General features: G+C 44.0%; 1 protein-coding gene and 1 pseudogene across 1 annotated transcript; one reads left to right on the top strand and one right to left on the bottom strand.

Moving 5' to 3' along the window:
* Positions 1-83736: 83736 nt before the first annotated feature.
* On the bottom strand, positions 83737-109073 carry LOC129625190 (40S ribosomal protein S4-like; annotated as a pseudogene).
* Positions 109074-109694: 621 nt separating this feature from the next.
* TGM3 (transglutaminase 3) lies at positions 109695-140421 on the top strand. The gene is made up of 12 exons (XM_055543164.1): positions 109695-109872; positions 110206-110448; positions 111063-111181; positions 112544-112672; positions 115873-116050; positions 116158-116293; positions 127792-127895; positions 129682-129924; positions 133521-133829; positions 136100-136257; positions 139285-139418; positions 139787-140421. The coding sequence occupies exons 1-12, from the start codon at positions 109695-109697 to the stop codon at positions 139932-139934; spliced, it is 2079 nt and encodes a 692-aa protein (XP_055399139.1). The 3' UTR covers positions 139935-140421.
* The last annotated feature ends 2249 nt before the right edge of the window (positions 140422-142670 follow it).

Below are 142670 nucleotides of genomic sequence, written 5' to 3'. Positions count from 1 at the left end.
AACAGTGAGAGACTATTTTCTTGGGCTTCAAAATCACCGCAGATGCTGACTGCAGCCATGAAATTAAAAGACACTTACTCTTTGGAAGAAAAGCTATGACCAACCTAGATAGCATATTAAAAAGCAGAGACATTACTTTGCCAACAGCGGTCTGTCTAGTCAGAGCTATGGTTTTTCCATTAGTCACGTATGGATGTGAGAGTTGGACCATAAAGAAGGCTGAGTGCTGAAGAATTGATGCTTTTGAACTGTGGTGTTGGAGAAGACTCTTGAGAGTCCCTTAGACTGCAAGGAGATCAAACCAGTCAATCCTAAAGGAAATTAGTCCTGAATGTTCATTGGAAGGACTGATCCTGAAGCTGAAGCTCCAAGGCTTTGGCCACCTGATACAAAGAACTGACTCATTGGAAAAGATTCTGATGCTGGGAAAGATGAAGGCAGGAGAAGGGGATGACAGAGATCGAGATGGTTGGATGGCATCACCGACTCAATGGACTTGAGTTTGAGAAAGCTCCGGGACATGGTAAAGGACAGCAAAGCCTGGTGTGCTGCAGTCCATGGGGTCGCAGAGAGTCAGACATGACTGAGTAACTGAGCAACTACAACAATGGGCCAGGCTCTTGTTACTGGCCCTAGTCTAGTGGCTAGGATTCGTCAACCTCACTGCTGCAGCCAGACTTCGGTCTCTGGCCCGGGGAACTGAAATCCTGCTTCAAGGTGCTGCAGGCCAAGGCCACCCAAGATCAAAACCTGCCTCCACTAGCCATCCCTATGCCCAGGTATAAGATACCCCCAGAACCCAGCACCGGCACTGACTCCCAGCCCAAACTCCAGCAGCGGTGCTGAATGATCTGATTTGAGACTGTTAAGATGAGTCATCCTAGCTTTATCATCAGAAACTGAGGCAGATAAGAAGGAAGTGGCCTGTCCATCCAGCCCAGCCAACCCTGGCACAGCCTAGACCAGAACTCAGATGTAGAAGTCACATCTCTGATGATCCACCATAGTGAAGGGCCTGGGGAAGAGGTCTGGTACCAGAAACACCAAGAGTGGGAATTTGAAGAGACAAGAATTTCAAGGGACTTGCTCTGAGTCCAGGATCTGGCTCCTGGCTAAAACTTGTGACCTTCAAGCCACAGTTTCCATCTGTAAAATTGGAGGAGGAGGGTTATAGCTGCTTAGCAGGGTTGTTGGGATTAGGTAGGACCACATGTACAGGGCTTTAGCCCACTGCAGGGACTAGGAAATGTTTGTACCCCTTGTCCCCTACTTCCAAACCAAGGATGGCCCCCATGCTCACTGTCCTCCATCTCTGCCCCCTACAGCTTTGCTGCTTTGGCAGCAAGAAGATCATTCTGTATTGAAGGGAGAACATGAATCAAAGAGCCCAAAACAGCTTCTTTGTCCCCAAAATTTTGCAAGAAACAAACATCTTAAGTTCTCAATTGCTTTCTCCCTGGCGCACCCTGAGTGGCTTCCTGAAGAATGAATGACAAAGCTGATTGCTGCTTCACAGAGAGGAGGCAGAAAAGGAAAACAGGACGCACACTCTAAGGCTTTTCATGTGTCAGTGACTTAGCAGAGAGAGCTGCAAACTAAGAGCCTACTGGGATTCTGCTTCCGGAGCTTCTGGGTCTTCATTTTGCTCATTTAAATTCTGCATTTAGGCCCACTCTGCCTCTATTGATTGGCTTCAGTCTGACTTTTCTAATCTGAGTAGTACTAATTGGCCCAGAAGGACTGCTGCAAGTTAGGTACTCTTCAGGGCTGCTACACTTCGGGGACTTCAACCAAAGATGGTGCTAAAAAACCACAGTTTTGGAGACAGACAGGCATGGGTCCCTCTCTGCATGACCTTGGGCAATACCATGCTCCTCTGAACTTAGGGTTCCCACCTATAAGATAAGACGTTTGTGACTTTCTAAGATCATTGTGGGGGTAAACAAGGTGAGATGTGATGGCACAAGGAGGCAGAGATTTTTGTACATAAGCCCCTGCATTCTCACAAAAAGATTTTATTATGCCAAAGAAAATATATGAGGGCTGAAATGCTAGGTATCGCCAATGGCTCCGTGAGCAACATGACACGGGTGACATCTGTTGTCAAATTCCAGAGATTCACTACTTCCTCTAGGTCATTACAAATCCAGCCCTTGTTCCTGTGGTCTAAATTGAGAAAATAAAATATGAACACAGTGTCTGGAAAATGACTTTGAATTTCAGCACTTAGATTAGAAGGCAGGTTCAATTCTCTGGCTTTAAATGTTGGTGTTTCTCTTGGTTATAACAAATACATATGCGGAGACGAAACTGATCAACCGTTTCATTGCTTTTAAGAAAACGATGAGATGAACGGCTGCCCTAAATCAATGTGTCACTGCATTTAATTTGATGATGTTGTTTAGAAACTCTATGTACTGTTTTCTGGGCCAAAACATATCAACCATTCATGAGAAGAAAACCAAAAGACAAATGACCAGTTCCCTGTAAAGCGGGAAATTATGGTGGCGGTTGATTGTAAGCACAGACTCCATTCCCAGGGGAGGGCTTGGACTCCAGCGGAACAATACAAAGAAAGGCTGACGGTGCTCAGAGGCTGAGCCTGGATCCAGAGACCTGGGACAGGAGACCTCCTGCTGCCTAGGTTCCTGGGCCTGGGGCGGGTCACTCCCCTGCCTGAGGGGTCTATCGTCTCTCCCATTTCACCTGTTCCTGAGTGCCTCGAGGCTCCACTAAGGGATATCTGTCAGAACTGGGATTTTACACCTCAGATGTCATTTATCTTCACAAACCTCATGAGCTTGTGACCTGGGCACATACCCAAGTTCTCAGAGCAAAGAAGAGAGGCTGAGATTAGAACTCTAGTCTGCTGTCTCTATGAACTGTAAGGAACCATGACAAGCACTATTATAAATGTTATGGTTGTCAGGAGGTTGTAGCCAACATAGAAAGGCATTAATTAATTAATTAACAGATATTTATTGTATAGTATGATCTGGGCACTGTTCCAGACATCAGTAAAAAAAACAGCCAGGGAGATGGACAATAGCAAGTAAATAAATTAATTCGGATGGTGCTAATTGCTGTGAAGATGGTAGAAGGTGTATTTTCAGTAATGGGAGGTGAGGGTTAGCAAATTTAAGCTGAGGTCAGGGAAGACATCTCTAAGCAAGTGATTTCTGAATAGAGACCACAGGGAGTGGGCTGTGGAGGACTATTGGGAGGTCCAGGTATCAGAATTAGTAAGAGCAAAAGCCCAGGGAGGGACTGTCTTGTCCTGCTGAGGTTCAGGAAGAGGCAGAGTGACTAGAACTTGGTAAGAAAGTGCTGGAAGACAAGAGCAGAGTTGGAGCAGGTCCCATTATGAGCCTTTGTAGAGAAGGAAGAGAGAGGATGAGAGGGACAGAGCAAAGCAACAAAGTAGGTGATTAGATGGTTAATCCCATTCAGATCAGATCAGATCAGTCGCTCAGTCGTGTCAGACTCTTTGCGACTCCATGAATCGCAGCACACCAGGCCTCCCTGTCCATCACCAACTCCCGGAGTTCACTCAGACTCACGTCCATCGAGTCAGTGATGCCATCCAGCCATCTCATCCTCTGTCGTACCCTTCTCCTCCTGCCCCCAATCCCTCCCAGAATCAGAGTCTTTTCCAATGAGTCAACTCTTCGCATGAGGTGGCCAAAGTACTGGAGTTTCAGCTTTAGCATCATTCCTTCCAAAGAAATCCCAGGGCTGATCTCCTTCAGAATGGACTGGTTGGATCTCCTTGCAGTCCAAGGGACTCTCAAGAGTCTTCTCCAACACCACAGTTCAAAAGCATCAATTCTTCGGCACTCAGCCTTCTTCACAGTCCAACTCTCACATCCATACATGACCACAGGAAAAACCATAGCCTTGACTAGACGAACCTTTGTTGGCAAAGTAATGTCTCTGCTTTTGAATATGCTATCTAGGTTGGTCATAACTTTCCTTCCAAGGAGTAAGCGTCTTTTAATTTCATGGCTGCAGTTACCATCTGTAGTGATTTTGGAGCCCAGAAAAATAAAGTCTGACACTGTTTCCACTGTTTCCCCATCTATTTGCCATGAAGTGGTGGGACCGGATACCATGATCTTCGTTTTCTCAATGATGAGCTTTAAGCCAACTTTTTCACTCTCCACTTTCACTTTCATCAAGAGGCTTTTTAGTTCCTCTTCATTTTCTGCCATAAGGGTGGTGTCATCTGCATATCTGAGGTTATTGATATTTCTCCCAGCAATCTTGATTCCAGCTTGTGTTTCTTCCAGTCCAGTGTTTCTCATGATGTACTCTGCATATAAGTTAAATAAACAGGGTGACAATATACAGCCTTGACGAACTCCTTTTCCTATTTGGAACAAGTCTGTTGTTCCACGTCCAGTTCTAACTGTTGCTTCCTGACCTGCATACAAATTTCTCAAGAGGCAGATCAGGTGGTCTGGTATTCGCATCTCTTTCAGAATTTTCCACAGTTTATTGTGATCCACACAGTCAAAGGCTTTGGCATAGTCAATAAAGCAGAAATAGATATTTTTATGGAACTCTCTTGCTTTTTCCATGATCCAGCGGATGTTGGCAATTTGATCTCTGGTTCCTCTGCCTTTTCTAAAACCAGCTTGAACATCAGGAAGTTCACGGTTCACATATTGCTGAAGCCTGGCTTGGAGAATTCTGAGCATTACTTTACTAGCGTGTAAGATGAGTGCAATTGTGCGGTAGTTTGAGCATTATTTGGCATTGCCTTTCTTTGGGATTGGAATGAAAACTGACCTTTTCCAGGCCTGTGGCCACTGCTGAGTTTTCCAAATTTGCTGGCATATTGAGTGCAGCACTTTCACAGCATCATCTTTCAGGATTTGGAATAGCTCAACTGGAATTCCATCACCTCCACTAGCTTTGTTCGTAGTGATGCTTTCTAAGGCCCACTTGACTTCACATTCCAGGATGTCTGGCTCTAGGTCAGTGATCACACCATCATGATTATCTGGGTCATGAAGATCTTTTCTGTGTATTCTTGCCATCTCTTCTTAATATCTTCTGCTTCTTTTAGGTCCATACCATTTCTGTCCTTTATCGAGCTCATCTTTGCATGAAGTGTTCCTTTGGTATCTCTGATTTTCTTGAAGAGATCCCTAGTAGTTCCCATTCTGTTGTTTTCCTCTATTTCTTTGCATTGATCACTGAAGAAGGCTTTCTTATGACTTCTTGCTATTCTTTGGAACTCTGCATTCAGAAGTTTATATCTTTCCTTTTCTCCTTTGCTTTTCACTTTTCTTCTTTTCACAGCTATTTGTAAGGTCTCCCCAGACAGCCATTTTGCTTTTTTGCATTTCTTTTCCATGGGGATGGTCTTGATCCCTGTCTCCCGTACAATGTCATGAACCTCATTCCATAGTTCATCAGGCACTCTATCAGATCTTAAATCTATTTCTCACTTCCACTGTATAATCATAAGGGATTTGATTTAGGTCATATCTGAATGGTCTAATGGTTTTCCCTACTTTCTTCAATTTCAGTCTGAATTTGGCAATAAGGAGTTCATGGTCTGAGCCATAGTCAGCTCCCAGTCTTGTTTTTGCTGACTGTATAGAGCTTCTCCATCTTTGGCTGCAAAGAATATAATCAATCTGATTTCGGTGTTGACCGTCTGGTGATGTCCATGTGTAGAGTCTTCTCTTGTGTTGTTGGAAGAGGGTGTTTGTTATGACCAGTGCATTTTTTGGCAAAACTCTATTAGTCTTTGCCCTGCTTCATTCTGTATTCCAAGGCCAAATTTGCCTGTTACTCCAGGTGTTTCTTGACTTCCTACTTTTGCATTCCAGTCTCCTCTAATGAAAAGGACATCTTTTTTGGGTGTTAGTTCTAAAAGGTCTTGGAGGTCTTCATAGAACCATTCAACTTCAGCTTCTTCAGCATTACTGGTTGGGGCATAGACTTGGATTACTGTGATACTGAATGGGTTGCCTTGGAAATGAACAGAGATCATTCTGTCGTTTTTGAGATTGCATCCAAGTACTGCATTTTGGACTCTTGTTGACCATGATGACCACTCCATTTCTTCTGAGGGATTCCTGCCCACAGTAGTAGATATAATGGTCATCTGAGTTAAATTCACCCATTCCAGTCCATTTCAGTTCGCTGATTCCTAGAATGTCGACATTCACTCTTGCCATCTCTTGTTTGACCACTTCCAATTTGCCTTGATTCATGGACCTAACATTCCAGGTTCCTATGCAATATTGCTCTTTACAGCATCAGACCTTGCTTCTATCACCAGTCACATCCACAGCTGGGTATTGTTTTTGCTTTGGCTCCATCCCTTCATTCTTTCTGGAGTTATTTCTCCACTGATCTCCAGTAGCATATTGGGCACCTACTGACCTGGGGAGTTTCTCTTTCAGTATCCTATCATTTTGCCTTTTCATACTGTTCATGGGGTTCTCAAGGCAAGAATACTGAAGTGGATTGTAAATAAAAATGGGAGACCCCTGTAAGTTAATGATTACTCAAGAAAACAGGTTTGCTTAACCACAAAACTAAGCAGACTTGCTAAGCAACAAAACCATGCAACAGAAGCATTAGACATGCCCCCAAACAATAAAACAATGATGGTATGACCCATATCCTGCTTAGTGAGTTCAGTAAGTTAATGATCCCCAGAACATGCTCTCTATACACATAAAAAACAATAATTTGTGAACCTAGCTTGACCACATAGGGACAAGGAAACTCTCCTGCCCAACCTGGAGGAGGAGTTGATGATGGAAGCGTGACATCTCCCTGCTCCACTTTTCCTTTGATTATACCACTGTGGCCCAAAAAGTTCCTGGGGTGTGGCATCCTTTCACCTGTCCACGTCCAAGTGCCTTATTCTAATAAATCACTTCTCACTATCAATGTGCCTCTCACTGAAGCCCTTCTGTGCTGAGACATAAAGGACAGTGTCAGAGCTCTTCAGAGACTCCCCAAATTATATCCAGTGGTTTCAGTGAGACTAGATTTTCTAAGTGAGATGAGTTAATGATTCAACTCATGTGGACATTTTAATTGGTTTATTGTTGAACAAGTAATATCATTTGATTCAAAATTCAGAAGTTACCAAAAGATAAGCTATCTCCTCAAGCCCTGACCAGATCATCTCCATGGAAGCCATTTAGGAGCTGATTTCTTGTGTTTGTTTAATGTCTCTGCAAGTTATAACAGGCATGTGCAATCACACACATACATGCATACTGTCTCCTCACCCTTACAAATGGTGGCTTAACACTCACAGTTTGTTCTTTTGATTTCCCGTCCTGGCAGTCACTTGTATCAGCACTGATAGAGTGTTCTCATGATCATTTTTGGGTATGTCTGCAAGTATTCCATTCTGTGGGTGTACCAGTATTTATTTAACTGGCTCTCTAGTGATAGTCATTAGGATATTTCACTTGAGTGCTTTAAGGGGAAGGAATATTCATTCAGATTTATATTTTAGACAAAGCTCTGCTGCATGAAGGATGGCTCAAGGGAGAGAGAGAGCGGAAGCCACAATCTTACTGCTCAGTTGCTGCTGCTGCTAAGTCACTTCAGTTGTGTCCGACTCTGTGCCACCCCATAGACGGCAGCCCACCAGGCTCCCCCGTCCCTGGGATTCTCCAGGCAAGAACACTGGAGTTGGTTGCCATTTCCTTCTCCAATGCATGAAAGTGAAAAGTGAAAGTGAAGTCGCTCAGTCATGTCTGACTCTTAGCCACACCATGGACTACAGCCCACCAGGCTCCTCCGTCCATGGGATCCTCCAGGCAAGAGTACTGGAGTGGGGTGCCATTGCCTTCTCCAAACTGCCCAGTTAGGGAGAGCTATTTAAGGAGGGGCAAATAAAATGGGATCAAGGACAACTTTGAGCTCCAGGAATTAGGGGAATGGAGAGACTGCCCCTTCATGGATCACAGCTGTGTCATGGAGAAGGGGCTTGTGTAACTCAATGAAGCTATGAGTCATGCCATGCAGGGCCACCCAAGATGGATGGGTCATAGTGGAGAGTTCTGACAAAACATAGTCCACTGAAGGAGAGAATGGCAAACCACTCCAGCATTTTGCTGCAAGAACACCATGAATAGTATGAAAAGGCAAAAACATATGATGCTGGAAGATGAGCCTCTCAGGTAAGAAGGTATCCAATATGCTACTGGGGAAGAGCAGAGCGCAATTACTAATAGCTCCAGAAAGAATGAAACAGCTGGGCCAAAGCAGAAATGATGCTCAGTTGTGAATGTGTCTGGTGGTGAAAGTCTGATGCTGTAAAGAACAATATAGAATAGGAACTTGGAATGTTAGGTCCATGAATCAAAGTAAATTGAATGTGGCAATCAGGAGATGGCAAGAGTGAACATCGACACTTACGAATCAGTGAACTAAAATGGAGAGGAATGGGTGAATTTAATTCAGATGACCATTATATCTACTACTGTGGGCAAGAATTCCTTAGAAGAAATGGAGTAGCCCTTACAGTCAACAAGACAATTCGAAATGCAGTACTTGGGTGCAGTCTTAAAAATGACAGAATGATCTCTGGTTTGTTTCCAGGGCAAATCATTCATTATCACAGTAACCCAAGTCTATGCCCCAACCACTGATGACAAAGAAACTGAAGTTGACCAATTCTATGAAGATCTACAAGATCTTCTAGAACTGACACCAAAAAAAAGATGTCCTTTTCATCAAGGGGATTGGAATGCAAAAGAAGGAAGTCAAGAGATCCGTGGAGTAACAGGCAAGTTTGGCCTTGGAGTACAAAATGAAGCAGGGCAAAGGCTAACAGAGTTTTGCCAAGAGAACACACTGGTCATAGCAAACACTCTCTTCCAACAACACAAGAGACGACTCTACACATGGACATCATCGAATGGTCAATAATGAAATCAGATTGATTATAGTCTTTGCAAGAAGGAGAAGCCCTATACAGTCAGCAAAAACAAGATTGGGAGCTGACTGTAGCTCAGATCATGAGCTCCTTATTGCAAAATTCGGCCTTAAATTGAAGAAAGTATGGTAAACCACTAGGCCATTCAGGTATGACCTAGATCAAATTCCTTATGACTATACAGTGGAGATAATGAATAGATTTAAGGGAATAGAAATGGTGGAGTACCTGAAGAACTATGGATGGAAGTTTGGAACATTGTACAGGAGGCAGTGACCAAAACCATCCCAAAGAAACGGAATGCAAGAAGGCAAAGTAAGGGAGAAAGGGAAAGATATACCCAACTAAATGCAGAGACAACCAAGGAGAGATAAGAAGGCCTTCTTCAATGAACAGTGTAAAGAAGCAGAGGGAAACAATAGAATGGGAAAGACTAGAGATCTGTTCAAGAAAATTGGAGATGTCAAGGGAAAATTTCATGCAAAGATGGGGACAATAAAGGACAGAAACAGTATGGACCTAACAGAGACAGAAGATATTAAGAAAAGGTGGCAAGAATACACAGAACTATACCAACAATGTCTTAATGACCCAGATAACCACAATGGTGTGGTCACTCACCTAGAGCCAAACATCCTGGAATGTGAAATCAAGTGGGCTTCAGAAAGCTTTACTATGAACAAAGCTAGTGGAGGTGATGGGAATCCAGCTGAGCTATTTCAAATCCTAAAATACGTTAAAGTGCTGTACTCAATGTGTCAGCAAATTTGGAAAACTCAGCAGTGGCCACAGGACTGGAAAAGTTCAGTTTTCATCCAAATCCCAAATAAGGGCAGTGCCAAAGAAAGTTCAAACTGCCAGACAATTGCACTCATTTCACATGCTAGTAAAGTTTGCTCAAAATTCTTCTAGCAGGGCTTCAGCAGTATGTGCATGAACTGAGACCTTCCAGGTGTACAATCTGGATTTAGAAAAGGCAAAGGAACCAGAGATCAAATTGCCAACATTTGTTGGATCATAGGCAAGGCAAGGGAATTCCAGCAAAACATCTGCTTTTGCTTCATTATCTACAATAAAGCCTTTGACTGTGTGGATCACAAAACAAACTGTGGAAAATTCTTGAAGAGATGGGAATACCAGGCCACCTTACCTGCCTGAGAAACCTGTTTGTAGGTCAAGAAGCAACAGATAGGACCTTACATGGAACAATGGACTGGTTCCAAATTGGGAAAGGAGTTCGACAAGGTTGTATATTGTCACCCTGTTTATTTAACTCATATGCAGAGTACATCATGCAAAATGCCAGGCTGGATGAATCCCAAGCTGGAATCTAGATTGCCAAGAGAAATATCATCAACCTCAGATATGCATATAATAAAAATTCTAATGGCAGAAAGTGAAGAGGAACTAAAGAGCCTCTTGATGAAGGTGAAAGAGGAGAGTGAAAAAGCTGGTTTAACACTCAACATTCAAAAAACGAAGATCATGGCATCTGGTCCCATCACTTCTCGGCAAATAGAAGGGGAAAAAGTGGAAGCAGTGACAGATTTTATTTTCTAGGGCTCTGAGGACAGTCACTGCAGCCATGAAATGAAAAGATGCTTGCTCCTTGAAAGAAAAGTCATAGCAAACCTAGACAGCATATTAAAAATCAAAGACACCACTTCACTGACTGTACATCAAAGCCATATCTGTATAGTCAAAGCTATAGTCTGTATATTCAAAGTTATTTTTTTTTTTCAGTAGTCATGTGCGGATGTAAGAGTTGGACCATAAAAAAGGCTGAGCACAGAATTGATGCTTTCAAATTGTGATGCTAGTGAAAACCTTGGGAGTCCCTTGGACAGCAATGAGATCAAACCAGTCAATCTTGTAGGAAATTACCCCTGAATATGCATGGAAGGACTCATGCTGAAGCTGAAATTCCAATACTTTGGCCACTTGATGTGAAGAGCTGACTCACTGGAAAAGACCCTGATGCTGGGAAAGATTGAGGACAGGAGGAGAAGGAGGAGACAGAAGATGAGATGGTTAGACAGCCTCACCGACTCAATGGACATGAATTTGAGCAAATTCCAGGAGATAGTGAAGGACAGGGGAGCCTGGCATGCTGCAGTCCATGGAGTTGCAGAGTCAGACATGACTAAGTGACTGAACGTGAGACTCCCTTATTCTCTCAACAGCATCTCATGCCTTACTTCTGCAAATGGGACCAGCGGTAAATGTAGAACTGGCAGTAAAGGATGGATCCTCACACGAAACTTAGACTTTTCTTTTGTGGCCAAGAACAGCAAAAAAATAAAAGCATGCATTATATGCACTAAATGTAACAAAACCATTATTTAGAAATTTCTACCTCCCATGTCTGAGTGGAATTTGTCCCAAGAAATTTCCTCTGAACTCATAGCTGCTCTTTCTCTGTCTCCTTTGCAGGGCTTCCTTTATCAGCTGCCTGAACACTCACCAGCCCTTCCCCCCGCCCCCCCTCCCCCCGCCCACACACATACACACACCCTTCCCTGCCTACATTTCCCTGTCTCCCTGGAGGATCTCATTCTGCTCTGTGGTTTTTTAACTTTATAAAAAATACTTATTTATTTATTTTTGGCTGCACTGGGTCTTTGTTGCTGTATGAGGGTTTCTCTAGTTGCAGTGTGCAAGCTTCTCTGTGATGTCTTCGCTTGTTTCGGGGCCCAGGCTCTATGGTCACAAGCTTAAGGAGTTTTGTGGTACGCGAGCTCAGTGGTTGCAGTTTGAGTGCTCTAGAGTTTGGGCTCAGTAGTTGTGGTACACCGGCTTAGTTCCTCCATGGCATGTGAAATATTTCTGGAGCAGGGACAGAACCTGTGTCTCCTTCAGTAGCAGGCAGATTCTTATCTACTGCACCACCAGGGAAGTAGTTCTGCCCTGTAGTTTTTAATGCATCTGTATGCTGAGTCACAGATGCCTATCTTCAGCTCTGGCCTCCTCCCTGAGTTGTCCCTGGAGGTTTGGATACCCAACTGCTTACTTGACATGGTCACCTGGATGTTTAATAGATGCCTCATACTTCACACATTCCATACAGAACCCTTGACACTCTGCTCACAGCTCTGTCTTCCCACATCTGCCATAGAGCAGTAAATGGCCACCCTATCCAGCAGCCACCCAGGTGGACAAATCCTAAGAGTCCTATTCAATCTCTGTCTTCTCTTCAGCGAACCTCGTGGGTGCTAACTAGAAGCATCATCATTTCCCTTCATCCCACCATTCCTACCTCTTGCCTTCATCATCTTTCACTGGATAATGCTACTTATCTACTCTCTCTCCATTCTTGTCTTCCAGGAGCCTTTCTCCAAATAAGTCAGCTCATGCCAGACCCCTGTTGAACATTTCAGTGTGTTTCCAGCACAGCTGAAATAGTGTTAAAATTCTTTCCCAAGTTTCCGGACCACCTCCCAACCCCACTGACACCTCCTTCTTAGGCTCTCTGTGCTTCAGGCATGGCAGCCTCCTTTCTCCCTCCTGAAACCCTGAGACCAGAGTGTTTTCACTCACTGTCCCTCTGCCTGGACCTACCTGCCTGGTGGTTCATTCAGATGGTAAAGAATCTTCCCACAGTGAAGGAGACCCAGCTAAAATCCATGGGCCAGAAAGATCCTGTGTAGAAAGGAATGGCAACCCATTCCAGTATTCTTACCTGGAGAATTCCCTGGACAGAGGAGACTGACAGTCTACAGTCCATGGGGTTGCAAAGAGTTGGACAAGACTGAGCAACTCACACTTTCACTTCACTTTCCCTCTGCCTCACATTTTCCCACTTCAGTTTCACTCTTCTCTTGGTTCCCTCATGGCTGGCTCCTTCTTTGCCTTCAGTAATCCTAGCTTGAAAGTTCCCTTCAATTTGGTCTAAAGCCGCCTCACGTCCACCTCATGCTGCGTGTATCAGTGGGAGTGGGACCACTTAACAACTTTCAAACTCTGAAAGAATCCTGTGTGAAATTCACAAGTAACTGACACCATGTTCCCATTTGTCCCCTTGATGTTTTAGTGGTGCTTATGCATCAGTGCTTTGGGCACCTGTGCAAATAATTCAGTCTTTGATCTGGCTCAGCCTGTCACACAGCACAATAAATGTCATGATAAAAGTCAGCCAGCATTACTGTGCTTCCTCCACCGATCGTAGCACAGAAAATTTCAATCAAGACTGTTCTATTGATTCATTAACTTTCCCAAGTTCACTGCCATTTTGATTATTTGTATACTTTTTGCTTAAAGTTCTCTGAATTTCATTTTGATAAACTAAACAATTTCTCAAAAATCCAAACAATCAATGTGGCAATGTGCAACTTTCATTTCTCCACTTGGTAACAGCACTTAGCATTTAGCTTAAGCTTCTTTCTCCATCTCCAACAGAAGTAGTTAAAAGCCTGAAAACCAATATTTCAATGTATTATGAGAGAATAGTTATATAATTCTTTTATTAATTTCAAGTTTTATAAAACAGATCAGCTTCAAGAAGGAATCACACTAAATAACACAAAATGACTTTTTGTGAAATAAATGACCTTTATTTCAAAGTCTGCCACATATCACTCAGTTGAATGGTCATCCTGGACACTATTTCCTTCAAGGAACCATACTAATCAGTGGCTTAGAGAAGGCCAGTGGTGTCAGAAAGCCAGCGTGAAGCCTTCTGAGAGTGCCTTGAACTCCATCTTCTTCAAGGAAGAAAATACCCACTAACTGCCTCTTTTCTAAGAACAGCTGTGTTCTCTGAATCATACATAGTGGATGCTATATACACAAAATTGTGTTCTAACTGCATCACCATGCTGTTCTAAAGAATCACCATCTGTACAGTTAGAAAAACACTGAGAGTTTCCCTGATGGCTCAGTTGGTAAAAAATCTGCCTGCAAAGCAGGAAACCTGGGTTCAATCCCTGGGATGGGAAGATACCCTGGAGAAGGGAATGGCAACCCACCTCAGTATTCTTGCCTGGAGAATTCCATGGACAGAGGAGTCTGGCAGGCTACGGTCCATGGAGTTGCACAGAGTTGGACATGACTTACTGACTAACACTTTCACTTTATCTCTTAAGCAGCATATGTAGGTTACACAAGGTGGCCCATTGGGGCAAGGGAAGAGAATATTAGAATTTATACTTATGTTTATTTTAAAATGAGATGAACATTAAGCTTTATTTAGTATTTACTATGTGGTTTGACCCCAGAGGCCATACTCAGTCATGTATCATGGACAGTAAGCATGGGAGGTCCAGTGTAAGGAGCTGAGACTCTTGGTCATTTACTAGCCATCAGCATATTACCATGGACCACAGTTTCCCTGCTATAGGAAGTCACCAACAGGATTCACTTGACAGAACTCAGATCTTTAAATGGCAGAATTTTTACAGTACTTTAAAAGTTTGCCACATATAGTTCCAAATTTTTTTCCTAAGCGTTCACTAACAAATGGTTCTATTAAAAAAGCAAAAATAGGTTCACAATCCTGCATACATTTTCCCACAACTTTTCATGCCAGTATTTATAGCTTTAGCTCATTTTTTCCCACCTTATTCTTTTTAATATTTGCATGGAATAGTCCTCCCTCTTATTATAAGACTAATTGATCCTAAAAAAAATTCATAGGGTGAAGTTTCATAAATGGAAAAGATAATGACTATTTAAACTGATGGTATACAGCAATTACTGCAAGAGTTCATAAACAAAACATATGTTTGATTCTCAGAGCCGTGAAAAAAAAAATTCCCTAAAAAACAGAGACAAAGGAGAGCAAAGGAAGCAATAAGAGCAATGCCTGAGATCGTCACTGCAATAAAGTAGCAAATTTAAGTGCAGCCTGCACCAGCCAGGCCACTGTGGACCAGTGGCTGCTCCTGAAGTTCTGCATTAGTCCTTGTAAATGCACTGGAACCCTCCAAGTCAAAGAGAGCATGTTCAGTTCAAGAGCATGTTCAAGCTCCTCACGAGTCAAAATCTTGAACTTGCATGGGCATATCTCAGGGTGAGACTCTTTTCCACGATAAGATGCACCATAATTTACTTCCGCACTCCCCTATTAATTGGGCAATTGGGTTTGCATTAGTCTGTAAGAGCTGCCATAACAAAGTATCACAGACTGGGTGACTGAAAAAACAGAAATCTATTTTCTCATGACTCTAGATGTAGAAGTTCAAGACAAGGATATGGGCTGGTTTGGTTTCTCCTAAGACCTCCCTCTTGGGCTTGCAGACAGCCACTTTCTCACCTGGCTTTGTCTCTGCATCCCTGGTATCTCTTCCTCTTCCAGTAAGGATGCCAGTCAAGTCATGCTGGGTTAGGACTCCCCACCATGTAACCTTAATTACTCCCTCAAAGTTCCTATCTCCAAATATAGGCACATTCTAAGGGACTGGAAATTAGGACCTTGACATATGAATTTGAGGGGGACACAACTCAGTTCATAACAGGGTGATTTCCACAGTTTTTACTAGATATTCCCTCACCTGGTGCACTCCTCAATCCACTCCAAATCTCATTCCATCCTCAAAGCTCCATGGAATCTTTCCTTCCTCTGAGTATCACCCAGTCCAGTTACCATTAATGCTTCCTTGGTCAACTGCAAATCTCTTCTTAATTGGTTTCATGGCAAATCTAATCCTCCCCCTCCAATCCATTCTCCATACAGACATTGTCAAAATGTATATCTAATATAATCATATAGTAACCTCTCAGTACTCTTCCCTGGCTTGATGCTGATTTAAGTTAAAATTGCAAACTCCTTAGCATAGTGGACAAAGCCTTGCGGGACCTGCCCATTGACTTCATCCTCAACAACGTCCCCTAGTCTGCTTTATTCCAGCCACACTTACTACTTCCATGCCCTCAAAATAGCCGAGCATTTTCTCACTTCAGAGCGTGACTTGTCTCCTTGGACATGAGCAACCTTCCAGTTCATCCTTCTCATCTCAGATGAACAATCACCCTCTCAAAGAAGACTTCCCCAAACCCCATTGGTGGATGCTGTCGCCCCTGCCTCCCACAGAACCCAAGTTTTGTTTGAAGCAGTTATCACTCACTGTTGTCATTGGTATGATTATTTAAAATGCATTTCTCCCACTGGACTGAGAGCTCTGGAAGAGCTGGGACACCATGGAACTGTTCATCCCTGCATCCCCAGTGCCCAGCCCAGGTCCTGACACAGAGTATGCATTACTCAATAAACTTTTTTGAACAAATCCATTGGATCATAGAAAATGCAAGAGAATTCCAGAAAAACACCTACTTTTGCTTCTTTGACTACACTAAAAGCCTTTGACTGGATTACAACGAACTGTGGGAAATTCTTAAAGAGATGGGAATACTAGACTACCTTACCTGCCTCCTGAGAAACCTGTATGCAGATCAAGAAACAACAGTTAGAACAAGACATGGAATAATGGACTGGCTCCAAATTGAAAAAGGAGTATGTCAAGGCTGTATATTATCATCCTGTTTAACTTATATGCAGAGTACATCATGCAAAATGCCAGGCTGGATGAATCCCAAGCTGGAATCAAGATTGCTGGGAGAAATATCAACAACCTCAGATATGCAGATAACACCATCCTTATGGCAGAAAACGAAGAGGAACTAAAGAACCTCTTGATAGAAGTAAAAGAGGAGAGTGAAAAAGCTAGTTTAAAACTCAACATTCAGAAAAAAACAAAGATCATGGCATCCGGTCCCATTACTCCATGGCAAATAGATAGGGAAACAATGGAAACAGTGACAGATTTTATTTTCTTGGGCTCCAAAATCACTGCAGATGGTGACTGCAGCCATGAAATTAAAAGACGCTTACTCCTTGAAAGAAAAGCTATAACCAACTTAGACAGCATATTAAAATAAATGACCCAATCAAAAAAATGGGCCAAAGAACTAAATAGACATTTCTCCAAAGAAGACATACAGATGGCTAACAAACACATGAAAAGATGCTCAACATCACTCATTATCAGAGAAATGCAAATCAAAACCACTATGAGGTACCATTTCACACCAGTCAGAATGGCTGCGATCCAAAAGTCTACAAGTAATAAATGCTGGAGAGGGTGTGGAGAAAAGGGAGCCCTCTTACACTGTTGGTGGGAATGCAAACTAGTACAGCCACTATGGAGAACAGTGTGGAGATTCCTTAAAACACTGGAAATAGAACTGCCTTATGATCCAGCAATCCCACTGCTGGGCATACACACTGAGGAAACCAGAAGGGAAAGAGACACATGTACCCCAATGTTCATCGCAGCACTGTTTATAATAGCCAGGACATGGAAGCAACCTAGATGTCCATCAGCAGATGAATGGATAAGAAAGCTGTGGTACATATACACAATGGAGTATTACTCAGCCATTAAAAAGAATACATTTGAATCAGTTCTAATGAGGTGGATGAAACTGGAGCCTATTATACAGTGTGAAGTAAGCCAGAAAGGAAAACACCGATACAGTATACTAACGCATATATATGGAATTTAGAAAGATGGTAACAATAACCCTGTGTACGAGACAGCAAAAGAGACACTGATGTATAGAACAGTCTTATGGACTCTGTGGGAGAGGGAGAGGGTGGGAAGATTTGGGAGAATGGCATTGAAACATGTAAAATATCATGTATGAAACAAGTTGCCAGTCCAGGTAGGGGCTGGTGCACTGGGATGACCCAGAGGGATGGAATGGGGAGGGAGGAGGGAGGAGGGTTCAGGATGGGGAACACATGTATACCTGTGGTGGATTCATTTTGATATTTGGCAAAACTAATACAATTATGTAAAGTTTAAAAATAAAATAAAATTAAAAAAAATAAAAAACAGAGACATTGCTTTGCCAACAAGGGTCCATCTAGTCTAAGCTATGGTTTTTCCATTAGTCATGTATGGATGTGAGAGTTGGACCATAAAGAAGGCTGAGCACTGAATTGATGCTTTTGAACTGTGGTGTTGGAGAAGACTCTTGAGAGTCCTTTGGACAGTGAGGAGATCAAACTAGTCAATCCTGAAGAAAATTAGTCCTAAATATTCATTGGAAGGACTGATGCTGAAGCCCCAATACTTTTGTCACCTGATGTGACGAGCTGACTCATTAGAAAAGACCCTGATGTTGGGAAAGATTGAAGTCAGGAAGAGACGAGGATGACAGAGGATGAGATGGTTGGATGCCATCACTGACTCAATGGACGTGAGTTTGAGCAAGCTCCAGGAGATGGTGAAGGATAGGGAAGCCTGGCGTGCTGCAGTCCATGGATCGTAAAGAGTCGGACATGACTGAGTGACTAAACAACAACATTTGGCTGTTCCCTCCATCTGGAAGGCTTTTTCCATTCTCATCCAACTGGCAAATTGAGCCCAGCCAGGTCTTCTATCTCTCCGATTAGACTCTGAATTTCTTCACGCCAAGGTCTGTGTTTGTGCCACATAAGGGCATGGTAGCATATGATAAACCTGCCAATTAAAGCAAAACATGTTTATTTTGCTGTGTATCTAAGTCCTACATCATTGCCCTAGTGATAGTTCTTGAGTTAAGAAGTAGATACCAATTACCAATCTTCAGTCTGATTCACAATGACAATTATTGGTAGAAATAAACAATATAGAATAAAACTGGTAATGTTTAAGATGCACCTGCTGCAAAATTATTTTAAAAAAACTCAGACTACTCATATCTTGAAGGTAACATTGAAAATTGCAAAAGTTGTGAAAAATCAGTCCACATGAAACTCGCTCCTTATTAAACATTTATGGAAGACTACCATCAACAAATTTTAGACCTGGAAAGTTCTACCAAAGAAAACTGAACTTGCTAGTGGCAATGCCTTCTAGTCAAAGACCCCTGGAACACACATGTAATCGACCAAGTTGAGTTTGTTAATTATTGCAGCCAGGGAGAACACACACCACAGGGGAAATATTGAGTATCTCAGAAAAAGGGTTAGAAAAAAACTCATAGGATTTGAACTTTGGATGGTTGATTTGGGGAGGGTTTATGAAAGTGGGGTTTGCTTTAGATTGACTGCTTTAAGAAAGCAGGTGCAATTCTGTGTCTGGGTATCTCAATAAATCTAATCTAATGGGAAGGTGAACTACAGGAGGATAAACTAATTTTTTAAACAATGTTTTATTGAAGTATAGTTGATTTACAATGCTGTGTTAGTTTCAGGTGTATGGCAAAGAGAATCTGTTATACACATACATATATCCACTCTTTTTAGATTATTTTCCCACATAGGCCTTTACAGAGTATTGTTAGTTATCAATTTTTTATATAGTAGTGTGTATATGCAATTCCAATCTTCCAGGTTGTCTCTCCCCTCTGTACCCCATGGAAACTGTAAGTTTATTTTCTACATCTGTGACTCTATTTCTGTTTTTGTTGTTGTTCAGTCGCTAAGTCATGTCTGACTCTTTGAGACCATGAACTGCAGCATGCCAGGCTCCCCTGTCCTTCACTATCTCCCAGGGTTTTCTCAGATTCCAATCTCTCTCTCCCATCTGTAAGCTTATTTTCTACATAATTTTCTATATTCATTCATTGAGTCAGTATGCTATCTAACAACCGCATCCTCTGCCTCCCCTTTCTCCTTTTGCCTTCAACCTCTCCCAGCATCAGGGTCTTTTCCAATGAGTTGGCTCTTCAAATCAGGTAGCCAAAGTATTGGAGCTTCAGCTAAGTTCATTTGTTCCCTATTTTAGATTCCACATATAAATGATATCATATGATATTTGTCTTTCTCTGTCTGACTTCACTCAGTAGAAACTCCACTTGGTAAAGAAGTTGCAGTCACTCATTTTGGCCAAGAGAGGGGGATGTTTGGTATTTTGTGGTTGAGACAGCGACCATCTTTTTGTCTGTGCTGGGACAAAATTGTGTGGTAGCCTAGCTTTGTCTCATTTTAGCATGCTTCCAGAGGATGCTTGTCTGAGGTTAGTATTCTGTAATACTGCTTATGTTCAGTAGGAGAATAACATGGCCAAACTATGTCAAGTCACCTTCTGAATGTCTAAGACTGGTTTTTCGTTTTTGTTTTCAGTAAAAGGATGTTGACATAAAAAACTTCACTATGAGAAAAACTAAAATGCTTTACACAATTTATTAAACAAGCAAAATATTTATTATTGTGAAATCTACATATAAAAGAATCACTCAGAGATAATTTCCATAAAATAAAATGAGATTTTACACTATTTGATTATATTGTATTAAAAAACAACTGATCAAAGAATTAAGTTGGCTTAATGGCATTGGTTCTGGAAAAATTCTTTCGCAGCAGTTTATCACTGTTGATATAATTCCAATTAAAAGTATTGGATTCCAGTTTTGTTGGGGGTGTTAATTTGCTACTGTCTTTGGAGGGCAATTTGGCCATAACCATGAAGATTAAAATAGCATTTGGTTTTTGACACAGCAATTTTATTTTTGGAAATTTATTCTACAGAGAAAACTGCACATGTACACAGAGGTATAGTCGAAGCTTTGCAGTAATAAAAGATTGGATATAAATGTCTTCCAGAAGGGGACTGGTTACACTTTCATGGCACATTCATGCCACCCAAAACTGTTGTTTAGTCGCTAAGCTGTGTCAGACTCTTTGCACCCCCATGGACTGTAGTCGAACACGCTCCTCTGTCCATGGGATTTCCCAGGCAAGAATTCTGGAGTGAGTAGCCATTTCCTTCTCCATGGGATCTTCCCCACCCAGTGATGGAACCTGCGTCTCCTGAATCGGCAGGCGAATTCTTTACCACTGAGCCACCAGGGAAGCCCCACAGAAATCTAGGCGGCCTCCAAGAGGTCAGGCGGTCCTGCGACGACAGGCATCAGTCCACTCTCTTGCACCCTCAACCCGCGATGAGAAGCCAAGAGGCCCCCCAGAAGCGTGTCCATCCCCCAGTACCGCTCTCCACCTCACAATCTTGAGAATCTTGCTGGGTCTCTGGTCGCCGTCTACCACCCATAGCAGAAGGGGGGGGGGGGGCGGGGCGGGGAGCGGAGAGGGAACCTCCAGTCACTTGTGGCCTGAAGCGCCTTGGCTGCCCGCATTACCATGGCAACCGCGAGCTAAGCAGCACTGACGGAGGGAAAAGGAGGACCGGAGCTGAGCGACTTCGGCCCCAACCAGCCCTGCAATCCGGAGATCCAGGGAGTGTCTGCGACCCCAGCCCCCTCTCTCCTTGCAGAGGGGTGACTGGAGCCGGGTGGTGAGAGCCGCAAGGAACTCCCCCCTATTACCGGGAGACAAGAGTACCTGGGCCGGAGTGGAGGAAGGACCTCCGCCTCCGCGATCTCTGGCTAGCTCAGTCAGTCAACGGATCCGGCCCCTAGCTACTCTTCTCCAGGGCTCCATATCACCATGGCAACCCAGGGTGGTCGGCCAACTTTCAGGTCCTAGGCGCTCGCTCCAGGACCCAGAACCCCGCCTCTTCCGGCGTTTTTGGGCTGCGCCGCATCACCATGGCAACTGGGGTCGGATGCTGTGGGCTCGCGCGGATTCTAGGCGAGGCAGCCAGGCATGGCCTGGGGTCCCAGGGAAAGGGACGGAAGGAGTGGCAGACCGGAGGTGTGGGAAGGGAAGTGAGGGCAGAGAGAAGCGTGCGGAAAGTGCAGGGCAGTCGAGGTCTTTTTTCCTGGGTTATGAGGAGCGGCGGGGGCAGGGGATGGCAACCCGGGTGTGGTGGTCGCGGCTGCGAGAGGGCCGGGACCCGGGCCTCAGCCATCAGCTCCAGACCAATTTCTCCCGGGAGGACAGAGATGGGCGGGGCCTGCCTGGGCTTCGAGTCGGGCCGGCGGCAGGGGGCAGTAGTGGCTAGCGGTGCTCGCAGCATCCCGGTGCGGAAATCTCCAAGTTGCGGCGTGGAGATCTGAGGACGCCGAGGGCCCTCCTCGCACTCAGATCTGACCCCATGCGGCCCAGATTGAGGATTCCATCATGACGTTCCATGTCCTGGAGCAAACAGGTCTCTCGCCCGGCGCCCGGTCCGCTCAAGCCCAGGCTGTGTCCGCTCTCCTGCTCTGCACGCTTCGACTTAGCCACGTGGTTAAAAGCACGCGCTCTGAGCTAGTTACCTTCCCCACTCCCACGATCTTCATCTCCAAGTGGTAGTAATTACAGTAATTACTCAGGCTTACTATGAATGTTAAACGAGATAATAGAACTTGTACAGTTTTTGGACTCAGTTTCTGGCACAAGGCAAGTGTTCAATGGGTTGCCATTTCCTTCTCCAATGCATGAAAGTGAAAAGTGAAAGTGAAGTTGCTCAGTCGTGTCCGACTCTTAGCGACCCCGTGGACTGTAGCCCACCAGGCTCCTCCATCCATGGGATTTTCCAGGCAAGAGTACTGGAGTGGGGTGCCATGGCCTTCTCCAAACCCTCCCTTAACTCCTGTTAAATGTTAATCCACTAGGGCAGATGGTAAACCATGTTCCATGGAGGTCACAGATAATTGACTTTGAAAATCGAAGGGGATTTGAGCCCCTGTGTGACCTTGGATACGGCTCTGAGCCTCAATTTCCACATCTTTGAAACAAGAATGGTGATATCCGTATGAGATACCACACTGAAAGGATCCAGTAGTCCTTGGTGCAGAGCAAATGCTCAAAAAATGCTAGCTGCTCTTTTCATCACCACCATCATTGTTATTATATTGTTAGCTTACAAAAGGTGGCTAATTTTTATAGCCTTTTTCCCCCTCTTTATTGTCTAGCACATAGGGGGCCCAGCAAATGTTTGTGGAATGAATGAGCAAATCCACACAGGAAACTCTAGTAAACAGTCGATTTCACATTGCTGGGTATTAGCAATTAACACCCAGCATTGTTGGGCATTTGTTCCAGGAATTGTATTATGTCCCATTAGTTCATCTAATAGTCAAGTGCAATGACCTTGTTTAGCTCTAATTTGACTGAAGCATTAGTGTCATTGATTCACAGTCCAGAAGCTGACAGTGACATCTGTTGTAGACTTCTGTACTATTTTCATAATGAGGTTGGTAGCAGCATCATTTCTGTGACGTAGGCTCTGCTAAGATAAGAGTCTCGTGTTATACTGACGTCAGGCCCTGTGTTCTCATTTACCCAAGAGTGAGCTGGCTTTCTTGATGCAATTTCCTCATCTCTTAGTGGATTGCTTGACATTATACTCTTGAGACAGCAGGGCTGGATGACAGTTTATCACTGCAGCCCTTCAGCATGCACAGGCCCTGTTTACCAGGACAGCATCACACGGCATCAGCTTCCTCCTTCTCCCTCTCTGGTCACTTTCAGAGCAGTGCAGCAGTCCTAGGGAAGGTCTTTTTGCTCCTGATTCCCTCACTGTGTTGCACTGTTGTGTTAGAGAATCCTTTAGGAATCACCTAATCTCGTGCTTTTAGTACTGTTCTGTAGGGGTTTGGGGGTTCAGAGGGCCCCTTCCCCAAGGAGTTTTTTTGGGAGAACTTCCCAGACAGGCAAAGCTTGGGGCACCCTACCTCTGGTTCAATCACAGTGAGCTATGAAATATCTATGAAATATTGAGGAACAGGTCTGTTTCCATAATTCAGTAGAAACTTTAGAAACAAATCTGCACAGTCATCAGACAGAGGCTTTGAGCAAGCTTCTTACACACTTGGTTGTTCATTAAACTCATTCCTGGACCCTACAAGGGTGCTGGAGACCCAGCAGTGGGTCTCTGCCATCAAGTAGCTTATACTCTACTAGGAGGAAACAGACAATAAGGTATATGCCATGGATAACCTCTCCAAGGAGGAGACATGTGAGCAGAGACCTGAAGGAAGTAAAGATTGATAAACAGTGAAAGAAAGTTCCAAGCAGAGGGGTGGCTGTGCAAAGTCACTGAGGTGGGAGATCAGAGTTTCTGGCGAGGGGGGAATGATGGAGCCAGTGGAGGGAGCAGGGAGGGCTTGAGTCTGCACTAGGACCCTAGAGACAATGGAAAGGACTTTAGGTTTTCTTTCCAAAGGGGTGGGGCAGACACAGGAGGAAAGAGCAGTGGAACAACCGTATGACTGACAGTACCATTCTGGTGACTGGGTAATGAGATTTCGGGAGGAAGAGACAAGTTGGGAGGCTTTTCAAAGATCCCAGTTGTGAGGTGATGATAGCTTGGACAGGGATAGTAGGGAGGAAAGGTAGGAGGCACCGAATTTGGATGCATTTGGAAAGGTAGAGCTTAAAAGTTATGTTAATAGTTTCATGTCCAGTGGGAGAGAAAAAGGAATGAAGGAAGACTCCAAGGTTTGGGGCTGAGCACCTGGAGGAAAGGTGCCGTTTACTGAGGGAGCGAAGAGGGACACAGACATTGGTCCCAGTTTGTCAGTTCAGCTGCTCTCATGATGCAGGAAGGACGCAGTGCAGTGATGCTATCAGGTCTGAGACCAGACGTGGGTGTTAGCTGAGGTTTTCCCATAATCGTGGTTTTCACCGAGGGCGCACGAGCTGGACTAGAAGCCGGGTCAACTGATCCCCAGTGTGGAGGCCGCCTGGTGTCTGTTAGTGTCAACACACTTCCATTTCTGTTGGCTCCACTTCAGGGGCAACAACTGTGACCTGGGGCAGCCGGCTGCCCGCAGCGCCTTCTGGTGCCCTGATGGCTCAGGCTGTGAAGAGCTCAGGCATGGAGATCAACAAGTGGGTTTTCCTTTTCTCCCAGGGGCACACTTGAAGGAGAATCAGGCAAACCATGGGACATTCAGGAGAGGATGTTCAGAACACCATGCCCTGACCAGGGACAGCCCAGAGAACCAGGGTATTGCCTGGAGACGAGTCACTGGGACTTGAGTATTTCCTCTGAGAGCGTGCTTCCTGCTCTGTGTTTGCTGGTTCTGATTGTATATAATTTGTGGTTTTCATTATTTATTCATTCATTAAAGCATTATTCGTTAATTAAAGTATTAGCCTTTCGCTCCTGTTGGGTTTGACTGCTTCCCGTGGATGGGAGGTGTGTGAGCTGCAGGTGAGGGCTGCATTCCTGTCGCCACAGCTATGCCAACATCTAACCCACGTGTGTGTCCAGTCTGAGCATTGGCACAGCCTGGGGCTGTAAGGTTTTGAACTGGGTTTTTTGAGGTCTGAACCTGGAAGGAGATGAGATTGTTCCCTTATGGACCTGAGATAAGGTGGGGGCCTCACTGGAGCTAGAGGAGAGCCAAGGGAGAAGAGAGCAAGATTGGGCTGGTGGCTGAGGTGGGCCATGTAGGCTGCACACGGGCTGGCTGAGGGCAGAGGATTGTTCTTTGGAAGCTTCACTGTCAGCTAGGAATATGGGCAAGTAAGAGAAGACCACCTCAGGTGTCTTTAACAGTAAAAATCAGAATCTAGGGATAAGAGATGTGGATCGGGTGGTTATCAGTACTGGCTCTGTTGCAGATCTCAGCTCTTGGGCCTGCAGGGCCTTGCTACCTCTTCCTGGCAAGCAGGCTGGCATTTGTTATCAAGGTCCAAATCTTCCACACTTGTTCTTGGCATTAAACCTTCATTCAAGGCAGCCCAAAATGGAAAAGGAGGGAAAGGGGCAGAGCCAGCTGGGTCTGTCTCTTTTTATCAGGAAAACAAAAGCTTTCTTAGAATGCCATCCTTCAGCTCAGTTCAGGAGCTCAGTCGTGTCCGACTATTTGCGACCCCACAGACTGCTGCACACTAGGCTTCCCTGTCCATCACCAACACCCAAAGCTTGCTCAAACTCATGTCCATCAAGTAGGTGTTGCCATCCAACTATCTCATCCTCTGTCACCCCTTTCTCCTCTTGCCTTCAATCTTTCCCAGCATTAGGGTATTTGCCAATGAATCAGTTCTTCGCATCAGGTGGTCAAAGTATTGGAGTTTCAGCTTCAGCATCAGTCCTTCCAATGAATATTCAGGATTGATTTCCTTTAGGATTCACTGGTTTGATCTCCTTGCCATCCCAGGGACTCTCAAGAGTCTTCTCCAACACCACAGTTCAAAAGCATCAATTCTTTGGCACTGAGCTTTCTTTGTAGTCCAACTCTCGCATCCATACAAGACTGCTGGGAAAACCATAGCTTTGACTAGATGGACCTTTGTTGGCAAAGTAATGTCTCTGCTTTTTAATATGCTGTCTATGTTGTTCATAGCTTTTCTTCCAAGGAGCAAGCATCTTTTAATTTCATGGCTGCGGTCACCATCTGCAGTGATTTTGGAGCCCAAGAAAATAAAATCTGTCACTATTTTCATTGTTTCCCCATATATTTGCCATGAAGTGATGGGACCTGATGCCATGATCTTTGTTTTTTGAATGTTGAGTTTTGAATGTTGAGAATTTTGAGCATTACTTTGCAAGCGTATGAGATGAGCGCAATTGCGTGGTAGTTTGAACATTCTTTGGCATTGCCTTTCTTTGGGATTGGAATGAAAACTGACCTTTTCCAGTCCTGTGGCCACTGCTGAGTTTTCTACATTTGCTGGCATATTGAGTGCAGCACTTTAACAGCATTATCTTTTAGGATGCCATCCTTGTCAGACTCCTGTAGTCTGCCTTGGCCAAGACTATGTCCCATGATGTCCCCTATATGAAAGTGAGGCTGGAAAGTGTTTCACTTTGCAGCCTTTCCTGTAAATACAGACAAGGGGCACATGCGTAGGGCAGCACTACCCAGTAAAACTCAAACTTGAGCCATTATGTAATTTATTTTATTAAGATTTATTTATTAATGGCTGCACTGGGCCATTGTTGCTGTGCATGGGCTTTCTCTAATCGGGGCGAGCAGGGGCTACTCTCTAGCTGTGGTGCATGGGCTTCTCACAGCAGTGGTTTCTCTCGTTGCAGAGCATGGGCTCTAGGAGGACTGGCTCCAGGAGTTGCAGCACAAGGGCTCAGGAGTTAATGGCTCGCAGGCTTTAGGGTGCTGGCTCAGTAGTAGTTGCTCCATGGCATGTGAGATCTTCCTGGATGAGGGATCAAACCCATATTCCCTGCATTGGCAGGTGAATTCTTAACCATGAGACCACTAGGGAAGCCTGCCATTATGTAATTTAAATTATCTAGTAGCACACTTTTTAAAAGGTGTTACAAAAACCCCAGTTGAAATAAATGTTTAAAATATGTTATATTTAACATGGAAAAGTGAAAGTGTTAGTCACTCAGTTGTGTTTGACTCTTTGGGACTATTGCCCATCAGGCTTCTCTGTCCATGGAATTCTCCAGGCGAGAATACTGGAGATCCCTAAATCACTTTAGTGTAATCAGTATACAAATTATTAATGAGATAATTAGGACTTTTTTGTATGACATCTTCCAAACCTGGTGTCTATTTAGCACATCTCGCTTTGGACCAGAGACCCTTGCACAGGTGACCAGGTAGCACAGGTGTGGACAGCGTGCTAGTGAGCAGACCAACAGTGTCTCATCATAAATGTTTTGTTCCTACTAGCTTTTTCTATAATTTTTTTCCTTTTTTACTGATTTAATTGAATTTGGAAAATGCCACCTTGCCATGGCCTGCTGAAGAGAAAGAAAAAAGAGAATTTTGGTTTGTGCTAGAGAACTAAAATAATGCAAAAGGGCTTCCCAAATGGCACCAGTGGTAAAGAACCCACCTGCCAATACAGGAGACATAAGAGATGCAGGTTTGAATCCCTGGGTCAGGAAGATCCACTGAAGGAGGGCATGGCAACCCATTCCAGTATTCTTGCCTGGAGAATCCAATGGACAGAGGAGCCTGTGGGCTACAGTCCATAGGGTTGAAAGAGTTGGAGACAACTGAAGTGACTTAGCATGCACAATGCAAAAGGAAGGAGGTGTAAGTCAAACTTTGAGAACCATAGGTATGGGGTCTTTGATGGTGGAAAGGGATAGTAAGAGGTAGGCTGATTGCCATAATGATAAAGGTAAAGTTCTTATCAAAATCAAAACTTACCTTGAATATATTCTGATTATCAGTCAGTCAGTTCAGTTGCTCAGTTGTGTCCAACTCTTTGCGACCCCATGGACTGCAGCACACCAGGCCTCCTTGTCCAACTCCCAGAGTTTACTCAAACTCATGTCCACTAAGTCAGTGATGCCATCCAACCATCTCATCCTCTGTCATCTGCTTCTCCTCCCATCTTCAATCTTCCGCAGAATTAAGGTCTTTTCAGATGAGTCAGTTCTTCGCATCAGGTGGCCAAAGTATTGGAGTTTCAGCTTCAGCATCAGTCCTTCCAATGAATATTCAGGACTGATTTCCTTTAGGATGGACTGATTATAGCAGTAAACATTTTATAAACTGTTGAAGAATTTCAGTCTGAAATGGGGCCAGAGGATGCAAAATTAACAATCTCACACATCTGCTTTCAGGAAAACAAAACTTAAGGACTGAGAAACAGATTTCTTGTAAATGCCTGGCTACAGAAAGTTGATATTATTGGCATTTTCTTAAACGGTAGGGGACTTGGTCATGGTTGCCTCATATCAGCCTTGGGAAGTTTTGCTTATGGTTTCTAGAGGCATGAATAAGAAATAACCCAGGTGAGGTTGGTCTCAAAAAACAAGCTGAACTGAACTTTGTATGACTGGACTCATTCTGTGTGCTCAAGGAATTTTCACGCTGGTCTCTGTTTTTATTTTAACTGACTCTGTGTGAACTCTCCCTTCTTTGCTTTCCTGCCCATCAGTACAGCCTTCCCCAACCCTCAGCACCTGTTGCTTGCTGCAGTTTGTGTCCTGAATTGCATTTCCTCTCCTATTCCTGCAGGAACTCATCTTTTTGATAATTTTGAGCTTGCCTCAGTTAACCATTTTATTTAGACCAACAAGGCTATGAGGAAAACAAAAGTGCCCAAAATAAAAAGGTGCCATAACACCTTGGGAAGATCCCTTGGAGAAGGGAAAGGCTACCCACTCCAGTATTCTGGCCTGGAGAATTCCATGGACTGTATAGTTCATGGGGTTGCAAAGAGTCGGACACAACTGAATGACCTTCACTTTCACTTTCATACATGTATAAGTAAGTAAGTAAGTGTTAATCACTCAGTCATGTCCATCTCTTTGTGACCCCCACGGAATGCAGCCCTCCAGGCTCCTCTGTCCATGGGATTCTCCAGGCAAGAATATTGGAGTGGGGTTGCCATTCCCTTCTCCAGGGGATCTTCCTTACCCAGAGATTGAACCCAGGTCTCCTGCATTGCAGGCAGATTCTATATGTATATTATCGTCTCAAGATTTTGTGCTAACTGGGACTGCTGATGACATTGAAGGAGAGTGCTTATTTTATGAGGAAGAACTTTCTAACAGGGCTGTCAAAGAAAGAATGGGATGCCATGAGCTCTCTAGCAAGAAGACTGTTGGAACATAAGTTAAAGTTGTGGTCTCAGCTCTTTTTTCCTAATACTGAACATGAATTATAACAGCTTCTAAAAAGAATGAGTCTTTCTCTTGGCCCATAGTTGGATATCACTGAGCTAGATTACTTGGTAGAGAAAATGTTGTTGAAAGAAGTACTATGTGAGATGTATATAGAAATGGTATAAATTATCTTAAGATTTCTTTCAAGTTTAATGATCTATGTATGATGCTTATCACTTTCTGACCTGTTGTCCATATAAAGTTTCTTTGCTGATTCTGCAATGTTGTCTGTGCTCTCAGGAGGCAGGGATATGGTGATTTCTTCAAGGACTTTTCTCAAAATATTAATAATCCTTTTGAGGTAGAACCAGTTCTCCCAGAGGATAGAAATCATATCCTAAAATCAGCATTGTGTTTGTCAGCTCTTGTATATCCTTACTGATGAATAGTCTATTGTATATACTCATAATTCTGTTTTATCCATTCTTCTATCTTCTTTCCTGATGCTCTGGGATTCCTTTTATTTAAGAAAAATCATTTTATTTCCACTTGAAGAGCATCCTACAGTAGGTCTGCTGGCACTGAATTCTTTTTTCTTTGTCTGAGGATGACTTCATCTCTCCTTTATTCAGAAGGATAATTTCACTGGACGTAGAGTTTACCACTGACAGTTTTTCTTTCAGCGCTTGAAACAATGTGGTACAATTTCCAGCTGGCCTTCATGGGTTCAGATGAGAAATCTGTCATTCAAATTGGTGTTCTCCTATAGGTAATGTGTTATTCCTCCCTGGCTGCATTCACAATTTTGTGTTTGTCTTTAGTTTTTAAAAGTTTAATTATCGTGTGTCTTGGGGTGGATTTATCTAGATTTATCCTCTTTGCATTCACTTGGCTTTTTGAATCTTGACTCTATAGGTTGTGTCTATAAAACTCGAAAAACTTTTGTTTATTATTATTTTTTTTTTTGAATACTCTTCTAGCTCTTCTTCTTCTGGGATTCCAGTGATGAATGTTGACTTTTTTGTTATTACCCCACCAGAGTCTGAGGCTCTGTTCATTTTTATTTTTCTATTTTTCTCTGTTGTTCAACTGTTTAAATTCTATTGGTCTCCTTAAGTTCACTGATTCTATCCTGTCTTTTCCTCTCTAATCTGAGACCATCTGGCAAGATTTTTATTTTTGTTTTTGCAGTTGTACCATTTTCATTGGTTGTTTTTTGTAATTTCTTTTCTTGCTGAAAATTTCTATTTTTTTCTTTTGTTACAAGAGGATTTATAATTGGTTGATGCATTTTTATGACAACTGCTTTTAAATCCTTATCAGGTAATTCTCAGCATCGAATTCATCTTTATTGGTATCAGTTGACTGTCTTTTTTCATTCAACTTGTGATTTTCTTTGTTCTTGATGTAATGAATTAAAAAATATTTATTTTTGATTGTGCTAACTCTTTGTTTCTGCAAGAGAGCTTTCTCTAGTTGCAATGTGCGAGGGTGACTCTTTGTTGCCAGGCACGGGCTTCTCATTGTGTTGGCTTTTCTTGTCATGGAACACAGGCTCTAGGCTCACAGGCTTCAGTAGTGGCAGCACACAGGCTCACTAGTTATGGTGCACGGGCTTTAGTTGCTCCTCAGCATATGGACTCTTCTTGGACCAGGGATTGAACCCATGTTCCTTTCATTGGCAGGTGGATCCCATCCACTGTACCACCAGGGAAGTCTGATGCAATAGATTTTTAAAAATTATTTCCTGGACATAGTGTCTACTGTGTTAGGATACTTGAGGTCCTATTTACATTTTTTTTTTTTTAATTTTAGGAGGTATTCATTGTGCTCAGGTTTAGCACACAGGTCCTGGCTTATTTTGGTGGGCTGTAGTGTCCTTGGCAGTTTAATTTTCAGAGCCTTTGCAATGTTATTTGGCTCTGCTTGGTTTATCTGATGCTGTTCCCATAGGCCCCTGCTGGTGCTGCCTATAGGTGAGGAAAGGGCCGTAGTGTCTCTCGGTTAGGGAAGGGACAAGGCCCAAAGGGACAAAAAGGCTTCTTAGGCCATACTCTTGCTGTGGAGAATCCCTCTTGTCGATATCACCTGCCTAATCCCATCTTTGGATGGGGGAATGGAGTTTGAGGTCCACAGGAAAAAAGATACTTCCTGGACAGTCTGCTTGTGATGTCAGAGTCCCTCCTGCCAGTCCCACCCACCATCCCAGTATTCCCTTGATGGGCTTGGAAGTGTCCAGGCCATTCGAGAAACAGAGCACTTTCCCTGGCTGCACTTTTTGCCCAGCAGGGCTCCAAATCTATTCTACTCATTAGTGCTTCCAGGCTCCCCTGGTGGTAAGGAATGAGCTTACCTGGCTGCCTTCTGTGGCTGGGTTGGGGATTAGAAATGCTGGGTCTAGGTCACCTTCCATTTGGTGGGGGAACATAAAACAAGAACTCTTCTGTTACCTCTCATAAGAGCACCATGGCCTCCTCCGCGCTTTTCTTCTTCCTTTAGCCCTTGGGCAGTAATTGCTTGTTGAGTGACCCTCCCGGGTGACGCAGTATTGTGCCTGGCACTTTACCTGGGTCTGAAGTGCTCTGAAATTGTACCCTTGTATGATGACTTTAAGAGTAAATCTCCATTAGTCTTTTCGGAACACATGGCTAATGCTTGTGTCATGTTCAACTACAAGCCTGTGTTTGATGGCTGGGCAGGTCCCTCTTAGGAGGTGCCAAGAATGCCAGGGGCTGGCGGAAGGAATGGAAAGTTCTTCCTTGTTGTTTCACAGGTTTGCAAAGGTGCTTGGTTGCCCTGTAAGCAGAATTTCTTTCTCCTCCTTGGTGTGGACATTTCGTTAAGAGCCAAGAGGCTTAACATATTTTGAGTTCTTACGGAAACAATTATATCAGACAGCATCTTGCAGATTTCCTGAGATTTTTGGTGTGTTCTTTAATCTCCAATAAAAGTCTAGTTGTCCATTATTAACACAGAACTTCCTTCCTTTAAAATATTTATTTGTAATATTAAGCTTTTGGTTTTGATTTTGTTAAAGAAAGTACTGTGTCAAAATAGGTGTCCTCCTTCCAGAGTGGCCTTCCTTATCTTCGGTGTGAATCCCACCTTCCTTGTTGCCCACCTTGCTGATTACTGTGTCTAGGAAGCCTTCCTCTCTCTTCTGCCTAGGGCCCTTGCCCTCCTCACTGTGACATCTGAACCATACCATTATATGCTGTTTTGCTCTCTCTCCCGCAAGGGCTTTTGACTCTTGCTTTGTTTAATCCCATTTAGAGTAAAGTCTCAAATCTTTTCATGTTCTAAAGGGCCTACAGGATCCCACTACCCTATAATCTGCCCCCCCACCTTCCCCAGCCCCTCACCCAAGCTCCTCTCTACCCCCTCTTCCCTCTGCCTTTGCCAAGCAGACCTTCCTGATCCTTACGATGCCCTGTCAAACCCACATTATTGAATACCAGACCTAGAACCATGCCTGGTACGAGAGGCATTCAGTGAGAATCTGACTGCATTAATTAAAGGATTTAAATAAAGTTTACTCTTCTTGCCATCAAAAATGTAGTCTGTGTTTATTTTAGAACTTGAGGAAATACAAAAAGTAGGAAAACCCTTATATAATTTCACATTTAAAAGGCAAAACATAATTTACACTCTTTTTTAAGAATGTTTCTCCCCTGTCCTTTTACTATTTATGGTATTTTGGTTGGTTTGTTTCATATGGTTATATTTGTAATATATTTTGTGTAGAATTTGATCTTTTTATGTGTGTATGCCTTGCATTTTCCAAGTGTTATGTTTATTTATACTGCTTCTTATTTCAAAAAGGATTTGAAGCCCTATGAGATATGGAAGAACAGTATTTCTTTCAACTGCCTGCAGCAGGCAAGCCTGTGCCTCACCCCTGCTCAGTGCACATGGAAGCTTGCTTTTCAGCCAAGAGCAGATGCACAATTGTATCTGACTTCAGAAAGCAGCCAGGACCTCCCAGTTGTGCCCACGGCATAGTCCTCTGAACATGAGTTTGTCTCTGGTCTTCTGTACCTATCTGAATTTGTCTCTCCTATCTGGAGAAGGAGTGGCCTCCTTCCAGGCCAGATTAGACTCATTCCCTCCTGCAGATGTGTATCTCCAAAGGTGCCGTTTGCAGGCGAAGCATGCTAAGCCCCTACCCAGGAACTGGAGGTATCTGCACCTGCTTCCTTGCCAAGCCCTAGAGGCATATACTCCGGACTCGGGCAAAACTGCCATCGCCCTCCACCCTACCCAGCACCAGTATTCTCTGGTTGGGAGGAAACAGGGTGACATGCATAGGTTTCTCAGAAGCCAGGGCCTTAAAATAGCATTTATAGTTACTGGTATAAGTGTTTACATCACACTCCCTCCTGTCACAGGATTATTACAAAGGTTGTTCTCTGCGCACACACAGACACACTCACACCCTTACCTGCCCCAGCCTACTACTGCCGCACCAGATCTCAGCTCTGATGCAGCTTCCTCAGGGAAGCCTTCCCAGGACCCTGGGTTCATCGTGTGACCTATTTGCACTCATTACACTTAAGCTTTGTATCTTTCCCCCTCCATTAGACTGTAAGCTCAGTGAAGTTAGGGACCCTGTTTACTTTTCTCACTGTCTCCAGTGCCTGGCCTAGAGTAGTGCTCAAGAAACGCTTTTGAATGAATGAATGAGTGACTGTGTCATAGACATTTGGGTTGAGGCAGTGAGGAGGACTGGGGCTTCCCAGGTGGTGCTCGTGGTAAAGAACCTGTCTGCCAATGCAAGAGACATAAGAGATGCCAGTTAGATCTCTGGGTCAGGAAGATCCCCTGGAGGAGGGAATGGCAACCCACTCCAGTATTCTTGCCTGGAGAATCCCATGGACAGAGGAACCTGGTGGGCTACAGTCCATCGGGCAGCAAAGAGTTAGACACTACTGAAGCAACATAGCACGCATGCACGCACAGTGAGAAGTACAGCTTAAGAGCATGAGCTTTGGAGTCAAATATCTAGACTCAAACCAGCTATGTGACCCCCGCCCCCTTTCAGTGCCACCGTTTCCCTGTCTGTAAAATGGAACCGATAATCCCACTTCTCAGGTCAGGATGTGGCACAGGTCAAATGAGGGCCTTGGTAAAGACTTCAAGCAAAGCCAGACTCACAGTAAGTCCTAAGTATCTGTTAGCTATTATCAGGACTACCATTTTCCACTCTTTGAGCCCATACAAGCCTTGCTGTAATGAATATTCTTTTATGTATGTGTTGATATACTTTTTATGATCATTGCAATAGGTGAGATTCCTAGAAGTTGGATTGTTGCATCAGAAGTTTAATTTATTTGGAATTAATCTTTGTGAACAGATTAAGGGAGAGATCAACTTTTCCAAATGGAGACTTGTGAGAGGCCAAGGCTCCTGTTTGTTTCTGGGTGCATAAAAATCAGACATTCAGATGTAGAGTCAGTGAGGGCAAGTGCTTACTGAAGCCAGGTGAAGGGTACCTTGATGGAAATCTCTCATAGTTCCTCACAGCCCTCCTTCTGTCTCTGAGGCTACCTAGGGTGGCAGAGATTAGGATTTGGGGGAACCTCTGTATCTCCTTTGCTTGAGTTATTATTCCCAGTATAGTGGGCAGGCATATTATTAATACAATAGCTCCCAACCCTGCCTTATGCAGCAATGTAACTACTCTGTCCCTGCCAACATAGATTCCATGTCTAGATGTCCTGATGTCTGGGTTCCTGTTCTCAGATTAGCTAAGCTGTGTCACAGACCTAGGACTTTTCAATCTGACCCGAGGGCTTTCCCTGCTCTGGAGAACCTCTCCAGCCTCGCGTTGTCCCAGGAGCAGGCCAGTTGCGGCCTCTCACACTAGGCAGCCATCCCAACACCATTTACAAATTTCTTACAAATATGAGGGTCTATTTCTGGACTTTCTTCTGCTCCTGTAATTCTGTAGCTATTCTTTTATCCCACTCTCATTGTTCCTATTTTTTTTAAAAAACTCTTGGCTCTAGTCTCACCCAAGAAATGTTGAGAATCAAGTTGTCCAGACTGTGCCCCTGATAAAGTGCTTGTTTCACATACTACACGCATGCCCACTGGGGCACACACACACGTACACATTCTCACACGCACTTGCTTCCACTAGAAATTTCACTGGGATTTTCCTGAACCTCCAGAATATCTTAGAGGGGACTGGTTTCTTTTCAGTAGGGAATCCTCCCATACTGGTACATTGAATATTTATTATTTCTTTTACTGAGATCTTTTTTATTCTCCAGTAAAATTTTGTAATTCCTCTCTTTGTCTCATGCTTTTTGTATTCTTTGTTGCCATTGTCAATAGATCTTTATTAAATTCATATTATATTACAAAATAAACATACTTAGTTTTATATTTTATACAATTATTTTATTTTTGGTTATTACTAGATATGGGAACAACATCTTTTACTTTTGCTACTGGTGGTAAGAGGTGAGCTGAGACTCTGAGGCAGAGGGCAAAGCTGATTTGGTTACCGTGTAACAGGCAGAGCAGTGTCAGACACTGCAAACAACTCCCAGGCAGGGCCTCGAATAACCTGGGAGTTGTCTGAGGGTGTGGAGCACACAATGGCTAATAACATCTTTATTTGGTTTCATTGCCTTTCATATAGGTTTAACTTTTACCTCATAATTACTATCCTGAGCAATCCAGATTGGCTTACAAGGCTTAAAGAAGCCAAGGGAAGCTGACATTAAACTATCTTTTTAGATGATCCACTTTTATCTAGTTTTGAAGGTTTGGTTTTCTCAGTGTGCCTTCCTTATAGCATTCTGCACTGATCTCCCATTTTGCACTGATGATTAGGTTCACTTAGGGGTTAAAGACCTTTAGTCTTTATTATCAAGATAAGACTCTTTCTTGCTTGTTTATCTATTTATAGTATACCTATTTTATTGAGATGTATTTTACTGAGATGTTGACACCCTACACAATCCACTCAAAGTGCACAATTCAATGTTTTTGCAGTATTTCACAGAGTTGAGCAACCATCACCACAATCAATTTTAGAACATATTAATCACGCTATAAGGAAATCCCATACTCGTGAGCAGTCACTCCCAATTCCCTCTAACCCTCCTCAGCCCTAAGCAACTACTAATCTAGTTTCTGTGGATTTGCCTATTCTGCACATTTCATATAAAAGGAATCAGACAACATGTAACCTTTTGTGACCAGCTTCTTTCACATAGCACACTGTTGTCCAAGTTCATCCATATTTTAGCATCTACCAGTATTTACTCCTTTTTATTGTCAAATAACATCCCACTATTAGACATGGGTGGGTGTGTGTGCTCAGTCATGTCTGACTTTTTGCAACGCCATGAGCCTGCCAGGCTCTTCTTTCCATGGGATTTCCCAGGCAAGAATACTGGAGTGGGTTGCCATTTCCTTCTCCAGGGGATCTTCCTGACCCAGGGATCGAACTTGCATCTCCTGCATAGGCAGGCAGATTCTCTACCATTGTGACATACCACATCTTATTTATCCATTCATGAGTTCATGGACATCTGGCTTATTTCTGGTTTCTGGCTATTCTGAATAATGCTGCTATGACTATTTATACAATTTTTGTGCACACATATGTTTCATTTCTGTTGGATATATATCCCTAGGAGTGAAGTTGCTGGATTATATATATATATATATATATATATATATAAAATACATACACACACATATATATGATAAATCTATGTTTAACCTTTTCTTTTTAAGAAACTGCCAAACTGTTTTCCAAAGCAATTCCACTATTTTACATTCCCACCAGCACCGTATAAGGTTTCCAAATTCTCTTTCCTTGTCAACACTTGTAATTATCTGGCCTCTTGATTATAGCCATTATATAATGGTCAGATCAGATCAGTCGCTCAGTCCTGTCCGACTCTTTGCGACCCCATGAATTGCAGCACGCCAGGCCTCCCTGTCCATCACCAACTCCCGGAGTTCACTCAGACTCACACCCATCAAGTCAGTGATGCCATCCAGCCATCTCATCCTCTGTCCTCCCCTTCTCCTCTTGCCTCCAATCCCTCCCAGCATCAGAGTCTTTTCCAATGAGTCAACTCTTCGCATGAGGTGGCCAAAGTACTGGAGGTTCAGCTTTAGCATCATTCCTTCCAAAGAAATCCCAGGGCTGATCTCCTTCAGAATGGACTGGTTGGATCTCCTTGCAGTCCAAGGGACTCTCAAGAGTCTTCTCCAACACCACAGTTCAAAAGCATCAATTCTTTGGCACTCAGCCTTCTTCACAGTCCAACTCTCACATCCATACATGACCACTGGAAAAACCATAGCCTTGACTAGAAAGACCTTTGTTGGCAAAGTAATGTCTCTGCTTTTGAATATGCTATCTAGATTGGTCATAACTTTCCTTCCAAGGAGTAAGCGTCTTTTAATTTCATGGCTGCAGTCACCATCTGCAGTGATTTTGGAGCCCAAAAAATAAAGTCTGACACTGTTTCCACTGTTTCCCCATCTATTTGCCATGAAGTGATGGGACCGGATGCCATGATCTTCGTTTTCTGAATGTTGAGCTTTAAGCCAACTTTTTCACTCTCCACTTTCACCTTCATCAAGAGGCTTGTTAGTTCCTCTTCACTTTCTGCCGTAAGGGTGGTGTCATCTGCATATCTGAGGTTATTGATATCTCTCCCGGCAATCTTGATTCCAGCTTGTGTTTCTTCCAGTCCAGCGTTTCTCATGATGTACTCTGCATATAAGTTAAATAAACAGGGTGACAATATACAGTCTTGACGTACTCCTTTTCCTATTTGGAACCAGTCTGTTGTTCCATGTCCAGTTCTAACTGTTGCTTCCTGACCTGCATACAAATTTCTCAAGAGGCAGATCAGGTGGTCTGGTATTCGCATCTCTTTCAGAATTTCCCACAGTTTATTGTGATCCACACAGTCAAAGGCTTTGGCATAGTCAATAAAGCAAAAATAGATGTTTTTATGGAACTCTCTTGCTTTTTCCGTGATCCAGCGGATGTTGGCAATTTGATCTCTGGTTCCTCTGCCTTTTCTAAAACAAGCTTGAACATCAGGAAGTTCACGGTTCACATATTGCTGAAGCCTGGCTTGGAGAATTTTAAGCATTACTTTACTAGCGTGTGAGATGAGTGCAATTGTGCGGTAGTTTGAGCATTCTTTGGCATTGCCTTTCTTTGGGATCGGAATGAAAACTGATCTTTTCCAGTCCTGTGGCCACTGCTGAGTTTTCCACATTTGCTGGCATATTGAGTGCAGCACTTTTACAGCGTCATCTTTCAGGATTTGGAATGGCTCAACTGGAATTCTATCACCTCCACTAGTTTTGTTCATAGTGATGCTTTCTAAGGCCCACTTGACTTCACATTCCAGGATGTCTGGCTCTAGGTCAGTGATCACACCATCGTGATTATCTAGGTCGTGAAGATCTTTTTTGTACGGTTCTTCTGTGTATTCTTGCCATCTCTTCTTAATATCTTCTGCTTCTGCTAGGTCCAAACCATTTCTGTCCTTTATTGAGCTCATCTTTGCATGAAATGTTCCTTTGGTATCTCTGATTTTCTTGAAGAGATCCCTAGTCTTTCCCATTCTATTGTTTTCCTCTATTTCTTTGCATTGATTGCTAAAGAAGGCTTTCTTATGTCCTCCTGCTATTCTTTGGAACTCTGCATTCAGATGTTTATATCTTTCCTTTTCTCCTTTGCTTTTCGCTTCTCTTCTTTTCACAGCTATTTGTAAGGCCTCCCCAGACAGCCATTTTGCTTTTTTGCATTTCTTTTCCATGGGGATGGTCTTGATCCCTGTCTCCTGTACAATGTCACGAACCTCATTCCATAGTTCATCAGGCACTCTATCTATCAGATCTAGGCCCTTAAATCTATTTCTCACTTCCACTGTATAATCATAAGGGATTTGATTTAGGTTATACCTGAATGGTCTAGTGGTTTTCCCTACTTTCTTCAATTTCAGTCTGAATTTGGCAATAAGGAGTTCATGGTCTGAGCCACAGTCAGCTCCTGGTCTTGTTTTTGCTGACTGTATAGAGCTTCTCCATCTTTGGCTGCAAAGAATATAATCAATCTGATTTCGGTGTTGACCATCTGGTGATGTCCAGGTATAGAGTCTTCTCTTGGGTTGTTGGAAGAGGGTGTTTGTTATGACCAGTGCATTTTCTTGGCAAAACTCTATTTAGTCTTTGCCCTGCTTCATTCCGTATTCCAAGGCCAAATTTGCCTGTTACTCCAGGTGTTTCTTGACTTCCTACTTTTGCATTCCAGTCCCCTGTAATGAAAAGGACATCTTTTTTGGGTGTTAGTTCTAAAAGGTCTTGTAGGTCTTCATAGGACCTTTCAACTTCAGCTTCTTCAGCTTCTTATATAATGGTAGGTGTGGTGATATCTCATGGGTTTGATTTACATTTTGCTGACGTCTAAACCTATTCTGCATCTTGAATCTGATATTTAAATGCCCTCTTTTGCTTCTCCTTGAAGCTACTCTGGCTGGATTTGTGATGGGGTTTCACACCTACTTTTTCCCTGCCAATTCCAGAAATCCACACAACTAGACAATTGTGTGGCCATTGTTATTCTGGCAGAAAGGTTGGGACGTTGCTAGACCCTTAGGAGGAAAGAAGCATCTAGAATGCATGTCACTCATGAAAAAAGAAAACTGGTAATTTAGGTATCTCAATCAACCATAAAATCTTTGTTATAGGTAATACAAAACAGAGATAAATCAGGAAACAAACTTTTTCTAGTAGCTCTTATTAATTATTAACTCCAAGTGTCTTGACTGAAGAAAAATGTAATGTGTCTTATCTGCCATAAAAATGTTGTCTGTAGCCTGGAAAGTTCTCTGTGAACACCTGCTAAGTGACTGAGACCCTCATGCTGGGAAAGACTGAAGGCAGGAGGAGAAGGGGACAACAAGGACAAGATGGTTGGATGGTATCACCCACTCAGTGGACATGAGTCTGAGCGGGCTCCGGGAGATGGTGAAGGACAGGGAAGCCTCGCGTGCTGTAGTCCATGGGGTTTCAGAGTTGGACAAGACTGAGCGACCGAACAACAGCAGGATGGCCTAAGATGGGCATGTAGGGAGCTGTGGGGAAGAAGCACCAGTAGTGTACTTATGACAAAGGTCGCTAATCAGGGGGGTTATTAGAGAGATGGAAATACCAGACCACCTCACCTGTCTCCTGTGAAACCTATATGCAGGTCCAGAAGCAACAGTTAGAATGGGACAAGGAAGAAGGGACTGGTACCAAATTGGGAAAGGAGTACATTAAGGCTGTATATTGTCATCCTGCTTATTTAACTTATATGCAGAGTACATCATATGAAATGCCGGGCTGCATGAAGCACAAGCTGATATTAAGATTTTGGGAAGAAATATCAATAACCTCAGATAAGCAGATGATAACCATCCTTATGGCAGAAAGTGAAGAGGAATTAAAGACTCTCTTGATGAAGGTCAAAGAGGAGAGTGAAAAAACTGGCTTTCCACTCAACATTCAAAAAACAAAGATCATGGCATCCGGTCCCATCACATCATGGCACACAGATGGGGAAACAATGGAAACAGTGACAGACTTCATTTTCTTGGACCCTCAAATCACTGCAGATGGTGACTGCAGCCATGAAATTAAAAGACGCTTGCCCATTGGAAGAAAAGCTATGACCAACCTAGACAGCATATTCAAAAGCAGAGACATTATTTTGCCAACAAAGGTCTGTCTAGTCAAAGCTATGGTTTTTCCAATAGTCATGTATGGATGTGAGAGTTGTACCATAAAGAAGGCTGAGCACCAAAGAATTGATGCTTTTGAACTATGGTGTTAGAAAAGACTCTTGAGAGTCCCTTGGATGGCAAGGAGATCAAACCAGTCAATCCTAAAGGAAATCAGTCCTGAATCTTCATTGGAAGGAATGATGCTGAAGCTCCAATACTTTTGTCACCTGATGGGAAGTGCTGACTCATTGGAAAAGACCCTGATGCTGGAAAAGATTGAAGGCAGGAGGAGAAGTGAACAACAGAGGATGAGATGGTTGGATGGCATCACTGACTGAATGAACATGACTTTGAGCAAACTCTGGGAGATGGTGAAGGACAGGGAAGCTTGGTGTGCTGCTGTCCATGGGGTTGCAAAGAATTGGACACAACGGAGCGACTGAACAACAACAAATCGAGGGGACAAAGAGCCCATGGGACTCAGATGTCAGAGAGTAATCCATTAGGAGTAAGAGGAGAGAAAATAAGTCGGGAGTTAAAAATGATGAGAGAGAAATAGGAAAAAAGTCAATACTTTTGTCTGCAGGTAGTCCTCTAAAATCTGAGGTTAAGGAGACTTGGAGAAAGTCTTTGCTGTAGCAAATAATATAATAACAGCCACCTTTTATTCCAGGCTTGCTGTGTGAAGGGCACAAGGCTAAGCATGTGTCGTGTGCATTATTATATTTGCTCCTATTTTACAGGTGAGAAAAACGAGGCCCAGAGAGATTATGGAACCTGCCAAAGTCCACAGGTGGCATTCCTAACCAAGCCCTTTTGGATCTTAACTCAGAACTCTGGTTGTTTCTGCAAGGTAATAGATTATAGAAGGAATACTCTAGTTTGGGGGAAAATAGAATTTGGGTGCAACTAAGAAGAAAATAGAAATTTCTTAGTGAACTGCCAAAAGGAAAATCTAGATTAGGCAAGGCTAGCCTCAGATGACTATATCAAAGAACGAAGACTAAGGACTATCTGAAAAAAAAAAAAAAAAAAAAGACGACTATTTCTTACAAAGACTCAGATGGTCTTCGTGGTCATATAAGAAAATCAGGTACCTACCCTCACATATCGGTATGGAATTGTGTGAGAGGCACTCTGTGCCCTTTGCAACCCTGTAAACTCTTCCATCTGCAGTTAAATAGGTTGCTACTTTCAAGATTGGTGGTGTTCTGTTTTCCTGGAAGGAATGAGGAGTATTTCTGGAAAGAATAAAAAGAAAACATCTCTATTGCCAATGTTGAAGCTGTAGGAAGAAAGTCAGTCCCTTGGGGGATGGGGATCTGACGTGAAGAGCTTGCTAGAACTCATTTTTCTTTTTTTACCCCAGCTCATATCTTAAAGGTGTGGCAGCAACAAAAGCTATGACTTGCAGTACAAATAGGCCACCAACCCTCCCCCTCTCAGCTCTCCACCCTCAGCTCCCTACCCCCATTTCTCAGACAAGCTTAGTTTTGGGGACCTTGGCGATTTTCAGAGCAGAGCCTGTGCGAGGAGCCAGGGTTTGTCCTGACAGCTCCTCCCTGAGACACACCTTTATGACTGAGACCCCTGGAGCCAGGGCCTGGCTGGGAGTACACGCAGATTCCTGAACTTGGGGACAAGAAAGATCAGAGGTCCCGAGTGCATCACCCTTCACTCATCACATGTTAATTGGGGCTACTTTGGATTCTGACCGGGCGTGGAAGTTTCGCCCTGCACCTCCTTTTACAAGCTTTGTGACCATCAGCCTTTGTCTCCTCTGTTGGGACCTGTCTCAGGAGAATCCCAGACCATTCCAGTAAGGATAATCATGCAATCACAGGCTGCTGGAGTGAACCAGCATCCAGAGAACACACGGTTGGCCCGTGTGTGTTGCTAAGGCTCCCAGAGACGAACAACAGGCCTGGGTGCTATCTGGCTGGTGCTCTGGATGCAGTTGTGGGACAGGTGGGGCTGGAGGAACACAAGTTGTCACCCACACCCTACCTTTATCCGAGAAGCTCTAGGCTGCTTATTTTAAATAAAAACGTGATGCTCTGTATTCCTTTGGAACTGCAACAGAGAGCGATGGGAGAATAGCCAGAGGATAGCCAGGATAACACAGAGAGGCCATGCAGGTTTAGAGTGTACCTCCCAGCCCACCACCACCTGAGGGGAGGCCTGCAGGGGTTCTGCAACCACCTCCAGGTTTGATAATTTGCTAGGAGGACTCACAGGACTCAGCACATAGTTGTACTTGTGGCTGAGATTTATTTCAGAGAAAGGATCCAAACAGCATCAGCGAAGAGAAAAGCATGATGGGGTGAAGCCCAAAGGAAACCAGGCCCAAGCTCCCCAGAGTCTTCTCCCAGTAGAATCATGCAAGGTGTGCTTAATTCCTCAGCAACACAGTGACAACACATGTCAAATGTTATTGACCTGGGGAACTCATTAGAGAGCTCATCCCCAAGGTTGTTACCCAGGGCTGGTCACATAGACACCCTCTGCCTAACACATATCAAAATTCCAGACTTCCAGGAAGAAAATGGTTTTCAGCATGCGCAGTGTCTGTATAAACAGTCTAGGAACACCTTCATCATTTAGGGACTCTCTTATCAGTGCAGGGAGCTGTTTGCCATTCAGGTCAGGTTCCCAGATGTCAGCCAAGGGTCATCCTTGCAAAGCAGGCCTTTTTTTTTTTTTTTCTTTTGGCCATGCTGCACATCATGTGGAATCTTATTTCCCTGACCAGGGATTGAACCTGCAAAGCACAGAGCCTTAACCACTGGACAACCAGGAAAGTCCCAGGCAGGACTTTCTAAAGATAACCCATCTTAGGCCTGTTGTGTTAAGTCTTTTCTGCATGGAAAGTTCTGTTAGAACCTAGTGCTGCATCAGCAAGGTAAACGTGATTGTTTATCATCATATGTTCTAGACTCATGCATCTTTTTTTTTTTTTTTGTATTTTCAACTCACCAATTTGTTTATTTGTCTGGTATCAGTTGCTCTTCAGGCAAAAATCTATTTCCCCTTTTTAAAAACTCTCTGCTGGAAAGTTAGCAAGTGTTTGAGAAGAGAATGGAACTGTTTCCATGGGCAGCTCCATTCTCTTATCCCTGAACTTTTTTTTTAATTAGAATTTCCCTTGTGCCTTCCATCTCCATTTCATTTAATTTGTTGCCAAGCTCTTCATTTGGTAGATGGAGAAATGGGACCAACAAATAATTTAAAAGTTAAGTGACTTGAGTAGTAGACTCATGCTTCTAATATGTCATCTCTACCTGAATGTTCAAAACTGGACTCATTATCTCCCCATGTTCTGCCCCCTTTTCTTGCCCACCTTCCATTAGTGAACAGCTCCCCGTCTCTCCTATCTCCAGACTTATTCTTAATTTCTGCCTCTGTCCTACGCTCCACAACTGACTGGTTGCCAAGTCCTGAAGCTTCACTGCTCAAATGTCTCTTGAACATTTCCTTCGTCCCTGCTTCCTTTGCAGACCTGCTCTCGGGCAGTGGCTTTTCATTAGATCTTTCAGAATAACCACTCTTTCATCTCCCCATCCATCATCCATAACACAGTGCTGCCAGAGTTCTTTTCAGAGTTCTGTCTTTTTCTTAAAAACTATTTTCTTGCACTTTTTGTTTTGAAGCAGTTTAAGATTGACTGAGCTGCTCCTTTTATCTGAGAAAGCAAAGCAGACCTCATGGTAAAAATTCAAATAGTACCAAAGAGGATGGGATGAAAACCAAGTTCTCTCACTGCGTGTTCTCAGCGTCCTTCCCTGGAGGTTGATGGTTTGCTGCGGACCCTTTCTGCCTGTCCAAGGGACACCCTTACAACACATGTGCTTTCTCACTCCACATCAGTAGGAAGACACTGCAGACACGACCACGCTGTTCTTTTCACTTGGCCTTACCTTAGAGGGCTCTCCTTATCTGTACATGCTGATCTCATGCATATTTTTTAAATACCAGAGTATTCTATCATATCAGTGTAATTTATTCAGCCAGTTTTCTCTTGATGGATACTTAAGTTTTTTTCTCAGATCTGAGAAATTCTAACTAGTTATCTGTGAAGACACAGATCTGACTGGTGTCTGCCATGAGCCCCTCCCTGGCTTGGGCATCTTAGATGACTTCCATTGTTGACAGCTATGCCTCCCTCTGGGAATTAGGGATACAGATAGATCTGCCTGGGATTCCATGTGGAAAAAGAATCATTGAACTTGTAAGTGAATAAAATATTTTATAGTAAAACAACACAATTCTGTTATGGTATAAAATATAGAATTCTCAGGTTTTCAGCTCTTGTCAACAAACTTCAAAAGAAACTCACGGAGGGGACTTCCCTGGTGGTCCAGTGGCTAAGACTCCAGGCTCCCAGTGCAGGGGGACTGAGTTTGATCCCACATGCCACAATTAACGATCCCAAGTGCCACAGCTAAGACCCGCCACAGCCAAGTAAATAAATATTTAAAAAAAAAAATCCATGGAGGCACTTCAGGCTACACTTTCCAATTCTCCTAAAGGCTTATGTTTTCCTTTCTTGCCTAAAGGGCATTAATGGAACAGTCTGAGGATACCAATCAACAGGATGCATTCGGAACTTTTCAGTATAGGTTTGAGAGTTCTAATTTTAAGCTCTGGTCTCAATCTGTCTGTCTGTCTACCTATGGGCTGTTTCTCCCTGCATGTACTCTCTGTTTCATATACACAGAACTACTCTCTACTCCTGATTCCCTTCACATGGAAGTTTCTGTCCTCCATCTGGTACACTCCTCATTGCTAGAGAAGCCCTACAGCCTACTGCCTGGCCACCTGGCTGTGCCCCATTTCTGTCTGTGTGATCTTGGGCAAGTTGTTTAACCTCTCTGAGCTTCACTGACTTTATTTGTAAAATGCAGGTACTAAAGGTACCTGATAAGATTTTTATGAGGTTAAATGGCTTAATGTATGTAAAGTGCTTAGAATAGTGCTTGGTAGTGTGGTGAGAACTATACAAACACATTGCTGTTAATGCTATTTTTTATCTTATTCAAGGTCGAGTTTCCATGATCTCCCAGGTCTTTCTTCCTGGATGCTTGAACATTATTCTGTACTTACTGTCTCTTCCATTTAGTCAGTGATCTTATGGAGAAAGGGAACCCTACCTTATTTCTCTTTATATCCTCTGCGTTTAACAGAGTGGAGAATCTGCTGATGTTGAGTAAATGTTCACCGAAGGATGAGACAGTAATTTTGATAATAATTCTGAATTCTTATATCTGTCCTCATTTCCTCATCCTGTCCATTTGTTTATACAGCAGTCAATGAGTTTTTGTCCTAGAAGGGCTTTTTAATGCTCAATAGGATTTGTATGTAAAAACATCACTGTATAAACCATTCACATTAAAACAGTGTTTCTCCAACCATGGTAATGCTCATAGGTATTCTCCAAAAACTGTTTCCATGGATAAATAAGTTTGGGAAATTCTAGGTTACACAATTAACCAGGTATCTTTCCTATAGGCTTTCTTGGAGTCTTTCCTAGGCTAATTAATGCCCAGGGGATGGGTAGAATGCCAGGTAAAATTGGCAAATTTTTAAACTTTTTTTTGACCAGAGGACCTTTTTCTTAGAACATTATCAAAATCTAGTGGGACTAGTTCTATGGAATGTAGGTGGTGAAAAACCACATTAAGTTAGCCTCATTCTCTCCTCGAGCCAACAGGCCTGGGGCTTGGTTGTGCTTATTATGGTCCCAGGCCTGTAGGCTGTTTGTACTTCTCCTAAAACTTTTATTAAAGAATAACTGTGGCAGCTCATTTATCCATTCAGTAAAGATTCACTGAGTTTCTGCTATGTAACTGACTGGGGAGACAACAAGATTCTTGCTGATCAAGGACCTGAGGACTCAGAACAGGGCCCAGAGCTGGATGTGGAGAGAGTGCGGCCCTCTGCTGGTTGCTCTGGGAATTTGGAGGGTGAAGCTCATTTTTCCCTCCAGACCTCTCTGTGTACAGGTGAATACACGAGGAGATTGAAGTCTAGGGAAGGATAATTATATATACACCCATGGCGGATGCATGTTGATGTATGGCAAAACCAATACAATATTGTAAAGTAAAAAAAAATACTAATAAATAAATAAAAACAAACAAGAAATGGTAGGAAAGACTGTAAATTAGAAACGTGAATAAAGTGATCCTTTTGAAAAAAATAAAATTTAAAGATTTTCAAAATTAATAAAATATTTAGTCCAAACGTATTTTGGAAGCAAACTGGAAGCAGTATTTTCCACTGTCTCATGCTGTCTCTGGGCCCAAGTGTCTGAATCAGAGAAACACATGCACACAGACCGTCCAGTCTGGGAAGAATTTATTCCTTGTTGCTGCCTGGGGGTCTTGAGCCTGTTCAGGACCATCATAGGCTGGATATTTTCCCCACTTCCACTTTCCCATCAATGAGCCCAGATCAGGTTTATTTCTGTGTACATCTGTCTCGTGACTTCCCTCTTTGAACAGCTTGGTGAGGATGCCTGTGGCCTGACACGGGCCACAGTCAGAGCAGGGTGCAATTTCAGAGCCAGAGGGCTCTGGCTGTGCTTCGCCAGCTGGGCAAGGGCTGGTGGGAGGAAAGTGATGAGAGCAGCGCCTTCAGATGGGAGGGAATTTGCGGTACTGTGGTTCCTGAGGTTCCATGTACGCACTCAGCAAACAGGAATGTAGTACAGATGCTGCGGATTAGAAGGAAATAGGCCACCCACTCTTGCTCCGGGCTCCTCACCAGCCACCAAGCCTGTTCACCAAGTGCCTGGTGTTCAGTGCCGAGGAACGAACATCAGCTCCCCGAGAGAGTACTGCTCCCTTCCAGCAATTCCTCTCTGCTTTCTGAACGAAGTCCACAAGCTTCTAGGTCCTGTCCCAGAGCCAGTCTGCCTCTCTCAACCTCTCCTCTGTACTTGCCCCTGCTTTCTGAGAACATGCCCCATACAGGCCCCCATCCTGGAGTGCTTGCTTATCTTGCCCTCCACCTTCTGCTTGTTTGAAATCCCATTACTTTTCCAAGGTCTGTGAAGCAACCAGTTTTGGGTTCAGCTGCATATTAGAGAAGTTCTACTGTAGAGGTTAAACCAGTATCTCGTGCAACAGGAAGCCCAGGGGCAGGCCGTCTAGGGCTGGCATGGCAACTTCGTCCTGAATTCCTTCCAGAACCAGGCTCTTTACATCTTCCTGACTATACCTGCCTTATGATGTCTGCTGTACTCTAAGCATAACCCAGGTTCTTGGAAGAATGAAGCAGAAGTGGTAGAAGCTGTCCTCAAAGGAACCTGCTTATGTCTCATTGGCCAGAAAGGAGTCTTCTTGCCATCCCAACTGCAAAGGAGTTGGGGAAGGTCTCTGACTTTCTAGTCTCTAAGGGTCAGCTAGAAGGGAGTAGAACCTGTTTGAAATATTGCCTTTTCCCCCAAAGACTTTGCAAAGCATCTTAAACTCCCTTTGCTCTTATCTAACCTGGGTAAAGCTTTTTAGAGCCCTCATATATTTCCTTGGGATATGTATACCTGTCCTGCCTTTCCTTTTAGTCCACATGCTTCTTAAAGATGGTGAGTGCATCCTCCACACCCCTGTCCCCCTCACAGCTTCTTCTGGATCATTTTGTGATTCCTGCTCCTTTCTCACGTGTCTTTCCTTCTTCTCTCCCTTTCCTAAAATTCACATGTTAGACATTCTGTAAGTGTGTGTTGATTTAAACTGAGTAGAATTAAAAGGGAGAATACTGGTGTGGTTATTGAAAGGATGTTGGATGAGGGTGTTGGATTGTTGTTGTTGTTCGATTGCTAAGTCATGTCCAACTCTTTGTGATCCCATGGCTGGCAGATGCCAGGCTCCTCAATCCTCCACTATCTCCTAGAGTTTGCTTCAATTCATGTCTGTAGAGCTGGTAAATGCTATCTAACCATCTCAACTTCTGCTGCACACTTCTCGTTTTGCCTTCCATCTTTCCCAGCCTCAGGGTCATTTCCAATGAGTCTCTCTTCACATCAAGTGGCCAAAGTATTGGAGCTTGAGCTTCAGCTTCAGCAATAGTCCTTCTAATGAATAGTCAGGGTTGATTTCCTTTGGGGTTGACTGATTTGATCTCCTTGTGGTCCAAGGGACTCTCCAGCACCACATTCGAAAGCATTAATTCTTCAGCTCTCAGCCTTCCTTATGGTCCAATTCTCACATCCATATGTGACCACTGGAAAAATAATAGCTTTCACTATGCGGACCTTTGAGGGCAAAATGATGTCTCTGTTCTTTAATATGCTGTCTAAGTTTGTCATAGCTTTTCTTCCAAGGAGCAGGAGTCTTTTAATTTCATGGCTGCAGTCACCATCACTCTTCAGTGATGGTGAAGAGTGATTTTGAAGATTGAGAAAATAAAATATGTCACTGCTTCCATTTTTCCCCTTCTATTTGCCATGAAGTGATGGAACCGGAAGCCATGATCTTAGTTTTTTGAATGTTGAACTTTAAGCCAGCTTTTTCACTGTTAAAGCCTAAATATGAATCTTAGTTTTACTGTGTGATTTTGTCTGTGTTTCCTCATCTGCAAAATTAGAGGATTGAATTAGAAGGTCTTGAAGTTTTCTTCAAGCTGTAAGAACTCAAGGATTCTTCTGACTGGGACTGATTAACTGCCCTATTAACAAGGAGGTAGAGCCCATCCAGGCTGAGAGAAAGCTGACAAAACAGGGAGCTGAGACATCCAAGACCTCTCACTCACTGTGCACTGCACCACACAGCCTGAGCCCCTGGGGGCAGGAAGGTGAGAGCAGAAGGTGAAGACACTGGGCCAGAGCAGCATGGATTAGAAGCTGGAGCTAAGCTGTTGTAAGCAGGCAGGAGCAATCTGGGAAAGCCATGTTTCAAATCCCCTCTGATCCCCAAAACCTGAAGCACTGCTGAGCGTCACTGCTTGATGACAAAAGGAGGGCTCTCTTAAAGACCTCCTTTAGGTCTGTGGCAGGAAGAGGCCCACATCTGGCATCGCACGTCACCTGGAATCGGTCACCAGTGTGTCTATCAGTTGTATCCATTTATCCCCATGTTGGGTAAGGAAGCAAGACTTGTGAAGACCCAGGTCTGCCCTTGAGTTTTTCTGAACAAGTTAATTGTCTTCTCTAGGCTTTAGATTCCTAGCTCTAAAAAATAAGCCTGACATACATCACTAATTTTTAGATCTTTAGCACTGGAACAGAAACAGATTAAAAGCTTGAGATTCCACAAGCAGCAAGCTGTCTTCTTGGCAAGAGATACTTAATGATTGGCAGTACCTGTGGCATCTCTGAAGACCCCTGTGCGTGCAGGGAAAACTTCTAGGTGACCTTGGATCTCCCTCTCTGCTTGTTGACCTTGGCCTTTTCTGATTATGGTTATAGCTTTTTTTTTTTCCCTCATATTTTCTGTCTACTTTAGTTTGACCCCACATGTTGCATTTTTAAAATATCCGAGGTACCATTATGATGTGATCTCAAGTCGACGTGTCTCACCTCTGTACATTGCTTGTTTCTGGTCATTCCTCAGTTTCTTCATTGAAGTTTTTAATTGCCCTTCCCCACCCTAATAGTCTCCTTTGTCCTTGCTCCAGACACTTATTCATGAGATGCGATGACAAAGGCAGCCATTCCTACTCCTGTCTCCATGTTGAATGAGTCACAGTGAAGCTGATCCTGAAAAGAAGCCTCACACCTGCATGAGACTGTTGAGTCTACTCTGTGCCTTGTCTCAGGGGTGGAAGCTGCTGACTTTAACTTTTTATTTGTGTGGTCTCTTGGGGGAAAGACCTTTTGAGGTTGGTTTCACAAGTGACCTGCTAGACCGGTTTCACTTAGGTTCTGCAAGCCAAAATGATGATCTTCTTCCTTCCGTTTCAACTTATAACAGCAATAAAAATACCAAAGAAACTCAACTAACATTGATAGAGTGCCTATTAAGTGCCAGGTCTAGTCTCATTTAACCCTCTGACAACCCTTCAGCTGACAACAGATCAATGCACTGTTCATTGAACACCTACTGTGTGCCAGGTTATTCTTGGAAACAGGTGGCACACAAAGATGACTAAAATAGGGATTTCATGTGATTTTTATTTTATTGTAGTATTTTCCCACAATTAATTTATCATGAGAAGATCCTTTCCTCTCCCCCATCTTAAAAAAAGATAAGGAAAAAGGAAATTGAAGTCTAGTAGAAGAGACAGATATGCACAGTAAACCAGTGCTTGTGGAAGATCATGGTGAGTTTCATCAAAGAGGTACCAACAGCTGGGACAGTAAACTGTGACTCTAGGGACAGGAGGCCTTTACATGCCCTGTGAATCAGGAACGATACTAATCCCTGTCTAGTCTTCCCCACAGAGTGGTTACAAAAGCTCAAAAAATGGACAAAAGGTCTCAACCCTGTACAACGGTATAGCCTATAATAGATTATTATTCCATCTGCTCCAGTAGAGTTGAGGGTTAGGGTGTTCCCTCTGGCAGTTGTGCTGCGCCGGGGTCATCTGAGGACTGTCCTCTGGACAATTCTGTGAGCCCTTGAGCTCACACTGCGGGCGGCAGCCCCGGGAGCCACAAGTCCAGTCCTGCTGCCGTATTGATTCTTGCCTCGTTTCCTGTCTTTGTCCCTTTCCCCATCTTGCATTGAGCTCTCTTCATCCTTCTTACAAATCTTTTAATCCTTCTTGTCCTTTTTCGATACTGTGTGGGTATTCCTAAGACCACTCCCAGTTTCTGTGACCTGTTATGAGGACTCACACAATGATTTATTTACAGTGGAAGGACATGAGGTGAGATCAACGAAGGGAAGAGGTACGTGGGGCAGAATCCAGAGGGCACCAGGCTCAGGCTTCCCGGAGCATTAATAGACTCTCTCCCAGTAGATGCACTTAATTCCTCCAGCAACAAACTGTGACAATGCGTGTGAGATTTTATCTACCAGGGTAGCTCACCAGAGCATAGATGTTCGAGGTTTTGTTGGGGGTCAGTCACATGGGTACCCTCTGCCTGGCAGGCCCCCAAACACCAGGTTCCCAGAAGGAAAGCAGATGTTCAGTGTGAACCATGTCATTTGTACAAACAGGTCAGGACAGACAACCATTCATCATCTCAGGTCTGGAGGGAACCCTCCAGAAATTCAGGTTGCCCAGTGCCAGCCGAGGGCCTGTCTTTCTGAAATGCAGTCTCAGGCCTGCTATATTCACTCTTTTCTGCACTGTCCACTTCCTCCCTTATTGGCCAAGATGTCTTTGCAGCAAAATTATTCTCACTAGGAGCCCATGAAACAGGGTGAGACCAGCCCAGCCTGCAGCACCAACCTCAGTCATGTACTTTAGAGGTTCAGGACTCTGCCAGTTAAAGCCCAGTAACCAGAAAGGGCTATTTTAGGAAAGCAGGTGGCTTTCTCCTCAAGTTTTACTGGTCCAAAGCATCAGCTGAAGTTTAGCACAGCTGCAGATAGAAAATTGAAGCTGACATGAAGGCTTCCAAGGGGTGAAGTGATGCTGAGGTGCAACACACAAGAAGAGCACCCCAGAGAGCGTACCTGGAACTCCTGAAAACCAAGAGCTGGTGATCATCAGGGCACCCCAAACAGGACAGCCACTAGGCAGGCAGTACAGGTTCATAGGGCCCCCAGTATGCCCCCCACCCAATCATGAGACTCCCTCCAAAGGCCTCCACTTCCATCCAGTTAGTTCAGTTTAGTCCTCACATTCGGAGCGGCTACCCAAGGCTGGCAGTTACAAATGCTGGGCTTGTCTGAAACAGCAGCTCACCCAGCCTCGAGTGGACAGCATCTGAAGGCATTCTCCATGGGAAGTGTGGGGCTGGGTTGCACCATGCTCCGCAATGTCAGATGTGCTCCAGGCTTAGTGAGAATTGAAAAGTTTCAGCCACTTGGAAAGTGAATTTTCCTTCAGAAACAGGGAAGCTTCCAGGGAAGTTCTGAAAAACAGAGCATTAGTGCTGCCCTGAGCTCCCTAGGTACTGGTTTTGGATTTTCCTCTCTTGTCTCAAACTCAGTGTGTTCCATTTAGGAATCATAACTTAACATGTTGAAATCATCCCTTAGGGTCCTCCAAACCTTTCACCGGAAGGGTTGTATGTGGAAGGATCAAAAGCATTCTTATAGAAAAACATTCTTATACAACTGAACCAGAAAGATAATCCTGTTCAAGAAGTGGTTGGGATAAAACCCAGAATCTTTAACACATTTCAGAATGGGCTTCCATAACTGATCTTTTACCCAACGAGCAGCAATTTCTGGAGCAGCTGCATTTGACAGTCAAACTACCTCCTAAAGTGTTGGCCCAGGAAGAGAGGGGAGGGGTCATCAGTGCGTATTCTGGGAACAGCAGGGAGACGTCTCTGAAGTGGGCGTGAGACTCCCATTTTTCTGGGGGAGGCTGAGGGGTTGCAGGCACTGAGGTGCAGCTGACAGCAGGAAAAACTCAAGTGAGAATGCCATCAGTCTGTGTCAGAAGCACTGAGGAGCTTCTGCAGGAGCTCCTTCTCAGATGGTCCCATCTGATCCTAAGCCCTTTCCTGTGGACACTTGTATGCGACCCAGACAGTTCAGCCAGAATCCACGACATTCTCTTTGTTTAGGACTTTTTATCTACATGGGTCCCAGAGTTCCTAGAGCTTGAGTCCAGCTTTTAGGTCAGCCCAGCTCCAGTTGAGGCTATAAAGACCCAGAGCAGAGAGCATTAGGTTTAAGGTCAGAGTTAGGCTTAGACCCTTAGGATCAGTGAATTTAGGACCCCAAAAGGCCAATGGCATTTCCCTGGTGCCAGAAATAGTTGATGCTAGTGGACCAAAGGGCCAGGTTCTAAGCCCAGTAACAAGCAAGTCTTTGCTAGCACTTTCTGAAAGTCCAGATTCTTAGAGTCTGGATTCTTAGAGTCCAAACTGACCCACTCAAATATATGCACAGCAGGCAAAAACATAAGCCTGTTACAATCAGCATTTGCAAGATCTGATATTATCAGATGAGTATTAGCTACTAAAAACTGCTTTTTAAAACTCCAAAGTATGTTTTCAGCCGGTGAGTGCCTATATTTTCATGTCAATTGCCTTTTCCCCATGAAACCAAGGGCAACTATTAATTAGATCCCTTAAACTATAGCTTGTTTGTGCATGTGCTCAGTTGACTCTGACTCTTTGTGGCCCTGTGGGCTATAGCCCACCAGGCTCCTCTGTCCATGGAATTTACCAGGCAAGAATACTGAAGTGGGTTTCCATTTCCTATTCCAGGGGATCTTCCCAACCCAGGAATCGAACCCATATCTCTTTTGGCTCTTACATTGGCAGGTGGATTCTTTACCACTAGTACCACCTAGGAAGCCCATAAGTTGCTTAGTAAATAATATCCTTCATTGAATAACTTACTTTAATTATTGCTTTTATTATTGCTTTAATAACTTGCTTTAATTATTCTCACAAATACATGCCTTCCAAGCTTCAGGTAACTTAGATAATATATCACAAAACTCCTTTAACTGCCCCTTAAAAATAACACCTCTGATGTGTGGGTCACTCTAGAATTGGTTGCTTGAATTGTTTTCCAGGAACGTGGAGCTAGTCTTGTTCAATTCAAATCAGTAGAGACCACTGACCATTCAACTGGGCCTGTGCAAGTGTCCAATGGATGACCTTTTGTCTTCAGAGGCCAAAAACTCCATTCTCAGATCATGTTAATGATGCAATTTTCTGAACAATGTCCCACAAAGAAGCATGTAAGACAGATATGCTTGTACAGAACATCAATTACTTCACCTTTCTCTTACCTCCAGACATCTGTCCCCCCACCTCAGACTACCCTACTTCTTTATCCCATAAGTATCCCCAGCCCCTTGCCTTCCAGGAGACGAATTTGAGACTTGTTCTCCCATTTCCTTGCTTGGCCACCTTGTGAATAAATGCTTTCTCTGCTGTAAACCTCAGCATATCAGAGTTTGGCTGGCTGAGCACCAGGCAAGCAGACCTGGTTTGGTCATGCCAGAGGCTCAATAGGCAAAACTCAAAGTGAAAATCATCAGTAAGGATGTATTTCACGAATACTTTTTGTTGTTAATTTTTCAGTTTTCCTCTTTGGGATGATCTCTCTAGCATTTATGAACTTACATGGCTAGCACTTTTCTTCAGTTTTTATCAAACATCCAGATGCTCTAGCCACAAAATACAAAGCCATTACAAAAATTCCCCCTTTCTTTTTTTCTCATTGCATATTTACACAAGTCCCATGCATTCAGCATTTATATGGCTAACATTACAGCTGCCAGGAGATCATGGTTGGAATGCCAAGGGGATGTGGGCCTGAAGAATTGGCTGCATTGCTTCCTCTGGTTTTCCCTAGTTTATCCAAAGTTTTACTCCTGGCAACCACTTTGCCCTCCCGCTTAGAGAAGAGGACATTGCAATGTCAACCTCCTGAGCCCTCTTGAGCTCCCCTTTTGGAAGAGTTGGGCTCTGGAGGACAGGATGAAACCAAAGGCATCTCTCAGTCTGGATTTCCCTTCTCTCTCTGGCCAGCAAGTGGCCAGGGGAGATGCAAGCCAGTTCTTCTGGAGTAGAACTCACGTTTTTGAATGCTATAGGTAACTTTTCCCTTTCACAAGAGGCAGGAACCAGCAGCTATTTTATTCCAGCCCTATCTCAAAAGCCATCCTGACAGCAGGTGTGCAGCATCTCCTGCCCCTTTGTCCTTCCTTCTTTCCCAACAGCCCCTTCACTGTATTTCAGAGTCAGGTTCCTTCTAGGGAAATCCACTTCTGACTCTGTCCCAGAGTCTGCTCTCAGGTTCAATCATTCACTGAAGTGAAAGTGTTAGTCACTCAGTCATGTCCATCTCTTTGTGACGCCACAGACGGGGGCCTGCCAGGCTCCTCTGTCCATGGAATTCTCCAGGTAAGAATACTGGAGTGGATAGCCATTCCCTTCTCCAGGGGATCTTCCCCAACTAGGGACTGAACCCGGGCCTCCTGCCTTGCAGGTGGATTCTTTACCATCTGAGACACCAGGGAAGCCCTCAATCATTCACTAGCAGGACTCCTAAGACTCAGCATATAGTTGTACTCACAGCTAAGGTTTATTACAGTGGGAGGATACGAAGCAAAATCAGGGAAGGGAAAAAGTGCGTGCGGTGAAGCCCAGAGGCAAACCAGGCCCAACTTCCAAGAGTCCTCTCCCAGTGGAGTCTAGCAGGACGTACTTAATTCTTTCAACAATGAATTGCAACAGCAGGTATATAATCTTGCCTACCAGGGAAGCTTCCCTGAGCTCAGAGGCCTAGATCTTTAAGTAGAGGGAGGTCACAAAGGCACCTTCTGCCAAGCATGTACCAAATTCCAGATTCCCAGAAGGAAAGCATAAACCACATGGTTCCTCCCAATAGTTTAGCACAGTGAGCCACCCTTTTCATTAGGAATAACAGAAATCTCCCCCAAATCGAAGTTCTAGACTTACTGTCATAAGTGAACACATCTGGGTAACCAACACCTAAATAGAGAAAAAAAAATTACCAGAGTCCCCAAAGCCCCACTTGTAGCCCCTTGCAATCATTACTGCATCTCTCCAAGGGTAAATACTGTCATGACTTCTAAGACCATAATTTTTCTGTTTGTTCTTGAACTTCATATGAATGGAATTATATAGCAGGTATGCTTTTGTGTCTGGCTTTTTTTGCTCATCATGATATATATGAAATTAAACCATGATGTCGTGCATAGGTTGTCATTTTAATTATTATGTAATATTCTTCTTGTGTACATAAATAGCAGTTTGTTTATCCATTCTGATGTTGATAGAAATCTGGGTTGTTTCCAGTCCTTGCTATGAACATTCTAGCCCATATCTTTGGTGAACATATGAATGCAGTTCTGTCGGGCACACATCTGGGAGTGGAATTGCTGAGTCATGGAGTATGAGTATGTTCATTTTACTCGATTCCCCCAAACATTATTCCAAAGTAATTGTTCTGCTTTACACACCCCACAGCAATGTATGAGAGTTTTAGTTGTTACACGGCCTTGTTAACATTTGCTATTATCTATCCTTTTCTTTTTAGCCATTCTGGTGGGTGGGGGCAGTATTACATTGAGGTTTTAATTTGTATTTCCTGATGGCTAATGAAATTGAGCACTTTTTTGCCACTTGGATATCATCTTTTATGAAGAATTTTTTCAAGTCTTTTTCTACTTTCTTTGCTGTGTTGTCGCTCTTCCAGTTTTTACCCTTTTAGAAGCAGATCAAAAAAGGAAACAAGGATGAGAAAAAACTGATTAAAAGTCACTTCTGCATGTTAGACACTGTGCAGACGTATTTCATTTACTCTGTGTGACATTCTTATCATATCATATCATTTTACAGATCCATTCACATTTCTCAAAAGAAATGAAGTGTCTGCCATATTGTCTGGCACAATACTTGGCTCTGGAGATACAATGAAACTCATGATCAAGAAGGTCCCTCCTATGGGACCATCTTGCTGTGGGGGATAGTCAGGTAAAGGGAAGATACAGTGTGTCCTGTGGTCATCATAGAAGTGGCTCAGAGTGTTAACTTAATGGGTTAACTCAGACCCGGGGAAGGCAAGATTTCCTAAAGGAACTAAAAGGACCTGAAATGACCAGGTGCGGGATAGAAGAATGGAGATGATGGGTTGGGAAGATGAGGAATGAGGCCGGAGAGGTAGGCAGACAGCAGACCCTAGAGGGCCTAGTATGAAGTCTGAATTTACCCTGAGATTGGTGGGAAGGTTTTCAGTTGTGGGATGGCAGCTGAGATGTCCCAGTTCTGGAGCTGCAAGTGAGGTCAGCTATGACCATAATTCAGAGCAGCAGAAACAGGAGCCTGAACTAGAAAAGGATCAGGGGAAAGAGAGAAATGGAAGAGATAAAGAAATCAGTGTAGAAATCAGCAGGACTTGGTGACTGCTGTGCTGTTAGAGAATTCCAGCATGGCTCACAGGGTTTGTGCTGGGCAGCACTGATGTGACATGCCACCGATGACTCAGTTGCCCACGACAGAGAACTGAGGTTCACACCAGCAACTTGTCCAAAGTCAGTCATCTTGTCAGTAGTAGAGCTGTGGCTCAAACTCATCCCTGTTTGATGACTTTCTAACTGTAGTGATTTCAGAATTTTCCTGTTCAAGATTGTCTAGACAATAGTCATGAACAGCTTTAGTCAAAGCACACATAAGCTTCTGCAGTTCATTTGAAAGAAATGTTAAGAACCTCGCCACTCAATTCCCTGGTGCAGAGAGCTATTTGCTATCCCCAAAGGCAGCCAAAGGATCAGGAAAGAATCATTAATCTGAGTCGGGAAACCTGTGTTCAAGTTCTGGTCCTGCCACCTCACATACCTTAAGGCTCTGGGCCTCGGTTTCCCAATCTAAGAATTAATGGGCCGTGCTGGCTGATCTCCAAGAGCCTTATCAGCATTGACTTTTAAGATTCTACATGTCTGGGGAGCAGGAAATGTGCTTAAACATGTAGGGTTGTAGGCCTAAGGCATTCTGGAGACCATTTAGTTAAACTTTCTAAATAATATGTTCTCCTCCTCTATTGGGGTCCCAGCTGTGACCCATGTAAGTTGGGACATGCACAGACCTATGGCACATTGATCAAGCCAGAGTTTGTGAGTGGGGCTGTAGAGAGGAATCTTTGAACACTCTTTAGTAATCAGTGTGTAATGAGGATTCAGAGCCTCTCTGTCTTTGCAGACACTGGGAAATTAGCAAGATGTGTGTCACCCACAGGAAGCCAGTGGGAATGTCAGGGACTCCAAAGAAGAGAGATCAGCCCTGTGAAGAGTCAGGCATTCCAGAGAAGGGAGGGAAGTGAATGCATGGCTGAGAGTTAATCCTGACTCAGTCTCTAAAATGTGTTCCTGGTTTCACAGGAAAAGGGTACACAGGAAAGATGAAGCAAGAGTTCAAGCCCTTAAAGACTTAAACAGAAGACCAGACACCATAAAACTTCTAGGAGAGAACATAGGCAAAACATTCTCTTACATAATTCATTCCAATGTCCTCTTAGGTCATTCTCCCAAGGTTAGGTCAGTCTCCCAAGACAAAAGATATAAAAGCAAAAATAAACAAAAGGAACCTAATAAATCTTACAAGCTTTTCTATAGCAAAAGAAACCATCAACAAAAAGACAACCTATGGACTGGGAGAAAATATTTGCAAATTATACAACCAGCAAGAGCTTAATTTCCAAAATACAAATAGTTCATACAACTCAACCCCAAAAAACCAAACAACCTAATGAAAAAATGAGTAGAAGATCTAAATAGACATTTCCCTGAGGAAGACATACAGATGGCCAGCAGGCAGAAGAAAAGATGGTCAATGTCTATAATTATTAGAGAAATGCAAGTCAAAACTACAATAATGTACCACTTCATACCAATCAGAACGGCCGCTATTTAAAAATCTACAGATAACAAATGTTGGAGAGGGTGTGGAGAATAGGGAACCCTCCTACACTGTCGGTGGGAATGTAAATTGGTATAACCACTTCCCTAATGAAAAAATGAGTAGCAGACCTAAATAGACATTTGCAGCTTCCCTGATAGCTCAGAAGGTAAAGAATCTGTCTGCCAATGCAGAGGACCCTGGTTCAATGCCTGGGTTGGGAAGATACCCTGGAGAAGGGAATGGCAATCCACTCCAGTATTCTTGCCTAGAGAATTCCATGGACAGACCATGGGGTTGAAAAGAGTCAGACATGACTGAGCGACTTTCACATAGCCACTATGGAGAACAGTATAGAGGTTCCTGAAAAACTAAAAATAGAGTTGCCATATGGTCCAGCAATCCCATTCCTGGGCCTATATCCAGAGAAAAGAAAGAAAGTGAAGTCGCTCAGTCATGTCCAACTCTTTGTGACCCCTTGGACTGTAGCCTACCAGGCTCCTCCATCCATGGGATTTTCCAGGCAAGAGTATTGGAGTGGGTTGCCATTTCCTTCTCCAGGGGATCTTCCCTACCCAGGGATCGAACCCATGTCTCCCACATTGCAGGCAGACGCTTTACCATCTGAGCCACCAGAGAAGCCCATATCCAGAGAAAACTATAATTCAAAAAGATACATGCACCCCTAGATTCATAATAGAACTATTCACAATAGCCAAGACATGGAAGCAACCTAAATGCCCATCAACTGATGAATGGATAAAGAAGATGTGGTGCATATACACAATGGAATATTATTCAGCCATAAAAAAGAATGAGACAATGCTATTTGAAACAACATGGAATGGACCTAGAGATTTATCATACTAAATGAAGTAAGCCAGAAAGACAAATACCATATAATATCATTTATATGTGGAATCCATAATAAAAATGTGACACAAGTGAACCTATCTAAAGAACAGAAACAGAGTCAAAGACATAGAGAATTTGTGGTTGCCGAGGGAGGGAGTGTGGGAGGGGAGGACTTGAAGTGTGGGATTAGCATACTAGTATGCGTGTGTGTGCAGGCCAAGTCACTTCAGTCATGTCTGACTCTTTGTGACCCTGTGGGTTGTAGCCCACCAAGTGCCTCTCTCCACTGGATTCTCCAAGCGAGGCTACAGGAGTGAGTTGCTATGCCCTCCTCCAGGGGATCTTCCCAACCGAGGGATTGAACCTGTGTCTCCTGAGTCTCTTGTATTGGCAGGTGGGTTCTTTACCACTAGTGCCACCTGGAAACCCTGAACTATTATATATAGGGTGGATAAACAACAAGGTCCTACTGTTTAGCACAGGGAACTATATTCAATATCCTTGATAGCCATAATGGAAAAGAACATACACACATGTAAAACTGAATCACTTTGCTGTACAGCAGAAACTAACACATTATAAATCCACTACACTTCAATAAAATAAATTTTAAAAGTTTTGAGCCTTTTCCCCATTGCTCCTCTCCCTCAGTCCCTTCAGAGCACCTTCCCAGCTCTCTGCTCCCGCAGCATTAGCATGAGTATTGTGGCTGTCACTGGGCTCAGAGAGTGATGTGACTTGCTACAATCTCATAAGAGAAGAAGACAGAAAACACTCTAAGTTCAGAGTAAAGAAAAATTATATCTGGTCGAGAGATGGGAAGACTTTGTAAAAGCAACACCTTAAATTTCATCAGTAAGAATTTGTTGACAACCATGTTTGCATGCCCACTCTTCTGGGCATCATACCTCCCCTGAGATGAAAACAGGAGGGATGCAGACTTGGATCATTAGCCTCCAGATCAGAGGAGGTGACAGACTAGCAAATTACGATCACAGTGTAGCATGAGAGGCTCTGGGAACCCAGAGGAGGGCCACTAAAGCTCCAGCCAGGCATTCCAGGAAGGCTTCCTGGAGGAGTTGGTGCTTGAGCTGATTTTTGAAGGACAGGTTTGAATTATTCATGTAGGAAAGAGTGTGTGGGTGTGTAAGGGAGGTATTGAAGCCATTACAGCGTTTTGTAAGGTCCAAAACCCTTATCCATCCATTATTTCATTTGGTGATGATATGATGCTTATTGAGAAATTCACAGATGAGAGTTTCTTTTGGACCTCCTGACCATTGAGGGACTAGGATAGGAGGCTACCCTCATCATTACAGTAGGAGAATCAGAGATCCTCACTTGACAAATACAGTGGTTATGGAAGGAATCTTCTCTGGTGCTTGGACTCTGCCCACAATTTCTCTCAGTCTCTCTGGTAACAAGTGAAATGGGTGGAATTTTCTCTATGGAGGAAGAAAATAAGGCATAGGGAGAGTGACTTTTCCAACCATACTTGTGTACGTAATGACTAAGCAAGGGTTCAACATTTTTAAAGACTTTCTGGATTAAGGTGAAGACTCCATTAATGAGCAGTCCTCCTAGAGCAGGGCTTTCTTTTACTGCATCCTCCCGCACAGGAGGGATTATTATGATACTGTTGATGGACCTCACCCACTCCCTGTTTAATCCTGTTGTTTGGCTGTCATAACCCAGCAATATTAAAGACAATGAGATTATTTTAGTTTGGGAATGGATGAGTATAACCATGTCATCCTAGCAAGCTTCTCCTATGACTACTTAACTCGTGTCACCAGAGCTGATGCTGTCCAGGGCTTAAGCACACTGTGAACCTCATCTTTCTGGTTGTATTTCAAGCAATGACCCAGAGAGGAGGGTTCAGAACTTTGCCAGTGTCCCCTAAACCTTCCAAGATGTGCTAATCGATTCCAACACACATAGTAGATCCCAGGTAAAGGGGTCTATGTGTTAAAGATAATTTTTCACCAGTGAATCACAGTATGCAAATTGTGATGATTGCGAAGGACATGTTCTAGTCCAGAATATTGTTTTAATGATCAGTTTTTTAAAAATTAGATAGTTTTAGAAATTTCTTTGTAACTAAAATAGATGTTGCTGTACTATGAAGAGAAAAAACAAAGCTATAAATTTGAGATGAAAGGGGAAGCTAGTGTTTAATTCTGGAGAGGCAAAGGAGACTTTTTTTTTTTAAAGAAATTAAGATGTAATTTATGTACAGTGCAACACACCATTCTTATCAAACATTTCTCCAACTCTTGGCAAATGTGTGTGTGTGTGTGCACACGCTTAATCATGTCCTACTCTTTGCAGCCCCATGGACTGAAGCCTGTCAATGGAACTTTCCAGGTAAGACTACTGAAGTGGGTTGCCACTTCCTACTCCAGGGGATCTTTCCAACCCAGGAATTGAACCTGGGTCTCTTGCATCTCCTGCACAGGCAGGCGGATTCTTTACCACCACGCCCCCTGGGAAGCCCTGACAAACGTATACAGCATGCAATCACCACCACAGTGTAGGCATAGAACAGTTCCGTTACCTCTCAGCTTTTCTACCATCTCTTTAGAGCCAAGCTCCCACCATCTTTAGCCCCTGACCTGCTTTCTCTCCCTATAGTTTTGCCTTTTTTGTGATGCATCATAATAGAATCACACATATGTAGCTTTTGAGAGACTTTTCTTTTTTAAATTAATTTATTTATTTTTAATTGGAGGATAATTGCTTTACAATGTTGTGTTGTTTCTGCCGTACAACACAAATCAGTCATAACTATAACTCTCTCTCTCTATATATATATATATATATCTCCCCTCCCTCTTGAGAGTCCCTCTCACTCACTCCCATCCCACTCTTTTAGGTCTTCACAGAGCACTAAGCTGAGTTCCCTGCTCTTTGCAGCAAGTTCCCACTAGCTATCTATTTTACAAGGTAGTATATATACGTTAATGGTACTTTCTTAATTCGTCCTACCTTCTCCTTCGCCTATAGTGTCCATGAATCTGTTCTCTACATCTGCATCTCTATTCATGCCCTGCAAACAAGTTCATCAGCATAATTTTTATAGATTCTATATATATATGTGTTAATCTGCAAAATTTGTTTTCTCTTTCTGGCTTACTTCACTCTGTATAACAGGCTCTAGGTTCGTCCGCCTCAGTTCAACTGAATCACATTTGCTCCTTTTTATGGCTGAGCATAATATTCTATTTTATATATGTACCACACTTCTTTATCTATTCATCTGTCCATGGTCATCTATGTTGCTTCCATGTCCTGACTATTGTAAATCGTGCTGCAATGAACATTGGGGTACATGTGTCTTCTTGAACTATGATTTTCTTAGGGTGTATGTCCAGTAATGGAATTGCTAGGTTATATGATAGCTTTATTACTAGCTTTTTAAAGGAATCTCCATACTGCTCTTTTCACTGCATGCTTTTTCATATCTCTTTAATTTTGCACTGTGTATTCAAAAAACAGATATTATTTTTGGATAATAAAAATCATACTTCCATGTCAAATCCATATTAAAGAGGAAAGCCAGTGAAAATTTAAAAATACTTAGAACTGAATAATAAGAAAGTATTAATGAAGTACCATTAAAGAAATGAGTTTTGATATTATCACATGCAGTGGAAGTAATGGAAACACATGGATGCAGTAAAAGTGATACTTGAAGGAAAATTCATAGCCTTAAGTGCATTTACCAGAAAAAAACAGCAAAAAAATTTTAAGACCCTAAACCTATTTTAAGAGCCAGAGAAAGGAAACAAGGTAAATCCAAAGAAACTAGAAATAGAAACTAGTATAAAAATAAAGATAATTATTGAATAATTAATGAATAAGGACAAAAATTAGATGGCAGTAATAAAGATGCATATGATTTGCATAATGATGTACAAACCAACTTAGGGTGGTGGAGTGAACATTGAACTTAATACCTTTGAACTTCAGTTTCCTCATCTTTCAGATGGACACAGTAATGCTGGCGTCTGCCCAGCAGTAGGTAAGATTTCCCCTAGTAAGGATTTGGCCTTGATAACACTTCCTTTTCCGTGTGCATCAGCATAAAAGGTCATTAGAGTGAGGATTATGGTATGCTGTTAAGGGAGTTTCACATCAAGATGTTACATTTGTGTTCCCTTACCTGAATTTTTCTTCTCTTCTTAAATCTTTCCTTTCCTCCTCTGCTGTTGCCTATTCTAGAGAAGCACTTCAGGAAAAGGACACTGGGGCCGCTGAACCCTCAGTCAGGCCAGTGGGAGCTCACACGCTGGATTCTGGATGCCCTGAGATACAAACTAAAGACCTGTATTTGGAGGCCAGGGTTTCCAACCACATTTACCACCTTCTAGCTGTGCAGGTATAAGCAAAGCTTTTAATCATTTTGAGTTTTGTGTCTGTATCAAATGGGATCATAATAACGCCTATATTATAGGGTAATTACAAGAATCAAATGGGATGATACATGAAAATATGTGATAAATTTGCCAAGTGCTATAAAAATGTCAGTTATTATGGCAATTATTGTTATGAAAACTTATTCACCAAGAGTATACTCCAAAAATACTTCCTTGGTTCGAATATGACTTCTGTGCTTGTGGCAGTTGGAATTGGGGTGGTTGTTCTTCTGGTTAGATGCCTGGCCTGCTGGGTTGGCTGGTCAGCCACCCAACAAGCTACCAATACTTCAGTGGATTTCCCAGCTTTCTAGGTATATGGTTAAAGAGACTGCAAAGGAAACCTTAGGGAAAGGATTAAGGTAGAAAAAAGAAGGAGGAATCTTTTTGTTGTTGCCAAGAAAGTTAATTACCCTTACCTTTATTTCCTAGTTTCTCAGCTAGACTGAAAAAGTAATTTTTGCTGAAAGGTTAGCAATTCATATATAATTCTTTTTGGTTAATTTTTAAGGCTTTTTTCTTTTTTGTACAACAAAGTGATTTGATACTTTTATGCATTATAAAATAATCACCATGATAATCTAGCAGTTATCCTCTCTCACCATACAAAGTTATTACAATATTATTGGCTATATTCCCAATGTTGCACATTACATCCCTGTGGCTTATTTTATAATTGGGAGGTTGTATCTCTTAATCTCTCACCTATTTTACTCATCTCCTGTAACCCTGCAATAATTCTTTTTCTAAAGCTTCTGTAATCTAGATTGCAATAGAGCCCAATAGATTTATAATGTAAGCCACAAAGGGAAGCCATACATGGAATTTAAAATTTTCTTGCCATATTAAAAAAGAAACAAATATGATTGATTTTAACAGTATTTTATTTAACCCAGTATATCCAAACTATTATTGGTTGAACATTATTGATTGAACAATAGTTTTTTAAAAATTAGTAATGAGATATTTTACAGGTTTTTTTTTTCATACAAAACCTTCAAAATTTGAGCTTCCTCTATAGCCCATCTGTTTGGACCTGCCACATTTTAGCTTTTTGTAGAGCCCAGTCAGGGTAGAGAAACATGTACCAGATTTGAGTTCCTTCAGTCATTCATTTATCAAGTATTTATTTATCAAGCACCTACCAGTGCTATGGGCTTGGCTCTGCAGCCACTTTACTCAATGAATGTGGGCGAGTTATTTCTCTTCTTTGGGCTCCAGATTCCCTGTTTCACCTTTGAGAAAATTAAGATATCCATGTAGGAAAGAGAGAAACCCAGCTGGAGGAAAATGCATCTGAAAATCATTAGCTTACTTGGTGGAGTTTTGAAAGACCATCGGCACCAGTCACTTTCATTGATAGTTGGATGGCACTCTCACAATCCCTTTATTGTTAATGTCAAAACTTGATTGACCCCACAGGAATTTACTGGAGGAATTAATTACACAAGTCTTATCCATGGAAATGGTGATTTGTCATGTTGATGGTGTTACTCAGGACCCAGATTTCTTCACCAATGTTTTATGGACCATACTTTTAGGGACATCTAAGGAAGAACTAATAAAAACAAGTCATAAATTCCTTTGTGCTTTAGAAATGTTAAGTAATCCTTCCCATCTATCAGTAGGTCTAACTGCAGGAAGTTGTCTGGGAGGTGTTGCAAGGAGTGGTGTACTATCTCAGTACCGTCATCAGGCTTGGAAATAAAGTCATATTCATTAACTTGTAGGTGGCCATGACTTAGAATGACTGCAGCTTAAACAAAAAAGGAAATAGAGCTATACTTCCTGATAACAGGGTGGCATTAGCCAGACAGCTAAGCTATCAGGTGAAATCAGTTTTTAACTTCTGTGTTGGGAGAATGATTCTCACAGGTATTTAGAAAGAGAGAGAACGACTCTTAAAAAATAAAAGTGTTGGAAACTTATTTAGTAGATACTGATCAGAATATCAAATATCACTTGTGGTTGCAGCCCAAGCCAGTATTGGTAATTGAGAGGCATGGAGATAGGCAGGCATCACAAGGGCTAACTCAAGTTCAGGTGGTAAGCATAGAAAAATAATACCTGAAAAATAGTACCTGCTCTTTAACTTTGCAAAGATCTTTCGCAACATTGTCTCACTGGAGCATCACAAAAGCTCTTCATGGTAAGATACGGAGGCAGGACCACAGTGAATGACAAAGATGTCTCTAAGAGTGACAAAGTTTGTTGTGTTTGTTGTCACTACTTCTTGCTGCCTTCCTCAGCTTCCCCAGAACAGAAAAGTGGCCTTGATGCCTTATACAACTTGGGGCATGTGAAGAGCTTCTTAGAAGACTGTATGTCTACAGAGATCCCAGCAACTAGACTTCCAGCTAATTGCTGAAAGAGAACTCAAGTATAGAAGTAGGTCAGCCTCTGTTCTCTGATATATGTGTTGACTTTTCACTTTGGACAGGATGGAAGAAAGGGTGATTTTTCCAGTGATGTCAGCCACAGAAGACGTAGGATCATTGCTAAGATACAGTTCCCTAGAACTGGACATAATGGACTTTATTAGAAAGGAAAACAAATCTTAGATCCCATCTTATGTATAATAACCCATTCCTTCCCAAAGCACTTTATAATTTATAAAACTTTTTCAGACATATCTCAACCAGTTCATATGTGTAGCAACTTCACAAGTAGAGAAAGTTATTACTTCTTGCCTACAATGCTCTGTTGAGTTGAGTTAATGAATAAATGAATCTCCATGTTATGGATGAGAAAATTGAGGTCTGAAGTGGGGAGACACAAGACTGAATCCCTTATTTTCTGAGTTTAAGTCTGATCCTGTTCCTATACGAGTTCTCCCTTAAGATATGGTTTCTGAACCTGCACCATGGAATATCAGTGGGGGAAACAGTCAGACTTTCCATGATGTGAGGATCTGGGGTTATCTCAAGTCTCTCCTGTCATTCCCAATCATTTCTATAAATTAAATCATTATTCACTCTCTCTGGAAGAGCAGTAAAAAGATCAACTTGGCATTCTGCTTCCTAAATAGCCCAAGGCAGAGTGAAGATGGCAGTGAACAGTAGCCAAATTTCTAATCATCTCATCAAGAATCCAGAGCAGAGGAATTAATCCAAGAGCCATCAATCACAGGTGTAAAATAAAGCCAACTTGGCAAAGAAAGTGGGGGAAGTACACATACACAAACACGCACACACACACACAAACATGCACACACACACGTAAAATCCCCCAGCAGCACCTGGTACTGAAATCCCACTTTATAGGACAGATGCCTTAACAAGGGAGATACTGTTTATTTATTCTCCAGGAATTTCAAGGATGAAGCAAGAAGTGTTAAAAGAAGTTTAAAACTCCCAGTGTTTATAAAGAGGCCTCAAAGGAGGAATGATGGCCAATGATGAGAGAAAAGATGTAATTTTTTTTTTATAAATCCAAAGATGTTTGGATAGTGATTTCTTTCAGGAAGGTTTCAGGCACTACTGGGCACCCAAAAGGGCAAGCATCTTCTATTAGGGATTTTCTAGAAATCAAGTCTCCAAACTGAAAGTGCCCTTCCTGAAATTGACTTTCTAGGGTAACCTGCTTGACCCTGGTTTGTCTGCCAACTGTTTTCAAAACGTTTCTGTCATGGTCCTCGAGCTTCCACTTGTTCCACAGTGGTGGACAAATCCACCATCCTTTGAAGTGTTGTTTCTCTTGATCTGAGTTCTGGAAAGTGTTGCCCTTATGTTGAGCCCAACCTGCCACCCTGATACTTCTACACTGGAGCTCATTCCAAACAAAGACAATCCCTCTTCAACATGACAGCCTGTCAGCTGCTGAAGACCTTAATTGTGATGCTTCTGTCTCATGCAGCCACTCAGCTCTACACAAGTATCTCAGTCAGAGGGGACTCCCTGAAAACATTCCAAGAAGAATTGGGTTTCCAGTCCCATTGTCATCATGGCTGTCCTCCTGTCCAAATTTCAGAACTGAAACTGGGCTCCAAAGATAGTCTGAACTGCAGAGGGCACTTTCTCTAGATTGGCCCCTCGTTGCCTACCTCCGACCTCAGAAAAACGCCCACTGAGAGGGGAGTGCGTGCAAGATGGAAGGATGGTCTCTGAGCTCAGGAAACTTTAGAGCTTTAGAAATGGCAGGGTCCATGACCTGGGACTGTTCTGGGTTGTCACAGAACAGGCAGCACCATGTCAATACCTCAATGCTCTGGCCATCAGTTCCTGGTGCTGGCCCCTGCCTGTGGCTGTGGGCCCAACAGAGGGTGAGGGGCTATGTTCTTCAGAGGGTCCTTCAGGGCAGGCTGGTTCTCCTTCCTGCAGCTTGGGCAGTTGCCCCATCAGGCCTAGTCTCACTCTGGCAGGTTAGTTGAAATTTAATTTATTCTCTGCCAATAGCATGGTCTGTCCAGACTGAGCCTTGAGTCTCCTGAACACAGATTCTGTAATCTCAAGACAGAAAACATGGCAGGTAAATGGCCAGGGATTAAATGGATAAGGCTGTAGAACAGGGCAGTGAAAGACAGAAGGACATCAGCTATGCTTTGTCTTTGATATGAAACTCCTTTCCATGGATCATTTACTGATAAACATCACAAACCCAACCTCTTTCTTCTTAGATATGAGGAACCAGGCCCAGAGAGAGGGGAAGTGACCCCTGCACCCCAACAAGGGCACACAGTGCTGTGCAGGCAGAGTCTGAGAAGGGCTCAGTACCCACCTCTGGAGTCCAAAGCAGTTAGTCTTGTTTTCCTAGGACCTACTGAGAAGGGCCACCCAAGATGGATGGGTGATGGTGGGGAGTTCTGACAAAAAGTGGCCCACTGGAGAAGGAATGGCAAACCACTTCAGTATTCTTGCCTTGAGAACCCCATGAAAGTATGAAAAGGCAAAAAATATGACACTAAAAGATGAACTCCCCAGGTTGGTAGGTACTCAATATGCTATTGGAGAAGTTACTGGATAAATAGTTCCAGAAAGAATGAAGAGACTGAGCCAAAGCAAAAACAACACCCAGTTGTGGATGTGACTGATGATGGAGGCAAAGTCCGATGCTATAAAGAACAATATTGCATAGGAACCTGGAATGTTAGGTCCATGAATCAAGGTAAATTGAAAGTGGTCAAACAGGAGATGCCAAGAGTGAACATCAACACTTCATGAATCAGTGAACTAAAACGGACTGGAATGGGTGAATTTAATTCAGATGACCATTATATCTACCACTGTGGGCAAGAATCCCTTAGAAGAAAGGGAGTAGCCCACATAGTCAACAAAAGAGTTCGAAATGCAGTACGACAGAATGATCTCTGTTTGTTTCCAAGGCAAACCATTCAATATCACGGTAATACAAGTCTATGCCCCAACCACTAATACCAAAGAAGCTGAAGTTAAACAGTTCTGTGATTACCTACAAGACCTTCTAGAACTAACACCACCACCAACAACAAAAAAGATGTCCTTTTAATCATAGGGGACTAGAATGCAAAAGTAGGAAGTCAAGCAATACCTGGAGTAATAGGTTAGTTTGTCCTTGGAGTACAAAATGAAGCAGGGTACAGGCTAACAGTTTTGCCAAGAGAATGCACTGATCGTAGCAAACACCCTCCTGAAACAACACAAGACACGACTCTACACATGGACATCACCAGATGGCCAATACCAAAACCAGATTGATTACATTCTTTGCAGCCGAAGATGCAGAAGCTCTATATAGTCAGCCAAAACAAGACTGGGAGCTGACTGTGGCTCAGATCATGAACTCCTTACTGCCAAACTCAGACTTAAATTGAAGAAAGTAGGGAAAACCACTAGACCATTCAGGTATGGCCTAAATCAAATCCCTTACGATCATATAGTGGAAATGACAAATAGATTCAAGGGATTAGATCTGATAGACAGAGTACCTGAAGAACTATGGATGAAGGTTCTAATCTAGAGATCTCTTCAAGAAAATTAGAGATACCAAGGGAACATTTCATGCAAAGATGAACACAATAAAGGACAGAAATGGTATGGACCTAACAGAAGCATATTAAGAAAGATATGCAGAAGATAACAGAAGATATTAAGAAAAGCTGGCAAGAATACACAGAACTATACAAAAAAATATCTTAATGACCCAGATAACCACGATGGTGTGATCACTCATCTAGAGTCAGACATCCTGGAGTGTGAAGTCAAATGGGCCTTAGGAAGCATCACTACAAACAAAGCTACCGTGGAGGTGATGGAATTCAGCTGAGCTATTTCAAATCCTAAACGATAATGCATTAAAGTGCTGCACTTAATATGCTAGCAAATTTGGGAAATTCACCAGTGGCCACAGGACTGGAAAAGGTCAGTTTTCATTCCAATCCCAAAGAAAGGCAATGCCAAAGAATGCTCAAACTACCAAGCAATTGGATTCATTTCACATGCTGGCAAAGTAATGCTCAAAATTCTCCAAGCTAGGCTTCAGCAGTACTTGAACTGAGAACTTCCAGATGTTCAAACTGGATTTAGAAAAGACAGAGGAATCAGAGATCAAATTGCCAACATCTGTTGGATCATAGAAAAAGCTAGAGAATTCCAGAAAAGCATCTATTTCTACTTCATTGACTATGCTATAGCCTTTGACTGCATGGATCACAACAAACTGTGGAAAATACTTGAAGAGATGGGAATACCAGACCACCTTACCTGCCTCCAGAGAAACCTGTATGCAGGTCAAGAAGCAATGGTTAGAACCAGACAAGGAACAACAGACTGGATCAAAATTGGGAAAGGAGTACATCAAGGCTGTATATTGTCACCCTGCGTATTTAACTTATATGCAGAATACATCATGCAAAATACCGGGCTGGATGAAACACAAGCTAGAATGAAGATTGCTGGGAGAAATATCAATAACGTCAGATATGCAGATTACACCACGCCTATGTCAAAAAGTGAAAAAGAACTAAAGAGCCTCGTGATGAAAGTAAAAGAGAAGAATGAAAATCTGGTTTAAAACTCAACATTAAAAAAATGAAGATCAGGGGGAGGAGCCAAGATGGCGGAGGAGTAGGACGGGGAGAACACTTTCTCCGCCACAAATTCATCAAAAGAGCATTTAAACGTCGAGTAAATTCCACAAAACAACTTCTGAATGCCGGCAGAGGACATCAGGCACCCAGAAAAGCAACCCAACTCTTCGAAAGGAGGTAGGAAAAAATATAAAAGACAAAAAAAGAGACAAAAGAGGGAGGGACGGAGTTCCATCCCGGGAAGGGAGTCTTAAAAAGAGAGAAGTTTCTAAACACCAGGAAACCTTCTCACTGCCGAATCTGTGCCGAGCTTTGGAAGCACAGAGGGCAACATAACAGGGAGAAAAAAATAAATAAACAATTAAAAATCTATTGCTAGCCCTACGGTAACTCCCCCAGCGGAGAAGCAGCGCAGATGCCTGCACATGCCATTAGCAAGCGGGGGCTGGGCAGGGAAGCGCGGCGCGGGCTGCATCGCTTCGAGTAAGGATCTGGCCCGAATGTCCTGAGCGCTATCTGAGCTAAATAATTTGGGCTAGCAAACCAGACTGTGGGATATCTACCACGCGAAAAGCCAGCCCTAACCTAAAACGCCACCAGGCCCGCGCACGGAACAAAGGACTGAACAGAGATAGCCGGCTGCAGACCTTCCCCCTCCGGTGACAGGCAGTCAGAGCCAGAAGGGGGCAATCGCAGCCCCAGAGAGACACTATCTATAAAACTGTAAGCAGGCTTCTTTGCTAACTAAAACTTCTTGGGGGTCTGGATGGTCAACATCTGCCTGAGAAGGTGCACCAGTTTTACACCCAGATAACCGAGTGGCAGGGAGGCGATAAGTTGCAGCATTGGCGCTCGCCAAACACCTCATCACCTGAGCTGCTTGGACCTGGGAAGAGCACAAAATGCAGGCCCAACCGAGTCTGCGCCTCTGAGGGCTACCCGAGTGCCTGAACCTGAGCGGCTTGGACCTGGGAGCTCAGCCCAGGGCCGGCCTCTGATTGTTCCCAGCGGAACAACCTAGAGCCCGAGCAGTGTGGGCAAGGAGGCTACACGCACCGTGAGCGGGGGCAGACCCAGTGCTACAGGCCATAGATTAAAACCCTGTGGTTACTACGGACTGCATAGGAAGGGGCCTATAGATCTTGAGAAATATTAAGTCGGACCAAGGAACTAGCCAAAAATGAACTGAACCCACAATACTCACAACAAAACCAGAGAAAGACCTAGATATATTTTTACTATTTTTACGATCAATCTTTCTTTCTTTTAAGTCCTCTATTGTCCTTTAATTTTCACTTTTATAACCTATTACTTTGCAAAAAAAAAAAAAGACCCTATTTTTTTTTCTTCTTCAGCAAACTTCATATATGTATTTGATAATTTTTTGACCGTGTTGTTTTTTTTTTTTTCTTTTTCTTCTTTTCTTTAACATTGTATTTTTGAAATTCCAAACTCTACTCTAGATTTTTAATTTTAGCCTTTTGGTATATGTTATCAATTTTGTACATATAGTGTTTTTTTTTTTATAATTTCTGTGACTTTTTTTTTCTTTTTTTCCCTCTGTTTCTTTCTCTTCTTCTTTTATATAACATCATATATCTGCAATTCCAAACTCTACTCAAGATTTTTAATTTATGCTTTTTGGTATTTGATATCAATTTTGTACCTGTATTTTCTTTATAATTTTTGCGACATTGTTTTTGTTGGTTTGTTTGTTTTCTCTCTTTATTTTTCTTCTTCTTCTTTTTTTTTTTTTAACATTGTATTTTTTAAATTCCAAACTCTACTCTAGATTTTTAATTTTTGCTTTTTGGTATTAGTTACCAATTTGTACCTGTAGTTTCTTTATCATTTTTGCGACCTTGTTTGTTTTTCTTTGTTCGATTTTTCTCTCTTTCTTTTCCTTCTTCTTTTCTTTAACATTGTATTTTTGAAATTCCAAACTCTACTCTAGATTTTTAATTTTTGCTTTTATGTATTTGTTACCAATTTTGTACCTTTAAGAACCCAATCTTCAGGACCCATTTTTCACTAGGGAACGAGATTACTGGCTTGACTGCCCTCTCTCCCTTGGACTCTCCATTTTCTCCACCAGGTCGCCTGTATCTCCTCCCTAACCCCTCTCTACCCAACTCTGTGAATTTCTGTGTGTTCCAAATGGTGGAGAACACTTAAGGAACTGATTACTGGCTGGATCTGTCTCCTTCCTTTTCATTTCCCCCTTTTATCCTTCTGGCCACCTCTGTCTCCTTCCTCCTTCTTCTCTTCTCTGTATAACTCCGTGAACATCTCTGAGCGGTCCAGTTGTGGAGTGCACATAAGGAAGTGACCACTGGCTAGCCCACTCTCTCCACTATTGATTCCACCTCATCTCATTTGGGTCGCCTCTAACTCCCTCCTCCCTCTTCCCTTCTCCATGTAACGCTGTGAACCTCTCTGAGTGACCCTCACAATAGAGAAACTTTTCATCTTTAACGTAGATGTTTTATCAATGGTGCTGTATAGAAGGAGAAGTTTTGAAACTACTGTAAAAATAAGACCGATAACTGGAAATAGGAGGCTTAAGTCCAAACCCTGACTCCAGGGAACTCCTGACTCCAAGGAACATTAATTGACAGGAGCTCATCAAACGCCTCCATACCGACACTGAAACCAAGCACCACACAAGGGCCAACAAGTTCCAGGGCAAGACATACCAAGCAAATTCTCCAGCAACAAAGGAACACAGCCCTGAGCTTCAAGATACAGGCAGCCCAAAGTCACCCCAAAACCATAGACATCTCATAACTCATTACTGGACATTTCATTACACTCCAGAGAGAAGAAATACAGCTCCATCCACCAGAACATCGACACAAGCTTCCCTAACCAGGAAACCTTGACAAGCCACCTGTACAAACCCACACACAGTGAGGAAACGCCACAATAAAGAGAACTCCACAAACTGCCAGAATACAGAAAGGACACCCCAAACTCAGCAATTTAAACAAGATGAAGAGACAGAGGAATAGCCAGCAGATAAAGGAACAGGATAAATGCCCACCAAACCAAACAAAAGAGGAAGAGATAGGGAATCTACCTGATAAAGAATTCCGAATAATGATAGTGAAATTGATCCAAAATCTTGAAATTAAAATGGAATCACAGATAAATAGCCTGGAGGCAAGGATTGAGAAGATGCAAGAAAGGTTTAACAGGGACTTAGAAGAAATAAAAAAGTGTCAATATATAATGAATAATGCAATAAGTGAAATTAAAAACACTCTGGAGGCAACAAATAGTAGAATAACAGAGGCAGAAGATAGGATTAGTGAATTAGAAGATAGAATGGTAGAAATAAATGAATGAGAGAGGATAAAAGAAAAATGAATTAAAAGAAATGAGGACAATCTCAGAGACCTCCAGGACAATATTAAATGCTACAACATTCGAATCATAGGGGTCCCAGAAGAAGAAGACAAAAAGAAAGACCATGAGGAGATAATAGTTGAAAACTTCCCTAAAATGGGGAAGGAAATAATCACCCAAGTCCAAGAAACCCAGAGAGTCCCAAACAGGATAAACCCAAGGCAAAACCCCCCAAGACACATAGTAATCAAATTAACAAAGATCAAACACAAAGAACAAATATTAAAATCAGCAAGGGAAAAACAACAAATAACACACAAGGGAATTCCCATAAGGATAACAGCTGATCTTTCAATAGAAACTCTTCAAGCCAGGAGGGAATGGCAAGACATATTTAAAATGATGAAAGAAAATAACCTACAGCCCAGATTATCGTACCCAGCAAGGATCTCAGTCAAGTATGAAGGAGAAATCAAAAGCTTTTCAGACAAGCAAAAGCTGAGAGAATTCTGCACCACCAAACCAGCTCTCCAACAAATACTAAAGGATATTCTCTAGACAGGAAACACAAAAACGGTGTATAAATTCGAACCCAAAACAATAAAGTAAATGGCAACGGGATCATACTTACCAGTAATTACCTTAAACGTAAATGGGTTGAATGCCCCAACCAAAAGACAAAGGCTGGCTGAATGGATACAAAAACAAGACCCCTACATATGTTGTCTACAAGAGACCCACCTCAAAACAGGGGACACATACAGACTGAAAGTGAAGTGCTGGAAAAAGATTTTCCATGCAAATAGGGACCAAAAGAAAGCAGGAGTAGCAATACTCATATCAGATAAAATAGACTTTAAAACAAAGGCTGTGAAAAGAGACAAAGAAGGTCACTACATAATGATCAAAGGATCAATCCAAGAAGAAGATATAACAATTATAAATATATATGCACCCAACACGGGAGCACCGCAGTATGTAAGACAAATGCTAACAAGTATGAAAGGAGAAATTAACAATAACACAATAATAGTGGGAGACTTTAATACCCCACTCACACCTATGGATAGATCAACTAAACAGAAAATTAACAAGGAAACACAAACTTTAAATGATACAATAGACCAGTTAGACCTAATTGATATCTATAGGACATTTCATCCCAAAACAATGAATTTCACCTTTTTCTCAAGAGCACATGGAACCTTCTCCAGGATAGATCACATCTTGGGCCATAAAGCTAGCCTTGGTAAATTCAAAAAAATAGAAATCATTCCAAGCATCTTTTCTGACCACAATGCAGTAAGACTAGATCTCAATTACAGGAGAAAAACTATAAAAAATTCCAACATATGGAGGCTGAACAACATGCTGCTGAATAACCAACAAATCACAGAAAAAATCAAAAAAGAAATCAAAATTTGCATAGAAACGAATGAAAATGAAAACACAACAACCCAAAACCTGTGGGACACGGTAAAAGCAGTCCTAAGGGGAAAGTTCATAGCAATACAGGCACACCTCAAGAAACAAGAAAAAAGTCAAATAAATAACCTAACTCTACACCTAAAGCAACTAGAAAAGGAAGAAAGGAAGAACCCCAGGGTTAGTAGAAGGAAAGAAATCTTAAAACTTAGAGCAGAAATAAATGCAAAAGAAACAAAAGAGACCATAGCAAAAATCAACAAAGCCAAAAGCTGGTTCTTTGAAAGGATAAATAAAATTGACAAACCATTAGCCAGACTCATCAAGAAACAAAGGGAGAAAAATCAAATCAATAAAATTAGAAATGAAAATGGAGAGATCACAACAGACAACACAGAAATACAAAGGATCATAAGAGAGTACTATCAACAATTATATGCCAATAAAATGGACAACGTGGAAGAAATGAACAAATTCTTAGAAAAGTACAACTTTCCAAAACTCGACCAGGAAGAAATAGAAAATCTTAACAGACCCATCACAAGCACGGAAATTGAAACTGTAATCAAAAATCTTCCAGCAAACAAAAGCCCAAGTCCAGGCGGCTTCACAGCTGAATTCTACCAAAAATTTAGAGAAGAGCTAACACCTATCCTGCTCAAACTCTTCCAGAAAATTGCAGAGGATGGTAAACTTCCAAACTCATTCTATGAGGCCACCAACACCCTAATACCAAAACCTGACAAAGATCCCACAAAAAAAGAAAACTACAGGCCAATATCACTGATGAACATAGATTCAAAAATCCTTAACAAAATTCTAGCAATCAGAATCCAACAACACATTAAAAAGATCATACACCATGACCAAGTGGGCTTTATCCCAGGGATGCAAGGATTCTTCAATATCCGCAAATCAATCAACGTAATACACCACATTAACAAATTGAAAAATAAAAACCATATGATTATCTCAACAGATGCAGAGAAAGCCTTTGACAAAATTCAACATCCATTTATGATAAAAACTCTCCAGAAAGCAGGAATAGAAGGAACATACCTCAACATAATAAAAGCTATATATGACAAACCCACAGCAAACATTATCCTCAATGGAGAAAAATTGAAAGCATTTCCTCTAAAGTCAGGAACAAGACAAGGGTGCCCACTTTCACCATTACTATTCAACATAGTTTTGGAAGTTTTGGCCACAGCAATCAGAGCAGAAAAAGAAATAAAAGGAATCCAAATTGGAAAAGAAGAAGTAAAGCTCTCAGTGTTTGCAGATGACATGATCCTCTACATAGAAAACCCTAAAGACTCCACCAGAAAATTACTAGAACTAATCAATGACTATAGTAAAGTTGCAGGATATAAAATCAACACCCAGAAATCCCTTGCATTCCTATACACTAATAATGAGAAAACAGAAAGAGAAATTAAGGAAACAATTCCATTCACCATTGCAACGGAAAGAATAAAATACTTAGGAATATATCTACCTAAAGAAACTAAAGACCTATATATAGAAAACTATAAAACACTGGTGAAAGAAATCAAAGAGGACACTAACAGATGGAGAAATATACCATGTTCATGGATTGGAAGAATCAATATAGTGAAAATGAGTATACTACCCAAAGCAATCTATAGATTCAATGCAATCCCTATCAAGCTACCAACAGCATTCTTCACAGAGCTAGAACAAATAATTTCAAAATTTGTATGGAAATACAAAAAACCTCGAATAGCCAAAGCAATCTTGAGAAAGCAGAATGGAACTGGAGGAATCAACCTACCTGACTTCAGGCTCTACTACAAAGCCACAGTTATCAAGACAGTATGGTACTGGCACAAAGACAGAAATATAGATCAATGGAACAAAATAGAAAGCCCAGAGATAAATCCACGTACATATGGACACCTTATCTTTGACAAAGGAGGCAAGAATATACAATGGATTAAAGACAATCTCTTTAAACAAGTGGTGCTGGGAAATCTGGTCAACCACTTGTAAAAGAATGAAACTAGAACACTTTCTAACACCATACACAAAAATAAACTCAAAATGGATTAAAGATCTAAATGTAAGACCAGAAACTATAAAACTCCTAGAGGAGAACATAGGCAAAACACTCTCTGACATACATCACAGCAGGATCCTCTATGACCCACCTCCCAGAATATTGGAAATAAAAGCAAAAATAAACAAAGGGGACCTAATTAACCTTAAAAGCTTCTGCACATCAAAGGAAACTATTAGCAAGGTGAAAAGACAGCCTTCAGAATGGGAGAAGATAATAGCAAATGAAGCAACTGCCAAACAACTAATCTCGAGAATATACAAGCAACTCCTACAGCTCAACTCCAGAAAAATAAATGACCCAATCAAAAAATGGGCCAAAGAACTAAATAGACATTTCTCCAAAGAAGACATACAGATGGCTAACAAACACATGAAAAGATGCTCAACATCGCTCATTATCAGAGAAATGCAAATCAAAAGCACTATGAGGTACCATTTCACACCAGTCAGAATGGCTGCGATCCAAAAGTCTACAAGTAATAAATGCTGGAGAGGGTGTGGAGAAAAGGGAACCCTCTTACACTGTTGGTGGGAATGCAAACTAGTACAGCCACTATGGAGAACAGTGTGGAGATTCCTTAAAACACTGGAAATAGAACTGCCTTATGATCCAGCAATCCCACTGCTGGGCATACACACTGAGGAAACCAGAAGGGAAAGAGACACGTGTACCCCAATGTTCATCGCAGCACTGTTTATAATAGCCAGGACATGGAAGCAACCTAGATGTCCATCAGCAGATGAATGGATAAGAAAGCTTTGGTACATATACACAATGGAGTATTACTCAGCCATTAAAAAGAATACATTTGAATCAGTTCTAATGAGGTGGATGAAACTGGAGCCTATTATACAGAGTGAAGTAAGCCAGAAAGAAAAACACCAATACAGTATACTAACGCATATATATGGAATTTAGAAAGAGGGTAACAATAACCCTGTGTATGAGACAGCAAAAGAGACACTGATGTATAGAACAGTCTTATGGACTCTGTGGGAGAGGGAGAGGGTGGGAAGATTTGGGAGAATGGCATTGAAACATGTAAAATATCATGTATGAAACGAGTTGCCAGTCCAGGTTCGATGCACGATACTGGATGCTTGGGGCTGGTGCACTGGGACGACCCAGCGGGATGGTATGGGGAGGGAGGAGGGAGGAGGGTTCAGGATGGGGAACACATGTATACCTGTGGTGGATTCATTTTGATATTTGGCAAAACTAACACAATTATGTAAAGTTCAAAAATAAAATAAAATAAAAAGAATAAAACACTGGCTAATTTAAAAGTGAAGACTGATACCCAGTCTTTTGGTCAAATAAACTCAAGTTAAAGGTTCAGCGTCACTACTTTAGTAACTCTGAAACTGGTCAAATTACTTAGTTTCTTGAAAAAAAATTAAAAAATTAAAAAATGAAGATCATGGCATCCGGTCCCATCACTTCATGGCAAATAGATGGGGAAACAATGGAAACAGTGAGAGACTTTATTTTCCTGGGCTCCAAAATCACTGCAGATGGTGACTGCAGCCATGAAATTAAAAGAGGATTGCTCCTTGGAAGAAAAGCTATCACCAATCTAGACAGCATATTAAAAAGCAGAGACATTGCCAACAAAGGCCCATCTAGTCAAAGCTATGGTTTTTCCATTAGTCATGTATAGATGTGAGAGTTGGACCATAAAGAAAGCTGAGTGCTGAAGAATTTATGCCTTTGAACTGTAGTGTTAGAGAAGACTCTTGAGAGTCTCTTGGACTGCAAGGAGATCCAACCAGTCAATCCTAAAGGAAATCAACCCTGAATATTCATTGGAATGACTGAAGCTGAAGCTGAAACTCCAATACTTTGGCCACCTGATGAGAAGAGCCAACTCATTGGAAAAGACCCTGATGCTGGGAGAGACTGAAGGCAGGAGGCGAAGGGGACGATAGAGGTCGAGGTGGTTGGATGGCATCACCAACTCAATGGACATGAGTTTGAGCAAATTCTGGGAGTTGGTGATGGACAGGGAAGCCTGGCATGCTGCAGTCCATAGGGTTGCAAAGAGTTGGACAAGACTGAGTGACTGAACTGAATGGGGAAGGCTCCATGGCCAGAGGCACTTGATTCAGTTCCCCCTTTCTTCACCCAATCCCCACAGGTAGGAGGCAGCCTCATAACCATCACATTTTGATTTTCCACCTCGATAGCCTAAGATCTCACACTGCACATGAACTGTGGGCAGTGCCCTCACTGGATCCCAGTGACGGGCGACCTCAGCCTCCAGGCCTCATGCCCCCATGTAGCCTGGACCAGATTAGTCACTGAGCTTTCTTTTCCAGCTCAGACTTTCCATGATCATTCTGTGGTCAGGCCAGGAATGTTTACTTACATTGCAGAGGGATTTCAACCACTGTCAGTGAATTCCTAAGGAATCTCTGCCTCTGCCAATTGCTTCTTTCACTGTCACGAGAGAAGGAAGGGCTTTGTGGATGTGACTGGAGGTCCTAAGGCAGCTCTGCTGTTCCTGTTGAGTGGGCCAGGGGCAGAGGCTCTAGCTTCCCATGGGCTGAGATGGCACCTCACAGGAGCCAGTCCCTGATCTGTTCAGTCTCCCAGGAAGCCTTCTCCAGGCCTTTGAGCCAGGTTCAAGGGAGGCCCACATGCTGCCACAGCATCGCCAGTGCCATCTCTGCACTGCCATGTGGCTGCCTCTCCATGGTGCCATGTTAACCCCAGCACCTGGCATGTGCTGGGTATTTACCTTATTCCTAACAACTAATGAAATGGGCAGAGCCTCTCCATGGAGACAGAAACACAGGACAGGAGTGAGGTCCTTGGGGTGCTTGGAATTACCCTGCTTCTGCTTATTGTATTACTTGGGCAAGTCTCCTGCCTCCTGTTTAATAAAGAAGTCTGATTAGATGAATATTTTCCAAAAAGGTTTAAGAACACAGGTCTCTTTGTATTTTTCAGCTTCCAAAATGCTCTAAAAACACTGGTTTCTTGGTATTTTTCAGGCAAAAAAACAGTAATTTAGATGATGTGGCATACTACAGCTCCCTCTCAGAGACTCATGTACACAGTAGGATATTAAAAGCTCTGAGAAATCCCAGAGAAAAGATGTCAATTTAATTTATTTAAACCAACTTTCTCCAAAATCTCCTGGCCCCCTCCTCCTCCCTGAAGAACTGGTGTATTGATGCACACAGCCTAGGGGATCCCAAACTAGACGATTTCCAAGTCCCCTCATAATATACCCTACCCAGAGACACGGTAGCCTGATGTAGGGAAAAGACCAGGGACTTTGGAGGCAGACAGAGCTGGGCTTGAATCCTGGCCCTGTTTTATGGTAGCTGTGCAGCCTTAAACAAGTCATTTAACTTTCTAGGCTTGGATGTCCTCATCTGTAAGATGAGTATGATAACACGTACTTGTTAAGGTTGTAGGTTGTTGAGAGAATTTAATGAAATAACAGGTATGAAGCACCTAGTACCGTGTGTGACACACAGGAGGCCCATAATAAATATCAGTTCCTTTGCCCCATTACTCCTGACCCTCTTCTCTCATCTCTCATCCCGCATCCCCCAGACCTAGAGCCAGCCATTGGCAGGGCAGAGAATGTAGCAGGAGGTACGCTGAGTCTAAGTCTGCACATGACCCTGACTGTGTTCTGTCAGTTTCATGGAAGGACCACATCTCAGCAGGACCAAGGTGAAGGGGCCAAGGGAGAGGCGGCAGAAGCTCCCGCCCTTCTTTGCCAAGCAAGTGTGTTCTCTCTGTACTAGGCAACCAGATGCTGTTGGTAGAAAGAAAAGATTAAGAATGCTGTCAAACTGTTCCAGAAGAAACGGCTACTGTCATAAATCCACTACCTAAAATACCAAACTCTGCTCAAGTCCCAGCTTGAGGGCAAAGCCTTGACCTGTTTGCCCAGACCAGAAGCTGAAACAAAAGCAGTGGTCTGAGTGATGGCAGCAAAAAAGGGCAGGGTTCAAGATGGCTTCTAGGAGCCTTGGCACCAGGACAGCAGTTTCAGGATCTGCCCTTGGAGCAGAGCCTCCACTTGACAGACAAATCAAGCACCAGGTCTGTGCCAGGTACAGGGCTTGATCATGATGAAGGGAACCAGTTCTCCAGGGAGGCAAGAATGGGCTGTGGGGCTTGGCTCTTCCTAGGAACTGAGCAAGCTGGGTGGATGAATGCATTGAACTCTGCAGAAAGATCTTGTTTTTGTATATCTCCTTTCTTCCTTCCTTCCCACTGTAGGGCAGTGTTAAGAGAAAGAGCACGGGCCCTAGAAATGTAATTGGCTTCAATTCTTACTCTGCCTCTGCTAGTTTTGTGACCTTGAGCAAGTTACAACCCCTCTGAACCTTGGCTTCCTCATGTGTAGGAGGAGGACCATCATCCCTACACCAGAGAGTGGTAGCCAAGACTGAACAAGCTAATCTAGATGTATCCTGAAGTATGGCATGAGTAACTATGACATGGGGACAAATGTTTTTTTACTTCTAGTAGCTATATGTTGATTTAAATATGCACTAGAAAAATAACTAACCTACCAAGCCCTTCTATAGATGCCATTGATTGGTAGAAGGCTAAAGTAGCTATACAAGTTAAAGGAAAAAAATAAAAGAGAGCTGATTCAATGAAAAATACTAAGTAGATGATGGCATACCTGGTGTGTAGATATGGCAAAACCCGTGAATATGTTACGTGAGTGAACAAGGGTGGGAAACTGTCCAGAACCCAACACTGTGGCGGGCACATGGCAGGCCTTGAAGGGCTTTTCTCCTTTTTCCTCTTCTACTCCCAGGAGATGAAGAAGATCAAGGAAGGGAGGAAGGAGGGAGGAAGCAAACCTACTGACTTTTGTACCTACTTGATTTGTAAGTCTACTTTAGCCCTTACTTGCTGTTCCATAGTTTCCCTTTATGTAGGAGTTGCCTGCTTACCTCTGTTTCCTCTCAGACGCATCTCTTAGCTTTCCTACTAGAAAATGATTCTTGCCTAAGTCTTCTGATGTAACCAGGTATTGGAAATTCTAACAATACCTATATAATAAATTCTACCTATTCTAAATCCTCATCTGCAGCACCGTTCAACAATCCTTCGGAGCTTTGCACGAGAGAAACAGGTTTTTAAAAATGTATTATCATATTTAAGTACAAAAACTTTTCCAGTCATGTCACATAGAGATCATTTTATCCACTGCTCTGTATGGGTGCCAGTCTCTTGTTGCTCTCCTCAGCTATGGTAAGGTTAATACCCTTCCCACTGAAAGAGAGATCCATGGTTTATTGCCTTTGCCAATAACGAAAATGTTCGAGAGCCAAGTGGCAAAGCTGTTGCTGTTGGTATCTTTCACATAAACTACATCAAAAGAACCTGGATGTCTCTCCAGGTTGATGATCACACCAATTCTTCCCAGGTTAGCACCTCCAGTCACCATGCACAGGTTACCAGTGTCAAATTTGGTGAAATCAGTAATCTTGCCAGTCTCCAAGTTCATTTATAAGGTGTCAATGCACATTGATGAAGGGATCGGGGTAGCAGATGTGCGAGCATCATGGGTCCCCACAAGCTGAGGGGTTCCTTTTGTCCCCACAAAGATCTTTCTCACTTTGCACACTTGTACTTGCCCTTCCCAAGTGTAATTCTATGAACAACAAAGCAACCCTTGGTGTCATAGATCAAACAAAAATTCTCTTGAGTCTTATTAATGCTGATGACATCCATAAAACCAACAGGGTAGATTATATCAGAGCGGACTTTGCCATCAATCTTAATGAAATGTTGCATGCAAATCTTTACTTCATCTTCTTAAGTCTGTTGCTTAGAACTTAAGTCTGTTCCTTAGGAATATAATTAGAGGGAGACATTCCCTCAGTTTGTGGGGACTGGTAGATGGATGAGGGGCAAACACACCAGTCAATTTATCCAGCATCCAATGCTTTGGAGCTGCTATGCAATTCAGGTGCTTCTTGGGACCCTGAGGCTGTGCTAGGCACAAAGAGAGGGAGCTAAACATTTTAATGGATGTGAGAGAGAAAGAGAGAGAGCATGTGTTACTTATGGGAGGAGAGGAAGAAGAATTCAGGGGCGGGGAGATTGTGGGCCTTCAGACTCAGATCCTGGCTCTTGAGTCTATGGGACTGGCCTGAGTTGTCTTCCTGTTTCCTAATTGTTTTGGGTTTTTGTTTGTTTTCTCTCTTGAAGAAGTGGAAATTCAGAGAAAGGAAGTGATTTGCTCAAAAAACCAGCAACTTAAACCTGAATATCTCATTTCTTGGTCCTATTTCTTGCATTCTGTCATACTGGGGTACCTGGGCTTTCCAGTCCTAGGAGAACCAAAGCAGTTCTTAAGAATAACCTCAGATGACAGGAACAAGATGGTGAAAGAGTAAGACATGGAGCTCATTTTCTCTGCACAAAGATACCAAAACTATATCCACATGTGGAACAACTCCCAGACATTATAGAAAATATGTACTAAATATATATTTAAATGTATATATTTGAAGACAATACATGACCACTACATATATATCAGAATGACCCAAGTCGAGGACTCTGACAGCACCAAATGCTCGAGAGGCTGTGGAGCAACGGAGACTCTTATTTATTGCTCATAGGAACGCAAGCTGTCACAGCCACTTTGGAAGACACTTTTGCAATTTCTTACAAAACTAAACATACTCTTACTGTAAGGAACTGAAAATTTATGTCCACATGAAAACCTGCACACAGAAGTTTATGGCAGCTTTCTTCATAATTACCCCTTGGAATCAACCAAAATGTCCTTCTGTAGGTACATGGATAAATAAACTGTTTTATGTGAGGAAAATGAGATATCATTCAGCACTAAAGAGAAATGAGCTATTGAGTCATGAAAAGACATGGAGGAGATTTAAATGCATATTACTAATATAACCTAATTACTAATACAATCTGAAAAGGCTAAGCACTGTATGATTCCAACTATATGGTACTCTGGAAAGGAGAAAGCTATGGAGACAATAAAAAGGTCAGTGGTTGCAGGGATTGAGGAAGGGAGGGAAGAATAGGTACAGCACAGAAGAATTTAGAGCAGTGAAGCTATTTTGTGTGATACTATAATGATGGGTACATGTCATTATTCATTTATCCAAATCCACAGAATATATAAAACCAAGAGTGAACCCTCATGTAAACTATGGACTTTCAGTAATTATGATATGCCGATGTAGGTTCATCAGTTGTAGCAAATGTACCCTTTGGTGGGGGATGTTAATAGTGGGGGAGGCTATACGTGTGTTGGGGCAGAGGTGAATGGGAAGTCTCTGCACCTCTCCCTAAATTTGGCTGTGAACTCAAAACTGCTGTAAAAGATAGTCTTAATTTCAAAAAGACAGCACATACACTGATAATCACAAAGCTCGTATCCATTCTTACTAACAGAATCCCAATATTGCATGATGTGGCATGAGTCCCAGCCTCCCTTCAGTCCAAAATGACAGAGCCACACAGGTTCTGAGCAATGAGATGGAAGCAGAAGTAAGCTGAGGAGGGTTTCCAGTAAAGCTTTTTTAAGGGATCACAGTCAGCAGGCAATACTCTTTGCCCTTTCACCTTCCTGCCAGAAACACAGGGGTCATACTTGGAGCAGCTGTCTATGAGCTTGAGGCCTGATGCAGGCTGGAACCTCAGAAGGGGGAACAGAGAGCTGGGAGGATCCTGGGTCCTCGGTATCAACTCTGGACAGCCTGGCCCAGAATTCTTACTTAGTAAGAATACAAAAGATGTTTGCTTAAGTCATTATTTCTCAGGTCTCTTTTACATGCAACCAATTGACGTTCCTAACTTAATATGTATTCAGTAAACAAATTCAACGAGTATACAGTGAAAAGTCTGTGTCTTTGTTTCTTTAACCACCAGACTCTCCGTCTCTTCCCTAGAGGAAAATCACTGTTACTTAAACCTTTTCAGTTATTGTTTAAGCACATACAAGTATGTGCAGGCATCACTGTGTGCGTCTGTTTTTTCAGTGCTCTTTTGATGATCATTTAAATCTAGAATCCTAAACCTTAAGCAGAGAAGGCAATGGCACCCCGCTCCAGTACTCTTGCCTGGAGAATCCCATGGACCGAGGAGCCTGGTAGGCTACAGTCCATGGGGTCGCTAAGAGTTGGACATGACTAAACAACTTCACTTTCACATTTCACTTTCATGCATTGGAGAAGGAAATGGCAACCCACTCCAGTATTCTTGCCTGGAGAATCCCAGGGACAGAGGAGCCTGTTGGGCTGCCGTCTATGGGGTCGCACAGAGTCGGACACAACTGACGTGACTTAGCAGCAGCAGCAGCAAACCTTAAGACTTACAGGTGTGAAACATATGAAGATCATTTTGTTGAGATTCTCAGGGAGGCTCAGAGAAAGGACCACACTTGTTGACAATCACTGTGTCCAAATAAGCATTTGGATGAGAGTGTGTAGAATGTGTGATGGTGTGGGGGCTGAAGAGAAGCTTTGGCCTACTGACTGACACCAAGCCCCTCATTTCCAAGGTCTCCAATTGAGTTAGTGACAGAGCCAGGATTAGCACCCAAGTCTCTAGTCAATTTATTGCTCAAATGTCACTGAAACGTAATCATTAAGAACAGAGACTGTGAGCCAGAGGAAGTGCTCCTAGCTGCTTTCCTGGGACCAAAGCTGAAGAGAGGCCAGGTGTTTGGGGCCTGCTGGAAGCAGGTAGTGCCTAGGAAAAGCTTTATGCCAGAGGGATGCCAGGACAAGCCTGAGCCCTCTATAATTTATAGCTTTCTTTATAGATGAATGAAACTAAGATCTGAATCTGATGAATTAGGAAATCCCCACTTGTCCATGAGAATTAAAGAATCGTTAGTACCAGATGCAATTGGTGAAGATGAAAACTGCCAATTAAACCCATTTGCCAAGAACCAATAATTCAAACTAAAACAATTCACTCATAAGTCACATAGTGTTGAATCCATGTTCATTTCCCTATCCAGTATACAATAAGATCAAACCAGAATGGAAAGTGCACCCTTTGCACTCATTCAGAACTGCCTTGTTTGAAAAGGTGTGGATGACCCTGATGACTAAGCATAGTGGTTGCGTGGGAAAGAAAGACTGAGAGCTGGTCATGTGTGATCAAGCCTATTCCAGGCCTTTTCCCTGCTGAGAATGCCCTTTCCTCCAATTTTTGTTTGTTCATACCTACCTTTTAAGGTGTGGCTCAAATGTGTCTTTTCCATGAATCTTTCCTTGAGCCCCTTTCCACTGTGATTACTCCCATCTCGATGAGTTTGCAGAATGTTGCTGTACCATGTCATCCCATTTCTCTTCTCATCTCCTCTGTTAGACTATCAACACTTTAGAAGCAGGGGCTCTAAAGAATCTACCTGCGTTGCAGGAGACCTGGATTCAATCCCTGGGTTGGGAAGATCCCCTGGAGAAGGAAATGGCTACTCACTCCAGTATTCTTGCCTGGAGAATTCCATGGACAGAGAAGCCTGGTGGGTTACAGTCCATGGGGTCGCAAAGAGTCAGACACAACTGAGCGACTAACACTTTCACATTTCTTACATTTTATTAATACTTTTTTTAAGAAAAATAAAAACCTTCTTGTTACATAATTTTACTTGCCTGTTAATAATTTATTATTGCCAATTCATTCTAGACAGCAGACAATACAGCAAAGCAAAATCAGGGAATGCAAATCATTTGCATTTTATTGTACATTCGAGGCTTTTAAAATTCCTATATTTAATAACAAAAAAGAAGCAGACTCACAGATGTAGAGAATAAACTAGTGGATACCAGTGGGGAGAGGGAAAAGGGGGGCAATATAGAGATAGGAGATTAAGAGATACAAACTATTAGGTATGAAATCAGCTACAAGAATATATCATACAACACAGGGGATAGAGCCAATATTTTATAATAAGTATAAATGGAGTACAACCTGTAAAAATTGTGAGTTACTTTATTACTATATCACTATATTGTATACCTGTAACATATAAGATTATACATTGGTTATATGTCAATTTTAAAAAATTCCTACAGTTAAAATTTCTACCTTTATAGGTGTATCAAAATTGGGTCCTTCTATACATAAAGTTTTAAGATTTTCTTTCATGTTATTGTATATCAGTAACGTTAGTGATGATATGGTAATTTTTAAGTAATGGAAATACGTTTTTCTGATTATAAAAATGTGATATGATTTATAAAAATTTAGAGAATAGAAAATTGCATACGGTGTCAAGATTATCTTTTAATCACACCACACAGATAGACCCCTATTAACATTCTTGTATATAGCCCTCGATACGCTGGAATACTAGATTTTCTTCTGAGAGCAAGTGTATGTATATGTATCACACTCATGTATACTTATTTAAATATATTCATTCATGTAAGTGTTTTAACTTAATATGAACATCTTTCAGTGTCAAATTTTTAAACTGATGAATGAATTTATTTTTGGCTGCGCTGGGTCTTCGTTACTGCGCTTGGAGCTTTCTCTGGTGGCAGCGAGCAGGGGCTGCTCTCAAGTTGCAGTACACGGGCTTCTCATTGCAGTGGCTTCTCTTGTTTTGCAACACAGGCTCTAGAGCAAGGGGACCTCAGTAGTTGTGGCCGTCGAGCTCAGTCGTTGTGGCTCATGGGCTCTAGAGCACAGGCTCAGTAGTCGTGGTGAACAGTCTTAGCTGGCCCTTGGCTTGTGGAATCTTCCCAGACCAGGGATGGAACCTGCATGCCCTGCGCAGGCAGACAGAATCACTCTACCATCACTGTACCAATGTGTGGCTCTGCCACAATCTTATATACTTCCGATTATTGAACACTGACTCTTTTTTTTCCAAAATATTTCCTCTTATTAACAAATTTTATGGATCATTGTGTTAAATACATTTGTATATGTGTACTTTTAAACGTTTTGGTACAAATTGCCCTCTGAGACGCGTTCATCTTTGAATTTCCCAAAGTGTCTAAAGAGAGCCTTGCACATGGTGGACATAATAAATTGGGGTGGATAAATGCATGGAGTATAGAAAAATCTTTGCCTCTCTCTCTAATCTTTCTTCTTCTCTTTTGAGACCTCAGTGGAAGATCTGTTGATTCGTTGGGCACCATGGGAAGGGCCCAGGTTAGAGGCAGGACCGGTGCAAAGTAACTGCCTCAATTCTCTTAGCACTTCAGAGGCTGGGGAAATGGGCCCTGAGAGGGAGCATCTGGTTCTGAGCCAGCCTGTGGCTGAGCAGCTGAGCAAGTGTCAGAGAGGGCCCTGAGGCTATTGACTCCTAGCCCAGCCCTCCTTCCCCCTTCATACTCCCCTGGACAGCCCTTTACCTCTTCCCAAACCTGTAGATTCTTCATAAATCATATTTATATCAAGTAACTTATGTCGGGTGGCAAAAATAAAGTGAAACACGGTACATACAAGTTACTTACTATAAATCATCCAGCACGTGAGTGACCCTGAAAATCTTTTTTCCCATTTATTATTAGCACTTGACCTGAAATGCAGAAGAAAGAGGACAAAATTTGGAGGCCAGAATTTTAAATTTGAGTCTGGTCTCCATTCTCTCCCCTGTAACATGGCAATTGTACTAAAATCTGCTTCCTTAGGAACCATGTAAGGATCGGGGAGATGGTGAATATAAAAGCAGATGTTGTGATAATTGGACTGTATTTAACAATGTTGGGGCTTTACTGATAGCTCAGTTGGTAAAGAATCTGCTTGCAATGCAGGAGACCCTGGTTTGATTTCTGGGTCAGGAAGATTCGCTAGAGAAGGGATCGGCTACCCACTCCAGTGTTGTTGGGCTTCCCTTGTGGCTCACCTGGTAAAGAATCTGCCTCCAATTTGGGAGACCTGGGTTTGATCCATGTGTTGGGAAGATCCCCTGGAGAAGGGAAAGACTACCCACTCCAGATTTCTGGCCTGGAGAATTCCATGAATTGTATAGTCCATGGGGTCCCAAAGAGTTGGACACTACTGAGTGACTTTCACTTCACTTTACTCCTTAACAATGTTAATATTTTCTGCTATTGATAAGATTGAAAAATATTTCCCTACTCTTGCAAGCTCAACCAAGAGGCCTTTCTAAGGTAGGTTTCTTAACAGAAAGTTGTCAGCAGAAAGAGGGTGATGAACTGGAAGCATGCATTCTAATTTCGGGTGTCATGGCCTCAGTGCTCTCCTTGGAGGACAGAAGTTCAGTTCAGTCCCTCAGTCGTGTCCGACTCTGCAGCTCCATGGAGTGCAGCACGCTAGGCTTTCCTGTCCATCACCAACTCCTGGAGTTTACCCAAACTCAAGTTCATTGAGTCAGTGATGCCATCCAACCATCTCATCCTCTGTCATCCCCTTTTCCTCCCGCCTTTCCCAGTATCAGGGTCTTTTCCAACGAGTCAGTTCTTTGCGTTAGGTGACCAAAGTATTGGAGTTTCAGCTTTAGCAGCAGTCCTTCCAATGAGTATTCAGGACTGATTTCCGTTAGCATTTACTGGTTGGATCTCCTTGCAGTCTAAGGGACTCTCAAGAGTCTTCTCCAATACCACAGTTCAAAAGCATCAATTCTTAGGTGCTCAGCTTTCTTCGGAGTCCAACTGTCACATCCATACATGACCACTGGAAAAACCATAGCTTTGACTAGATGGACCTTTATTGGCAAAGTAATGTTTCTGCTTTTTAATGTACTGTCTAGGTTAGTGATAACTTTTCTTCCAAGGAGCAAGCATCTTTTAATTTCATGGCTGCAGTCACCATCTGCAGTGATTTTGGAGCCCAGGAAAATAAAGTCTGTCACTGTTTCCACTGTTTCCCCATCTATTTGCCATGAAGTGATGGGACCGGATGCCATGATCTTAGTTTTCTGAAGGTTGAGCTTTAAGCCAGCTTTTTGACTTTCTTCTTTCACTTTCCTCAAGAGGTTCTTTAGTTCTTTGCTTTCTGACATAGGGGTGGTGTCATCTGCATATCTGAGGTTATTGATATTTCGCCTGGCAATCTTGATTCCAGCTTGTGCTTCATCCAGCCCGGCATTTCACATGATGTACTCTGCATATAAAGAAGTTGGACAAATGACCTTTAACACTCTCCAAGCTCTGAGCCCAGGCCAGCTATTCCATGACCTTAGGCAAATCATTTCTCTAAAGGCCTCAGTTCTCCCATCTGTGAAAGAAAGGGTTGGGCTGGATGACCTCTCTGGGTCGCTTCCTTTCTGAGGACTGACTCAACCCCAGAGACGTGCCCTCTGTCCATTTTGCTTCCTGGCGCCCTTCCGGTGCCTGTGCTCTTGGGCAAACCGCCAGCCTTCCGGGTGGTGTCCCCCAAGCCCGCAGGTGGTTGGCTGTGGCCTCCTCTCTTTCCTGGTTGGTTTTCTGGCCCCAACCGGAAAGAGGTGACTGAGTGACAGCTGGACAGATTGAACCACCCGTCCTGTTAAGAGACGACACACGTGTGCTGAGCGGAGCTGCCCGCTGCGGTCCCTTCCTCATGCCCAGGATCCACGTCCTCACCCTGTTCTGGGGCGTGGCTAGCCTCCCCCACCCTCCCCCACTGTTCTCACACTGGGTGCTCCCCATAACCTCACGTGCAGTCTTTTCCCAGAACCACCTGATTGCTGTCCTCTCTTTGATCTTTTCCCGCCTTCTCCTCAATAAGTAAGTCTTTTTTTAAATCTCTGTAATTGGAGCCCGTCACTCGTTCTGCACCTCTTTTCAGCTCTTATCAGTCTCTGTGTTTAAGAAAAGTTCAGTTTCTCCCTAAACTGCTTCCTGTCTTCCTCCCTGAGGGAAGCTCCCTGAAGGCTGGGTGTCTGCAGTTCTGACTACCTTTGACCCCCCTCAACAGGCATTGTAAGAAATCAGTGCCGACAGGAGCTATGAAGGACTTTTACACTTCTACTCTCCCTCCAGCATTTTGCTTTATTCATTTGAGTGAGAGTGGGAAATGCGGACATAAACACATTACAGTCGAGGCTTTCATATTAGTTCTGCAGGGACGCTTCCTTCTGTTCAGCCCTGAGTTGCTAACACTATCATCACCAGAATCAGTAACACTCTCCTGAATGCAAGGTCCAGAGTCACTCAGATGTCACTGAACTGGAGGATTCGTCAGGGACAGGGCAGCATAGACAGGCCTCTGCTGTCCGGCAGACCTGGGTTCACATCCTGCTTTGCTACTTGGTTAGCTGTGTACCCTTGTCAAGTTCCTTAGCTTCTCTAAGCCTCTGGCTTCTTATTTATTAAATGGGATTGCATTGAAAATATCTTCCTCGGAGGACTGTTGTGACATTTAAAAGTCAGCTGATGTGAAACTCTTAGCACAGAGCCTGGTGTCAGGAAAAGATGGCCAACCATCCAGACCCACACGCTCCCCTCCTGAGTCAGATCATGTATCATTAGGTGCCTGAGGAGTGACACAGGGCAAGTTCCAGAGGCTCGGGTGGAGAGAAGTCACTGCACCTTGTCAGTTACATGTGTCATCACAGGATTCCTCAGGATGCTCTGGAGGGTGAGTGGTGTTGGCATCACCAGACCTATTTTTCAGAGGAGAAAACTTAGGCTCAGAGAGATTAAGTGATTTGCCTAAGGTCTGTGTGATTATAAAAATGTGTGCTTGTGATAAGTAAGAGTGTGTCTGAGGCTTAAACCTCAGTTTGCCTCTTTTAGCACCAGCCCTCTTTCCTGGAACAGCACACTGCATTGAGCACGAGGAGGGAAGACCTTTGGCCTGGTAGTGAGAGACCCTGATGCAGAGGAAATAGAGAAGGGGTTCCAGGCAGAGGCATTTTACAAATGGGTGTAGAGGCAGGGAAAACATATGGGATTCCAGGAAAAATGATTAGGTGTGTTTGCTGAATAGGAGAGTTAATGTAAAAGTAGCAGAAAAGAAAAAACAGAATTAAGTTGGACATACACTGGAGGGTCTTGAATGCCAGACTAAAGAACTTGAGCTGAGAGAGGCCCTGGGGAGCCACTGAAGGTTTCAGAAGAGGGGATGACCTGATCTCATCAAGGAGATGAGAGGTCTCCAAATTGTGACTCCCCAGGAATGGTTGGAGAAACTGATGCTTAATCTGAAGAAGAAAAGACTGGTTGGAAGGGAAGGGTTTGTTTGTTTGTGTTTTTTTGGCATATTTGGGGGAGCATGTGATCTTTGTTGGGTGAAGAGGGGATAGGTGGGTTTGTGTGGGGTCAGTGATGGATGGAAGAGAAGCAGTGAAGATCAATGGGCAGAAGCTCAAGGGAGATAGACTTTTTAGGAGGAACTTTCAGAGAGACAGACTTAGAGAAAGAACTTATGGTTGCAGGGGTAAGGATGAGGGGAAGGAAGGGATAGTTTGGGAGTTTGGGATGGACATGTACACATTGCTGTATTTCAAATAGATAACCAACAAGGACCCACGGTATAGCACAGGGAACTCTGCTCAATGTTATGTGGCAGCCTCGATGGGAGGGGAGAATGGATACATGTATATGTATGACTGAGTCCCTTTGCTGTTCACCTGAAACTCACAACATCGTCAATCAGCTATACCACAATACAAAATAAAGCGTTTAGAAAAAAAAAGGAGGAACTTTCTAGTCCTCTCAATGCACTTTAAACTCCAGTTACTGAGAGCCCACCACATGTGCTGGGCACAGTGATGCACTGAGCGTGGAGCAGTGAAGCTTACAGTAAAGCCCCTGCCCTCACAGACTTCCTGTGAAACAGGAAGGGGGAGATGTGCCTTAAACAGAATCATCCCCGACATGGATGTTACAGGCAGAGTTGCCTGTTTCATGTAGGGACTGCTTTGAGACTGTGCATTCCCTGTCACCAGAGTTTTCAAGAGATACGTGTCAGGAAACAGGATTCTTACTATGGGAGAATGGCTGGGGGTTAGATGATTCTTATAAGGTTCTGTACCTTTACATGCGTTGTGAAATTTTCAGCAACTCTAAATCTCTCAATTAGAGGGAGAAAAAAGGCAAATGATCAATTAGTGTCTCTCTGTCTTTTTTTTAAGTCCATATTTGCACGTTCCATTCTAACTGGAGTCTGAGGTGCAAAGTGGGTGGCCAAGCAGGAAATTCATCCTGCGTGTAGCTGGGTGACTCCACCTGTGAATTGAAAATCATTTAGCTGAGATTGTAACAGCATGCAAATTACGGCCCGCCTGCAGGCTGGGGCTGCAGCTGCAGCCATGGTGCAATCCTCCAGCTGCTAACAGGGAGTCGACTCAGGGTGAGGACACAAGGCCCTGCTGCTGGGCAGTTAGAAGCTGCAGGGATCAGTAAGCAAGTGGCAGGCATGGGAGGAGGCAACTCGGCACCACCCTATCTATAGGGGAGTGTCATATCCATGACTTCAGGGTTTGAAGCCTCATGACAGTGCTGAGAGGTGTCTGGGTAGGCTGACGGGAAAACTGAGGCTCAGAGAAGGAAAATGACTCTGCAAACCACACAGTGGGCAAGCCCCAGAGCCCGGCTTTCAGTTGGGGTTTCTGAATCCAGCATGGGCATCTTTCTGCCACACCACCTTGGGGTCAAGAGTGATCAGATACAGATCCTTCTAAGGGGATGCCAAGGGGTCATTGGGCAGGCACCACTGTCCACACTGTGGGTCCCATTGCAAAATCTATGACACTTGGGAGTGCTTTAAGGGCATTGAGAACACCGATAACATTAGCACTAAGGGGCTACGCTGAACGGTGCCAGAGGCTGTGCTGAGCACTTATGTTCATGCTCTCCTTTGACCCTCCCTGAGCTTCTAGCTTAGCTTTACCGATGTGAAAACCGGGACTCTGAGAGGAGGGCTATGTCAGAGCCAGAGTTTGGACCCAGATCTGTGTGATCTCAGAGTACAAGGGCAGAGCTGCCTACCTGTCATCTGACAGGTTTCCCTGCCAGGTCACTGAAAGAGATGCCAAGGGTCCAGTTCTTGGCTCTCAGGCCAACAACAACAGCAGTAATAAGCAACTCCCCCCTCCATTTCTTTATCCCTCTCTTGAGGGCATGCACAGCCCTTTACATCCACTCATTCCCTTGGATTCACACAGCTCTTGGGTTTCTGGCAGGACAGATTCAGCATAGTGAGACCCTTGCCCAGAGTCTCAGCCAATCCCACGGCAGGAGCCAGGACCCACACCACACACCCAGCTGCTGATCAGGGTCCAGCTCATTTTGCTGTTACCTCTCTATGCTCTGCTCTCTTGTGGATCATCTGCCAGAGCCAACAGTGGCCACATTCCATGGGGCCATGGATGCAGAGTGGCCAGGCCTGGGAATGGCTGACCTACCACCTCACTTAGGCAGCCAACCTCCAGGTTAAGCAGAAAGACTCTGGAGCCACTCATATAGGGGTGGGAATTTCTCCCTCCTATAAGACAGCAGGAGTAATGGTACCTATGCCATAGGACTGATCTGAAGACAAGAAAAGGTGGCACACGTAAAGTGTTTAGCCAATGCCTACCCAGGTTGGGTTCTACACTGATGGGAATTATTATTTCCAACTTTACATCCATTGATTGATCCACTTATTCAAAAATAGGTGTGCTCCTGCCATGTGACAAGCCCATGTTCGGTTCTGAGAAGACGTGAGTAATACATAGCCTGGGCCTTTCGAGAGTGAGTGATGGGGATAGACGTAACCAGATTGCCCCAGTGCAGGGAGACGCATATGGTAAGAGACGTCCTAAAAGGTACCAAGTGCTGTGGGAGCCCAGATGACAGAGAGATGACGTGGATTTCCTTTTTCCCACCTGCCTTATTCAGTCTCATTTTTCTCAGGGTCCAGCGTTCCCATCTTCTCCCTAAAGACCTAATTGTGTCATGGTGCGTCCTTCCCACTCCAAGTCTGGTGGAAGCCTTGAGAAGTTTCCTCTCTGTCACAAACCCTTGGAGCATTATGATTATTTTTTAAAACTCCCTTGTCTATCACAAGAAAGCTTGGAACTTGTATATAGCCACCATAGGATCTTTAAATATATATATATATATATATATATATATATATATATATATACACACACATATACCCTTAAAACAACAAACAAGCAAACAAAAAATGTAGAATGAGAGTCTCCCCCCTCTTAATTTTTTAAAACTGGTGTAAAAGCTGGGCTCAGAGAAGGTCCGTGACTTGCCCTCCAGTTTTACAGACAACGTGTGGCAGAACCAGAATGAAGTCGTGTCACAGTATAGCTTCACTGGCTGTCCTCACTGCCTCACTGAAAAGAATGATCCTCCCTCCCCCCACTCCCGGGAGACCCAGGTTCAATCTCAGGGTTGGAAAGATCCCCTGGAGAAGGGAATGGCAGCCCACTCCAGTATTCTTGCCTGGAGAATTCCATGGACAGAGGAGCCTAGCAGGCTACAGTTCAAGGGATGGCAAAGAGTTAGACACAACTGAATGACTAACACTGACCCCCTACCCCACATCTGGAATTAAACTGACATCTGATTCCAGATGACAACTGGATTTAATCCACATGGTACACATCCATGCACTTTCCACTCACATCACTTCATTTGATTACTCCCCCACATCTTGAGTTGAGAAGAGTGGATGGGCCTCCCCTCAAGTCACAGACAAGGCTTCCAAGACTGCAAGGTCCAGTGATGGCCAGGACCCAGCCAGCGTTGGAACCGAGTGCTTCTAACCACAAATCACACGCCATTTCTGGCCCACAGCAACCTGTACAGTGAACTGTGATGAGTATCTCATGCCCCTCGTGCAAGTGGAGACCACTGGCAAGTGAGGATGGTGAGAAAGCATTAGGCAATTTTCTGCTCTAGGTTCTGCAGAGACTTTTCTTTGACCCCAGGGGACTTCTCAGCATCAGCTCTGGACAAGCTACTTCAAGAAAAGCATTACATCATTTCCTGAAACCTGTGATCCAGGAAGTAGTTCATCTTGAAAAAAATAATAAAATCAAACTCTGCATTTTTTTTCTTATCTCCCCTCTTCTTCCCAAACTGGTCTTGCACAAGCAAGTATGACCTTCCATTGGGTGATAAGTATGTCGTAAGTGAAACGTTTACAGGCACTACAGGAATGACCTGGTGCCTCGCCTACCTCATTAGAATTCTAATTGGGGTGTGTAGGAGAGGCTTCTATAAATGGTAAGGCGATCCCAGCAAGGCAGTCAGTCTCCCCACACCATCCGTGCCATTTCCAGACGAGCCAGAGAGGAGGCAGAGGAAAGCGAAACATGTCTGGTGAGTGCATGGCATCTTCTCTGCCAGTCCCCGCTGGACTCCCATGCTTCTCTTGGGCCTACTGAGAGGCCAGAGTGCCCAGCTCATGACAGCCGCCTTTGGGGCTCTGAAAGCTAGAGCCTGGTTTTTTTTTTAAGGTTCTCTTCAGAGGCAACTCTTTCTCCATGCCTGCCTAGTCCCTCTAGTGTGGTCTCAGGGTTAGAGCATGTTTGGGACGAAGTCCTGAGTATAGGGCAGGTTCTTCAGTGCAGCCAGAGGCATATCCCCTTAGCTAGACGGACAAGCTTTGCCCTTTCAAGCCAGTTGGCACCTGCTTCCCATGTTTCTCAATGTCATTTTACCAGCTGTAGGCAAAGAAAAGCACGTCTCAGAGCTACAAGGGAGGGAGGGATGACAGTGTGTAAGTCGATTTAACAGAAACCATCAGCGGTGCTGGAATGCTCCTAAGTAAACTACACATCCAGAAGCACTGGCAGGCTTTTTGAAAGTGACTTGATGAGTGAAACCACCAGGAGCAGAAGGAGCAGGTATGCTGAGGACAGTTCCTAAAAGCAGCACCAGGGAAGGGAGTGAAAAAGCACTGCTGGGGAGCACGGGTTCTCTGACTCTGTGGTCACTTTGAGGACTGGGCTTTGCTTAGACAGCACCCCTGCTCAGCAGTAGGCTAATTATTGCCTGTCGTGGGTGCTCAGCCTAGTGGGTTGGCAGAGACGCCAAACCCAAACTAGGCATGAGTCAAACCAGTAAAATATTGTGAATGGAGGTTAAGGCTGCAGGAAGGTCTGCCCAAGAAATCACTGAGCACGATGCAAAAGGGGAATGCTGCTTACTTCAGAGGTCACAAAGACCAGGATAGTGTGGCTGCAAAAATGGACTCTTCCCTTATCCCGGACTTCTTCCCATGAATATGCAACAGTGCTGGGTTGCTAAGAAGGGGAACCTTGGATTCTGTAGACTTTAGCAAGAGGGGATATGCCATCTCCCTCCCTACTTCCCTCCTGCCAGACGATGAGTTGGCCCTTACCTGGGTCCCACAGAAATTTGATAGCTGGGCCCAGACTAGGTTTTAGTAGCATCTTTTCTGCCACCAGTTCCAAGCTCATCCATGACTGTGGGTGAAATCTGTGACATGGAAAGCAATACTGAAACTGTTTTCTCAGTTGAACTCTGTTACCAACTGCTACTGCTGAGCCTCCAGCTCCCGATTCAAGATGAAGAGCTTGAAATGGAGGGACTTCCAGGTTCCTTCCTGTACTGACTGCTCTCTTGCATGAAAGGAAAGGGGGTAGAGGGCGATGGGCTTCAGCAGGGGCTCAGCCCTGGGGCGTGTGCACCCACAGCAGCCCACCCACTGAGAGCCCTGCAGGCATCCCCAGGGGCCCAGGGTGTCCATGTCTGTGACTCCTGGGGACACTGCACTCTTAAGACTCAACTTCTGGGTCCACCAGATGCCCAAAGGTCACAGAGAAATGTGGACAATGGTCAATTCAGAGAAAATCAATTTTTAAAAAAGAGAGACAAGGAAACACCTTCATTCCCTTGAAGCTGTCACACCTGTGGTTCCTGGCCTGTCCCAGTCATGCAGCCAGGCAGGGCTCAGTAATGAATTCCTGAGTTCCTGAATGAATGAGTTTGCTTACTGGACACTCAGGGAAGGAGCCACGATGCGCAGCAGGAGCATAGAGATCGAGAGGGCAGTCTCTTCCCATGGTGGGTTCGCAGTGGACTGTCATTAGGTTGCGTTATACATCCAAGCACTTGCCAGGGGCCAAGAGGAGGAAGGGATTAACCCTGGTGGCGGTTTAGGGTAGGGGACACCCTAGGCCCCAGGTAGCACCAGGTAGCACTGGTGTGGATGATGAGCTGGACTTAGTCAGAAGTAGTTTTGTGGGGTGAGGAGTGTTCTGAGAGGAGGGAAAAGGAAAAGAAACATGGGTGGTCGGGTGTGTGTGACCCAGGGGACTAGCAGGGCTGCAGCGTGCTGGTGCGAAAGGGCTGTTTCTGGCTCCCAGGTTAAGGTTCTTGTTGGAATCTGTGGGGTGTGATTATTCTGCCTCCCAGTGGAGACGGCAGCCTGGGCTGGGTGGATGACATGGTGGAGGAAGGCCTGGCAGCCTTCTACCCACAGTGGTTGGCACCCTCTGCCTTCCACGCACCAAGGCCAGAGCCCCACATTGGACTGACATGCAGACTGTGGACACAGATGCTGGGCCCAGTGTGAAGGGGTTCCCCATCCTCGAGCCCACATAGAGGCCCTGAGGCAGAGTCCTTAAGGTCAAATATGGATGCAGACCTCTGCCTGCAGGAGCCCAGCACTTCTGTGTCGGGGACAGGCGCCCTGTCGCACTAGGCCAGTGAGTGTCTCCACCATCAGCTTAGCTAGGCAGAGTGCTGACTTCAGGACTCACCCTCTCTGGCTTCAGGCCCCAACCTACAGAGGACCTATACCATTCTGGGCTGTGGGTCTGCACGTTTCCTGGGAGCTCAGAGGCCGGCAGCTCCTTCTCCATTTCCAGGCCCCCACGCCTGTGTCCCTGCTGCTCTGCTCACCTCAAATAACTTCCCAGCTCAGCCTCCACCCCGCTGGGCTGTGCTCCACATATGGGGCAATCATTCTGGTCCCCAGGGCCCGCATGCCAGCCTGGGTGTGAGATGAAGAGAGGAAATGCTTTCCCCATTGCATGGAAGTAGAGGGAACGAGGCCTCTCATCTTGGTAGGGGCCGAAAGGGGCTCAGAAGGATCTGCAGTCCTCCATCTCAGCCTGTTTTCCTCCTTTGTAAATAGGAGATAGTGATTGCCCCCCTGCCTCCCGCTCAGAGTGGCCACATGGCTTGGGGGAGAGAATTCGTGGAAAGTAGCTTTGATTGAGTAGTGTAAATAGACACTGTGTAGGCTTAAGGTAGTGATTCTCAACTCCAGCTCTGGTTCCATAATAGAATCACCAGTAGAATTTAAGCAACCAGTGCTGTCCCAGTGGTGGGGCTTAGGTTAATATGAACTCTCCAGGTGCTCCTTGTGCACAGCGAGGGTTTAAGAAATTCGAAACTCTCTCTGGAAGTGAAGGGGACCCAGGAGTCCTGCCTTCCTCTCTCATGCGAACCGTGTAATGTCGAGGCAAGGAGGAGGCTGTGGGTGTTCCCCTCTCCCTGGCAGCTTCCTGGACTCATGCCTGTTGCCACCACCACCACCTCAGCTAGATGCAGGGTGCAGCCTGGAGTGGCACATGGTCAGGCTGCACTGGCTTCAACGTGAACTTGGGCCGGTCTCTGCCCGAGCGTGTAATGTTTGGCAAGTGATGACATTTGACTGGACTTTCAAATCCCTCATCTGTGAAATGGGAATGACAACATCAGAGGGGTTTGTAACTGTGAAGGGACATATGCAAGTAAAACACTCAGCACCTTGTCTGCCTATCTGAGGTCCTCCATGGCAGCTCAGAAAAAGCTCAAACCCTTCTCCCTCCTGTGCCGCTGGTGCCACTATGTGTGGGATCCTAAGACCTCTATACCACTGACAGGAGCCCAGGTGCCAATGATGGATGCATGTGGGGTCCCAACCAACACCCTACAAGGAAGGATATTTGGTTTCACTGTTCCCTTCTACAGAGAGGCTGAGACCTTGCTCAAGGCTGCTCGAACCACCAGTTCAGGGCTCACTCAGTTTTGTCCTGGCACCCTTGCCAGCCCCTTGTTCAGTGCCCCCCAGGGAACCCCTATTTCCCCACCACCTGAGCACCAAGAGATTGTACCACCCATGCTGCACAGGATTGAAAATGTCTGAATGCAGAGGAAAGATGAAGGGAAGCAGCACAGGCTAGAAAGAGAAAGAAGAGACTGGTGAGGGCTGGGGTGAGGGAGGACCTGGCCAGGAGCTGGAGACACCCTGATGCCCAGAGGAGGGGGGTGTGTTGCAAGTAACAGCCTCCCAGTGACCAGGATCTAAGACCGGTTTGTGGGCCAAGCTCTGACTTTCAACTACCGGTGACCTCAGTAGACCTTCCAGGACCTCAGTTGTTTTACCTGTCACTGGGAATATTGCATCATATCGCTGCTTTTCAAGCTGCCAGTTTTCACCATTAGCAAGCTGTAAAATCAGTTTAGTGGATTGTGACCAGCAAATTATTTTAGAAATGAAGTAGAAAATATCACTGTGCATTGTGCATAGTGAGGGTTCATACTGTTTTGGGAAACTTCACATCAATTATAAACCCATGTGTGTAAGCAATGTACAAAATGTCCTTTTTAATACAGTCTCTAAGAAAAAACTTAAAGACATTTGGCTAGATGATTTTTAATATATCTGTCCTGTGAGTCACATTTCAGTCTAGAATCTGTTCTGTGCTTCTCTTTTTATCCCTGCCAAAAGTGGGCCACAGAATAAGAGGGGAGGGCATTACACTACCAGTTAGATGCAGCTAGGTTTGGCTGTAAATGACAGCGAATCCCAAATAACAGTGACTTAGAGAAATGAACAAGACAGACGTTTACTGGATGTAGGCAGTTCTGGTGGGTGGGGCAGCTGCATAATGCTAAGGGGCCTGGGCTCTTGTAGGCCCCCACTCTGTCATCCCAAAGGCATGTGTGGTCTAGACCGAGTCCACATCACACCCAGACCTGGGATAGCAGGTGGAAGAAGATGGAAATAAGCAGGCTAAGGGCCTTTGCCAACTATTTTGAAAAAAGAGGTTTCCTCAGAATTGAAAACAGGTATTCAAACAAATGCTTGCAAAGGAACATTCAGAGCAGCACTATTTAGAAGAGTCAAAAGGTATAAACAACCCAAATATCCATCAACTGATGAATGGATGAACAATATACAGTGTATCAACATAGTGGAATATTATTCAGCCATAAAGAAGGAATGAACTGCTGATACACGCTACCACATGGATGAACCTTAAAAACATAATGCTAAGTGAAAAACCAGACTCAGAGACTATATGACTCCATTGATACGAAATGACCAGAGCAGACAAATCTATGGGAACAGAAATCAGATTAGCGGTTGCCGGGGGCTAGAGTTGGGGAGGTGGGAAGTGATTGCTAGTGGGTGGGGGATTTATCTTGAGGATGAAGAAAAAGTTCTGAAACTAGAAAGTGTTGATGGTTGCACAACATTGTGAATGTACTAAATGCCACCCAATTGTATGCTTTAAGTGGTTAAAATGGTGAATTTCACCTCACTTTTTACGAAAGAGGTTTCCTAGGAATTAAGAATTAATACATTTAACTTGCACCTATAAGTCATTGGCCAGAACTCATTGACATGACCCCCGGCTGCAGGGAAGCCTGGCCATTAACATGAAGGATTTTATTACTAAGAAAGGAGGAGTGAGTGTATACTGGGATAGACATTTAGCGGTCACTACCACATCAGTGGTGCTGGTGGCACTGATATTCTCAGGATGAAGAAAGTGGGGAAACTGCCCCTGACCTGCTGGTGGAGTTAAGCAGCGAGTCAAAGAGGTGGCATGGGATTGTGAGACAGGCCCTGGATGAGAGTCCAGAGACATCCCACTGTGGGCAAATCACTTCCTAAGCCTCCATGTCCCCACAGCCAGAATAATAGTCGGGGGAGATGCTCGATCTCCAAAACATTACTCTCTTTGATGTTTCTGAGAGTTTCTGTTGATGAGTCAATTGTAGGGGGGAAGCCACTCTCCTTTCTTCCCTGCCCTTCATCCAAGCAGGCACAAAGAACAGCTCTGAAGCTCATAAACATCCATGAAGTTGTAAACTCGGGAAGAAACTTGGATGGTTGTGCACCTCCCCTATTCCCTGCCCTGTTGTTCACCCACCAAGGCATGTCTGACTCTTTGTGACCCCATGGACTGCAGCAGGTCAAGCCTCTCTGTCCCTCCCCATCTCCCAGAGTTTGCCCAGGTTCACATCCATTGAATTGGTGATGCCATCCAACCAACTCATCCTCTGTCGACCTCTTAACCTCTGCCTTCAATCTTTCCCAGCATCAAGGTCTTTTCAATGAGTCGGCTCTTTGCATCAGGTGGCCAAAGAATTGGAGCTTCAACTTCTGCATCAGTCCTTGCAATGAGTATTCAGGGTTGATTTCTCTAAAATTGATTCTCTGAAACCAGGATTGACTGGTTTCATCTCCTTGATGTCCAAGGGACTCTTGAGAGTCTTCTCCAGCACCACAGTTTGAAAGCATCATTTCTTCGGCACTCAGCCTTCTTCATAGTCCAACTCTCACGTCTGTACCTGACTACTGGAGAGATCATAGTCTTGACTATACGGACCTTTGTCAGCAAAGTGGTGTCTTTGATTTTCCATGCACTGTCTATATTTGTCATAGCTTTCCTGCCGAGAAGCAACCATCTTTTAATTTCATGGCTGCAGTCACCATCCGCAGTGATTTTAGAGCCCAAGAAAAGGAAATCTGTCACTACTTCCACCTTTTCCCCTTCTATTTGCCATGAAGTGATGGGACCAGATGCCATGATCTTATTAGCTTTTTTTTTTAATAGTGAGTCTTAAGCCAGCTTTTTCACTCTCCTCTTTCACCCTCATTAGTGGCTCTTTAGTTCCTCTTCACTTTCTGCCATTAAGGTGATATCATCAGCATATCTGAGGTTATCCTCCTGCTCTTTCCTTTCTAGAACAAACTCAGGCTGAGATTAGTGCTACATGAAGGGGTGGCAGGTGGGAAAACAAAGGCCCCTGCATAATCCACAAACAGGATCATCAGATCCCTGATTTGGACTGGCAAGCTGATCCTAGGGTTCAGAAGTGGGGTGACAACTGAAGGCAGCCAGCTGAAGAAGGGTTTCAGGAACCACCTGGGAGCTTTGCGAGCATGCTCTCAACCTGCCCATCCCACTTGGAGGTTCAGGGATGCTCCCATTCTCTCACGTCTCATGTAGAATGCCTTTGGGACGCATTGGCCTTCCAGTGACTCATTGTCTCCTCTGTATCAGGATACAAATGCCAGAAGGGAGGACAATGTGTAGTGAGGTTCTTCACCACCTGGGTGTATTTTGGACTGAAGGAACTGCCAGGGTTCCCCTCTCAGGTGGAGAACAGAAGACCATGGCAAAAGGGAGGGTAAGACCTGTCAGTCACTAAGTACATGACCTCAGATAAGACATTCATCTCCTTTGGTTAAGGAGTTTGAGATTGACATGTGCACTCTGCTATATTTAAATTGGATAACCAGCAAGGTTACTGTATAGCCTTGGGAGCTCTGCTCAGTGTTATGTGGCAGCCTGGATGGGAGGGGAGTTTGGGGGAGAACAGATACATGTAAATGTATGGTAGAGTCCCTTTGCTGTCCACCTGAAACTCACAACATTGTTAATTGGCTATACTCCAATATAAAATTTAAAAAAATTTTTTAAGATATTTATCTCTCTGAGTGTTAGTTTTCAGTTTCTTTTTTTCTTCCATTGAAGTATAGTTGATTTACAATGTTGTGTTAGTTTCAGATGTACAACAAAATGATTCAGTTATACATAAATACATATTCCTTTTCATGTTCTTTTCCATTATAGGTTATCACAAGATATTGATAGAGTTCCCTGTGCTCTACCCAGGGACCTTGTTGTTTATCTCTTTCATATATATCAGTGTGTATTTGCTGATCCTAAGCTCCTAGTTTATCCCCCCAGTCCAGTTTCTAGTTTCTATGAAGATTTCATCAATAGTTGTATGTAAGTTGCTCTGTGTTCTGTTAAGAGCAGTTGACACACAGGAGACTAATGACACATGTGAGTCCTGTTTTTCCTCACCCTGCAGTTCAGAGAAGCCTTGCACATTCCACAAGCACTCCAGGGAGAAGCAAGACTCTCTCATTCAGTGCTCACAGTGGCAGAGGCAGAGATGATCTTCTCTGTCAGCCGAGGACCCAACCTAGTGTGTGCAAAATGCCCTTTATCTCCTTTCAGTGTCTCTGCAGTCAAGGCACCCTGGAACCCAGCCTTTTCTTCATCATTTTCCCTGCAGACAAGCCACTGGGTTCTGGGATGAAAGAGACACACCTCTCTCTTTTTTTTTTTTTAATAATTAGAATTGTTTTATTTTTCAGGACTTAGGCAAATCTATGTGAACTGGCCGTGTGTACTTCTGTGTGTTGATTCCCCCTTTTTCTTGCAAATCTCTTTTTAAAAATTGAAGTGTAGCTGATTTACATTATATTAATTTCATATCTATAACATGGGGTTTCAATTTTTATAGATTACATTCTATTTAAAGTTGCTATAAAATATTTGCTATATTTCCTGTGCTGTACAATCTATCCTTATATTCATTTTATACTTAATAGTTTGTAACTCTTATCCCCTACTTCTATCTTGCCCTCTCTTCCCACTGGTAACCACTAGTTTGTTCTCTGTATCTATAAGTCTGTTCTGTTTTGTTGTATTCATTCATTTGTTTCATGTTTTTGGATTTCACATATAAGTGATATCATATAGTATTTCGCTTCCCAGATAGTGCAGTGATAAAAAGTCTGCCTGCCAATGCAGGAGATGCAAGAGAAGTGGGTTTGATCCCTGGGTTGGGAAGATTCCCTGGAGTAGGAAATGGCAACATGCTCCAGTATTCTTGCCTGGAAAATTCCATGGACAGAGGAGCCTGGCGGGCTATAGTCCATGGGGGTCACAAAGAGTCGGACACCACTGAGTGACTGAGCACATGCGCACGCACGCACACACACACACACACACTCACACACACACAGTATTTGTCTTCCACTGTCTGATTTATTTCATAAGACCCTCCAGGTCCATTCATGTTATTGCAAATGGCAAAATTTCATTCTTTTTATGGTTGAGTAGTATTTTATTGTGCATATATACCATATCTTCTTTATTTATCTGTTAATGGACACTTTGATTGCTTCCATAGCTTGCTATTGTAAATAATGCTGCTATGAACATTGTATCATTTTGAATTGGCATTTTTTTATTCTTTGGATAGATATCCAGGAATGGAATTGCTGGGTCATATGATAGTCCTATTTTTAGTTTTTTAAGGACCCTCAATACCGTTTTCCATAGTGGCTGTACCAATTTACATTCCCTCCAACAGTATTCAAGGATTCCCTTTTCTCGTCAACATTTGTTATTTGTGGAGACACCTCTGCTCTTGAAACAGAGCTAGCAAACAGTGCTTAAGCCTTGGCAGAAACCAGCTACAGATGGGAATCCCTGCTGCCCCCCCCCCAATCCTTAACCTGTGCTATCAGAGGGCTGTCTGGGGACATACTTTCTGTTCTCAACCCATGGTTGAGAATAGTGAGCTTCTCCTGGGGAGAAGACACACATCCTTTTGGATTTGGGAGTGGGGAGGAATCTCTGGGGATACTTGTGTGACCTCAGACCACTGTACCTAAGAGCTCTTCTTTTTTCTAAAGCGAGACAGTGAGTAAATCTCTACCAAATCCCATGCACAGAAGATAGTAAGTGCGGTTGGTAAGAGGCAGGGGTTTAGAAGGTGGGGACTTTGCCCTAGAGGGTCCTAACTTTCAGCAAGCCAGGTCTCTGTAGGTCATATAGAGCTTGATGCTTGCCAGAGACCACCCAAGATCTGAGCTCTCACCGTTCAACATTTATGTGCAGGAATGTTCATCTCCCTCTGTCCCACATTTCCCTCTGTGCCTTTCTCTTCAATTAGTAGATACTTGTTGGCTGCATGAATATTTTCATTTCCCTGAGTTTAAGAAAAAAGCTTTTTAATTTATTCTTTCAATAGTTTTTTGCTCAATGCATAAATAAATGAGTGGACGTGTGAATGAATGACTCTTTAGTACACTGAGCACGTGGCACGATCACCTTCTAAGCCTGCTTCAGCAGCAACCTTGGTTCATCACCCCAGATTCTGCATCCCACTTGAGTTGATGATGAGCCTGTGCCCGCCCCTGGAGCTGCTTGGAGGATCCCCAGCCCCAGGCCTGCCCTGGAGCCATGCCCTCTGTCTCCCCTTTCTCTTCCAGGCAAGACCTCTGCTCCAGCCAAAAATACACCTGCTCTTCTGGGCCTTCGGTCTCTCTGCCTATTGTCTGAAATGCACTTGACAAAATTCTCTCTTCCTTCAAGGCCTGGCATTTTCAATGAATTTTTTTTCTGATTCCTAAAACTGAAAGTGATTCTTGCCTGCATCTCCTAGACATCTTTTTGGGTTGGGAGAGGAGATTGGATTTCTCTCATCATTCATTCTGACATGTTGTCTTATGCACTGCTAAAGCTCTTTGAGGGTTAAAACTAATTTTCATACATTTTCACACCCCAACATGTGCCTTACATAGTGTCCTACAAATAACAGGTAATCTCTCTATGTTTATTAATGAATACCCTTTGGAAGGAAAGTTATGACCAACCTAGATAGCATATTCAAAAGCAGAGACATTACTTTGCCAACAAAGGTTCGTCTAGTCAAGGCTATGGTTTTTCCTGTGGTCATGTATGGATGTGAGAGTTGGACTGTGAAGAAGGCTGAGCACCAAAGAATTGATGCTTTTGCACTGTGGTGTTGGAGAAGACTCTTGAGAGTCCCTTGGACTGCAAGGAGATCCAACCAGTCCATTCTGAAGGAGATCAGCCCTGGGATTTCTTTGGAGGGAATGATGCTAAAGCTGAAACTCCAGTACTTTGGCCACCTCATGCAAAGAGTTGACTCATTGGAAAAGACTCTGATGCTGGGAGGGATTGGGGGCAGGAGAAAGGGACGACAGAGGATGAGATGGCTGGATGGCATCACTGACTCGATGGACGTGAGTCTGAGTGAACTCCGGGAGTTGGTGATGGACAGGGAGGCCTGGCGTGCTGCGATTCATGGGGTTGCAAAGAGTCAGAAACGACTGAGCGGCTGATCTGATCTGATCTGACCCCATATACACCTTTCCTTATAGACTAAATTTGGAGCCCTAGTCATGAAGGTCATTGCATGACATAAGTTTTATGTTTGTTTGTTCATTTAGCCCTTCATTTGTTTATCTGATTGTCCTAATCTAGTCAAGCAATGTGACTGGCATTAGAATATAAAGATAAAGAAGGCACATTCTAATGAACAGAGGCAGACATATATAAATAAGAGTTGTGACGTCACACTCCCATCATAGCTGTGACCACATCGTAAAGATAGAGACCAGTTTCATTTGCAGAAGATTGGATGTTGTAAAGTCTCAAACATAACTCAAAGGAATCAAATATCTCAAAAGTTTTAGAAAGGTTGAACTCCTCATATCCCATGGAACCTCTCATAACCCTTCTCAGCTTAGCTCCCTTACCTACACAATCATCTGAGAAGTTGGAGGTAGATTTTGAGGTGTTTGTCCTCAGGGTCTTATCCAGGGATCTCATGGCCTGAGACCACTCTTGCCAGTGAGCCTTTGAAAGGCCCTCCAGGCCAGTGGTTTCCCAATCTCTGGGCCTTGAAATGCTTCCCAGAATCACACGGTCCTTCTCAGCATCAGGGGCACAGGCCAACGCCAAGGTGTTGCACATATAAAGTATAGATGACACAGTAATCATTTGCTGGGTGTTGGCGTGATAGAAGGCACTTGGCGTCTGGGAAGACACAAAGGGAAAAGCAAGGAAGCCAAAGCAGGGCGGTAGATTCAAGAGAAGAGGCCTCCTCCCAGTCCTATGTGCACCACTGTCTACAATGGAAGGAGGACAGCGTGGACAGAATGGCTTACTCAGTTTCCTCACTGGTTGGGGGAAGCTACTTCCTTGAGGGCTGAGTGACAGTCAGCCAGGTGGAAGGGGAGGCAAGGTAGTGTGTGCAAAGCGTCAGCCACCTGAAAAGGCAGGTGGGAGTAGGTTGTGAAGTGCTTGCCATCTTGCGTTTTAATATGATTTTTCCAAGAAGATTATTCCCCAGCTAGCCCTGTCCAAAAGCTGTCTCTTCGGTAACTTACACCTTTTCCCATATGCCACCATCCCTTTTCTCCCAGTATCTCAAGTCCTCTTTTCTGTCTCATGGCTTTAGGACTCCAGAGTGTCAACTGGCAGATAGCCTCCAACCGGCAGGCACATCACACAGACAGGTTCTACGGCCAGGATCTCCTGGTACGGAGAGGCCAACTCTTCCAAGTGTCACTGACCTTATCCCAAGGTCTCAGCTCTGGAGGACGTGTGACATTCACAGCTTCCACAGGTACCTGCTCACTGCTCCCTGCCCCCCTCCCACATACACACCTTGAGGAAACCTTGGGGGTGTGCATCCAAGGGGCGGTGGTGGTGGTGGTGGCCTCAGGCTCTAACCCAGATCTACCATTGACTTAGCAGAGTCAAGTTTCACCTATCTCTGAGGGTCACAGCCTTAACCTCAAGAGGGATTTGGACCATGTGATCTCCAGTTGCTTCCAGTGCCATAACATGCTGCTGCTTTGTATAACATCTCCCAAAGAATCTCTGCAGTTATACTGGGATCTGGTTTCTCCACAGTCAGCCAACACTACTTGGTTTCCATTTTCCTATGTCTTTCCAGGGCCTTACCCCTCAGAGTCGGCCAACACAAAGGCTGTGTTTCCACTCTCCAATGGGACAAGTAGCAGCGGCTGGGGTGCACAACTTGTGTCCAGCAGGAACAATGTTCTGGACATCTCCATCCTTAGTCCTGCAAATGCGCCCATTGGAAGGTACACGCTAAACATGCAGATCTCCTCCCAGGGCAGTGACTCCACGCTGAAACTTGGGACATTCATACTGCTGTTTAACCCCTGGTTGCAAGGTAGGCATCCAAACACCCACACTCCCAGCCATCAGCTAAGGGATGTCCATGGAAAAGAGATGGAGGGAATGATTTTCATGGGCTCAGGTTTGATCAGGGGAAGTTTGTGGAATAGGGGACGAGCACAGAAGCTAGAAGTCAGAAGCCAGGGGTTTTGGCCCAGCTTTGCCTCTGAACCCACTATGTGAGCCTGGCAGTCTCTCTACCCTTCTGAGCCTCAAATTCCTCACCATTAGATGGACAGCTTGCTATTTCTGGGGCTATTGCAAGGATCTCATGAGTTTTTGAAAACTCTATAGTATGGTGTAATGACTACAGCATCATTCTGCAGCATGGAGAGAGCTTGTGCCCAAAGAAGCAAGTTTTTCATTCCCAGAGATCTCATTTTCAGATTCTTAGGTCATCCCAGCTTCTCTTTCAAGTTTATAGTTCTCATGATATGACTTGGAAGCATTTTAGCCCAAGGCTTCATTCCTCAGTGGAGTTGGGGGAAGGGTTGAAGGTGTGGCTTGCTCCAGCCACCATGTGGCTACTCAGGACTGAGACAAGGACGAGTCTCTATAGTTATCTGTAAGATTCTATCCCCTACTATCTGTTTTTTTCGTGTCAAACAGCTGATGGTGTCTTTATGAGTAACCATGCTGAGAGAGAGGAATATGTTCAGGAAGATTCTGGCATCATCTTTGTGGGAAGCACAAATCGAATTAGCATGATTGGCTGGAACTACGGACAGGTAAAAGGGTCATAGAGGCTGGCAGTAATGTCCCTATTCTACCCAAAGAAGCTCCGTGCAGACCCTACAGATAGGTGGCAGTTCCCAAATCTGTCCATTTGCCTGCTTCTTATTTGTTCATCCATTCAGAAGACATTTATTGATGACCTACTATGTGCCAGGGGCCGAGGTACACCTATGGATACAGGAGATGGATAAGACATATTTCATGTCTTTGAAGAGGTCACACTTTCATGGGCAAAACAGACACATAACTAAATTGATGCAACACCGTGTTATTGGTACCATGATGCATGAATGAAGATAAGGCCCAGTAGAGACTTGCACAACAGTATAGTTTCTTTTATTCATTCCGCATCATAATGTGATGAAATTTCCTAGGTGTGAGCATTCCACCTTCCAAGGGTCCTATAGTACTATGACATCTGAGTCCACAGAATTCCCGAGTTTGCTCAGCTAGCCACATCCAGGGATTCCCTCCATATTTTTTTCTTTCCGGCAGACAAATGAAGTATTTCAATGAAGCACCTTGGGTGGAGTGCCTTGGATGTCCAGCAGAGGGTGGACAGGTGCACATTCTGCCATGTCTAGACCCCTTTCTGGAGTCAACCAGGGCACATCTGCCATGTATTCTATCTTCAGTATAATGCCATATATTTTATATGTTGAGTTTTATATGTTGTGTTCTGTGTTAAATTTCATAGAAAAGAGAAAGGGGTGGGGTGGGTGCACTGAGGGGTGGAAGGGAGGATATTTTTGATGGGGTGATCTGGGAGAGCCTTGCTTAGAAAGGAATTTAGGATAAGAAATTAATGGAGGCAAGGTATCTGGATAGATATCTTGGGGAAAAGCATTTGAGGAAGAAGGAACAGCATATATGAAGACTCTAAGGCAAGAAAGAGCTTGACCTTCTCCATTTTGTGAAAATGGCTTCAAATTCAAATTTTAGTGAGACACTTTATAATCAGTTCCCCAAAGTCTAAGTGATATGCTAGAGATCAATGTCAGAACTAGATGGAAACTTTGAGATGTGCTCAGCCTAATCTCTTGTTATACAGCTGGTGAAATTGAGGCCCAGACAGGTCAAGTGACTGCTCTCGAATTCGTAACAGTGAGGGAGTCTCATTAAACTTGAGGGGCCTCAGCACAGGGCCTTGTGTACAGCAAGAGGTCTGGATGAGTTCTCAGGGTTAAAGGCCAGGTGGGTGGTTGTTCCTCAGCGTCTCAGTTCTGGGGGCCATGGAGCGGGGAACGAGATATGGGCAGTGCCCGTGGCTCTTACCAGCATAGCCTCCATGCCCTCAATTAGCCGATACTACTTGCAATTTCTTTCATAGTAACATATGGCCCCATTTTGAACAGTTTGAAGAAGGCATTCTGAACATTTGCCTCTCAGTCCTGGATAACAGTCTGAATTTTCGCCGTGACCCTGCTACGGATGTGGCCCGCAGAAACGATCCCAAATATGTTGGCCGGGTTCTCAGTGCAATGGTGAGTGATGAGAAAACCATAATAACTAGGTGTTCCCCTATATCAAACTCAGCTCTGGGTTAGGCACAACCACTCATCTTGTTGGTTGATGTCTCACAAAATAAAGTTGGTGGTTATTATATCCCCGTTTTGTACACACAGAGTATGACACGCCTCTATATTAAAGGACTTGCCTGAGACACATGCAGTTAAGTCCAGCTACAATAAATGCTCCAGGTCAGGGCCTCAGACAGCCATAGCTGAGTCCAAGCATCCCCAAAATAAAAAAATACCAAATGTATGACACCACAGTTATGTGTGAGCATGGGCTGATTAGTCATTAGTCCATTGAGATGTCTTATTTAAGAGGAATAAGTGGCAGAGTGGCACTTATTCTCAGTGGCACTCAGTGCCACTGAGTGGCAGAGGCAGAACCAGACCCAGGCTGCTGGCTCCCAAGCCCTTCCCACTGTATGGTGAGGCCTTCCTCAGATGACAAGGACTTGATCTGTGGGGGTCCACCAGGGCTGGGAGGACACAAACCTGAGACATTACTCCATCCCTGGGGCTCCTGGGGAAGGGGCTACGCTCCTTTGTTCTGATTCATCCCCTCCTCAGCACAGAGGGCTTGAGTGCCAGCAGGGAGGGCAGAGGTTGACATGGTCGTCTTCTGGATGGGGAACCTGATGCCAGGGGGCTGAAGGGAATCACTCACAACTTAGCCTTCGAGCGAGTCCAGCCAGAATAAGGCCTCCAACTGCCCGCCTGGAGCCACCTTCACTCACCCACTCCCTCCACGTGAGAAACCTACCCCACCTATCCAAACACACACGTTAGCTGGACACATACACAAGCTGAATGCTGGAGGAATGCCCTCTACTCAGTGGGTAGAAAACATCTCCATCAGAAAAATATCCAAACAAGGGATAACCTGCTCAAAAGTTAGAAAGCTAAAAGAGAGTTCTTGAACTTTAACCCTTTGAAACTAAACAATTACTCAGAAGTGTCAACTTCTGTGTGTGTGTGATTAATGGACTAGGCATTTCTAGTCTTTTTTGAGCTGGAGAATATCCAAGCTAATGAGCTAGTTACTTGGTTAATTGAATGACCTCCTGACTACATGGTAGATATTGGGGGTCATCAGACAGGACTTCTTAACTTGAACCTGGCAGGACAGATGTGGGGAGGCCCAGAGAGTCTGGAGGCACTGAGGAGACGGTGGGAACCAGGGTGGCAGGAGGAGTCCAGAGAGGGAGTGGACCCGGGCTGAACCTTTAAAACCAAGTGGTCCTAGAAGGGTGGGATTAAAGCCCAGGCCAAGGTCTAGGAAAGCTGGTGTTTAGGCCACTTAGAAAGTTGAGCCTCCTCAGCTCAGGAGAGGGTGGGGGAGGCAGCTGGCTCCAGCAGCTGCTGACTCACTCCAGCCCTCGGGACAAAACACTTGATCTCAGAGCCAGGCTCCTCAGCTGCACCTCCCTGCCCTCTCTCCAGCCCTCCTGGTTGGGCTGGACCACGAGCTAATTATGGCCTGTGTGGGGCTTTGAAACACTCAGCTTTCAGTCAGAGATGAGCCTGTGATTATCACACTGGAGGCTGGAGCCCCTGTGACTCAAGAGATGGAGATGGGCCGTGCAATCTTCCATCTTGAAGGAGCCCCGTGGCCCTGATCCTGCGATTCCAGCCCGGCCATCCTGGAGGGAGTGCAGAGCTCACCCAGCACACAGAGGGGCTGTGAAGGCTGGGTCAGCTGGTCGTGGACAAGGATCCTTGCATTTCCAGACTGCTGGTTCTCACAGGCCTTGCCTTGTGACCCCCACAGAGCGAGGGAGCAGTTCTCATTGTGAGGCTGGGTAAACGCTAATCAGTTTCATAAGGGCATACTTGCTTCTTTCGTTCCCTGTGTTGGAAGGTGAGCTTGAATGAATCAGCTTGTCAGCAATCACCCAGCTGACAAGCAGCCAGGCTGGGCTCGTGACTCAAGTTTCTCCTTCTTCTTTCTCTTTTAACTTTTTCTTTTCTTTTTATTTGGCTGTATTGGGTCTTAGCTGTGGCACACAGTTGTGGATCTTTTGTTGCAGTGCACAGATTCTCTCGTTGTGGTGCCTGGACCCAGTGCAGCTCACAGGCTTAGTTGGTCTGTGGCACATGAGATCTTAGTTTCCCTGACCAAGGATCAAACCCACATCTCCTGCATTGAAAGGCAGATTATAACCACTGGGCAACCAGGGAAGTCCCTCTTTTAACTTTTTATTATATAAAAGTTCAGATGTTCACAAAAGCAGAGGAAAAAGTAAAATGAACTTCTGTGTGCCTGTCACCGGCTTCATCATTTACCTACCCAAGGCCAGTCTTGTTTCATTTATGTCCCCTTCTCCATGGATTATGTGATAAATTCCAGATATCGCATCATTTTGTCCCTAAATATTTCAATAGGAGTCTCTAAAAGACTCAGACTAAGAGATTCAGGTCTCTTGATTTCTAGCCTAGTGCTCTTTTCATGTGACTTATTCAAGAATCAAGGGCTTCCCAGGTGACGCAGTGGTATAGAATCTGCTTGCCAATGCAGGAGAAGCAGGAGACATGGGTTTGATCCCTGGGTCAGGAAGATACCCTGGAGATGGGAATGACAACCCACTCCAGTCTTCTTGCCTGGAAAATCCCATGGACAGAGGAGCCTGGCATGGAATTGCAGAGTCAGATGTGATTGAGCACACACAAAAACATCCAAATACAAGAATCATGCATTAAGCTGAGTGAAATGAATGGATGGATGAACAACAGAAGTCCATCTTTATTCTTTTCAAGAATAAGTTAGTTGCTAAAGTTTTAAAGTGATCTTTTTAGAAGACCAGGACACCAAAAGAGAGCTTCAAACTATGGATCTTCAAGTCAGGCGGCAGCAGCCTGCAAGTTCTGGCCAGGAATTGACTGTGAGCTGATTTTCTACCCCTGCTTCATCACTGACAAGCCATAGAGCCTTCATTTTCTCTGTGAGCTGGGAATGACATGTGAATTAGGGGCAAACATGGCCTGTTAAGGAAAGCACTTTCAAATTCATAAACTTCTTGATACCCATTATCACAATTATTATCCAAATGGCCCAGAAAGACACTGAGACTTGAGAGAGTCTCCCTGGCTTCCTTCTTTAACTCCTTACCTTGCCCCCTGAATTCTGCCTGTCACTCTCTGTGCTGATTCCTTTGGGGTTTATTCCTTCCCAGATCAATGGCAATGATGACAGTGGCGTGATTTCTGGGAACTGGAGCGGTAGCTACACTGGTGGCCGGGATCCTAGGAACTGGAATGGCAGCGTGGAAATCCTCAAGGAGTGGCAAAGATCTGGCTTCAGGCCTGTCCGATACGGCCAGTGCTGGGTCTTTGCTGGAACCCTCAACACAGGTATTCTGGATGAGGTGTGCCTTTGCTGGATGGGTGGGCAGCAGTGGGGTGCCCCCAGTTACTGTCTCCACTGCACCTTGAGTCCTTAGACTGCTCTTGACTTGCAGTATTGCGATGTTTGGGGATTCCCTCCCGAGTGATCACCAACTTCAACTCAGCTCATGACACAGACCAAAACCTCAGTGTGGATGTCTACTACGACCCCTTGGGACAGCCCATGGACAAAGGCAGTGATAGCGTGTGGTGAGTATCTGATCCTTTCTGAGCACCAATCCGAGCAGCTTCTCCTTAGCTCTCCCCAGCTCCTGGGACCAGCTCCAAACAGGAATCAGGAGGCAAGTACCATGTCAACACATGGTTTAGAATGGAAATGCTGTCATATCTTGGCCTTTTGGCTAAGATTAAGTATAGAATGGAAATGCCGAAGCTAGCAAGACCCAAAATAACCCTTCTCAGAGTTCTGCAAATGCTGATGGTCCATTTTATCTTGCCACCAGATGAAGGCTCTGATACCAGTGAAAAATATGATTCCTGGGCTCTGTGAAACTGCCCTGAATTTATAGGGGCCCCTAGACCCTATGATATTTTAGAAGAGAAACATTGAAATCATTGATTTTCTAGTAAGAAGAATAATGTATGTCATTTCGGGCAACCCATGTGACTTAACGGGCTTTCTTAAAGAAAAGTGACATATTTTCTCATATATATATATATACACATTTTCTTTGTACCTTGATTGATAGAATAAAATGTTAGCTTATTCTGGATTTCAACTGAAAATAAGAAACTTTATTTGTAACTGGAAATATATATTTCTAAACCATAAATATGACATGTGCATATATGTGTGTAATATATAATACATGCCAACTGAAAGTAGGTTATCTAAAACTTACAGACAAAAAAAATAAAAATAAAACTTACAGACGTATGTCTATAACTTTGTATAGCTGCTTATATACATAAAATAGATATTGTTACAGCTATTTAAGGTTATACCATATGACAAGTTATTACCAGATGGCAACTGAAAATAATTGTCTATATGTGTATATACACATAGATGTCTATGTATATAAAGTACTACATGCATATGTCAATAATCCATTGTTTGAATTATATTATATGAAAATAATTATGTCTATATGTGTATATACACATAGATGTCTATGTATATAAAGAACTACATGCTTATGTCAATAATTCATTGTTTGAATCCTCAAAGGATATACATATAATAATCATTCACATGCATATACATGGCTAGATAACTTAATAACAGATGTCATCTTTTTTCCAAATGTTCAACTTTGAGATAGTCTGCATAAAAAATTCTTTATTGCTTATTATTCCCAGAATAAGTAGATGCAACTTTACTGAAATGTATTTAGGGTAACTAATAGAATAAAGTCAATGGAATATTAAAATTAACAGAAAGAGATATTAAAACAAATAAACAACAGCCCACACCAATAATGGCACTGAATACTGTAAGCATACCCTCCCCTCTGAAGGGAGGGAAGCATATGTAATTCACCCAAGGTCACATGGATGCTAGGGTTTAACGGGGGAGAAAAAGTTTATTTCAGATGTTTTTCCTTAATCTACACACACATAATGTTCTCTCTAGTGATGCTGCTACTTACAGTGAGGTTTTGTTTTCCAACTTCTCATAAATGAATGTCTTTTCTTCTCCCTGTTTTTTCCTTTTGTTATTGTATCCCAAATCCCATTGCAACCTTTTCTGATCCTTGGGACAATGCCATTCCTGGCTTTGTCTTCCTTTAGAAAAAGAGATGCTTGTTCCAACAAGATGACTGATTTTGGGGAAAGGGTGGTCCCCTTAGGCTTAACCCTTCTGTGATTATCCTGCACACTAGGAACTGCAGAGGGGTCAGAAAGCATAAGGCTCAGTCCTTCTGCTGAGAGCATTTCTGGTGCTGTTAGCGGACAAAAAGTGGGGAGGCCATTAGAGGCTATTTAGTGATGCAGTCAGAGAAGGCAATGGCACCCCACTCCAGTACTCTTGCCTGGAAAATCCCATGGATGGAGGAGCCTGGTGGGCTGCAGTCCATGGGGTCGCTAAGGGTCGGACACGACTGAGCGGCTTCACCTTGACTTTTCACTTTCATGCATTGGAGAAGAAAATGGCAACCCACTCTAGTGTTCTTGCCTGGAGAATCCCAGGGACAGGGGAGCCTGGTGGGCTGCTGTCTATGACTGAAGCGGCTCAGCAGCAGCAGCAGCAGTGATGCAGTGTGCCAGACAGTTAGTACTGTGGGAACTCAGGGAGGGAGCCATCAAGGAAGACCTCCTGGGAACAGAAAGTTGGGGCCTTTGAGCTGAATTTGGAATTAGACCTGAGATCTCTTGGTTACTGGTTCATGCTACACATTAGCTTCATAATTTATTCTAAATATAATCACCTTGGGGCAAGTCTGGACCCCTGGAGACATTCTCTACTGTCATTTCTGTTGGCTTCGCTCTAGAGTGTCAGGCTGTAAAACTCTGATTTTTCCTGGGGATCCCTCATCAGAACCCTCCTCAGAAAGCAGTGGGTGCTGAGGATTCCCCCTCCTCCCCCTTCCCTGCTAACTGTGGGTGGGGAACTAGCACTGGATGGTGTGTACACAGGGATTTCTGAACCACAGTTCCAGTCCCACCACCATCTAGCTCTAGAACTTGTATAAGCCACTTCATCTTTCTGGCCCCCAGTTTCCCCATCAGTGAAATGTAAATGTTGGCTTGGAACTAGATGTTCACCTAAGCCTCTTTAACTTTTTGATTCTGTGAATCTTCAGCTCACCTACTTTTTGAGTTAGAGCTACACCTCCCAAGAGTCACTTCAAAGTGGTTCCTGCCAGGGGTTGGAGGGAATTAGCTCACAAGTCATTTTATGCCTGGAGTGAAATTACTAACCTATTTTTTCCCCTTGCCTATTATTAAAAGGACAGTTTGAGTTTGGACAGAAATTCTTCGATCTGAATCTGTATGTTGCAAATGTTAAAAGCTTTTAGAACCTTGTTCAGATTTGCCTAAAGTAATAGAATGTAAGGATCAAGTGAGGTTAAGCACCTGAGAATGCTTAATAATAAAAACAGCAGCAACAATAATTTGCTGAGCAATTGTGCTTCAGGTCCCTTTCTGAATGCCTGCGTGTACTCTTCAGAAACAATGAAGTAGGCGCTATTGTGAACACCCCATTTTACAGCTGAGGAACCTGAGACATAGTGTCTTTCATTCAAGGGCAGATAACTTGGAAACGGTGGAGCCTGGATTTGAACCCAGGTCACTTTGTAAACTATGAAGGACCAGAGAGATGCCAAAGAATGTTATCACTATTCCTGACTGATGTTTGAGAAATCTGACTGCATAATTTGAGATTTTCCAGAATAGGGGTTGGAACAGTGGCTGGACACCAACCACCTGAAGAATCTGGGTTCTTTGGTTCACACTTAAGTGGCAAATGAAAATTTTCTATGACACTAGATGCTATCTCAGGATTCAGTGGGGAGAAACGATTTGCCCAAAGTAGAACTGAAATAGTGTCCAAGCTAGAGGTGGACACAGGTGTCTGTCAGTAGGACTATTCCAGGTCAAAGAGCTTTAAGATCTCTGAGGGATCTTAGAGAGGGACCCACTTATCTCATACCTGAGAAACCAGAGGCCCAGGGAGAAGCACTGGTAAACAACTGGAGACATTTGGGTGCTCTCAATAAGTGTCTAACTTTATGTAAGTTCCTTAACCTTCTGTACCTCAGTTTCCTGTCTGTAAAATGAAGGGCTAGGTCAGGGGACCTCAGCAATTTCTTCTAGAGCTCTCTTTGAATCACATTATAGCATCCAGTGGGGTCCGTTTTCTTCTAAGCCATTCTGCTCATGCCAGTGGTTTGACTTAAAAGGCACAAGGCTCCGGAGTTTTCACTTCTTTGGAGTCGGGACACTCTGGGAAAAGCTTCTTTGCTACGGCTCCCCTCTGTACCACTGTGAAGGAGGTCTCTGAAGCCTGCAAACAAATGTTTTAGAAAAGTTTGGCCAACATTATCTTAATCTTGACATTTCTGGCTTGTTTTCCTGGTTCATTTGACTTGATCCCCCAGTTTCTCAAGTCACTGATTTGACTCTATTTGTAGCCTTTACAGAGCTCCGAGGTGGAAGCCAAATGGTGATTGCCCATTCTTGTGGTCAGGGTAGTGGAGTCGGTCAGTACTGGAGAAGAACTGTCGTAACCCACACCCTTACATGAGCCCTAACTCCTAAAGCATCTATCTCTCTGTGGCCACCAGTCTCCACTACTAGTTAGCCAGTCCCCAAAGTACCTGGAGCAGCTTGCTTAGACCCACAGCAAGTAAACCAAGGCTGCAAGAGTGGCAGGGCTCCAGAACAATTCAATTCAGAGAGCATGATGCATGAATTTCATGTCAGACCCCGCACTGGACACTGGGCAGCAAGCGGAGTGAGATACGTGAGCCTCACTTGAGGAGTTTCCCGCTGCACAGGAAGCTGGGCAATTGTGGAACAGAAGTTAAATCAGAGACAGCATAGAGGTAGGGTTGGCACTCTCTGAATGTGTTCAGTTCAGTTCAGTCGCTCAGTTGTGTCCAACTCTTTGTGACCCCATGGACTGCATCACGCCAGGCTTCCCTGTCCATCACCAACTCCTGGAGTTTGCCCAAACTCATATCCATTGAGTTGGTGATGCCATCCAACCATCTCATCCTCTGTTGTTCCCTTCTCCTCCTGCCTTCAATCTTTCCCAGCATCAGGGTCTTTTCATATGAGTCAGCTCTTCATATCAGGTGGCCTAAGTATTGGAGTTTCAGCTTCAACATCAGTCCTTCCAATGAACACTTAGAACTAATCTCCTTTAGGATGGTCTGGTTGGATCTCCTTGCAGTCCAAGGGACACTCAAGAGTCTTCTCCAATACCACAGTTCAAAAGCATCAATTCTTTGGCACTCAGCTCTCTTTAGAGTCCAACTCTCACATCCATGCACGACTACTGCAAAAAACCATAGCCTTGACTAGATGGACCTTCTTGGCAAAGTAATGTCTCTGCTTTTTAATATGCTGTCTAGGTTGGTCATAACTTTCCTTCCAAGGAGTAAGCATCTTTTAATTTCATGGCTGCAGTCACCATCTGCAGTGATTTTGGAACCCAAAAAAGCAAAGTCAGACACTGTTTCCACTGTTTCCCCCTCTATTTGCCGTGAAGTGATGGGACTGGATGACATGATCTTAGTTTTCTGAATGTTGAGCTTTAAGCCAACTTTTTCACTCTCCTCTTTCACTTTCTTCAAGAGGCTCTTTAGTTCTTCTTCACTTTCTGCCATAAGGGTGGTGTCATCTGCATATCTGAGGTTATTGATGTTTCTCCCTGCAATCTTGATTCCATCTTGTGCTTCCTTCAGCCCAGCGTTTCTCATGATTACTCTGTATATAAGTTAAATAAGCAGGGTGACAATATACAGCCTTGACATACTCCTTTTCCTATTTGGAACCAGTGTGTTGTTTCATGTCTAGTTCTAACTGTTACTTCTTGACCTGTATACAGATTCCTCAGGAAGCAGGTCAGGTGGTCTGGTTTTCCCATCTCTTTCAGAATTTTCCACAGTTTGTGGTGATCCACACAGTCAAAGGCTTTGGCATAGTCAATAAAGCAGAAGTAAATGTTTTTCTGGAACTCTCTTGCTTTTTCAATGATCCAGCAGATGTTGGCAATTTGATCTCTGGTTCCTCTGCCTTTTATAAAACCACCTTGAACATCAGGAAGTTCACGGTTCACATATTACTGAGGCCTGGCTTGGAGAATTTTGAGCATTACTTTACTAGTGTGTGAGATGAGTACAACCGTGCAGTAGTTTGAAGATTCTTTGGCATTACCTTTCTTTGGGATTGGAATGAAAACTGACCTTTTCCAGTCCTGTGGCCACTGCTGAGTTTTCCAAATTTGCTGGCATATTGAGTGCAGCACTTTCACAGCATCCTCTTTCAGGATTTGAAATAGCTCAACTGGAATTTCATCACCTCCACCAGCTTTGTTCGTAGTGATGCTTCCTAAGGCCCACTTGACCTCACATTCCAGGATGTCTGGCTCTAGGTGAGTGATCACACCATCGTGATTATCTGGGTCATGAAGATCTTTTTTGTACAGTTCTTCTGTGTATTCTTGCCACCTCTTCTTAATATCTTCTGCTTCTGTTAGGTCCATACCATTTCTGTCCTTTATCAAACCCATCTTTGCATGAAATGTTCCCTTGGTATCTCTAATTTTCTTGAGTATGTTAGGACAAGGTTTTTGGAAGGAGTTAGTATCTGAACTGAATTTGGAAAGATGAATAAGCTTTTATCAGCGTAAGAGGTGGAAATTTGGGTCACTTCTAGAGAGGGTCCTCTGACCCCATGAATTCAAAGGTCAGCATAACTCAGTTGCTGTCTCTAGGGATAGTGGTTTAGAAACTTCAAAGGTTGAATTAGAATTTATTTGAATGGAGGAGCAAGGAGGGGCAGAGATCAGCTTCTTGTAAAATAAATGCTTCAGTCTGCGCTTCTATGCGCTGTTACTGGGGAAACCCTCAAGGCAGGAGCGGAGCCCAAAGTTGGGAGGTGGGAAAGAGTGTGGCACACAACCAGAAACAAACCAGCACATGCTTGATGATGCACTTGAAAGGCACATACATCCAAGTAAGTGTGAGCAAAGGTCTGGCTTTCAAACAAGGGAGGAACCAGGATGTGCTTGTTATCTACTTTGTCTTAAATTCTTGCCTTGCAAATAAATATTCAAACGTAGCTACTCACCTGTATATCTTTACCAACTCACCCTTCTCCTGAGATTCTCTGCCAGAAACAAAATGAATCTGAAATTTGGTGTCCTTACTGTTTTCTCTTCCTCTCTTGTCCTCTCACCCTTCTAAGATCATCTTCCCACACTCCTCCTGCTTTCTCCTGGGTAAAATATAACCGATTTTAAGGGCCCAAAAAAGATTTTGTGGGTCTGCCTGGAGATAATTTTTATGATGACTTTTTTCCCCTACAACTGTAGGAAATCTCACAAAACATATAAAGAAGTAAAAATCATCTATAATTCTATTGTTCACATACTTTAAATATTTGATAGTTTTCTATGCAATCTTTTATGAGTTGTTGTTTTTATAGAATTGGGATCATGCATTTTATAAGACTTGTGCACAAGACAGAGCATGTAATAGACACATCCTGCTTTTCCCCATACTTGGAAACCAACCACTTCATAGTTTTAAATCATGTGTTTTTGACTAAACAGGGTATTATGAACATTTTACCAATGTCATTAATCTTCAAAAATAAGATTTTAAATGTATTATATTCCATTGAATGTTAAGCCATTATCTCTTTTCCCACTATAATGGTATACTGTTTCCTATTCCTTATGTTACCTATCTATTCCCCCTTTTTTTCCTACTTTAACACTGTAACAGGCATTGTTACATGGAAATCTTGAGCATGTTAGTGATTAGTCCTATGAGAAAGATTCCTAGAAATGGAAAACCTAGAAAAAGAAAACCTATATCCTAGGTTAGAGAATGAACATTTTAAATGCTTATGAACCTATTGCTATTGCCTTCCAGAAATTTTGTAATGATTTTGTAATGTTTCATTACAGTAGTGAGTAAGGGATTGCTCTCTTCCCATTCCTATCATTGGTTGACTTTTTTTCATTATCTGTTCACCTCTCATGGCCTTATCCCTTCTGTCTTGTTTTAGAACTGACTTTTTAGCTCTTCCCCTTTCCCCTGGAGAATCTAGCAGGGTCATAGTGCACCTGATAAGTACTTAGGAAGCACTTCTAACTCCTGACAACTGTATAGTGTAGAACTCTGGATCTGGTCCCTGCGGAAAGACTTGCAAGTTTCATTTTACAACATGTAAGATGCAAACAGTTTTTCCTGATTATAAAACAATAAAAAATTAATTAATGAGAGTCATAGTAATATAGCTACCCAAAGAAAACGCTAATAATATTATGAGTTAGAGCCTTCCAGACATTCATGCTGTTTATACTCACACACATCAGATGTATGTGTGTTGAGTAATCATTACCCAAATGGGACCAAATTAAATGGTCTGTTTTATAACATTTAATATCTTCCTGTATCAATAAATTAAAATTTAGAGAGAATGTTTGGTAGTTAAAAGCATGGACATTGCAGCCCTTCTGCCTGGGTTAAAATCCCATTCTGCCTATTTACTGACTTTGAGACCTTGAACAAGTCACTTCACTTCTCTATGCCTCAGTTTCCAAAATTGTTGAAAGAGGATAACACTTATTCTTATCTTCCTTTATAAGAACACTGTGAAGATTAAGATATAACACAGACACTTAGTATTATTCTGTGTTGATACTTAACTGTGTTAGCCATTAGTGTTTATATAATATATGTATTTTTAAATATTCATTTATTTTGTAATTAGAGGTTCCCAGGTGGCGCTAGTGGTAAAGAACTGCCTGCCAATGCAGAAGACTTCAGAGATGTGGGTTCAATCCCTGGGTTGGAAAAATCCCCTGGAGGAGGGCATAGCAACACACTCCAGTACTCTTGCCTGGAAAATCCCATGGACAGAAGAGCCTGGCGGGCTAAACTCCATGGGATCACAAAGAGTCAGACACGACTGAAACAACTTAACACACATATTTTGTAATTACAGAATTATAGAAGTAATAAGTAATTTTCATTATAGAAAATGAAAACATTGCAGAAATAAATAATGTACAACTTAGTTCATATGCACTGAAATCTGTCCATATGCATAATACTTACACCAAACCATTACTTAAACTGTGGTTATCTAAGATAATGGAATTATGGGGGACTTCCACTACTTTTTTTATGATGACTTTTTTTTCATAATTGTAAGAAATCTCAATAATATATATTTTCTAAATCAAAATAGGTTCATCATATCAGTATATATTTTTATAAGCTTATGCATACACATACACGCTCTTGTAATTTTTCTTACTTGGTGATATAATTTAGACATCTTTCTATATAAATGCTAGATTGATTTTGCTCATTCTTTTGGACAGCTGCATGATATTCTGTTGGATGGTTATGTCACAATTTATCTAACCATCTCCTTATTGGTAAACTTTTCCTCCATTATTTTTGCTATTACAAACAATGTTTTAGTAAACATTTTTCTGTGTACATCCATGTGCATGAATGTGAGGGTTTTTATAGGAGAAATTTCTAGAAGAGGAATTACTGGTTCAGTGGGTATGTAGATTTTTAAAGGTTTTTCACACTGATTACCAAATTGCCTTTCACAAATGTCATACACATTTAAACTCCCACCAGTAGCATATGACAGTGCTTGTTTTCCCACACAGCAATGGGTATCATCCTATGCCTTCATCTTTGTCAGTCTCATAGGTATGATAATATCTCTTTGTCATTTTAATTTTTTATTGGAGGATAAATGCTCTACAATGTTATCTTGTTTTCTGCCATACAACAACACAAATCAGCCTTAATTTTCTTTTCATTGTGGTGGAGTTAAAACTATTTTCATATGTTTAGTGATCGTTTTTATTGCTTATGAAAATTGCCTGCTCATTGTCCATTATTGGCATGCTTGACTTCTTCTGTGTCTTGTTGTTGTTTAGTTCCTAACTTTTTTGTAACACCAAGGACTGCAGCCAACCAGATTCCTCCGTCCATGGGATTTCCCAGGCAAGAATACTGGAGTGGGTTGCTATTTCCTTCTCCAGGGGATCTTTCTTACCCAGGAATCAAACCTGTGTCTCCTGCATTGCAGATAGGAGAATCTGGCTTTATCACTGAGCCACCTGGGAACAGGTTCTTTTGTATCTTATTGATTTGTAAATACTTTATAATATTCATTATAGTAAGTGTCTAGTATACATGTTGCATATATTTTCCCTTTTTTATTGATTTTTTCAACCTTTTTTCCTCTCTTTTCTTCAGACTGGATAATTTATACTGATCTGTCTTCAAGTTTACTCTTTCCTCTGTTATCTCTATTCTGCTAGTAAGCCATCCATTGAATTAATTTCAGGTCTTTTTTCCAGTTAACATTTTCCATTTGGTTCTTTTTCTATATTTTCTATTTTTTTGCTAAGAGGTTTCCTCTTTTCATTTGTTATGAGCATATTTTCCTTTATTCCATTGATCATAATTATCATAACTGCTTTAAAGTTTTATTCTTCATTTATTCTAACATCTGGATTATCTAAGGGTTAATTTCTGTTGATTGTCTTTTGCTTTGAGGATAAGTGACATTTTTCTGGTTCTTTGGATGTTCATTAACTGGTGTTTGTATCCTGGTCATTGGCTGTCTTGATTCTGCATTTTGTCTTAGGAGCCTACCTGGGGTAGACTCAAACTGCAAACTCTGTCTCACCTGTGGTAGGCAGCAGCTCAAGTTTCAGTTCATTCTTAAAACTTTTATCTGGACTGTTTGTGGTTTGCCTTGTATATGCCTAGCTCAGGGGTCACCCAGAAGCTTAGGCGGAGTTAATATACAAATCTAGGTTCCGCTTTCTGACTCTCCTTTCCAAGACTTCTGCCACACTCTCTAGTGATTCTAGTTAACCCAGGGTTTGTTTCTTAACTCCTCAGGTCAGAAAGATGTGGACTGTCTGTTGGAATTTTTACTGCCCTGCTCTGTACATCTACTGCAGCTTGTCCTTAAGAGCAAGGTCACCAAAGCACAACTTCCTCCATGCTAGTCTCTTCCTCAAAGTTTTGACACCCTTCCAAAATCCTCCTACTCTGTCTACTCTCTGATAGTTATCTTTTGTCAGTTTGTTGTTTTTGCACAAGAGACTATCCATTCATTATGAGTTTATTCTTCCATGCTGGAAACAGAACGATAGTCTCCTTGTTTACTTGGTATATGAAAGCTTAATATTTTTACCTAGTCATATGTATCATTCTGAAGTTGGTTCTCTGCTTAAAACTATCTTTTCGACCTCATGAATATTAAAAAAAATGTTTTTCAAGTTGAATAGAACTTGAATTTATGTCAGACTTACATTTTCTTCCAAGTTGGACCCAACACTGCCAATGCTAATGTAGTTGTTGTGGGATTGGAGAGGAGGAGAATAGAGGGCAGAATAAAGAATGAAGAAAGCTTTGGATAATTGTTTACACCTGGCGAGGGAGGGGACCAATGACTGAGAACATGCAGATTGGGACATGGGGGGCTCCACTGATGAATATTTTAGGACTGGCGTGTGCATTCTTCTATCCAGACCTCAACTGCAGGGCTCTGTGGTTCTTAGCCAACCTGTTACTCTTGCTGCACCCCATTCATTTTCACCCCACATGAAATACAGTAGTGTACCCCAACAGGATGCACAAGAGAAAGCTGTGTGGGTTTGCTCGCTGGGTCTTGGCTCCAACCTAGATCCACTCTGCTCCTCAGAAAGGCAGGAGAACATGGTGATTTCGGAGTTAGGCATACCTCAGGCCACACTTTGACCTTGCATTGTTAGCTGCTTGGCTTCTCTGAGCCTGTTTCCCCTTTTATGAGATGAGCATAAAAAGAGTACCCCCTTAACCGTGCTGTGAGAATTTAAGGAGACGGTGCTCGCGGAGGTCTAGCACAACAGCTGACCCAGAGCAAACTCACTTGAGTGCGAGGGCGCTGCACTGTCAGGTCAGAGGTATGGCGCTTCGCCATTCCTCTGCTGAGCGGCCTTGGCCACACTCTGCAACGTGTGGTTCTGTCTGCAGGAATTTCCACGTCTGGAATGAAGCCTGGTTTGTGCGGCCTGACCTGGGCCCTTCGTACAATGGATGGCAGGTTCTGGACGCCACCCCTCAGGAGAGAAGCCAAGGTAACCAATCCTCTGTCAGCCTGCTGGTGTCCCCCTTCTCTGGGTTTGGCTCTAAGTCATGACCTCTCAATCTTTACAATGGTGGGAAGTGGCACAGCAAGATCACCTAAATCTTCTCTGCCTTTGGGGGCACAGAGAGGGATTAAAACAAAAGTATTTTCAAAGTAGATTTTCCTCTTAATTGGCTTGGTTCAGGCTGCTGTTTAAATGACTGACGTCCCTGCTCCCGCACAACTGCTGCAAAGGCCCTGGCCCATGCCCGGCAATAGGGAAGGGAACTGTCCCCTGCCAACAGTGATTCTCCCACACAGCCTCTAGTAGCCCATCCCTCCCAGCACAGAAACCTTCCGTTTCCCTTTGCCTTGGGACTTAGCCCAGATTCCCTGGCTCAGCTCCAGGCCTCTCTGCTCATGGCCCCCAGCACCCCTCTCACCTTCTGGGTGTCCCCCGCCAGGCTGAGCTCTCCTTCTCGCAGGCTGGCCCTTCCCCCCCACTGATGGCCACTCTCCCATCAGATCTCGGGTGTTGGGCTTTCCAGGAACCTTTTTCCTCATCCCTCCCCTGATCTCCAGAGCATTCTTGTCCATTATCTTCATTTTCAGTTGTTTCTTTCAAAGTTAAAAAATTATAAAAGTCATATACGCATGGTTAAGAAGGGTTAAAAAAAATTCAAATTGTTCCAAAAGGATTTACAATGAAAATGAAGTCTTACCCCCCTCCCTTGCTGCGACATCTGTACCAGAAGCAATGAGATTCGGGGAACTTGGGTGTAAGGAGGGTAACTTCCAGATATTTTCTAGGCCACTATTCAAACTTCTCACTGCAACTCATTGGTGGTTATGAAATCAAGTTAATGAGTTGTGACCATTGTTTTAAGAAATGAAATAGAATAGCATGGAAAGAAGTGAGGAAAGGAAAGAAAAAGAAACTATCAGAGTGTATTGGACATTAAGAATAAGAATTTTCCTGTAGAATTTTTGTTTCAGGACCATATATGTGCCATGATGTAAAATCTTATTTCTATAGATCATGGTAAAAAAAAAAAAAAAGCTGAAAGTCACTGTCACTGTTTCAGGTTTATAAAAGTGTGTGTGTTTGTTTTATAAACACAAATGGAATAATATTCTTCTATTCTGCTGTAACTTACTTTTTCATCTGGGCACTTCACGAAGGAAACTGTATCTGTGTATCTATACCTGTATCTACATCTATGTCCTTCCATCCACCCATCCATCTATGAATCTATCTACCTATCTGTCCATCTCTCTATGTATCCACCCACCTACCTACCTAGCTGTCTGAGCTAGCTATGCTGAGTGCTCAAGAAGGGAGGTGATGGTCAGGGCTTGGGAGCCCAAAGAAGCAGGACATCTCTGTAGGCTGGGTTTGCAGAGAAGTCTTCCAAAATAGGGGGGTGATTTGGGAAGAATGATTTGCAGAGTAGAAAAGAGGCAGCCCTGAGCACAAGACAGTCAGACTTTCCTCTTTAGGAAACAGACTGAGGGCGGGGAGTTAGCACCAATTATACACCTACAGAATGCGGGAGTGGGCCATCTTCTGTGGAGCTGGAGTCTGACCAGAGTGCTATTGCACAAGATAACGGTAGCCCCAGAGGGTCCTGCTGAGTGCCCAAGAGGAGAGCAGACAGTCAGGGTTGAAGGAGTTTGCGGTAGAGGCAGGGGAGCTGGGCGGTGGGGAGGGCCCCCAGAGGAGCAGGCCATGAGGCGGGCTGTTGCAAAGGGGCCTGGCTTTGGCACACATCCAACCTCTGCACCCTGGCCCCCAGGGGTGTTCCAGTGCGGCCCTGCTTCGGTGATCGCTATCCGAGAGGGTAATGTGGACTGGGACTTCGACATGCCCTTCATCTTTGCGGAGGTCAATGCCGACCGCATCACATGGATCTACGAGTCGAATGGTGCCTTGAAGAAGAATTCCTCAGACACTCACAGCGTCGGCAAGTACATCAGTACCAAGGCGGTGGGCAGCAACTCTCGCATGGATGTCACCGAAAAGTACAAGTATCCAGAAGGTAGGAGGGGCTTGGATGGGCTGTGCCACCCAGGGCCTGACGGTGGGAAGACAGCTTTGAGGTGGGAGAAGGAAAACTTGCTCATGCTCCTCCCACTTTCTCAGCCAGCTGTGCCTGAATATTAGGATTGCTCCCTGGCATCTAATGCCCAGTTCCCCAGACTGTTTCCTGTGGGGACAAAACCATCAGGGGCAGACACAGTGCCAGCAGAAATGCGCTGAAGGACTCAGGCAGCTGTCAGTCTAGCTCGTCTCCAGCTGTGTCCCTTTGCCAATTGCACCATTAGGATGATAGCACCATGATTGAACATCACAGGGAGAAACATGGCCCCCACAGAAGACCCCCTAGGGGTCTCTGTCAGTCCACTCCCCTTGCCTCTAAGAAGCGCAAGCAGGAAACATCCTCTGAAAAAAGAAATGGACAGTCCCCAGAGACATGGGGACTGCTTTGTCTGCTTCAGTGGGCTCCCTGAAAGCCAGATGATGTGCGGACACCTCCTACACCATGAGGACAATGCCCGAGTCCCTGAAATCGTCAACATCCACTTGAGTGCTGATCCCCCTAAAATCACCTAGAAGCTGGTAGGAGGCCGAGTTTAGCACAAATTACGTGTGTTTCTCTGTTTCAGAAGTTGCTTTCAGTGTTAGCAAATTAATATCTCTGAAGAATCTCAATAGTGACAAAATTCTACATTTGAAGGTGATGTTCATTTTAGAAATAGGCCAAAGTGAATTAATGCTTGCTCCAGCAGGCCAGTCACTCCTTAATAGGATCGACATGTCACTCTAAACGCTTTGGAAGAGTTGCTTTAGAGGGTCCTCACTGCTGGTTCTGAGGTGTCAAGAAAAGTGCTCTCAAGAAGGTACCCATGTGCACCCTAAAGTAAACCCCACAGTTCGGTGGCCTGGATGGCTGCTGCTGCTGGCTGCCGTATACAAAAGAGGAGAGCTGAGCAGGGGGGTAGGCTCCAAGTCCAGGTGGATGAGCTGCTGGGTGTGGGTCCTTTGGAGGCATCAGAGTAATAAGATTGGTGCTTTCCATTAGACCCCAGTGTACCTCTGCGGCCCATTCCTCCCACTGGGGTCAGATGGCCTTTCTCTCAGTCAGAAAACATGTACTGAGACCTCCCCAAGTGCCCATTCATGCTCAACTCCAGGAGGCCAGGAAGCACCCTGCAGATGGGTGCCTGCCCCTCCAGAGCTCACAGGCTGGGGGTCAGGCTTGAGTGTGGCAAGCATTCTCAACAGTGTTCTGATGTAGAAACCATGGCAGGGGCCAAGGAACTGATAACCCCGGGCAGGAGGTGAACTCTGCCCTACCCCTTATAGCTGTGCAACCTCAAGCACGATTCTTAGCATCTCTGATCCCTCACTTCCTCACCTGTAAAATGAGAAGAGCAAGGCCTCTCTTCAATGGGATTTAAATGAGCTAGTGTATAGAAAGTATCAAGGGCAGTGCCTGGCCCATAGTGAGGACTTAATAAATAGTGATGATTTTTATCAACTTGAACATCTGCAGCCTCATCGGAATGACCTCCCAAAGTGACTTTTAAAACGCACTGCCTATACAGTTGTGTGATTCTGTGGGGCCCCTTATCTGAGTGTTACACCTTAATTCCACTTCTTGGGGGCTCTGGCTGTCCCAGCCAAACCTCCTGAGCAATGAGGAGGGGCCACAGCCAGGTGGAGGGATCCCCGCCAGACCCCTGGCAATGCCCCAGCCCTTGTGTGACAGCAGGACTGATCACCCCACCTGTTGTTGCTCAGTCTCCTTTACCTAATGATGCTTGTGTCTGATAGCCGCAGGGAGGAAAAGCCCATAAAATGGGTTGCTAAGCATTTGCGCAACAGCAACACCAAAGGAAAAAACAGTAGCAGGAAGCTTAGTCTTGAGTAAGCCTGGCAGGTGACCTATATAGGTATCTAGGCTCTGAGCCTCATTGTGCAAACGCAACTGCTTCGAGGTTCTGGGCACAGAGGCTCAGCTCCCTGCTCAGCCGTCAGACCTGGGTGTGGATTTACAACTCGGCTAGAGAATGGGAAGGCACCAAAAGGAACCCAGCCCACCAGGAGTGATCAACTCGGGTAATTTGGCTGCCTGCCTTCTTTTCAGTAGGGTGTGTGGGAGGAACTACTAGACTTCAGGTCTAGATTTCTGGGGACTGGCCCTCTTTCCACCCCTAATTCTCAGATTACCAACTGCTTGGACCAGACACTCCTCCTCTGTAGGACCTTAACTCTAACGTGATGTGCTTAGATGTCTTTGGGGTCTCTGCCAATTGTTACATGTAACTTATAGGAAAGATTTCACTAAATGATAAAGTGCTTCTAATAAGTCATCTTAAAATTTCACAGGTTTGTAGGGGACGTTAGGGGCAGAAGGGTAAACATGGTCATTCTTCTTTGAGTATCTCTGTCCATGTTACTGGAAAGTGAATATCTTCTCCTCGTTAGTGGATCTATCTTCCAGTCAAGGCAAGGAGACTTATGTGCACTGTGTGGTCTACCCTGGCTCAGAGGCTTGGAGTTGGTTATCAGCTCTTAGTGCCCCAAGAGCCATGGTTTCTTGGCCATGATCTTGGCCACTTTCTGGGGACTGTTTATAGTATCACATTCAGCAGCACCCACAACAAAGGCTGAACCCATCCTGTGGTTCAGCCTTTGTGTTTTTGAAACCTGAACTCTCTCAACAATTTAAACTAGTCATAACCTGGAACCATACCAACTGTGGGAAGTTCTTGTTAACTGACCTAGACAGAAGTTCCACTCTCTAATTCTCAAAGCATCATTAGAAATAAAGCAGAATAACATGATAAAGTGGTTTGGAATTTTTTTCAGTGAGGTAATTCTAAATCATAGTTTTCTCACTTATGAACTCATTCTAATCTTTTTAAACTCAGACTTGTTATTTTTTAAATTATCAGTTTGTTCTTTGGGCTTCCCTGGTGGCTCAGATGTTAAAGAATCTGCCTGCAATGCAGGAGACCCGGGTTCAATCTCTGGGTCAGGAAGATCCTCTGAAGAAAAGAACGGATACCCACTCCAGTATTCTTGCCTGGAGAATTCCATAGACAGAGGGGCCTGGTGGGCTACAGTCCATGGTTGCAAAGAGTCAGACATGACTGAGCGACTAACATGCACTTTGTTCTTTAAGTCTCACAAAGGAGCTTTTATTAAAAGAAAGGAGGGAAGGAGGAAGGATTGGAGGGAAGGAGGGAGGGAGAGATGGAGAGAGTGAAGGAAGGAAGGGATCTAACCTAATTAACCTAAGCAAAATATCAAGCTATGTATTTTATGCAGCTTTCCCTACAGCTCGATGGAAATTTGAGCTGATTGGAAGAGCTGGGCTGTGAGCCTCATGTTAAGGAGAATGAAATGGAGATCTGAGGGAGGTCAGACACTTGCTTGGAGGTCAGACATATGTTAAGGAGGCTGAAATGGAGACCTGGAGGAGGTCAGACACTTGCTTGGATTAGAATCATTGTGCAAGCAGCAGAACCAGTGTTAGTTCCAGGCCACCTTTCCAGGCAGGGCACTGTTCTTTGTTCACGTTGCCAACGCATCTCTGAGATACTTCTCTCTTTTCCCACCACACAGGTTCCAGCCAGGAAAGACAAGTATTTGAAAAGGCTTTGAGGAAACTTAAACCCAGCATGTCATTTAGCGCAACATCTGCAAGCAGCCTGGCAAGAGAGGAACGGGAGCCTAGCATCTCTGGGAAGTTCAAGGTCGCTGGTGTACTGACAGTGGGCAAAGAAGTCAACCTGATCCTAATGCTCAAAAACCTAACAAGTGATACAAAGACAGTAACAGTGAATATGACAGCCTGGACCATCGTCTACAACGGCACACTTGTTCACGAGGTGTGGAAGGACTCTGTCACTAAATCCCTGAATCCCGAAGAAGGTAATTCAACCTGTAGGCTGCTGGGATGCCACACACTCATGGTAGCTGGTATTCTCTTGGGGTTGGAGAGCTCCTATTGGAACTAAATCAACTGAGTAAGGAAGGAAACAGCACAGGGTGAGCAGTACAAGTGGGGGTGGTGCCAACCAAAATACTTTCATGCCCCGGAGGAGAAAGGAAGAGGACTTTGGCAGTTAAAGACAAACCACAATACCCCTTACATACCATTTTGCCCAGTGTGCAGAGTGCTCCTTATATACCCTTATGTACTATCACATTTGACCTTCTACAAGAACAGATTTCAGCATTCCTTTTACAGAGCCAGAAACTGAGGCTTGGAGAGATTGTGATTCACTTAAAAGATTAAGTGTCATAGCTAGTAGGTGGCAATGCCAGATCCTGGTCCTGGAATTCCTGATGTGAAATCCAGTGCCACCACCCATTTTCTCGGTTTTACCGCTGCGACCCCTTCCCCTTTGCAGCCCCCGCCCTACCTTATCCCCATCCCACAATGAATCACTTTCCCGGTTTGACCCTAGAAGGGTTGCAATATACCACGAGGGCTTGAATTCCCACCAGTGTTCCCCCACAGCTGCCAGTGGGTGGGTGAAGTTCCTTGATTTCCAGTGACAGTGATGGGTTTTCTTGGAGGCCTGAGCTTCTGGGAGGAAGAGTGAGTTGGTTCTCCTGGGTAGCACAGATGGGAGGGGAACAAGGTGGAGCAGAGAAAGGCTGGGGCTGTGGAAGGATTAGCAGGCAGGTGTGCCCAAGATGGCAAAATCCTTCAAGCTGTTATGGAAAGTCTAGACGTACAAAGCAGATTAATAAGGGTGGGGTGGCTATTTGCTTCACATAAGGAACTAATAAAAACTGATTACTTATACAGCCCATCTTGAAAAAATTTTGTCTGCAGAGAAACTGAGAGCTATCACACCTGTCAGAGGCAGCATCCCCTAGCAACCTGTCTTCTGGCAGAACTGAGCAGAAATCTTCCCTATAACAAAAGCACCCGGCTGGCTATTATTTACCTTCAAAGCTCAAGGGAAGAGCTATTTTTGTAGGCCAAAAATAATTTATGTGAGGGAAATGCTTTTTAAAAAAGCTGTACTTCTGCAAGAAGCAACAGAGTTAAATGGGAAGGCAGGAGAAAACAGGCAAAATGGTCTTGGAGTCCTGACGTCATCACCTACTCTCTGGATGACTCTGTTAAGTCTCCCTCCTTTCCTGAGTCTCAGGGTTCACTGTTCAAGGGAGCTGGACCAGCTGATGCCAGGGCTGTCTCCATATTTGGGGCAGGCTGGGTAAATCCCTCCAGTGCTAAAAACAGAGACAGCTCCCTCCTTACAGCCTCACCTCAAGGACTGTGTGACCTGTAGGTGCCGGGCACCCCCCAACCACCTAGCATGACTGCATGAGGGAGGGGGAGAGCACCCAGAGGCAGGCGAGCCCCCCGCCGCCCTGCTTGCCCATTGAGTCCGAGAGGGGCCTTGAAGCTTGAGAAACGGAGAAACGCTGGGGAAGGCCTTTCCATCTGAGGGGACCTTGTGACTCAGAGCATGGAGGTGGTAAGGCACCTGTGTTGTCAAAAGGACCAAGAGAACTGTGGGAAGGAACATTCTTTTGAGGAAGAGAGTGACACAGGGCCATACTGAGGGGTCTGAACCTTATTCCTGGGGCAGCAAGGGACCACAGGAGATTTTTCAGGTGACACAGAAGAAGAGTGACATGATCTGGGGGGAAAGTGCGTCTAAAGCCCACCTGACTGGTGCGTGTGGGTGACTTAGAAGCAGGAGAGACCAGAAGTAGGGTGGTGGTTCCAATGCTGTTGCAACAGGATCCCAGGCTATATGGTCACCTGAGAGGACCAAGCTCTTATGTAGACAGCCCCTGGCTTCCCTTGCTAGTTATTATCATGCTATCATCATTACTGTTTTCTTTATTGGGCAATGAGTTAATACTCATATTCTTCCCTGCCCCTTAGATGGAAGTTTGCCCTCTGATATTTACCAGGACATGGAGGAAGTCTGAGCCCCCGCGAGCTCCTCCTCCTGGAATCCACCCAGCCAGCCAACATCCTGGTCCCAGGGCCCCCACTCTGCAGCTGGTGTGGAGCAGGCCGGTGTTCCCCCAGGGCCTGGCAGGGAGGATTCAGGCAAGCTGAATCCTCCAGGTGCTCCCAGCCAGCCCACACTGACGCAGCTTGGCATCAGCTTTTAAGGTTTCAGAAGCCAACCCCACCTCTCACGCTGCTCCCTGGTTTCTTCTTCCAGAAATAGAGCACCCTGTAAAGATCACATATGCTCAGTACGAGAAGTACCTGAAGGCGGACAACATGATCCGGACCACAGCCGTGTGCCAGGTCACCGATGAGCCTGAGGTGGTGGTGGAGAGGGACATCATCCTGGACAACCCCACCCTGACCCTTGAGGTAAAGGGATGCTGAAGGGGTGCTGCTCCATGCTAGCCCAGCCCTCCCCGACCACAGGGAAAGCCCTCTCTGCCGACGGGCCAAGCACAGTGCCCAGCTCGGCTCCAGCCTCTGCCAAAAGGATCAGCCAAGAGTTCTGCTCAGAGCAGTGTCCTTGGGAAATCCCAGTGGTCCAGTGGTTAGGACTCCATGCTGTCACTGCCGAGGGTGCAGGTTCAATCTCCAGTCAGGGAACTAAGATCCTGCCAGTGGCGCAGCACAGCATGTCCTTGCTCCCTCTCTGGAAGGATCCATGGGCACGTTGCCCTGCAGCTTCTTTGGCTGCAGCTCTAGACCCACTGGGGATACCAGCTGAGGAGCAGCTGGAGGGCTCTTCAGCTCACTCGCTTTGAACATCTGCTGTGTCCTGGGCTGTGCTAGGCTCAGGAATCACAGAAGACCTCAAGGGCTGGGTCCTGCCTTCAGGGAACCCACAGCCCAGCCCCCAGACACATTTGTAGAGCAAATCAGAAATGGGCATAACTCACATGCATCTCCTGACTCTAGACCCCAGAGTTACAGAAGTGTAGACTCTTAGAAACCTGGTCTCAAGCTTTCATGCCCTTCCATTTCACACGTAAGTAAACTGAGACCCAGAGAGAAAAGAATTGCCAAATACTGCCAGAGCAAAGGCTAGACCTCAAGGCCCTTCCCAGGACATCTGGCCAGTCCATACCCAGCAGCAGCATCTTCCCAGTAGTTGACAATGAGGATGCCTCATTTTTTTGGCAGCAGGCTCTGCTCCCAGGCTGCCTCTCAGGAATGCAGGCATGTGGTCTCTCACAGGTCTGTGGGAGGCACTTGGAGCCACTCTGTCCCTTCCTCAGCACTGGTGCTGGAAGTACGGGGCTGACTCCAAGCCTGTCCCTACCCACACCAACCTCAGCCCAGGGTGGAGGCAGCCAGAGCCAGACAGCACAAATCTAGGGATGAGGGGCTGACAGGCAAGGAGAGGCAGATGAGTGGACGAGGAAGATGGGGTCTTCCCTTGGGACCCCATAGACAGCTTCATGGGTCAGACTTCTCACAAGTCTACAGCACCATCTGCCCCAGCAGTCTAGACAGCAATTGCCTTATTTGTTATTGTTGTTCCATCACAATGTCTCTAGCATCCCTAGCCCCAGATTTCTAGAGTAACTCGTGACTGCCCTCATCCCACTCTCCCTAAGCTACACCCCAGCTTCAGGGATTCCTGATGTCAGACAGAAGGCAGGAGGACCCAGGGCCTGCTCCTTGACACTAGCCTGAAATAGAGCTCTCTGGTTAACTGTCCTGGTTAGTCTGGGTTGTGCTTCAGAATGGGGGCCAGAGTGATCCATCATCTCCAAGGTTAGGGAGAGGGAGCCACCCCTGTTCTAGGCCCATCACAGAGGTTGTAAAACAGAAAGAGGCCCCTCCACGAGCAGGACCAAGCAGAGCTTCTGGGCTCCAGGCTTGCCTTCTTTTCCACCCAGCAAGTTTTCATCCATGATTGTAGAAGCCTCCCCTGTTTCCTAGGGTGTTTCCAAGAAATGAAACATTCTGAGTGAAAGTTATCAGTGTTTGATAAAGTTAGTTTCTCCACCATTATATTCCCTTATCCTCAAACTTGCTTATAGCTTTCTCTCTTTTTCAAAATTTTGCTCTACATCATTTAGATGTCCATATCAAATCAGTTTCATCTTTCAAGAGAATCTAACATCTTTTAAAAGGAAATCAGAATACACACAGCCTGGAAATTATTTAATCCTTTAAAAAAAAAATCTGCTCTTTCTTCTTTAGGACATCTTTGTATGAATTTGCCCTTAACACAACTTCTCCTTTACTTTAGACTTCAGAGAATCAAGATTATCTAATCATGATTGAATGAATTAATGCATAGCTGACTCAGAGCAGGGCACATGGGTGATCTGTATGAGAAGATAATAATTTGGGCAACACCCTGTTGTCTTATTTATGATTGGGAGTAGGCATTGAGGACTTTTGAACCAGATCATACAATCTGAACTTTATTTCAAAGGCTGAGGTCCTTCACATTGGCCTGTGACCTACTGACAATATCAGACACAGGTTTCTGAAGTGGCTCTTATCCTCTTCTTTGGGTGTATGTATAGATTTAGGTCAATAGGATAGAGTGGTAAGCAGCCATAAAGAAAGGAAAACAAATATAGGAAAATCTCAAATTGAGTATCAGTGTGAAAAATATGGCAACATTTATATATATTCTTGGGTCCCAATGGCATAAAATTATGCTTCACCCTTCAAATCATGTCATACACTTAAATGAGTTCCATGGGAGAAATTGTGGTATAGACCATGGTCTCTAAAACGTTTCAGTTATGCACAAATTATTGGCAGGCATTGCAAAGTCTAGCAAGAAGAGAAAACAGCTCTGGAACCAGAAATCTCCCAGTTATTGAGTCAATCTGAACTGCAGGTTTATTACTATAAAAGGGTTGCAGGGAGAATTGGTGACAACAAAAAGGAAAACCAAATGAACACAAAGTAGCTACCATTAGGGATCCTCAAAAGAAAAATCCACCCGTCACCTAGTTTCGGTTTCTGTTTCCAAAGCGCTTTCTTCTGCATCCATGATCTCATTTGTTCCCTTCTAGTCCAAGGAAGGAGGAGGGGAGGGATGAGCCCTCTTTATCAGGGAGGGAGTCAAGGCCCAGGGAGGTGACGCATCTGCCCAGGCTTGGCTGCTTCTCAGCAGGAGTGCAAGCTTTCATCTTTGGGAGCAAACAGATAGTCCAGGATGCTTCTCTGACCAGCCTCTCCCTCTGGGCTTGGTTGTCCTGTCTGTAGCTTGGGGATGACAGCAATTTCTTAGGAACCCCCTGCATGGATGGCACTGGTGCTTAGGAGGACTAAACCAAATGTTCCTCCCTTCCTTTGTCCCCAGAGATATCTTTCCCATGACCAAGTCTCAGGCACTGCCCCATCAGCTTTCAAGGGCAGATGAGATGAGCAGTCTAGCCCTGACTCTGTCAATCCCTCTCCCCGCAGGTGCTGGATGAGGCCCAGGTGCAGAAGCCTGTGAACGTGCAGATGCTCTTTTCCAACCCACTGGATGAGCCCGTGAAGGACTGCGTGCTGATGGTGGAGGGCAGCGGCCTGCTGCTGGGCAGTCTCAAGATCGAGTGAGTCCCACACTGAAGGGCTGGTAGGGGATGGTGGGGAGGGGGTCAGAGGGACCTCCCCAGAGCCCGAGGCAGGGTAGACAGAACTCTGCTAGCCTCTGAACTTGGGAATCTGCCCATAGGGATGCACACTTGCATTTTGTTTAGGGGTTCACCAAACTTGAACTTAAGAGAAGTCCAGGTCTTCAGTGCTTGGAGCTGGTCCTTATATCTGGGAGCACATGGGACCCCTACCTTCCCTGCTGAGGGGTCCCAGGGCTGAAGGGGCTCGATGACCCAGGGTGGCAGCTAGAGGGAGTTGAAGGAGCAGTGACCTTGACCAGAGCAGGACTTGAGGCCTCACACTGACTCTTGCCCTTTCCCATCAGTGTGCCAGCCCTGCGCCCCAAAGAGCGGTCCCGTGTGCGTTTTGAGATCCTGCCCACCCGGAGGGGCACCAAGCAGCTCCTTGCCAACTTCTCCTGCAACAAGTTCCCCGCAATCAAGGCCATGCTGTCCGTTGATGTGGCTGAGTGAAGGGCCCAGGTGGCCCCATACAAACTTGGGAACACGGAGCAGGCAGGACTTGCCTGTGGAGTGAGCCCCTGCCATACTCACTATCCAGCCTGGGAAACTCACTCCGTCCCCCAAGGCGGCCTGGATCCAGAACTCACCCCCGCCTCACTCCCAGGCTGGGCTGGTTCCACCCTGGCCCGTCACTTGATCACTTTTGCACATTCCCTGAGCTTCTCCCCAATGCTGCCTAGTGTGTGAGCCCCATGGCCCTGCTCAGCCCTAATACCCTCAGTGTTGTGGGCATGGAGTGGCACCTGACCCAGCGACTCTCCAAATGGATACTGGGGGAGAAGACGGTCTGGACTGTGTGCTGATCCCCAGCCTGCAGTTGGCACTTTCCTGCTCCTCCCCTGGGTCATTGTGGAGGTGGGGGGGATGATGGTTAGCCATCCATTGTGACACTCACAGCTACCCTCAAAATAAATGTTAAAAAGAGTGTGATCACACAGCACTGACTCTACAAGACTGCTGCTTCGCCTAAGGTGGTGGGAAAGGAGACAGTGGGGCGGGGGCCATATCCTTCTGGAGGAGGGATGGCATTGGGGAAGCCGTGTTCTCCACGTTCCAATATCCAAAAGGAGTGAGCTGGTTCCCTGTGGCTCCAGGTGCAAAACTAGAGAGACATTTCAAGTCAGTTTAGGACACTGCACTAGGATGATGTCCAAAAATAGATTGACTGCCTTGGGAGGGAGTGACTCGTCTAGGCAGGTTCAGACATTGTGGGGCGAAGTGAACTCTTCCAGGACCTTCTACGGGCATCAGAGTGAGAAGGGACTTCAGTCTTCACTGGAACCTTCTGCAGAGCAGCTGTGGGTGGTGGCCCAGCCTCTGCTCACCCTGGGCTCGCCCCAACTTGTGCCACACTCCTCCTCTTGCAGCCAAAGCAATGCTAACTCCACAGGAACCTTCTCTACCTTCACACATGCTCTTGTGGTTCCTCAGTCTGTGCCCCTTGAAATCACCCCAAGCAGATCCCATAGCCTTCCGTCACCGGTGCTGACTAACCTCATTTTGGCGATCATGGCTCACTGATGGGACATAAGGGACCAGTCCCATCTAAACAGAAGCTTCAGCCTCACATCCAGCTCAAAGTTTCTTCCTTATTCTCAACTCAGGCCTGACCCAGGCTTGTAGAAAGCACTGTCCATGCCTTCCTCTTACTTACTCCTTCTTCTTTTGTTGCTTGATCCATTAGAGTTGGAGCAGGGAGAGAGGAAATTTAGAGAAAAACCATAAAGTTCCATTTCACTGGTGCTGATGTAGTATGGCCATGGAAGCCCACCACATGGCTGGTGTGTAAATGCAGACTTTCTGCACTGTGTGCCCCCCCAGATTTGGGCCCCCAGAGTTCTCCCCTACCTCTAAGTGCACTGAAGTGTGGTCTTATAGTGATGGCTTGAGGCCAGTTCCGTTCATGGGCTTCACTGCCCTGCCCCAGCTGCCTCCTCTCCCCCTTCTCGTCTCAACCTGGTCCAGCCTCAGCTGCCCAATTCAAGTTCCCCAGGTGGGCAGTCAGCATCAGAATCTGTGTCCATGTTTGCTCCTGGTGTCAAGGAGCTCTGACCAGGGTCTGTTTCTGGTGTCTGAATGCAGCTGGGCCTCCCATTCTCTGCAGGACAGCAGGCTCTGAGCTATGGAGGGGGAAGCTCGTCTCGTCTCCTGAAGCTTTGCCCCTCTCTCAAGTGCCCCTTGGGGCTGGGCTCCAGTTCAGAGTGAGGAGGGGAAGGGTCAAATAGACATACTTCTGCTCTGGTTTCTATCAGAAACAAGGAAATCCAGAGGTTTCCATTTCCTCCCATCTCCATGAGGCCTTTTCCAGACCTTAACTCTGTCAAGCATCAGCCAGTGTCTCCTGAGTGCATCCTTTCTGCCAGTCTCTCTCCAGGGAGATAAAAAAAAATCAACAAGAGCTTGACCCTGCCTTTGGGTTTCCATCCTCAGGGAAATCTCCTAAGGTGTGACGGGAAAAGTCCATGTAGAATTTCTAATCAACCCCAAGCACATGAGTCTTAGAGCTATAGCTAAACATCTCTCTGCAACTTGGCTTCTGAAGAATTTAACAATAAAACAAAGTAATAGCAGGCCAAGGCCACAGCACCACATTTATTTCTGGTAGACTTAAAGTTAGAGGTGGTAGTGAAGTGTGAGATGCAGTGGGCCTGCTGGCTGAACCCCAAAATTAGGTGGACTTGCTCCGTTGGTTAGGATCTATGCTCAGCGACCACAGCAGGGAAACCCAAACGGCCAGGGTCCTAAACAGGATGGATGTTAATTGCTCTTGTATAAGAGCCAAGGGAAACAGTTAGGGGGACACGGGCTTCCTTGTCTTACCTCACTGTCATCCTCCACGTGTAGCTTCCACCTACCAGTTCCAGGTGACTGTTACAGCTCAAGGCAAAAGCTGCAGGCTGTCCAGCAGGAAGGAAGAAAAGGCAAGTCAATGAGCACCCTCTTTCCCATCGAGGGGACAAGCTGAAAGTCAAAAGTTGAAATTATACATTTCACTTCTGCAACCATCCTATTGGCCAGTGAAGCTAAAAGTGATTTTTTTGAAATGAATCACACTGATATATTTCCAGCCAAACTGACTGGGGAAAATTAAGCAATATACAAATTACAAATATCATGAGAAAAGCTACAGCTATTTAAAGGATATGGAGGCATATGTGAACAACATTTTGTCAATAAATCAGGCAA

This window comes from Bubalus kerabau, chromosome 13 (assembly GCF_029407905.1).
Source record: "Bubalus kerabau isolate K-KA32 ecotype Philippines breed swamp buffalo chromosome 13, PCC_UOA_SB_1v2, whole genome shotgun sequence".
Lineage (NCBI taxonomy): Eukaryota > Metazoa > Chordata > Mammalia > Artiodactyla > Bovidae > Bubalus > Bubalus kerabau.
The sequence above is the reverse complement of the archived record's forward strand: the minus strand, read 5'-3'. Positions and strand labels throughout refer to the sequence as shown.

Coding starts and splice junctions, on each gene's coding strand:
- TGM3 (XM_055543164.1), top strand. CDS start 109,695: ATGGCTTTAGGACTCCAGAGTGTCAACTGGCAGATAGCCTCCAACCGG. Junction 111,182..112,543: donor TTGGCTGGAACTACGGACAG/GTAAAAGGGTCA, acceptor CATTTTGAACAG/TTTGAAGAAGGCATTCTGAA. Junction 133,830..136,099: donor ATCCCTGAATCCCGAAGAAG/GTAATTCAACCT, acceptor TTCTTCTTCCAG/AAATAGAGCACCCTGTAAAG.